The sequence below is a fragment of the Schistocerca nitens genome, chromosome 10, assembly GCF_023898315.1.
Source record: "Schistocerca nitens isolate TAMUIC-IGC-003100 chromosome 10, iqSchNite1.1, whole genome shotgun sequence".
In the NCBI taxonomy this organism is placed as follows: Eukaryota; Metazoa; Arthropoda; class Insecta; order Orthoptera; family Acrididae; genus Schistocerca; species Schistocerca nitens.
In genome coordinates, this window is record NC_064623.1 from 130,683,357 (window position 1) to 130,827,535 (window position 144,179).

Sequence of the window (144,179 nt, forward strand, 5' to 3'; positions counted from 1 at the left end):
AAGCCTTATCTTAAGACAGTTCTTTAGTTATGATGAAGGCCTAAAGAATCAGACACTTCAAAAGTAAAGAAGTTAAATTCAAATCGGCTGAAGGCCTAACACCTAAAATTCAACAACAGTAAAATTTTTAAAATGCCAAAGGCCTTACGTGAGGCAGTTCTTTAAATGAGGCTAAAGGCCTAAAGAGCAAAATAACTCAAACTCAAAATCGGATGAAGGCCCAACACTTAAAATTCAACAACTTTAAAATCTCTAAAATGCCAAAAGTCTTACGTGAAACAGTTATTTAAATTAGGCTGAAGGCCAAAAGAATCTTATACCTTAAGGGCAAAACAAACTTAATTTTTAAAAAATCGGCTAGAAGACATACAAGTACGAACAACAAGAATAAATAAAAAAAAAAGGTAGTACACACAAGGGCGCTGAGATGTTCGAGGATCGGCCTGGAAGTCAAACACTATCACTTGCTTGGGTGAGACAGGCAGTCGGGCCAACCATTCACGATCCGACGACAACCCAACCGACCAACAGTCAACGGACCCACCGACAAGATAACTTCCACTTCATCCGACCAAGGCACAACAGGGAGTTCAGCGGGACAACGTAGAAGATATTGGCGCCCACAGCCAATAATACATGGAACTGTCAAACTATACACCGTGCTGGACAGCAACAACACGATGAGGAAACTACACTGCCTGAAATTTACGTCATCGGCCAGGGTTTGTAACCGGAACGTTAACGGCCACAAGGCAGAAGATTGCGCTGGTGCACTTCAAATAAGCAAATACAGTAAAACTCCACCAGGGGGGAGGGGGGGGGGGCTAGAATTTTCCAACTTGAAAACCACGTTGTTGCTCCTGGGAATATCCCAACAGCCGACAGCGAACTCCAAACGACATAATGTGAACAGTCTTGACTTGCCAGTAGATTAAATCAAACTCAACTTTCGTGTCCAAGGTCGGTGACCCACGGACCTCGTAGGAATGGGAACAGCCCCACACACTCCGACACCACGTAGAGAATGCCAGCGGCCCCAGCCAAACTACATCCCGTGGAGAATTCCTCGCTGCTCTACGCCAACTGACCGACTGCCCAGGCCCGGAAATGGTGAAAGGACCAAGTATACGTCGGACTATGAGACGGCCAACCGAACGATCAACCATCGGTCTTCCTGCTCCAATCTCCCTCCGTCGGACAGTTCACGTGTGTCACCAGCGGTCGGCGAGCATTTGCTGTCGGCGCCTCACCGGTGCTGCGTCCCCCGACTTCTCTGCTGCTGCATCCCGGCTGCACTGCTGGTCCGTCTCCAACTAAGTGCCAGACACACGACGACCCAGATATACTATCGGTCGCTCCAGAGATGGTATGACAGTGCACTTACCGATATGCACTGCTGCTGTCACTCACGGGCAAGTAGGGCAGGGAGTCAGTAGCGCCAGTAAATGGAAAAAGAAATCGACGCGGCAGTACCGTAAGATGAGAAACAATAAATGGAATACATACGTGCCGTGCATGGTTCATGTATGTTTACTCAGAAGTAAATGACTCCTGACAGAGCAGGTAATGAGGATTACAGAGGCGCCTTTCCTCACTAGACACCTGTATTAGGATGCTTGATGCTTGTGTAGTGCATTCCATTTCTAGAATACGTAGCAGTCGGTACAAAAAATGCTTTTTGAAAACAGCTTGTGTACAAGACATATGCTGGCAAAAAATATTTATTTTCTTTGATTACTGTATGTATGAAAATTTACCCAGGGAAGATTGCATGAAATATTCAATATTCGAGGTCTGTTCAAAAAATTCTGGAACATTCGTAGTTTTGCGCCAGTGGTGTGCTGGAGAGAAATGTGGTTGACATCCCTGCACGTGCCTGTGTTTAATGTGTCACTGCTGGAAGTTTCATTGTTTTTCTCTGTTACTTATTGTTCGCTGCTGTATTCAGTAGAACGTTGTGTGACACTATTTGCGAATTTTGAGATAGCAGAGTTAGAGGAGCAACACATCTGCATTAAATGTTGCGTGAAACTCAAGAAAACCTTTACATAGGCACACCAAATAACACAGTAAGCCCACGGTTGTGAGTGCTCAAGCCGTACTCGGTGCTGTGAATGCTTCACATGGTTTAAAAATGGCCTGACAAAGGTAAAATATGACCATCATTCAGGATGTCCTTCGACATTTACTGACTACACTCATGTCATAAATGTCAACTAAGTTTTGCATTCCCAAGACTGACTGACTGAGAAATTGCAGAAAAATGTAGTATTTCAGTCTCGATCATGTCATGAACTCCTGACACAGCATTTTGGAACGCATCATGTTGGTGCCAAGGTAATCCCTCGGCTAATGAGTCAATCAGTGATGAGCCTTTGGATTGTCCAAATGAGCACAAGATGTTCCTTAAGAGAATTGCAACTAGTGATGAGACGTTGGCCTACAATAGGTTGGGAAATGTTCTGTCAGACCACAAAAAGTTCATCATTTGAGGTCAAATGTCAAAGCTGTGCTGATTGTTTTCTCTGACTTTGAAGGATTAGTTCATCATGAATTCATGCCACAAGGACGAACTATTAATCGATAGTACTATCGGGACTTGAGTGGCGCCTGAAAAAAAATGTGAGAAGGAAATGGCCTTAAATGTGGCGAGACAATTCATGCCTCTTGCATCACAATAATGCACCCTCACATTCATCCCTGTTGGTGCTTGACTATTGCACAGAAATCGAAATCACTGTGCTGCCTTATCCTCTGTACTCTCCAAATCTGGCTCCTGTGGACTTTTTTTATTTCCAAAGTTGAAAACCTCGTTAAATGAATGGAGATTTGCGATAGACAAGATAAAAGAAAATTTGCAGACGATGCTTCACGTGATCCAGCAAGAGGCGTACCGAGACTGCTACCAGAAGTGGGAACAGCACTGGGAGCGGTGATTGAGGAGGAGAGTATTTCCAAGGAGACCATGCACAATAAGTGAAAGGTAAGGGTAGAAAAATTTTGTGGCCAAAGTTGCAGAATTTTTTGGACAGACATAATAAAACCTGTAGTTTGTGCAGGAAACAGATGTCAACAATAACAGTAGACCACAAACAGTGAAAAGCACAGAGCATATTCAGTGTTCACCCTTCTGCACTTGCGCATGTTATCAGTGTCTAGCATGTATGTACGAATTCATGGGTGTTTAGAACTGCTGTCTATTTCCACACGGGGACAATGTCTCTGGTATTTCCCTTTGTTCCATCCTGTCTACCGCCAGGTGGCTGTTGGTCTATACTTTTGGCATTCTTGGCGGATTGTCCAGTAATGTCTGGTCAGATGAATAAATCTGGAGCACCCAGTCAGCTTGAGTTGACAGTTCCTTATGATGACAGAATCATGAAACTCTGTGAAAGACAGCAGTTGCTTAAATGCTCAAAACAGATGATTTGTAAGTTTCAAATATTCCAACTTCTCTTAAACTGCTATGTGTGTTTCAAAGATATAAATGGAATTGAATTGATTTCCGTTAGAACCACAGTACTAGTAGCAGAAATTACTGTAATGTAGTTACAGTTGAAAAGCTGAAACTGATTTAAGGATCTCTTTAGTTTAGTGAGGACTTTTACACAGTTCATTTGGATGAAAATAGAATCACAATATCTTAAAACAGGTTCAGAAATATTTGACATGAACAGCTTAGCTGAATCACGCTGTATATTTCCTATCGTGAGATATTGCACTGTTGTGACAAAGCTTTATAATGCAGTTTTTTCTGTAGTTCTACAGTATTATCCCCAATGGCACAGAGAACGACGATAAAACTGGAGGCAGTGGCAGTCTGGTTACCAGAGTCAGTCTCCCTGCAGAAATGGGCAACACCATACAAGGCACCATCAAGCAGGAAGCATCTTGCGAGATCAACAGCAGTTCACAATATTTTGAGTACAAGTGCAATAACTGCAAAAATACATTTGCAAGGGTTGAAGGAACACAAACATGTGGAGGGTAATGATTTTCTGCATTCATGCAGTGTGTGTCACAGAACATTCACGAGTAGTGTTGACTTGAAGAAGCATTCATATGTGCACACAGATAAACATTCCTACAGATGTGGACTGTGTCACAAGGTGTTCATGAGCCATAATGTTCTGGAGATTCACGTACAAGTGCCCACAGGCTCATACACTCCATACGCTTTTTGTGTGTGTCCCGAGACATTCACACAGAGAAGCCATCTCAATGCTCATTTACAACAGCATACAGGGAAAATGCCCTTTTCTTGCACCAATGTCACTAGCAGTTCTGGTATAGCTCTAGTTTGAAGGTCCATTTCCGTGTGCACACTGGTGAAAGCCCATATGTCTGTGAGCCTGCCACAAGACATTCACACGCAAGTTCTGCCCTGAAGGCTCACTTGAGAATGCACACAGGGGAAGAACCCTACATTTACAGACTTAATCATAAGAAATTTTCAAGCAAAAGCGGTGTGAAGAGTCATTATCGTGTTCACACAGGGGAACGCCCATATAGTTGAGATTTGTGTGAGACAAGATTTACGAGAAGTGACTGCCTCAGGCAACTCTTGGCAAGTCACACCACTGGCGAACGCCTGTACAGTTGTGATGTGTCAGAAGAGATTCAAAAGCAAACGCGGCCTCTGGATATGATGTCTGCCGCAATACATACTCAAGAAAGATACAAGCCTGATGCGACACTTGCTCCCACACTTGAGATAATGCCCTTTTGGCGGTGACATATGTCATAACAGGTTAAAGACCAAACATTGTATTAAGACTCCCATGGAATCTCACATCTAGAGAGGTGGAAGAGCTCATTTCACGTCTTGAAGTACTATGTAACTTTTTTGTAAAGATTTTTCCAGGACTAGCTCTTACTTGCATCTCACATAAGGAAAATAAATGTTATAATAAACTATCTGATTTTTGGACTTCAGATGCAGAGCAACTGAGTCATAAGTGTCCAGTCTATTTGCTTTAAATAGAATGAATATCACAGGCTGTTGGTACCACATGTTTATCAAAATTCTAATGTACAGCAGCACAGCAACTCACTTCTTATTCTGTATTCATTTGATATGTTAACTATTATTTGCAATTAACTGTTAACTTGAATGGTTGTTGCGTTTACTGTCATTGTTATGCATTACAAAACAAGAAACTGAGACTATATAAAGTCATTTTCTGCAAAATATAAATATAAAATGTGTGAACATTTTACGTTATTGATATGAGCATCTTCCAGGTACAAATTAATCATTTGATATTACTCTTTAACGAATGTCCAATGCTCAATGACATGTTCCCTCTCAACTCAGGGTAGTGGGGAACGGCCTTGTGCCGTGGTGTGCCTGTCCTTGTCTCACACTGCATCAAAAAGTAATTTGAAAGTACAACAATGCCTGATTGACCACTTACCAAAACAGGTGCTATTCTAAAAGATGTTTACACAAAACGTTTACAGCTTGTTTGTACATTCTCCTGACAAAGAAAGTTTATTTATAGAGACATCAAATAAAATTTTTAATGTGGTAATTTGCAGTTGCATTATTGTATGTTACTCTAGTATTTTCTATGTTATGTGTTGGGTACTAGAGTAACACAACACATAGCACCAGACTCGTAAGGTATCACAAGTGCACAGCTCGAAAAGGCAACAAAGGAAAACTATGATTCATGTGTGAAGCCACTGGTATTACGTTCAACCCCCACCCCCTGCTGTGTCATGAATTTTCTGCAGTCAAGAAAAAAGGCATGATAAAGTAATAGCTTCTGGTAGTTGATGTACAAAAATTTCTCGAAATATGCTAAAACTTTTCGTATTGGCTTTGTCAATTTTTTTTTTAAATGTATAACTTCAGTACCCGTACAAAGTCACGAAAAAAATAAATACAGAAATTATCCAAAATATATTACATAAAAATCTGTGAAGTGCAAGGTTTTGCCTGAATACTCCGTGACAACTTTTTACCTGAATGAACAATTACTCATGAGAAATTATTCTTTAGTGAGTCTAACAATATGAATAAAATACGTGTTTTACAATTTTCTTACTTATTAGTTTACCAACATTCAAACAACCTCTTCTTAAGCTTCACAAATTTCAGTTTAAGTAGTTAACTGAATTTTAAGTCATCATGATAAACTCTTCATTAAGAGTACACTAATTAAATTTTTATTTTGCAAATTCTGACACTTATGATTGAGGAGCGTTTGTAATAAAAACCGAAATAGTTGATCCAATAAATTTCTTGTACATAAAATACTCTCGCTCAAACCTCTTTCATTACCAGTACTTTGTATCCCACACAAGATTGCATTCTTTCTTTTACACCACAAAGCACGTCTGTTTCCAAAATAGCTAACAAAACACATTAATTTCTTTGTCCTTTGATTCTTTAATGGCAATGTGCCTGGATAAAATCTTCAGTGGCACTTTTCCCCTTACACAAACGCAACTGCAGCATCTGACAGTCTGGATATAAAAAGACAAATTTTTTACGCTTGTACGGCAGTGAGAGCAGCAGTTACAAATATGGCGCCAGCCCCTGGCACCACGTGACACTACTGGTTCCACAGGAGACTAACTGCTGCGTGCTGCACTGCTCGCCTTACATGCAGGCATTATTTTGTGCCTCTCAGATTGGTGCCAGATGCTGAAATATTGCCAATGTAAGTGGAAAGCCGGCCGCTGTGGCCGTGCGGTTCTAGGCGCTTCAGTCGGGAACCGCGTGTTGAGTACCTATTCCGCGTAGTCAGCGCGTACACAACTTTCCCACTAGAGCGCACCCCGCTAAGCACAACAGCGCAGGCGCAGCGCTCGTCCGTCTCCGCACTACAAGATGGCGCTGTCATAGAGACGGACCAAACTCTGCTTCCGCCGATCCGCGTGTTAATATGTAACGCAGCCAATGAGATTGCTGCTAACGTAGAACCTTTTCTCCTCGCGGATCACACTCACGCAGTGATACCTGAACGCGCGAGGTCTTATAACGAGTGTACAGACCTGCAATTAGTCAGTGTGCATTAGTCTGTAGTCAAGTTTCAGTCTGCGCGTAATAAGATTATCATATTCCTGTACATAGCCATGAAGAGAGATGTATAGACACTTTGTCAAGTATCAGAGATATGTGAGAATAAGATTAATGTACCAAGACCAAAGGAACTTCAGATTGTCAATTGTAAATAGCATCCAGAATCAAGTTAAGTAAAGTTTATGATTGTTATTATTTTGATAAATGTGTGTGAAAATTAATCAAGTTCTGTTTAAAGTTGGTCACCGTCAATCTGCTACTCTAAGCGTGCAAGTGGCATCTCTATCGTCTGACCTAACGGCAGATAAACACGCCACGATAAGACCACGAGACATATTGCTGACACTCGCCTACTTCGTTAGAGCGACAAGTCAAATAATCTGATGGTGTGTGTACCGAAGGTCTTACAGTACGCACGCCACACCGCGTAACCGCTACGGTCGCAGGTTCGAATCCTGCCTCGGGCATGGATGTGTGTGATGTCCTTAGGTTAGTTAGGTTTAATTAGTTCTAAGTTCTAGGCGACTGATGACCTCATAAGTTAAGTTGCATAGTGCTCAGAGCCATTAGAACCATTTTTTTGTAAGTGGAAAACAGTGCCAGCGCTGGTTCAAATGTTTCAAATGGCTCTGAGCACTATGGGACTTAACTTCTGAGGACATCAGTCCCCTAGAACTTAGAACTACTTAAACCTAACTAACCTAAGGACATCACACACATCCATGCCCGAGGCAGGATTCGAACCTGCGACAGTAGCGGTCGCGCGGTTCCAGACTGTAGCGCCTAAAACCGCTCGGCCGCCCCGGCCGGCCCAGCCCTGGTAATCTTTCTTGCCCATGACAACAATGGTTGGGATAGTTGTTGAAAGCTAAAGTGTTTTATTGAAAATGAGTGGCCTGAAAACTGACCCCTTATCTGCTGATTTCACATCCGGCTTCAGCCTCAAATCATCGCCGACAGGCAGCAAAGCTAGGGCTGCTGAGGCACGAAAAATCCTAAGTCCCACACCACCAATACTCTCAATACCTCCACAGCAAGGAATAATCATGGCGAGTCGTCCATTATCATGGCTAAGTTTATCGTTATTAAAAAGTGCAAAATTCAAAATACCGACTATAAGAACGCAAGAACAGCCAGGAACAAATACCTTTCACCTCCACTTTATTTTTCCTTGACCCCAGTAATAAAAATTCTAAGTCGCACACCACAGGAAACATACAGCTTTGAGCTGCGATACACAATCGAGCTGCGACTTAGAGAGATGCGCAGGTCGCCTCACACAGAGAGCATTCGTGGGTGCTCCTGAGAGCTACAACACCAACAGACTTCTCGGCTTTTGGCAAGACCGATGTGTAGTTTCTTTTGCGTGGGGGGATCAGAGTTCTTCATTTATGATTGTTGTGTCTAGACCATACAGCCCAGACACAATGCTGTAGCCGATAGGGCACGCAAGGCTAACGCAGACGGGCGTGAAGTCTGGAACATGAGACTTATAAATGCACTAAAGAAAAATACGTAGCTTTTTTAATACTTAACTTTATTCTCTTGTTGGAATACATCTCTCCTGCATACTCGTAAGCTATTGGCACTGATACAAATGGCGCCTTGCTAGGTGGTCGCCATTTAACTTAGCAGAGGGCTATTCTACTGTCTATCTCTCGGCAAATGAGAGCAAGGCTTAGCACGTCCAATCGCTAGCTATGTTGTCCGTACCACTGGGGACGAGGTCTCCTCAGTCTCTCGAGACCTGCCTTGTGGTGGCGCTAGGTTTGCGATCCCACAGTGGCGACACGCGGGTCCGACATGTACTACAGGACCGCGGCCGATTTAAGTTACCACCTAGCAAGTGTGGTGTCTAGCGGTGACACCACAATGATAATATACAGTCAAATCACCAACAAGGCATACATACTCTCAAAACCCCCACAGCGAGGAATAATCATGGTAAGTCATCCCTTATCATGGCAAAATATATTATTATTACTATTGTTGATGATCCCCCCCTCCCACCCAACAAAAAAACGAAATACACACTGATCTTGCCAAAAAGTGAGAAGCGATTCTTGGTGTTTTAACTCACAGGGCAACTGGGAATGCTCTCAGTGAAAGGGAGCACTGTGCATCTCTGTGAGTCACAGCTCGGTTGTGTAGCACATAGTCCCATAAGATTTCACACACATTTGAACAATTTTTTGAGAAAATGTGGGAAATTAGAAGTCGGATTTGCCGATAATCATTTTTCCCACGCGCCATTCGCGAATGGAACAGGGTAAGGGGACCTGATATTGGTACCAGATATACCCTCCGCAATACACCGGAAATTGAAATGCAGATTACAGATCTAGATGTACACCTGGCTCAAAATGACTTACAAGTATGTGACGCCCTCCATCGATAATGCTGGAATTCAGTATGGTGTTGGCCCACCCTTAGCCTTGATGAGAGCTTCCACTCTCGCAGACATACGTTCAGTCAGGTGCTGGAAGGTTTCTTTGGGAATGGCAGCCCATTCTTCACGGAGTGTTAAACTGAGGAGAGGCCTGGCAAAAAGTCGGCGTTCCAAAACATCCCAAAGGTGTTCTATAGGATTCAGGTCAGGACTTTGCGCAGGCCATTCCATCACAGGGATGTTATTGTCGTGCATTATGAAGTGCTGCCCGATCGTGTTGAAAGATGCAGTTGCCATACCCGAATTGCTCTTCAACAGTGGGAAGCAAGAAGGTGCTTAAAATATCAATATAGATCTGTGCTGTGGTAGTGCCACGAAAAACAACAAGGGGTGCAATCCCCCTCCATGAGAAACACGACCACACCATAACATAACCGTGTCCTAATTTTACTGTCGGCACTACACACACTGGTAGATGACGTTCACCAGGCGTTCGCCATACCCACACCCTGGCATCGGATTGCCGCATTGTGTAGGGCGATTCGTCACTCCACACAACGTTTTTCCACTGTTCAATCGTTCAATGTTTACGCTCCTTACACCAAGTAAGGCGTCATTTGGCATTTACCGGCGTGATGTGTGGCTTATGAGCAACCGCTCGACCATGAAATCCAAGTTTTCTCACCTCCCGCCTGTCATAGTACTTGCAGTGGATCGTGATGCAGTTTGGAATTGCTGTGTGGTCTGGATAGATGTCTGCCTATTACACATAACGACCCTCTTTAACTGTCGGCAGTCTCTGTCAGTCAACAGGCGAGGTCGGCCTGTACGCTTTTGTGCTGTACGTGTCCTTGACGTTTGCATTTCGCTATCACATCGGAAACAGTGGACCCAGGGATGTTTAGGAGTGTGGAAATCTCAAAAAAAAAAAAAAAAAAAAAAAAAAAAAAAAAAAAAAAAAAAAAAAAAAAGGCTAAGTAGTGTGTAAGCTTAGGGACTGATGACCTTGCAGTTAAGTCCCATATATATGTTCAAATGTGTGTGAAATCTTATGGGACTTAACTGCAAGGTCATCAGTCCCTAAGCTTACACACTACTTAGCCTAACTTATCCTAAGGACACACACACACCCATGCCCGAGGGAGGACTCGAACCTCCGCCGGGACTAGCCGCACAGGAAATCTCATGTACAGACGTATGACACAAGCGACACCCAATCACCTGACCAAATTCGAAGTTCGTGAGTTCCACGGAGCGCCCCATTCTGATCTTTCAGGTTGTTTAATGACTACTGAGGTCGCTGACGTGGAGTACCTGGCAACACAATGCACCTAATATGAAAAACGTTTGTTTTTGGGTGTGTCCGGATAATTTTGATCACACAGTGTAGATGTAGGTATGTAGATGAGGATATATGCCAAGAAAAACGCGAGTAGGTTTCTTGCTGCTAAAAGAAGAAAGTGTAGGTTGCGGCTGTTAAAGATTAGAGAATATGTAAATCATGTTACACTGGGCATCAGCTTAGAAATTTTTGTTCTTTAATCGGTCTGCCTGCGTACCTTATAAAATAAACGAAATTAGTCGTGTAACGGTCCTGATGTGCTTTAGTAGTTAGTGCAATCATTTTCTATGCTTTCTTTTCATCCGAAAATCTGATTCGTACGGCCAGTGACTATTCATTTAATGCTAAGAGGTCCGATTTAGTCACCCTCTGCCGCAAAAGGACTTGCAGAACTTTCAAAAAAAAAGTGGCTATTTTTCGAGGGAGAAGACATTTATAACATGTTACATTCCAATGAACGAGATAAGAAGCAAATTATAATAAATAAAATACCGGAAAGCAAACACCCTCAAGGATAATTTCATTCTATTAACAGGTGAGATGACAGGTTGTTCATCACTGTAGGATTACGTGATATCAAATCCGGACCAAAAGAAACACACGTGTCACGCAAAAGGCTGTCCAAGCAGCCTCTCCTTTTCACACCGTACCCCCGTCCCCCATCACTGTTGGCAACTCAGGCATGTATTTCAGCATACAGACGATCACAAAGGCGTCGAGTGACATCCTGTGACAGACTGCCCCAAGCATCTTGCGCTTCAGCAGTGCTTCCTGCACGCCCTGGAGAGCGACTTCATTTCCCGCTGCATCGTGTCCCGTATGCGTTCAGTTGCAGACACCTGGTGATATTGCTGGCTAGGCCAGCCGAAGAACACGTTTCTTTGCTACAGCCTTATGTTGTTGTTGTTGTGGTCTTCAGTCCTGAGACTGGTTTGATGCAGTTCTCCATGCTTCTCTATCCTGTGCAAGCTTCTTCATCCCGCAGTACCTACTGCAGCCTACATCCTTCTGAATCTGTTTAGTGTATTCATCTCTTGGTCTCCCTCTACGATTTTTACCCTTCACGCTGCCCTCCAGTACTAAATTGGTGATTCCTTGATGCCTCAGAACATGTCCTACCAACCGATCCTTTCTTCTAGTCAAGTTGTGCCACAAACTCCTCTTCTTCCCAATTCTATTCAGTACCTCCTCATTAGCTATTTGATCTACCCATCTAATCTTCAGCATTCTTCTGTAGCACCACATTTCGAAAGCTTCTATTCTCTTCTTGTCTAAACTATTTGTCGTCGATGTTTCGCTTCCATAGATGGCCACACTCCATACAAATACTTTCAGAAACGACTTCCTGACACTTAAATCTATACTCGATGTTAACAAATTTCTCTTCTTCAGAAACGCTTTCCTTGCCATTGCCAGTCTACATTTTATATCCTCTCTGCTTCTACCACCGTCAGTTATTTTGCTCCCCAAATAGAAAAACTCCTTTACTACTTTAAGTGTCTCATTTCCTAATCTAATTCCCTCAGCATCACCCGACTTAATTCGACCACATTCCATTATCCTCGTTTTGCTTTTGTTGATGTTCATCTTATACCCTCCTTTCAAGACACGGCCCATTCCGTTAAACTGCTCTTCCAAGTCCTTTGCTGTCTCTGACAGAATTACAATGTCATCGGCAAACCTCAAAGTTTTTATTTCTTCTCCATGGATTTTAATGCCTACTCCCAACTTTTCTTTTGTTTCCTTTACTGCTTGCTCAATATATAGATTGAATAGCATCTGGGAGAGGCTACAACCCTGTCTCACTCACTTCAGAACCACTGCTTCCCTTTCATGCCTCTCGATTCTTACAACTCCCATCTGGTTTCTGTACAAATTGTAAATAGAGTTTCGCTCCCTGTATTTTACCCCTGCCACCTTCAGAATTTTAAAGAGAGTATTCCAGTCAACATTGCCAAAAGCTTCTCTAAGTCTACAAATGCCAGAAACGTAGGTTTGCCTTTCCTTAATCTTTCTTCTAAGATAAGTCGTAGGGTCAGTATTGCCTCACGTGTTCCACCATTTCTACGGAATCCAAACTGATCTTCCCCGAGGTAGGCTTCTACCAGTTTTTCCATCCGTCTGTAAGGAATTCGCGTCAGTATTTTGCAGCTGTGACTTATATGGAATTGAATTGTCATGCAGAAATTCACTTCAGTTTCCTGTCGAATAAATGGCAGTATCACGGGGACTACTTTCTGCGCAGTACAGCGGCTACTCTGTAGGAATAGGAATATGACCGCGAGGTGGAACTGACTGGCCTCTACACCGTGTAGCCTGGGGTCCGACCTCTGTGTTGTGGGCGAATGCTCTGAACAGGCTGATCACAGCTCTGCACCATACAGTGCTCGTCCCTTACATGCGTACAGACAGAACCTACCCTCATCACTGGAGACAGCAGAGCGCCGTTACACTCTCCAGTCAGCTCTATCACGACATCACAGGAGCCGTGACTATTCGTCTAGTCAGTCGTAGCCTGGCCAGACTGACACGTGTTGTTAGTCCTGATGCAAGCAGACGGTTCCGAGAGGTCGCTGCAGGTGGAACACGTGCCCAGCTTTTGTCCCTGGATGATGTTCGGTCGGCTACTCCGTTCACGTAGAGGGTCGATCTTGACTCGCGTCAGAACGCAGTGCACAGCTGTGGGAGTGTTCCACAGAGCAGCGCCGATGCGCTGTGTCCCATATAGGCAGCACCCCCTCCATATACACTACTGGCCATTAAAATCGCTACACCACGAGGATCACGTGCTACAGACGCGAAATTTAACCGACAGGAAGAAGATGCTGTGATAAGAAAATGATTAGCTTTTCAGAGCATTCGCACAAGGTTGGCTCCGGTGGCGACACCTAAGACGTGCTGACATGAGGAAAGTTTCCAACCGATATCACATACACAAACAACAGTTGACCGGCGTTGTCTGGTGAAACGTTGTTGCGATGCCTCGTGTAAGGAGGAGAAATGCGTACCATCACGTTTCCGACTTTGATAAAGGTCGGATTGTAGCCTATCGCGATTGCGGTTTATCGTATCGGGACATTGCTGCTCGCGTTGGTCGGGATCCAATGACTGTTAGCACAATATGGAATCGGTGGGTTCAGGAGGGTAATACGGAACGCCGTGCTGGATCCCAGCGGCCTCGTATCACTAGCAGCCGACATGACAGGCACCTTATCCACGTGGCTGTAACGGACCGTGCAGCCACGTCCCGATCCCTGAGTCAACAGATGGGGACGTTTGCAAGACAACAACCATTTGAACGAACAGTTCGACGACGTTTGCAGCAGCATGGACTATCAGCTCGGAGACCATGGCTGCGGTTACTCTTGTCGCTGCATCACAGACAGGAGCGTCTGCGACGGTGTAGTCAACGACGAACCTGGGTGCACGAATGGCAAAACGTCATTTTTTTGGATGAATACAGGTTATGTTTACAGCATCATGATGGTCGCATCCGTGTTTTCGCGACATCGCGGTGAACGCACATTGGAAGGGTGTATTCGTCATCGCCATACTGGCGTATCACCCGACGTGATGGTATGGGGTGCCACTGGTTACACATCTCGGTCACCTCTTGTTTGCATTGACGGCACTTAACAGTGGACGTTACATTCCAGATGTGTTACGACCCGTGGCTCTACCCTTCATTAGATCCCTCCGAAACCCTACATTTCAGCAGGATAATGCACGACCGCATGTTGCAGGTCCTGTACGGGCCTTTCTGGATAAAGAAAATGTTCGGCTGCTGTCCCGGCTAGTTCTCCAGATCTCTCACCAACTGAAAACGTCTGGTCAATGTTGGCCGTGCAACTGGCTCATCACAATACGTCAATCACTACTCTTGATGAACTGTGGTATCGTGTTGAAGCTGCATGGACAGCTGTACCTGTACACGCCATCCAAGCTCTGTTTGACTCAATGCTCAGGCGTATCAAGGCCGTTATTACGGCCAGAGGTGGTTGTTCTTGGTACTGATTTCTCAGGATCTATGCACCCAAGTTGCGTCAAAATGTAATCGCATGTCAGTTCTAGTATAATATATTTTTCCAATAAATACCCGTTTATCATCTGCATTTCTTCTTGGTGTAGCAATTTTAATGGCCAGTAGTGTATCCATCCAGGTTCCCACAGGTCCACAATGGCGTCAGATTCAAATGTCTGAAGCTGTTGCAGAAGTCTTTACTTCTCGGACAGGCACGGCTGTACACTAGCACGAACGTAGCGAACACCGTTCACCGCTATTCACAGCACAGTTACCTTCTCGAGTGTCGAAACAGAGGATGCATGGACGGCCCTCCTGAGCGCCACCTGGTCGCCGATGGCCGTCACAAGTGAATCAGTAACATTAAAAACCCTCCGTATGCACATATAACAAGCTGCTACCACTCAACACACTCTTCGAGTGCCTCGCATTTTTTCGGCAGTGTACAGGTGAATTCTAGCTCCTGTATTTTGGTAGTTTCAAGCAATGGACTGGGGTAGTTTCTGCCACAACAGTACTATTTTCTTGTTTTTTAGCAACATACTTGACAGTTTTACCAGAATTCGGCAGCTATACATTTAATGTTCTCGGCCATATACAAAAAAGAATAATTTAAAAGAAAAGGTAAACGAAAAAGACGTTGTTTGGTATCAACAAATGACGATATAGCTCTAAAACTAAGTAGATATATCTGTCTGGTACAAATACCCACACTACTCAGACATCGCTCACGTGACCCATCGGACACTGGGATTATAGTTCCTAGTTTCAAAGTACAGGGTGTTTCAAAAATGACCGGTATATTTGAAACGGCAATAAAAACTAAACGAGCAGCGATAGAAATACACCGTTTGTTGCAATATGCTTGGGACAACAGTACATTTTCAGGCGGACAAACTTTCGAAATTACAATAGTTACAATTTTCAACAACAGATGGCGCTGCAAGTGATGTGAAAGGTATAGAAGACAACGCAGTCTGTGGGTGCGCCATTCTGTACGTCGTCTTTCTGCTGTAAGCGTGTGCTGTTCACAACGTGCAAGTGTGCTGTAGACAACATGGTTTATTCCTTAGAACAGAGGATTTTTCTGGTGTTGGAATTCCACCGCCTAGAACACAGTGTTGTTGCAACAAGACGAAGTTTTCAACGGAGGTTTAATGTAACCAAAGGACCGAAAAGCGATACAATAAAGGATCTGTTTGAAAAATTTCAACGGACTGGGAACGTGACGGATGAACGTGCTGGAAAGGTAGGGCGACCGCGTATGGCAACCACAGAGGGCAACGCGCAGCTAGTGCAGCAGGTGATCCAACAGCGGCCTCGGGTTTCCGTTCGCCGTGTTGCAGCTGCGGTCCAAATGACGCCAACGTCCACGTATCGTCTCATGCGCCAGAGTTTACACCTCTATCCATACAGAATTCAAACGCGGCAACCCCTCAGCGCCGCTACCATTGCTGCACGAGAGACATTCGCTAACGATATAGTGCACAGGATTGATGACGGCGATATGCATGTGGGCAGCATTTGGTTTACTGACGAAGCTTATTTTTACCTGGACGGCTTCGTCAATAAACAGAACTGGCGCATATGGGGAACCGAAAAGCCCCATGTTGCAGTCCCATCGTCCCTGCATCCACAAAAAGTACTGGTCCGGGCCGCCATTTCTTCCAAAGGAATCATTGGCCCATTTTTCAGATCCGAAACGATTACTGCATCACGCTATCTGGACATTCTTCGTGAATTTGTGGGGGTACAAACTGCCTTAGACGACACTGCGAACACCTCGTGGTTTATGCAAGATGGTGCCCGGCCACATCGCACGGCCGACGTCTTTAATTTCCTGAATGAATATTTCGATGATCGTGTGATTGCTTTGGGCTATCCGAAACATACAGGAGGCGGCGTGGATTGGCCTCCCTATTCGCCAGACATGAACCCCTGTGACTTCTTTCTGTGGGGACACTTTAAAGACCAGGTGTACCGCCAGAATCCAGAAACAATTGAACAGCTGAAGCAGTACATCTCATCTGCATGTGAAGCCATTCCGCCAGACACGTTGTCAAAGGTTTCGGGTAATTTCATTCAGAGACTACGCCATATTATTGCTACGCATGGTGGATATGTGGAAAATATCGTACTATAGAGTTTCCCAGACCGCAGCGCCATCTGTTGTTGAAAATTGTAACTACTGTAATTTCGAAAGTTTGTCTGCCTGAAAATGTACTGTTGTCCCAAGCATATTGCAACAAACGGTGTATTTCTATCGCTGCACGTTTAGTTTTTATTGCCGTTTCAAATATACCGGTCATTTTTGAAACACCCTGTAGATAGAGCTGTTCACATGTGCCTAAAGCTATTAATTTGCATGCAGTACTACTTGACACATAACGGTACATTATCGTACAAAATACTTTAGTAGTGTTCAATTTATAAGGCATTTTTTCATCAATCTTCTGAATGGTTTGATGCGGTCCACGACGAATACGTTTCCTGTACTAACCTCTTCATCTCAATGTACCATTGCAACCTACGTCCTGAATTACTTGTTGGATGTACTCCACTCTCTGTCTTCCTCTACAGTATTATCCTCTACAGCTCCCTCTAGTATCGTGGAAGTCTTTTAACACACATCCCACTGTGGTGTCACCGCTAGACACCACACTTGCTAGGTGGTAGCTTAAATCGGCCGCGGTCCATTAGTACATGTCGGACCCGCGTGTTGCCACTGTCAGGATCGCAGACCGAGCGCCACCACACGGCAGGTCTCGAGAGACGTACTAGCACTCGCCCCAGTTGTACGACGACTTTGCTAACGACTAGACTGACGAAACCTTTCTCTCATTTGCCGAGAGACAGTTAGAATAGCCTTCAGCTAAGTTAATGGCTACGACCTAGCAAGGCGCCATTAACCATTTGTAACGTTGCATGTACCTCCAGATAGAGTCTCACTTGTATCATCCAGAATGCTGTATACCAAAGGACAATATAAAAGTTAAGTGTTCTAGTAGCTACGTTCTTTTTTTTATCACATTCATTACGAATCCTGTTCCAGACTTAACGCCAGACGGCGTGAGTTGACGCGTGCCCTTTCGGCTACTTCACTGTGGACTGGCTGCCTTAACAGTCCACAACAACCACCATCACGGCTCTTCTTCTTGTCAGTGATTTTCACTTTACCAGTTCGGCGGAGTTTCTCCATATCACGTATGTTACAATTCCATGTAATTTTAAGCATCCTCCTATAGAACCACATCCCAAACACTTCGATTCTCCTCTTTTCCTCATTTCCATCATTCCATGATTCACCACAACGCCATGCTGTGCTCCAAATATAAATTGTCAGAAATTTCTCCCTCGAAGAAAACCGAATTTTGATACTAGTAGACTTCTTTTAGTCTTCTTCGCCTGTGCTATTTAGCTTGTTATGTCCTCCTTGCACCGTGCGTCATCTGATATTTTGCTTGCAGGGTAGCGCAATTCCTTCAGTTCGTATTTTTCTTGGGCTCCTATTTTTATGTTATGTTCATCGCCACTCTCCCTCCTGCTATTCCCTGTAACCCTCGTCTTTCTTCGTTTCACTCTGAAATGCTATGCTCAATATACTCTGCACATACCTGCTCTATCCTCGGAGTTTAACACTGCTATTCCAATTGCGCTCTTAGTATTGATGTCCTTGCTTTTAATCTGACAGAGGATTATTATCTGCGTGCTGATTTAGTGTTTCTGACTACCGTTCCTTTTTCGATTTCTTCCATTTTCTTGCATCCATTTCACCTTGGCTTCCCTGCTATCCCTAGTTATTTCATTCCAAAGCGATTTATATTGCTGTACTCCCAACTCTTCCTGAACATTTTTGTAATTCCTTCCTTCTTCAGTCAGCTGAAGTAATTCTTCCGTAACCCAAGGTTTCTTCGCAGTTACCTTCTTTGTGACTATGTTTCTCTGTTCAACTTCTGTGATTGGAGTTTTTATTGATCTACATTCGTCTTCGACTTAACTGACTACTTTGGTAGTCAGTATGGCAATTTCTTACGTCTTACAGAGCTTTAATCACATCTCATTGTTTCTCAGTGCCCTAGTATCCTTGCACAGTGATTCTTCTAGATGATTGTCTTAAATTCAGACAACTATCACTAAACTGCATTCCGAGTCTATATCTGATCCGAAAGCGTTAAGTTCCAATATCTGATTTCGGAATTTCCATCTGGCCCTGTTACAATCCAGCTGGAATCTTGCCATGTCTCTGGGTCTTTACAAAGTAAACATATTCCTCTTATCTTGAAAATACGAAATTTATTGTAGAACTCATTTAGCCTTTCTCGTTTCTCATTCCTCCTAGCAAACCCATAATCTCCTGCGTCTCCGTCTTCTGCTTCTTCCTATACTATTCTATTCCAAACCTGCATATTTATTTGATGATCATCACCTTTACGTGCTGTATTACCTGGGAAATATCCTCATATACTTTATCCATCTCTTCATCTTTTACTTGTGACATTGCCATATGTATCTGAAATATTGTCGTTAGAGTTGTTTTGCTGCTGATTTTGTTCAGAATGACCATATAACTCCACTGTTCACAGTAAGTGGCTCTCTGGCTGTCTTAAAGTTTTTGTAAGCTCTTCATTTCCTTTCTTCATGTGCTACGAAGTACGTTTTTTCTTCAAAATCTATCAGATTCGCTTCACCGAATTAGTCGTCTGCGAATAAATCACGTTTCTGAGGGTTCTAGTGGTTCTACGATACAGTTGTTTAGCAAAAGTAATTGACTCTAAATTTTGTTTCTCTGTGACGGCTCAACCGCAAGCCTTGTAGTGTCGGGTAGATTGGAGATGTTTGAGATATATTTAATTTGTCGTCTGGGAGAAATTTTGCATCAATACAGATTCAAATCGGAATTATTATGATACTGATCTTTCATTATTTTGCGTGTGTACCTAGGAACGTGTCACAAAATTGTGATTACCAATGTCATCGACAGTAGGAATCAGAAGTAGCAGGAAATCTAAATTACCGTGGCGCAAGCAGGATAGAAAACGGGAAGCAGTCGTTCAGCCAATACGACGCACAATCGATTCGAGGAAAACACTGTTCAAGCAAGAGGTTATCTCGAGGTCGACGCTGCCAAATACACTCAGGGTCACCTCCTGCCTCTCCAGCGGGAAACTGTGGGACGCTTTTTACGCGCCTTACGCGCGTATCCACAGGACATGTGGCCTGTATCTGAAGAAGTGTCATGATGATCATGTGGCCTGTATCTGAAGAAGTGTCATGATGATCTCTCCACTGGCAAAAGATTCCGGAATAGTCCCCCATTCGGATCTCCGGGAGGGGACTGCCAAGGGGGAGGTTACTATGAGAAAAAGATTGAATAATCAACGAAAGGATAACGTTCTACGAGTCGGGGCGTGGAATGTCAGAAGCTTGAACGCGGTAGGGAAACTAGAAAATTTGAGAAGGGAAATGGCTCAATCTAGATATAGTAGGGGTCAGTGAAGTGAAGTGGAAGGAAGACAAGGATTTCTGGTCAGATGAGTATCGGGTAATATCAACAGCAGCAGAAAATGGTATAACAGGTGTAGGATTCGTTATGAATAGGAAGGTAGGGCAGAGGGTGTGTTACTGTGAACAGTACAGTGACCGGGTTGTTCTAATCAGAATCGACAGCAGACAGACCAACACCGACAACGATAGTTCAGGTATACATGCCGACGTCGCAAACTGAAGATGAACAGATAGAGAACGTGTATGAGGATATTGAAAGGGTAATGCAGTATGTAAAGGAGGACGAAAATCTAATAGTCATGGACGACTGGAATGCAGTTGTAGGGGAAGGAGCAGAAGAAAAGGTTACAGGAGAATATGGGCTTGGGACAAGGAATGAAAGAGGAGAAAGACTAATTGTGTTCTATAACAAGTTTCAGCTAGTAATAGCGAATACCCTTTTCAAGAATCACAAGAGGAGGAGGTATACTTGGAAAAGGTCCGGAGATACGGGAAGATTTCAATTAAATTACATCATGGTCAGACAGAGATTCCGAAATCAGATACTGGATTGTAAGGCGTACCCAGGAGCAGATATAGACTCAGATCACAATATAGTAGTGATGAAGAGTAGGCTGAAGTTCAAGACATTAGTCAGGAAGAATCTATATGCAAAGAAGTGGGATACGGAAGTACTAAGGAATGACGAGATACGTTTGAAGTTCTCTAACGCTATAGATACAGCAATAAGGAATAGCGCAGTAGGCAGTACAGTTGAAGAGGAATGGACATCTCTAAAAAGGGCCATCACAGAAGCTGGGAAGGAAAACATAAGTACAAAGAAGGTAGCTGCGAAGAAACCATGGGTAACAAAAGAAATACTTCAGTTGATTGATGAAAGGAGGAAGTACAAACATGTTCCGGGAAAATCAGGAATACAGAAATACCAGTCGCTGAGGAATGAAATAAATAGGAAGTGCAGGGAAGCTAAGACGAAATGGCTGCAGGAAAAATGTGAAGACATCGAAAAAGATATGATTGTCGGAAGGACAGACTCAGCATACAGGAAAGTCAAAACAACCTTTGGTGACATTAAAAGCAACGGTGGTAACATTAACAGTGCAACGGGAATTCCACTGTTAAATGCAGGGGAGAGAGCAGATAGGTGGAAAGAATACATTGAAAGCCTCAATGAGGGTGAAGATTTGTCTCATGTGATAGAAGAAGAAACAGGAGTCGATTTAGAAGAGATAGGGGATCCAGTGTTAGAATCAAAAGAGCTTTGGAGGACTTACGATCAAATAAGGCAGAAGGGATAGATAACATTCCATCAGAAATTCTCAAATCATTGGGGGAAGTGGCAACAAAACGACTATTCTCGTTGGTGTGTAGAATATATGAGTCTGGCGATATACCATCTGACTTTCGGAAAAGCATCATCCACACAATTCCGAAGACGGCAAGAGCTGACAAGTGCGAGAATTATCGCACAATCAGCTTAACAGCTCATGCATCGAAACTGCTTACAAGAATAATATACAGAAGAATGGAAAAGAAAATTGAGAATGCGCTAGGTGACGATCAGTTTGGCTTTAGGAAAAGTAAAGGGACGAGAGAGGCAATTCTGACGTTACGGCTAATAATGGAAGCAAGGCTAAAGAAAAATCAAGACACTTTCATAGGATTTGTCGACCTGGAAAAAGCGTTCGACAATATAAAACGGTGCAAGCTGTTCGAGATTCTGAAACAAGTAGGGGTAAGCTATATGGAGAGACGGGTCATATACAATATGTACAACAACCAAGAGGTAATAATAAGAGTGGACGATCAAGAACGAAGTGCTCGTATTAAGAAGGGTGTAAGACAAGGCAGTAGCCTTTCGCCCCTACTCTTCAATCTGTACATCGAGGAAGCAATGATGGAAATAAAAGAAAGGTTCAGGAGTGCAATTAAAATACAAGGTGAAAGGATATCAATGATACGATTCGCTGATGACATTGCTATCCTGAGTGAAAGTGAAGAGGAATCAAATGATCTGCTGAACGGAATGGACAGTCTAATGAGTACACAGTATGGTTTGAGAGTAAATCGGAGAAAGGCGAAGGTAATGAGAAGTAGTAAAAATGAGAACAGCGAGAAACTTAACATCAGGATTGATGGTCACGAAGTCAATGAAGTTAAGCAATTCTGCTATCTAGGCAGTAAAATAACCAATGACGGACGGAGCAAGGAGGACATCAAAAGCAGACTCGCTATGGCAAAAAAGGCATTTCTGGCCAAGAGAAGTCTACTAATATCAAATACCGGCCTTAATTTGAGGAAGAAATTTCTGAGGATGTAGTCTGGATTACATCATTGTATGGTAGTGAAACATGGACTGTGGGAAAACCGGAACAGAAGAGAATCGAAGCATTTGAGATGTGGTGCTATAGACGAATGTTGAAAATTAGGTGGACTGATAAGGTAAGGAATGAGGAGGTTCTACGCAGAATCGGAGAGGAAAGGAATATGTGGAAAACACTGATAAGGAGACGGGACAGGATGATAGGACATCTGCTAAGACATGAGGGAATGACTTCCATGGTATTAGATGGAGCTGTAGAGGGCAAAAACTGTAGAGGAAGACAGAGATTGGAATACGTCAAGGAAATAATTGACGACGTAGGTTGCAAGTGCTACTCTGAGATGAAGAGGTTAGCACAGGAAAGGAATTCGTGGCGGGCCGCATCAAACCAGTCAGTAGACTGATGACCAAAAAAAAAAAAACGCTCGACTAGTAACTGTTTCACGTTGTGCGACAGTCGGATCAGCATTTCTTCTTCAGCATTCGGTGGCGTTATCTACCTCTACAACCACATGAACGTCTCCACTCTGCAAGTAACCTGACAGTGTCTGGCGGAGGGTACTTCTGCGGGGTGCGATAGTTCTGGAAAGCATGTAATTCTCAGGGCATTACGTTTTATCTGAATCACAAGTTTTAAAATGTTTAATATTTGAAAGAATCTTATTTATATGAATATTATTCCGCATAAACTATCAGTATTTAAAAATTGTTTATTGCTAATGTACCTCAGCCGAGAGGAAAAGAAAAGTCGTTATCGTGGAATGCTCCCAATCCCCTGTCACTCATCATTAATTTATCAGGACATTCTTCTTTGCATTTTACATCTGCGAACGGCGCTTTAGAAGACTGAATGTCGGTAAAATTACGTACTAGCTCTAATTCCTCGGGTTTTCTCGCTGTGGTCATTTCGCAAGATGCTTTTGGGAGGACGTAACATGTTCTCCTAGACTTCCTGGTACGCACTCTCTCGGAATTTGGACCGCAGTAATACAGTATATCCGTGATGCACAACGCCTCTCTTGCAGCGTCTGCCACCGGAGTTCGCTAAGCACCCCGCGCCGACCAGAAGATACCGTGGCGAAACGCGCCGCTCTCCGTTGGATCTTCTCCAACTCTTCTATCATTCCTACCGCGTAAGAGTCGGACATTGACAAGCAGTGTACAAAAAAGCGTGAACGAGCTACATTTCCTTAAGATTCACGCTGTGAATCTCAGTCTGCCATCTGCTTTTCGTACTATTTGTTTTACGCGATCATTTCACTTAAGGTGGCTCTGTTACTCCTGGGTATCTTACGGTTGACACTGTTTCCAACAACTTGTCATCTTCAGTGTTGTTGTACAGTAATGGATTTCTTTCCCTGTGCATACGCAGTACGGTACACTTATATACGTTCAAGGTCACTACCAGAGCCTGCACCATTCATGAATGTTCTGTAGACCAATCCGGAAAGTGATATTGTGTTTTGGCGCTGCTGCTTTCTTATAGATAACCGGATCGTGTGCGAACAGTCTTATAGAGCTTCTGATGTTTTTTACTAGATCATTTATATACAATGTAAACAGTAACGGTCCTATTACACTTTCTTGGGCAATTCTGGAATTTACCTTTACATCTTTCGATTTTATTCCGTTGAGGGCGACACACTGAGTTCTGTCTGCGAGGAAGTATTGAATCCAGTCACAAATCTGGAAATCTGGTCAGATACTCGGAGAACTCGTTTCCCGCTAAAGGGCAGTGTGGGACGGCGTCAACTTGAACGCTGGTGTGTACAGCCGTGTGGCTCTCACAGAGGAACACAGCGAACTGAATTTCGTAAGACGGCGTTGACTTTTATAGAGGAGATATCTGTTCTTCGAAAACGACGTAATACTTGAGCCTGGAACACGTTCCATAATTCTACAAGAGATCTAAATTTATTCACGTCTCTGGTCGCAAATTTTTTGTCATCACACTATCGGTTTCGGTTTGTAATGACCATCTTCAGGTCTATTTTATAAAAACACGTCCTAGTATACATCGTCAAAAGCTAAACACAAAAGCAGCGGAAGCATCGTCAAATGCGTATAAATAATGGTATATACAAGAACCATCTCGTCAGAAGCCTTACTGTTTCAAACCAAACTGCCCAGAGGTATATAAATAACAGTATATACAAGAGTAATCAAAAGCAGTTCTGTTCAAAGCAATCTGGGCAGTTTGCTTTGAAAAATAGTGCTGCTGACGAGATGGCTCTTGTATATACTGTTATTTATATACCTTTGGGCAATTTGGTTTGAAACAGTAGGGCTGCTGACGATTTATACACGTTTGATGATGCTGGCGCTGATTTTGTGTTTAGCATTTGACTTTGCTGCTATGGCTCCAGTATATTAGCAAATGTTTCCATAAAACAGATCTGAAGATGGTCATTACAGAACAAAACCGACAGTCTGGTGACAAAAAATTTATGAGCGTAGACGTGAATGCATGGAAATTTATTCTAATTTTGGGTCGCTGTTCAATTCGCGACTACGTCGCAGCTTGTGCTACAACAGATCTGCGTCAGCTATATAGGCCTATAATTACGTGCATCGGTCCTACGACCCTTCTCGTATAGCGGAATGCCCTGCGATTTCATCCAGTCACCGTGTGCCCTTCAGTGCTCCAGCGTCCCGCGATACGCTGCAGATAGAAGGGGAAGAAGTTGTTTCACATAATCTCTGTAGAACTCGTAGGTGTCGTGTCGGACAGATGCGTTTCGACCACCTATCGATTGTAGCTGTTCTTCCGTTCCACGATCACTTATCACAATATCTGCCACTTCCTCGTTAATGTAGTGATTGAAAGAAGGAACTGTTTTACCGTCTTCCGTGGTGGAACAATTCTGGAAGATCGAATTCAGTATTTCGGATTTGTATGGGCAATCTTCAGCACGGTGACTACGTGACTACGTGACTAGGTGACTGACTAGACTGTTCAGTCCGCTTACTGATTTTACACTACTGGCCATTAAAATAGCTAAACCAAGAAGAAATGCAGATGATAAACGGGTATTCATTGGACAAATGTATTATACTAGAACTGACATGTGATTACATTTTCACGCAGTTTGGGTGCATAGATCCTGAGAAATCAGTACCCACATCAACCACCTCTGGCCGTAATAACGGCCTTGATACGCCTGAGCATTGAGTCAAACAGAGCTTGGATGGCGTGTACAGGTACAGCTGCCCATGCAGCTTCAACACGATACCACAGTTCATAAAGAGGGCTACTGGCGTACCGTGACGAGCCAGTTGCTAGGCCACCATTGACCGGACGTTTTCAATTGGTGAGAGATCTGGAGAATGTGCTGCCTAGGGCAGCAGTCGAACATTTTCTGTATCCAGAAAGGCCCATACAGGACCTGCAACATGCGGTCGTGCATTATCCTACTGAAATATAGGGTTTCGCAGGGATCGAATGAAGGGTAGAGCCACGGGTCGTAACACATCTGGAATGTAACGTCCACTGTTCAAAGTGCCGTCAGTGCCAACAAGAGGTGACTGACCGTTTACCCAATGGCACCCCTACCATCTCGCCGGGGGATACGCCAGAATGGCGTTGACGAATACACGCTTGCAATGTGCGTTCACCGCGATGTCGCCAAACACGGATGCGACCATCATGATGCTGTAAACAGAACCTGAATTCATCCGAAAAAAATACGTTTAGCCATTCGTGCACCCAGGTTCGTCGTTGAGTACACCATCACAGGCGCTCCTGTCTGTGATGCAACGTCAAGGGTAACCGCAGCCACGGTCTGCGAGCTGATAGTCCGTGCTGCTGCAAACGTCGTCGAACTGTTCGTGCAGATAGTTGTTGTCTTGCAAACGTCCCCATCCGCTGACTCAGGGATCGAGACGTGGCTGCACGATCCGTTACAACCATGTGGATAACGTGCCAGTTATCTCTACTGCTCGTGATACGAGGCCGTTGGCATCCAGCACGGCATTCCGTACTACTCTCCTGAACCCACCGATTCCATATTCTGCTAACAGTCATTGGATCTCGACCAACGCGAGCAGCAATGTCGCGATACGATAAACCGCAATCGCGATAGGCTACAACCTGACTTTTATCAAAGTCGGAAGCGTGATGGTACGCATTTCTCCTCCTTACACGAGGTATCACAATAAAATTTCACCAGGCAGCGCCGGTCAACTGCTGTTTGTGTATGAGAAATTGGTTGTATACTTTCCTCACGTCAGCACGTTGTAGGTGTCGCCACCGGCGCGAACCTTGTGTGAATGCTCTGAATAGCTAATCAGCATCTTCTCCCTGTCGGTTAAATTTCGCGTCTGTAGCACATCATCTTCGTGGTGTAGCAATTTTAATGACCAGGAGTGTATTTAAGACCAAACTTGTTAGGACTCTCGGCAAAATTTTATCGGCGAACCCATTAAGCGCTGTCACGGTCACGTGACCCCGCTGTCTGCCTTGTGTGGCGTCGAGCAGGAGTAGTTGGCACGTCAGCCACGTGGCGAGGCGGCGGGGGTGGTGGTGGGGACCGAGGGGTGGACGGGCGGAGCACGGCGGCTCTCGGGGCTCATAGGCACCAGCGCCAGCTCAAGCACCAGCAGTGCACGGGCGGCCGCGGCGAGGGACGTGTCTGGTGAGTGGAGTCTCTACGTGACCTTCCTCTTGTCACTGTTACCGTATCTTGACAGCGGTGGATGCAAAGGACCTAGTTTTATTCCTCTCTCTTTGTCGTTGAAGAAAGATCCCAACACCGAGAAATAGTTAACGCAGATTAATGAAAAATATGCGTCCATTTTGTCGTACCAGTGCTGGATGTTAGTTTCATCCGTGTCTCTTGCACTCGATCGATCGATAAGGGAACGGTTAACGCTGGTTTTGGTTAACGCTGGAGTTTCGTTCGATGGTGTCTCACATGTGGTCGACTGGAGACAGGTCTGGTGACGGTGTAGGCCGAGGCAGCATGTCAACGCTGTACAGCATATTGGGTTACAACAGTGCTATGTGGGCGAGCGTTAGCCCGTTGGACAACGCTCTGCAGAAAGCTGTTCGTGAATGGAGGCACAACTCGTCGAATCGACAATCTGACGTACGAATTGGCAGACAGTGTGAGTGGGATAACCCCGATAGTGCTCGTGCTGTCATACGAAATCGCTTCCCAGACCATAGCTCCAGGCTGGTTGCTTAGTGTATTCATCTCTTGGTCTCCCTCTACGATTTTTACCCTCCACGCTGCCCTCCAGTACTAAATTTCTGATCCCTTGATGCCTCAGAACATGTCCTACCAACCGATCCCTTCCTCTAGTCAAGTTCTGCCACAAACTCCTCCCCAATTCTATTCAATAACTCCTCATTAGTTATGTGATCTACCCATCTAATCTTCAACATTCTTCTGTAGCATCGCATTTCGAAAGCTTCTATTCTCTTCTTGTCTAAACTATTTATCGTCCATGTTTCACTTCCATACATGGCTACACTCCATACAAATACTTTCAGAAACGACTTCCTGACACTTAAATCAATGCTCGATGTTAACACATTTATCTTCTTCAGAAACTATTTCCTTGCCATTGCCAGTCTACATTTTATATCCTCTCTACTTCGACCATCATCAATTATTTTGCTCCCCAAATAGCAAAACTCCTTTACTACTTTAAGCGTCTCATTTCCTAATCTGATTCCCTCAGCATCACCCGGTTTAATTCGACTACATTCCATTATCCTCGTTTTGCTTTTGTTGATATTCATCTTATACCCTCCTTTCAAGACACTGTCCATTCCGTTCAACTGCTCTTCCAAGTCCTTTGCTGTCTCTGACAGAATTACAATGTCATCGGCGAACCTCTAAGTTTTTATTTCTTCTCCATGGATTTTAATTTCTACTCCGAATTTTTTTTTGTTTCCTTTACTGCTTACTCGATATACAGATTGAATAGCATCGGGGAGAGGCTAAAACCCTGTCTCACTCCTTTGCCGACCACTGCTTCCCTTTCATGCCCCTCGACTCTTATAACTGCCATCTGGTTTCTATACAAATTGTAACTAGCCTTTCGCTCCCTGTATTTTACCACTGTCACCTTCAGAATTTGAAGTAGAGTATTCCAGTCAACATTGTCAAAAGCTTTTTCTAAGTCTACAAATGCTAGAAACGTAGGTTTGCCTTTACTTAATCTTTTTTCTAAGATAAGTCATAGGGTCAGTATTGCGTTACGTGTTCCAACATTTCTACGGAATCCAAACTGATCTTGCCCCTTACCGTACATTCCCATTATCATCTCTGCCAGACAATGATGTGCAGTGCCTACATCCCTGCCACGTCTTTCTACAATATCACAGCACGAAGCTCCAGTTTCTCGTAGTCCAATTACAAGACCTCGTACAAAATCAGTGAGGCGTTGATGATGTTATCTTTGTCACCTTACAGGCATTCTTGACTAATATCATTTCACCACGTCCAGTCTGTAAGGTAACAAAAGCTCATGACAGTTAAGGCGTGTATTTAAAGCAGACGTTATTTGCATCCTCATAGCGACGCTCCTAGCGACACTGTTACATGAATGGCACGAAATATGAACAGATGTCATCTACCAGATGTACAGGGTGGCGCACGAAATGTGTTACCAACTGTTTCCTCCAGAATTTACGACGCACATTAGCAGAGCTTGGAAAAACAAATGAGTTACGAAATGACGTTTAATTCACGATACTGCCGCTAGGAGACTAGTAATCAGCAATGGCTGACAATGGAAGACTGACGACACAGCAACGATCGGCAATTGTGTTACTTTTCCATGGAACTAAATGCCTTGTTGTGACTCAGAGGAGTTTTCGACAATAGTTTAACACACGATGGGTCCCTCGCAAGAAGACCATCCACAGGTTGTACGATAAATTTGTACAGGAAGGAACAGTATTGGAAGCGCAGCGATCTCGGCTTAAGCCTGTTTGTTCACCGGAGAATATTGAAGCGGTACGAGTTGCTGTACAGAGAAGTCCCGGGAAATCGTGTAGAAAGGCAGCAGTGCAAGTGGGAACATCCACACGCTCCGTTCAATGCATTCTTAAAAGTGACCTCCATATGTACCCATACAAGATGACCTGTGCACAGAAGCTCACTGAAGAACACAAGCAGCAGAGACTATTGTTTGCTCAGTGGGCGGAGGATAGGGAAGAAACTCTCAACAACGTTTGGTTTTCAGACGAGGCGCATATTCATTTAGACGGTGTGGTTAACAAACAAAATGTACAGTTTTGGGCCACTGAAAACCCACAAGTGCTTCATGAACGATAACATTACGCTCCGAGGATTACAGCGTGGGCAGCAATTTCCAGTTACGGACTTATTGGACCCTTTTTCTTTGAAGAAACTGTGAACAGCGAGCGTTATTTGAACACGCTTCGCAATAGCTTCATTCCACAGCTTCTTGCTACTGCATTGCCCTTCGACACGCGGTGGTTCATGCAAGATGGTGCAAGGCCACCTACTGCAAACACTGTGTTGGAGTTTTTACACGAGCATTTCGACATACGAATCATTTCACTCAGTTTTCCAGGTCGGTTCAATGACGGACAAAATTGCCCCTCCCCCCCCCCCCCTCCCCAATAGTCCAGACCTCAATCCATGTGACTTTTTTCTTTGGGGGTACCTAAAGGAAAAAATTTTCCCGAAACGTCCACGTGATTTAATGGAGCTCAGAAGACTTATTCTTCAAGCTTGCAGTGAAATTACGGAAGATATGTGCCGTAGGGTAATCGCTAACTTCAGTGTTCGTTTGAAGGAAGTTAGGAAACGAAATGGTGGACATATTGAGCATGTGCTGAGTTAGAACAAATCTCCATGGACGGCTCCTCATTGTAGTATATGTTCCTTTCAGATTGTATTGACAATAAAGTTTATATTCAAAAATAAAATGGTAACACATTTCGTGCGCCACCCTGTAGAAACACGCCTACCTAGTTTCTTTTTTGTTGTGAGTCTCCTTGGTGCTGCGATTTTTCCCCCGTCAGTGTATTGTCCGTGACCTGTGGAGCAGCAGCTCCTCCGAGGCATCCCTGTATCGTCCTGGGGGTGGTCTGGTGTACCCTGTGCCAGCCTACTGCGTCTGACAGCTTAATTAAAGTTATGTTACTGCTCCTACATACTTACTATTGTTGCATGTTGCACGTTTTTTAAAAAGGTTCCTGAACGAATGAGTCTCTTACTGTAACCGTAGAAACAGTCGAGTTTGCCGGGACCGCTTCGTAAAGAAGCCACATATATGAGCTGTATTTGCCAATTGGCAGAACACCTCGTACAAAGCGTTCATCATTGTTTTTGCTAAATAAGTAAAAATGTGGAAGAAAGTTTGACATCGATAGTATTACAGTGTACATGGTGACTCTCAAGATTGCGCACAAAGTTGATACAGGTCTTAAAAGACAAGCTTGTTGGTAGGAATTTAAGGTCTTGGAAGCAATCCTGTCACTGGGAAAGCTTTCGATCGTCAGGAGCCACACGGACAATCAACATATGCGCTCCTCAAGTTCAGAAAAGATAATGTACTGCTTACTGAACAATTTTGACGTTCCAGGAAGTTTTCATAATGGCGACTTGGTGGAGCGCCTGCACACATTTCTTTGCGTGTTTGAAATCACGTAATGTGAATCAGTGCCCAGTACATATCGTTGTGGGGCCTCATAGTTTCAAGCCATACTGATGTTAGTTTCGTGCCTGTAACATCCTGTGATTTCTGTTATGAAGTTGAGGCTCCATCTGTGGAGAAGGGGGTGCATTAATGCCAGAACCCATTAGTTTGCCAAGTGGAATAATATGATCCACACAATCAAAGACTCTGGAAAGGTCACATAATATACGAATAGTGTAATTTATCTTGCTTGGCTCTGCAGCCGCTTAATTTGTGAAGTGCTGTACTGATTTCTCTGTAGAGAAATGTTCACGAAAGACAAACTGTGAGGCATTTAAGAAGTTTTGGTCATTTAAATGAGTTAGTATTCTGTCACAGCTACTTTCTCATAGGAGGAGTTAAATAAGTCTGCTATTAAAGATATTTTCCTTACTTGCAGTTTTATAAAGCGCTGTTCCTACGCACATTTATATCTGTAATCATGTCATATGATATCTCTATGTTTTAGTCGTTTCTAAATCTATATCATAATCTTTGTATACTGCCCTAGTGCTTACATTGTGCGATGCCAAGCTACTGTCTGTATGTTAGCTGTTGACGGGAACTGTTTTCCTTAACACTACATTTGAGGGATCTTTGACTAATGTAAACACTTGTGTGTGTGTCTGTAGTTGCAAAAGTCTTTCAAATAGCGGTTCACAAGTTACCGTTGTATAGATAAAGTAACGGAAATCGCTCAACAGAGGGAAGGCCACTGCATTGACGGGATACCAAAACGTATCTACGTAGAGTATTCGAATGAATCCATCCCTCTTCTAGCAGCACTCTGCCGTAGGTCTTTGGAGCAGCGAAGTGGTTGTGACGATTGGAAAAAAAGGATATGTGACTCCCATTTTCAGGAAGTGTCGTCAAGAAGACACACAAAACTATAGGCCTATATCTGTGACGTCGGTCAGCTGTAGAATTTGGAACGTGTTTTATGCTCGCGTACGAGAGTAGTTTCAAAAGTTCTCGGAACAGAATAGAAAGAAAGTACTTAGATCACTGGAACTTCTTCTGTTTTTTAATGTAGTCTGCTTGTAGATAAATGCACTTGGTCCAACGATGTTCGAGTGCCTTGATCCCATCTCGAAAATGTGTTTCCTCCAGGCCTGCAACATAGTTGTCAACTCCGGCTATCAGTTCTTCGTCTGAAGTGAGTCTTCGACCACCAAGAAAAATTTCAATTTTAGCAAGAGATGAAAGTCTGACGGAACCATGTAAGGTGAATAAGATAGGTGTGGCAACAATGCATACCTTAGTCCGTGTAATTTTGCCATAGCGACGGCACATGTGTGCGGGCGCGCATTGTCTTGATGGAAGATTACTTTCTTCCTTGCTAAACGTGGCTTTTTTCGCCGTATCTTTTCTTGCAATTTGTCCAGGAGGTAGCATAGTATTCTCCAGTAACTGTTTGGCCAGTGTAGAGATAATTTACACACAGAACCCCTTTCGCATTCCAGAACAATGATGCCACGACCTTTCCCGGCGAAGGAATTGCCTACGCTTTCTTTGGTGGCGGAGAATCAACATGTTTCCACTGCTTTGACTGTTATTTTGTCTCTGGGGTTTCATCTGTGGTCACAAACTGGTGTAAAAAATTTTGTTCGTTTCTCCTGAAACGGGCCAAACATTGTTCCGATGTGTCCATTCTCATGCGTTTTTGTTCCAGCGTCAAGAGTCGCGGCACCAATCTAGCAGATTTTTTCATTTATAAATAAAATATTTGCCACCTTTTGGCTGGTCGTCGATCACAGAATCGAGACGCACGCACTGCAGTATTTCTCAAACGATTTTACAGATACTATATAGTAAAAAAACGTTTTTGTTTCACGCATAGCTTTATATGCAAGGATCATGATGATGCGCCCATCATTTCGTTAACGGTCATAGTTATTGTGATACTTACATGGAAGTAACACACTGCGCGAAATTTGAAAAAGTTTGCAATGAAAAATGGGGGTCGCTATGGTTTTGCGTCTTGTAAAAATTACATAATATATTGCTGCGTATGAAATTTCGCTGACATATCGAATTCTTCTTAAGACTTGGGTGGAGGTCTCTATCTGTCACGAACCTCTAGAAAGTTGATCTGATGTAGCACAGTCATTTGCGATCGCACCACGTCTGCGATGAATCCAGAATGAAATATCCACAACATTCTTCATATTTCATAAACGGTTTCAAATGCTCCAAACGGCTCTAAGCTCTGTGGGACTTAACATCTGAGGTCATCAGTCCCCTAGACTTAGAACGACTTAAACCTAACTAACCTAAGGACATCACACACATCCATGCCCGAGGCAGGATTCGAACCTGCGACCGTAACAGCAGCGCGGTTCCGGACTGAGGCGCCTAGAACCGCTCGGCCACATGAGCAGGCCATAAACGGTTTGAGATATCGAAATGAGATTTTGGCAAATGATAGCACAGAAAGAGGAAGGTATTTTTTCCATTCGGTTATTGTGCAAAAGTTCATTCCCTGCCATGTTATTCCACTAACTACAGACTTACTCGACGAAAGAATGTAATGTTTAGGGGCCATCAATAGCGGTTGAAACGAGAAATGCTATGGGTTTTGGAGCAACATAAGTCTCTAAACGTTTATTTTTTTTGAGGATGTGCTTTGCCGATAAAATACTGACATTACTTTTCCTCAGTTCCACACTTAAACTTAATAAGTCACTGTTATAGAATTCTCCCGCAGTTGCCTCTGCACATGTTGGAGAGGTGATACTGTGTATACTACGCTGTGCTGTGGCAAAAGAAGCAAATTTTAACATGGCAACCAGAGAAACGTGTCAGGTTTTACTCAAAATTCGCTTCTGTGAAAGGTGCAAATGATTAACAAGCCAAGTGAAAATAAATCGCTGTGTTTTCAGGGGAATTCTTTTTAGAAGCAGAATTAATACACTACTGGCCATTAAAATTGCTACACTAAGATGATGACGTGCTACAGACGCGAAATTTAACCGACAGAAAGAAGATACTGTGATATGCAAATGATTAGCTTTTCAGAGCATTCACACAAGGCTGGCGCCGGTGGCGACACCTACAACGTGCTGACATGAGGGAAGTTTCCAACTGATTTCTCATACACAAACAGCAGTTGACTGGGTGTTGCCTGGAGAACCGTTGTTGTGATGCCTCGCGTAAAGAGGAGAAATGCGTACTATCACGTTTCCGACTTTGATAAAGGTTGGATTGTAGCCTATGGTGATTGCGGTTTATCGTATCGCGACACTGCTGCTCGCATTGGTCGACATCCAATGACAGTTAGCAGAATATTGAATCGGTGGGTTCAGGAGGGTAATAAGGAGCCCCGTGCTGGATCCCAATGGCCTCGTATCACTAGCAGTCCAGATGACAGACATTGTATCCGCATGGCTGTAACGGATCGTGCAGCCACGTCTCGATCCCTGAGTGAACAGATAGGGACGTTTGCAAGACAACAACCATCTCCACGGACAGTTCGATGACGTTTGCAGCAGCATGGACTATCAGCCCGGAGACCATGGATGCGGTCACCCTTGACGCTGCATCAGAGACAGGAGCGCCTGCCATAGTGTACTCAGCGACGAACCTGGGTGCACGAATGGCAAAACGTATTTTTTTCGGATGAATCCAGGATCTGCTTACAGCATCATGACGGTCGCATCCGTGTTTGGCGACATCGCGGTGAACGCACATTGGAAGCATGTATTCGTCACCGCCATACTGGCGTATCCCCCGGCGCGATGGTATGGGGTGCCATTGGTTACACGTCTCGGTCACCTCTTGTTCGCATTGATGGCACTTTGAACAGTGGACGTTACATTTCGGATGTGTTACGACCCGTGGCTCTACGCTTCATTCGATACCTGCGAAACCCTACATTTTAGCAGGATAATGCACGACCGCATGTTGCAGGTCCTGTACGGGCCTTTCTGGATACAGAAAATGTTCGACTGCTGCCCTGGCCAGCACGATCTCCAGATCTCTCACCAATTGAAAACGTGAATGGTGGCCGAGTAACTGACCCGTCACAATACGCCAGTCACTACTCTTGATGAACTGTTTTATCGTGTTGACACTGCTTGGGTAGCTGTACCTGTACACGCCATCCAAGCTTTGTTTGACTCAATGCCCAGGCGTATGAAGGCCGTTATTACGGCCAGAGGTGGTTGTTCTGGGTACTGATTTCTCAGGATCTATGCACCCAAATTGCGTGAAAATGTAACCACATGTCAGTTCCAGTATAATATATTTGTCCAATGAATACCCGTTTATCATCTGCATTTCTTCTTGGTGTAGCAGTTTTAATGACCAGTAGTGTAGTAGTTTCCTTGGAATGGTCACCTTGCAGCTGTGGGCATGGAGCCCCCCCCCCCCCCCCCCGCCTTAACAGTCACAGAAAGTGTGAGCTCAGGCTAGAGTTCAGAGCGGCACTTCCCCTACGCCGGCTGCCGCAGCCCCACGCGTGCCCTGCCCACTGCACATCTGTCGGTCGCGGTGCTCTGCGCGACCTGTACCACTTGTGAGGCGCAGCTGACACCACGAAAAGGGCAGCACTACTGACAACACTACTGAAAACAAACAACAAAAGCGTTGATTTCGTAATGGTCAGCCACTTGTCCGCGAAAATTCACTATTTGTAGAAACAGTACAAGAAAATTTGCGATTTTTCATTCCTAGCGTGTATTTAGATATCACTGTAGGTAGTGGGGCCCGGCGTGGTAACTACGACGATAAACCATCACTCGCACTCCCGTCACTTACTATGAATACTTTTATTCTCACAGCGTATGCGCAATGCGTCAAGCAAAGAGCGCGTACTACAGAGAACTGATCTGGCAAAGATACAGCTGTTCGTACTGTGGTAGAGCAGCCATATTATTGGGGGTGGGGGAGGGGGGGGGGACGAGGGGTACAGCCAGTGGTACTACGTCCCGACATCACAAAACCCATCAAAGACGATCTGAGAAAAACTGACGCCGTGGCAGCGTACAATAAAGGAGTTTGTCGCGCAGGATTAGCCGAGCGGTTTAAGGCGCTACAGTCATGGACTGTGCGGCTCGTCCCGGCGGAGGTTCGAGTCCTCCCTCAGGCATGGGTGTGTGTGTTTGTCCTTAGGTTAATTTAGGTTAAGTAGTGTGCAAGCTTAGGGACTGATGACCTTAGCAGTTAAGTCCCATAACATTTCACACATTTTTTTTTTTTTAACACAAAGAGACAGTGGGGCGGATTGGAGGCGCTAGGACTCACACGGCAGACAGAACAACACTAACGAGAAAAACTTCACACAAGCGACGCTGCGGCAAGTGAAATAAACAAGAACCTACGAAATGATCATTCACCCTAGCAATTTATAGGCTGGTTACTGAATTATTTAAAAAATTAGTTGAGTTAATACATCCAATAGGAATAGCAATGTTTACTAGTGCAGTACTATTGTAATTCGAATGTAGTAAATGTTTATTGAAATTCTGCAAATATCACTACGAAAGTGCACTTGAAAACATCCAGACTCAAGAAGCACTGAAATTTCCTGGCAGATTAAAACTGTTTACCAGACCGAGACCGAGACTCCCGAGTTCGAGTCTCGGTCCGGCAAACAGTTTTAATCTGCCAGGAAGTTTCATATCAGCGCACACTCCGCTGCAGAGTGAAAATCTCATTTTGGAAACATCCCCCAGGCTGTGACTAAGCCATGTCTCCGCAATATCCTTTCTTTCAGGAGTGCTAGTTCTGCATGGTTCGCAGGAGAGCTTCTGTTAAGTTTGGAAGGTAGGAGACGAGGTGCTGGCAGAAGCAAAGCTGTGAGGACGGGGCGTGAGTCGTGCTTGGGTAGCTCAGTTGGTAGAGTACTTGCCCGCGAAAGGCAAAGGTCCCGAGTTCGAGTCTCGGTCCGGCACACAGTTTTAATCTGCCACGAAGTTTCATATCAGCGCACACTCCGCTGCAGAGTGAAAATCTCATTCTGTCAAGAAGCACTGTTCCTGCATTTAACACGACGCCGGAGACTGAGACATAATTTACACTAGCTACTTTCCTTTACATCTTGTTGAGAGGAAATGAGTTGTATTTATTCACAAAATTACAGGTTGCTCAAGAGCGTGCAAATGCTGAAGATATTTGGCGCGGTCAATCACAAACAGTTGTAGCAAAACTGTCTACGTCCATTGCTGCGTCGCTTCTCACAATTGCAAATTTAAATTTCATATAAGTTGGGAAGGAAAACATAGGTACAAAGAAGGTAGCTACGAAGAAACCATGGGTAACAGAAGAAACACATCAGTTGATTGATGAAAGGAGGAAGTACAAACATGTTCCGGGAAAATCAGGAATACAGAAATACAAGTCGCTGAGGAATGAAATAAATAGGAAGTGCAGGGAGCTAAGACGAAATGGCTGCAGGAAAAATGTGAAGACATCGAAAAAGATATGATTGTCGGAAGGACAGACTCAGCATACAGCAAAGTCAAAACAACCTTTGGTGACAATAAAAGCAACGGTGGTAACATTAAGAGTGCAACGGGAATTCCACTGTTAAATGCAGAGGAGAGAGCAGATAGGTGGAAAGAATATATTGAAAGCCTCTATGAGGGTGAAGATTTGTCTGATGTGATAGAAGAAGAAACAGGAGTCGATTTAGAAGAGATAGGGGATCCAGTATTAGAATCGGAATTTAAAAGAGCTTTGGAGGACTTAGGGTCAAATAAGGCAGAAGGGATGGATAACATTCCATCAGAATTTCTAAAATCATTGGGGGAAGTGGCAACAAAACGATTATTCACGTTGGTGTGTAGAATATATGAGTCTGGCGATATACCATCTGACTTTCGGAAAAGCATCATCCACACAATTCCGTAGGCGGCAAGAGCTGACAAGTGCGAGAATTATCGCACAATCAGCTTAACAGCTCATGCATCGAAGCTGCTTACAAGAATAATACACAGAAGAATGGAAAAGAAAATTGAGAATGCGCTAGGTGACGATCAGTTTGGCTTTAGGAAAAGTAAAGCGACGAGAGAGGCAATTCTGACGTTACGGCTAATAATGGAAGCAAGGCTAAAGAAAAATTAAGACACTTTCATAGGATTTGTCGACCTGGAAAAAGCGTTCGACAATATAAAATGGTGCAAGCTGATAGAGATTCTGAAAAAAGTGGGGGTAAGCTATAGGGAGAGACGGGTCATATACAATATGTACAACAACCAAGAGGGAATAATAAGAGTGGACGATCAGGAACGAAGTGCTTGTATTAAGAAGGATGTAAGACAAGGCTGTAGCCTTTCACCCCTACTCTTCAATCTGTACATCGAGGAAGCAATGATGGAAATAAAAGAAAGGTTCAGGAGTGGAATTAAAATACAAGGTGAAAAGATATCAATGATACAATTCGCTGATGACATTGCTATCCTGAGTGAAAGTGAAGAAGAATTAAATGATCTGCTTAACGGAATGAACAGTCTAATGAGTACACAGTATGGTTTGAGAGTAAATCGGAGAAAGACGAAAGTAATGAGAAGTAGTAGAAATGAGAACAGCGAGAAACTTAACATCAGGATTGATGGTCACGAAGTCAATGAGGTTAAGCAATTCTGATACCTAGGAAAGTAAAATAACCAATGATGGAAGGAGCAAGGAGGACATCAAAAGCAGACTCGCTATGGCAAAAAAGGCATTTCTGGCCAAGAGAAGTCTACTAATATCAAATACCGGCCTTAATTTGAGGAAGAAATTTCTGAGGATGTACGTCTGGAGTACAGCATTGTATGGTAGTGAAACATGGACTGTGGGAAAACCGGAACAGAAGAGAATCGAAGCATTTGAGATGTGGTGCTACAGACGAATGTTGAAAATTAGGTGGACTGATAAGGTAAGGAATGAGGAGGTTCTACGCAGAATCGGAGAGGAAAGGAATATGTGGAAAACACTGACAAGGAGACGGGACAGGATGATAGGACATCTGCTAAGACATGAGGGAATGACTTCCATGGTACTAGAGGGAGCGGTAGAGGGCAAAAACTATAGAGGAAGACAGAGACTGGAATACGTCAAGCAAATAATTGAGGACGTAGGTTGCAAGTGTTACTCTGAGATGAAGAGGTTAGCACAGGAAAGGAATTCGTGGCGGGCCGCATCAAACCTCAAAATCACTCAATGAGGCTGCGTTGAGAGTATTTGTAATCCTGCTGAAAGCGACGATGTGAGGCTGAGCTCAGTTGAATTACGCCAAGTTCGACGCTTCGCACACGGAAAGCGCTGCTGTCAACTCGCGGCCCAGACACTGTCTGCAGGATTACCGCGCATCAGCTCCCCGGAATGACTCGCCGCCAGGAGACACCCCTGCCGAACCCGAACGTCGGGAAGACACGGAAAGCGGAGAGGACGGCGGTCTGCGGCTGTCGCTGCCCACCGTCACGTCTCACACCGCTGCGTCCCAGTTTGATTCCGAGAGAAACACTCAGAATTAAAGCTTTCCTCAAGTATACATCACATTACAATAACTTTACATTCATCACTGTCATTTTGTGGCCTCTCTAGACGTGAACTACACAATATTACGTAAGATATGAACGAGAATCGTGCTCACATTCGGGTTTTAGCACACAGAAAGTACGCTAAGTAAAGTTGTTGTTGTTGTTGTGGTCTTCAGACCAGAGACTGGTTTGATGCCGCTCTCCATGCTACTCTATCCTATGTAACTTCTTCATCCCCAAGTACCTACTGCAGCCTGCATGTTTCTGATTCTGCTTAGTGTATCCATCTCTTGGTCTCCCGGCCGGCCGGTGTGGCCGAGCGGTTCTAGGCGCTTCAGTTTGGAACCGCGCAACCGCTACGGTCGCAGGTTCGAATCCTGCCTCGGGCATGGATGTGTGTGATGTCCTTAGGTTAGTTAGGTTTAAGTAGTTCTAAGTTCTAGGGGACTGATGAACTCAGATGTTAAGTCCCATAGTTATCAGAGCCATTTGAACCATTTGAATCTTGGTCTCCCTCTACGATTTTTACCCTCCACGCTGCCCTCCAGTACTAAATTGGTGATCCCTTGATGCCTCAGAACATGTCTTACCAACCGATCCCTACTTCTATCAAGTTGTGCCGCAAATTCCTCTTCTCCCCAATTCTATTCAATACCTCCTCATTAGGTACGTGACCTACCCATCTAATTTTAGGCATTCTTCTCTAGCTCCACATTTCGAAAGCTTCTATCCTCTTCTTGCCTAAACTGTTTCACTTCCACACATGGCTACACTCCCTACAAATACTTTCAGGAAAGACTCCCTGACGCTTACCGTAAATCTATACTCGATGTAGCAAATTTCTCTTCTCCAGACAAGCTTTCCTTGCCATTGACAGTCTACACTTTATATCCTCTCTACTTCGACGATCATTAGTTCTGTTGCTCCCCAAGTAGCAAAACTCATCTTCTACTTCAAGTGTCTCATTTTCTAATCTAATTCTCTCAGCATTAATTCGACTACAATCTATTATCCTCGTTTTGCTTTTGCCGATGTTCATCTTATATCCTCTTTCCAAGACACTATCCATTCCGTTCAACTCCCCTTCCAGGTCCTTTTATGTCTCTGATAGAATCAAAATGTCATCGGCAAACCTCAAAGTTTCTATTTCTTCTCCATGGAATTTAATTCCTACTCCAAATTTTTCTTTTGTTCCCTTTGCTTCTTTCTCAATATACAATATACAAATAAAGTCATACGAATACATGTGGCAAGCTTAGAAAGAGCATCCCTCCGTCCTCCACTCATTTGTGCTTTTAGATTTCACATAGCGTGTAGCATTTGATTTTTATTTAGCAATTTTAGCAATCCCCATTTGCATAAACAATGAACTAATGATTAAATACCATTAAACTTTCAATATTCATCATCTGGAATAGCTAGTAACGGAACTGAATAACTCATACTGCCTTTCTATTACATTCAGCCGTGGCAAATTCAGAATAATGACACATTTCCCCTACGATACTGTTATAAAATCGGCTGTACTTTTAGATTAACTAATATAAAAGAAATGTGACTTCTATAGTTTTTACTGACACTCTCAGCTTTCATGTGATACCCCATATTCTATGGCAGTTAAAATAGTAGCCATTAATTTTCTATTGCCTATCACAATATCCATAATCACAAATACTGGTAACTCTTCTCATATTTATTGAAAAACAAACTCGTATCGTCGACACAATTTCCGTCGTGTCTTTGTTTCTCTTTCTGTGTATTTAGAGGGCGTCAACAGTCGTACTAGAATCAGCTCTCTGTAGCTGCCGGTATACGCCTCAGGCCGTAGTTTCCCCCACCACTTTGCGCTGTTCTTGCCTGCTCAAGGCTCGCTGCTGCTTTAAGTAAAACATACCAGCATCCCCTCATCAGCTCGTAATTTCATTTAAGACAATTTCATTCGATGTCATTTCATTTCCGAAATACTTGAGGTAAACGGCTTAGCTGAGGCAGAAACTACGTATTGGGCAGAACGAAGTGAAAATTCATTTTTGAAACAGATATTATCCACTTTAGCAAGATAGATTAATTTACACTAGCCACTTTCCTTTATAGCTTGTTGAAATAAAATGACTCATGTAATTGTAGCCGGCCGGGGTGGCCGAGCGGTTCTAGGCGCTACAGTCTGGAACCGCGAGACCGCTACGGTTGCAGGTTCGAATCCTGCCTCGGGCATGGATGCGTGTTATGTTCTTAGGTTAGTTCGGTTTAAGTAGTTCTAAGTTCTAGGGGACTGATGAACTCAGAAGTTAAGTCCCATAGTGCTCAGAGCCATTTGAACCATGTAATTGTATTTGTTTATAAAATTACAGGATACTCAACAGCGTGCACGTGTCGAAGACATTTCGACGGAGAAGACACTTTTTCTCCTCCATCATGTCTTGCAGAAGCACTAGTTGGCTCATCTGCGTCTTTATGGCAGTAGCCATAGCAGCTGACTACAGTGGCTCGAAGTCCAAGACAGGTAAAAAATTTACTTTTTTCAATTGATACACACTGAAGCGCCAAAGAAACTGCTATACGCATGTGTATTCAAATACACAGATATGTAAACTGACAGAATACGGCACTGCGACCGGCAACGCCTGTATGAGACAAATGTCGGGTGCAGATGTAAGATCGGCTGCTGCTGCTATGATGGCAAGATTTAGGTGAGTTTGAACGTCACGTTATAGACGGAGCATAAGCGATGGGACACAGCATCTCCGAGGTAGCGATGACTTGGGAATTTTCCCGTACGACCATTTAGAGAGTGTACAGTGAATATCAGGAATGCAGTAAAGCTTCAAATCTCCGACATCGATGCGCCAGGCAAAAGGTCCTACAAGAACGGGACCAACGACGACTGAAGAAAATCGTTCAAAGTGACAAAAGTGCAACTCTTTCACAAATTGCTGCAGTTTTCAATGCTGCACCACCAACAAGTGCCAGCGTGCGAACCATTCAACTACACATCGTCGATATGGGCTTTCGGAGCCGAAGGCCCACTCGTGTACCCTTGATGACTGCACGACACAAAGCCTTACGCCTCGCCTGGGCCCTTCAACACCGACATTGGACTGTTGATGACTGTAAACATGTTGACTAGTCGGACAAGTCTCGTTTCAAATTATATCAAATGGATGGACGTGCACGGGAATGCAGACAACCTTATGAGTCCATGGATCCTGCATGTCTGTAGGGGTCTGTTCAAGCTGTTGGAGGCTCTGCAACGGTGTAGAGCGTGTGCAGTTGGAGTGATTGGGACCCCTGATACGTCTAGATGTGACTGACAAGTGACACGTACGTAAGCATCCTGTCTCATCATTTGCATCCATTCATTTCCATTGTGCATTCCTACGGATTTGGGCAATTCCAGCAGCACAATGCGGCACCCTAGACGTCCTGAATTGCTACAGAGTGGCTCCAGAAACGCACTTCTGAGTTTAAACACTTCCGCTGCTTCCAAACTCCCCAGACATGAACATTTTGGGCATATGTGGGATGCCTTGTGACGCGCTGTTCGGAAGAGATCTCCAATCCCTCGTACTCTTACAGATTCATGGACACCCCTGCATGATTCATAGTGTCAGTTCCCTCCAGCACTACTTCCGACGTTGGTGGAGTCTAGATGCGATTCTGACAAGTGACACGTACGTAAGAATCTTACTTCAGAACTCGGCGTTCTCACAGGGGCTATCTACAATATTAGTAGCAGTTTCTTTGGCTCTTCAGTCTATATACCGGTATGATAATGATTAACAGATTTATAGTAAATGAAGCTCAGCTTGGATTCAGGACAAATGCAGGAACCCGCGAGGCAATACTGACCCTACAGCTTCTCATAGTAGATACGTTAAGGAAAGGCGAACATATGTTTAAAGCGTTTGTATAATCAGAGGAAGCTTTTGACAATGTTGACTGAATGCTCTCTTTGAAATTCCATAGGGGCAGGGGTAAAATACAGGCTGCGAAAGGCTATTTACAATTTTTACAGAAACCAGATAGCAGTTATAAGATTCGAGTGACACGAAAAGGAAGCAGTGGTGGGGAAGCGACTGAGACAGGGTTGTAACCTATCACTGATGTTATGCAACCTGTATGTTGACCAAGCAGTAAAGGATACAAAAGAAAAATCTGGAGTAGGACATAATCCATGGAGAAGAAGTAAAAACTTTGAGGTTTGCCGATGGCATTGTAATCAGATGAACGGAATGGTCAGTGCCTTCAGAGGGGGATATAAGATGAACATCAACAAAAGCATTACGAGGATAATGGAATGTAGTCGTATTAAGTCAAGTGATGCTGAGGGAATTAGATTACGAAACGAGACACTTCAAGCAGAAGATGGATTTTGCTATGTAGGAAAAAAATAACTCATGACAATTAAGCTACGAAGGATAAAAAATGCAGACTGGCAATGGCAAGAAAAGCGTTTCTGAAGAACAGGCATTTGTTAACATCGAGTATAGATTTAAGTGTCAGGAAGTCCTTTCTGAAAGTACAATCCTGGAAATTGAAATAAGAACACCGTGAATTCATTGTCCCAGGAAGGGGAAACTTTATTGACACATTCCTGGGGTCAGATACATCACATGATCACACTGACAGAACCACAGGCACATAGACACAGGCAACAGAGCATGCACAATGTCGGCACTAGTACAGTGTATATCCACCTTTCGCAGCAATGCAGGCTGCTATTCTTCCATGGAGATGATCGTAGAGATGCTGGATGTAGTCATGTGGAACGGCTTGCCATGCCATTTCCACCTGGCGCCTCAGTTGGACCAGCGTTCGTGCTGGACGTGCAGACCGCGTGAGACGACGCTTCATCCAGTCCCAAACATGCTCAATGGGGGACAGATCCGGAGATCTTGCTGGCCAGGGTAGTTGACTTACACCTTCTAGAGCACGTTGGGTGGCACGGGATACATGCGGACGTGCATTGTCCTGTTGGAACAGCAAGTTCCCTTGCCGGTCTAGGAATGGTAGAACGATGGGTTCGATGACGGTTTGGATGTACCGTGCACTATTCAGTGTCCCCTCGACGATCACCAGTGGGGTACGGCCAGTGTAGGAGATCGCTCCCCACACCATGATGCCGGGTGTTGGCCCTTTGTGCCTCGGTCGTATGCAGTCCTGATTGTGGCGCTCACCTGCACGGCGCCAAACACGCATACGACCATCATTGGCATCAAGGCAGAAGCGACTCTCATCGCTGAAGACGACACGTCTCCATTCGTCCCTCCATTCACGCCTGTCGCGACACCACTGGAGGCGGGCTGCACGATGTTGGGGCGTGAGCGGAAGACGGCCTAACGGTGTGCGGGACCGTAGCCCAGCTTCATGGAGACGGTTGCAAATGGTCCTCGCCGAGACCCCAGGAGCAACAGTGTCCCTAATTTGCTGGGAAGTGGCGGTGCGGTCCCCTACGGCACTGCGTAGGATCCTACGGTCTTGGCGTGCATCCGTGCGTCGCTGCGGTCCGGTCCCAGGTCGACGGGCACGTGCACCTTCCGCCGACCACTGGCGACAACATCGATGTACTGTGGAGACCTCACGCCCCACGTGTTGAGCAATTCGGCGGTACGTCCACCCGGCCTCCCGCATGCCCACTATACGCCCTCGCTCAAAGTTCGTCAACTGCACATACGGTTCACGTCCACGCTGTCGCGGCATGCTACCAGTGTTAAAGACTGCGATGGAGCTCCGTATGCCACGGCAAACTGGCTGACACTGACGGCGGCGGTGCACAAATGCTGCGCAGCTAGCGCCATTCGACGGCCAACACCGCGGTTCCTGGTGTGTCCGCTGTGCCGTGCGTGTGATCATTGCTTGTACAGCCCTCTCGCAGTGTCCGGAGCAAGTATGGTGGGTCTGACACACCGGTGTCAATGTGTTCTTTTTTCCATTTCCAGGAGTGTATTTTGAAAGGAGTGTAGCAATCTATGGAAGTCAAACATGGCCAATAAATGGTTTAGACAACAAGAGAACGAAGCTTTTGAAATGTGGTGCTACAGAAGAATGCTGTAGATTAGATGGGTAGATCACGTAACTGATGAGGAGGTACTGAATAGAGCTGGGGATAATAGAAATTTGTGGCACAACTTGACTACAAGAAGGGATCGGTTGAAAGGATTCATTCTGAGGCATCACCAGTTTGGTACCAGTGGAAAGCAAGGGGACGGGGGGGGAGGCGGGTAAAAATCATAGAGGGAGACCAATAGGTGACTACTACAGTAAGCATATTCTGAAGGATGTAGATTGCAGTAGTTACTCGAAGCTGAAGAGACTTGCACAGGATAGAGTATCATGGAGAGCTGCATCAAACCAGTCTTTGGACTGAAGACCAAAACAACGACAGCAGTAAGTGATATAATACAGGTCCAATATTTTCTCATTGAGATTTATGTGAATTTCTTTTTTAGGATCTGATCATGCCGTCACAGTCAATAGTTTAAGAATCGACAATCCTGAGAAGTATTTACTCTCCATTTTTCTTAGAGACATTTTATGGTTCAAGATATTCATTTGATGCTGACTTATCTCATTAGGTTAGTCTTACCTCTTGATTTAACAACTTCTTTGCCTACAGTCTAATAACATTGTAAATGTGAACGAACTGTAGAACATCATTCACTTTCAGTATATCACTGCTTTTGATGCTGTACACTACACTAGTTGGGATGACATTTACTTGCTGTATACAATTTCCATAGATCATTACAGCGAACTCGTCACTGAGAATTACGTGTGCAACCGATGTCAGTATAGAACGCCAGCAAACAATAACACTGAAGACGCTACTGTCTTACGAACGCAGTGCTAACATTCATGCATTGCGAACTCTTCCAACATTACGGTTGCACATGTACATCCTAAGCAGTGACTCAATAATAACCACCTTAAGTACACAATAATTACATAGCCAAATTGAAAATACAAAGCTGATCACGGCAATAATTTATTTTGTACTGTTGTTGTTGTTGTTGTGGTCTTCAGTCCTGAGACTGGTTTGATGCAGCTCTCCATGCTACTCTATCCTGTGCAAGCTTCTTCATCTCCCCGTACCTACCGCAACCTACATCCATCTGAATCTGCTTAGTGTATTCATCTCTTGGTCTCCCTCTACGATTTTTACCCTCCACGCTGCACTGCAATACTAAATTGGTGATAGCTTGATGCCTCAGAACATGTCCTACCAACCGAGCCCTTCTTTTAGTCAAGTTGTGCCACAAACTCCTCTTCTCCCCAATTCTATTCAATACCTCCTCATTAGTTATGTGATCTACCAATCTAATCTTCAACATTCTGCTGTAGCACCACATTTCGAAAGCTTCTATGCTCCTCTTGTGCAAACTATTTATCGTCCATGTTTCACTTCCATACATTGCTACACTCCATACAAATACTTTCAGTCGCGACTTCCTGGCACTTAAATCTACACTCGATGTTAACAAATTTCTCTTCTTCAGAAATGCTTTCCTTGCCATTGCCAGTCTATCCTCTCTACTTCGACCGTCATCATTTATTTTGCTCCCCAAATAGTAAAACTATTTTAAGCGCCTCATTTCCTAATCTAATTCCCTCAGCATCGCCCGACTTATTCGACTACATTCCGTTATCCTAGTTTTGCTTTTGTTGATGTTCATCTTATATCCTCCTTTCAAGACACTGTTCATTCCGTTCAACTGCTCTTCCAAGTCCAGTGCTGTCTCTGACATAATTACAATGTCATCGGCGTACCTCAAAGTTTTTATTTCTTCTCCATGGGTTTTAATACCTACTCCGAATTTTCCTTTTGTTTGCTTTACTGCTTGCTCAATATTCAGATTGAACAACATTGGGGCTACAACCCTGTCCCACTCCCTTCCCAACCACTGCTTCCCTCTCATGCCCCTCGACTCTTATAAGTGCCATCTGGTTTCTGTACAAATTGTAAATAGCTTTTCGCTCACCGTATTTTACCCCTGCCACCTTCAGAATTTGAAAGAGAGTATTCCAGTCAACATTGTCAAAAGCTTTCTCTAAGTCTACAAATGCTAGAAACGTAGGTTTGCCTTTCCTTAATCTCTCTTCTAAGATACGTCGTAGGGTCAGTACTGCCTCACCCGTTCCAATATTTCTACGGAATCCAAACTGATCTTCCCCGAGGTCGGCTTCTACCAGTTTTTTCCATTCGTCTGTAAAGAATTCGCTTTAGTATTTTGCAGCTGTGACTTATTAAACTGATAGTTCGGTAATTTTCACATGTTTCAACACCTGCTTTCTTTGGGATTGGGATTATTATATTCTTCATGAAGTCTGAGGGTATTTCACCAGTCTCATATATTTTTCTCACCAGATGGTAGAGTTTTGTCAGGACTGGCTCTCCCAAGAATGTCAGTAGTTCTAATGGAATGTTGTCTACTCCCGGGTCCTTGTTCCGACTTAGGTCTTTCAGTGCTCTGCAAACTCTTCACGCAGTATCATATCTCCCATTTCATCTTCATCTACATCCTCTTCCATTTCCATAATATTGCCCTGAAGTACATCGCCCTTGTATAGACACTCTATATACTCCTTCCACCTCTCTGCTTTCCCTTCTTTGCTTAGAACTGGGTTTCCATCTGAGCTCTTGATATTCATGCAAGTGGTTCTCTTTTTCTCCAAAGGTCTCTTTAATTTTTCTGTAGGCAATATCTATCTTACCCCTAGTGAGATAAGCCTCTACATCCTTACATTTGTCCTCTAGCCATCCCTGCTTAGCCATTTTGCACTTCCTGCTTCATTTACTGCATTTTTATATCTTCTCCTTTCATCAATTAAATTCAAAATTTCTTCTGTTACCCAAGGATTTCTACTAGCCCTCGTCTTTTTACCTACTTTAGCCTCTGCTGCCTTCACTACTTCATCCCTCAAAGCTACCCATACTTCTTCTACTGTATTTCTTTCACCCATTCTTGTCAATTATTCCCTTATGCTCTCCCTGAAACTCTCTACAACCTCTGGTTCTTTCAGTTTATCCAGGTCCCATCTCCTCAAATTCACACCTATTTGCAGTTTCTTCAGTTTTAATCTACAATTCATAATCAATAGATTGTGGACAGAGTCCACATCTGCCCCTGGAAATGTCTTACAATTTAAAACCTGCTTCGTAAATTTCTGTCTTACTATTTTATAATCTATCTGATACCTTCTAGTATCTCCAGGCTTTTTCCATGTATACAATCTTCTTTCATGATTCTTGAACTAAGTGTTAGCTATGATTAAGTTATGCTCTGTGCAAAATTCTAGCAGGCGGCTTCCTCTTTCATTTCTTGCCTCCAATCCATATTCACCTCCCTTTTCCTGCTATCGAATTCCAGTCACCTACGACTATTAAATTTTCGTCTCCCTTCACTATCTGAATAATTTCTTTTATCTCATACATTTCATCAATTTCTTTGTCATCGGCAGAGCTAGTTGGCATATAAACTTGTACTACTGTAGTAGGCGTGGGCTTCGTGTCTATCTTGCCCACAATAATGCGTTCATTATGCTGTTTGTAGTAGCTTACCCGGACTCCTATTTTTTATTCATTATTAAACATACTCCTGCATTACCGCTATTTGATTTTGCATTTATGACCTTGTATTCACCTGACCAAAAGTCTTGTTCCTCCTGCCACCGAACTTCACTAATTCCCACTATATCTAACTTTAACCTATCCATTTCCCGCCCGCATCTCGTGGTCGTGCGGTAGCGTTCTCGCTTCCCACGCCCGGGTTCCCGGGTTCGATTCCCGGCGGGGTCAGGGATTTTCTCTGCCTCGTGATGGCTGGGTGTTGTGTGCTGTCCTTAGGTTAGTTAGGTTTAAGTAGTTCTAAGTTCTAGGGGACTTATGACCACAGCAGTTGAGTCCCATAGTGCTCAGAGCCATATCCATTTCCCTTTTTAAATTTTCTAACCTACCTGCCCGATTAAGGGATCTGACATTCCACGCTCCGATCCATAGAACGCCAGTTTTCTTTCTCCTGATAACGACGTCCTCTTGAGTAGTCCCCGCCCGGAGATCCAAATGGGGGACTATTGTACCTCTGGAATATTTTACCCAAGAGGACGCCATCATCATTTAATCATACAGTAAAGCTGCATGTCCTCGGGAAAAATTACGGCTGTAGTTTCCCCTTGCTTTCAGCCGTTCGCATTACCAGCACAGCAAGGCCGTTTTGATTAATGTTACAAGGCCAGATCAGTCAATCATCCAGACTGTTGCCATTGCAACTACTGTAAAGGCCGCTGCCCCGCTTCAGGAACCACACGTTTGTCTGGCCTCTCAACAGATACCCCTCCGCTGTGGTTGCACCTGCGGTACGGCTATCTGTATCGCCGAGGCACGCAAGCCTCCCCACCAACGGCAAGGTCCATGGTTCATGGGGGAAGGGGGGGGGGGTATTTTGCACTCGTGTTTACAAATTCACGAATGGAGTACAAGAAGCTATCATACAGGAAGAGTTGCATTTAGGTAATGCCTTCTCTGTTTCTGACACATTTGTGTCCAGTCGGTACAGAATTGTGGTACTATTACATCTAAAGTCTTCATTCACCAGCGGCAGATTTTCGTGTGTGTAGTATGTGCCTTTACTGTGGCTCACGTGGACTTTTGCTTTCATACAGATCATAGTTCGTGACAACATTCCTGATAAATTGTGAAACAATGTGAAGAATTCTCAACTGTTAACAGAATCTTCCTTCGATTCTTGGTAGAACTACATTATAATAAATGAAAAGCACCAGTTTGCTTTAGTTTATCTGTTCTTTTATAGAACTAAAGCAAACTGCTGCTTTTCATTTATTAATTCTCAACTGTCTACACGATTCGCACCAAGAGGTCCTTGGACTTATTTTACAAATTATTCTACTCACTATTTTCTACATAATGAAGATTATTTGAAAAAGAAAAGTTTTTCCTTAAAAATTATTTAAGCACCACACAGTGGAATGCACACTTTATGACTCCCTGATCACTAACGATATAAAATCAATGAAAAACCAAAATCCATCAGCTATCTTGTTCAGAATGTGAAGTATGATTTGTTTCATGTTTTGTTTTTAACCTGATGAACTTTTTGCGATGACCTTACCGTACGTAAGTTCTTCCAGATTTTTCTTGCCAGGGAGAATCTGAATGTCGTTGATGTACGTATGTTGGTTGAAAGGGAGCTTACAGTTAACATGATGGAAAACAGGGAAAGGAAGTTACTGGTGTACGCATCTGACACATTATTAATCACCATATGCGTCTCATCTGTAAGGAAATAATTGAATTCACAGTTTCATAACGTTGCTGTGAGCGGGTTGCTACCAGAAATTGGAAACAAAAGGGAAGACACGACGGAACACAAAAATACATAACTCCCTTGTCTCATGCCACATAGCGTCGGTTTCAGCGAGACGAGATGTCAGAAGTGTAGCTGATGAGCCACTGACGCTATATTGTTGAGCGTTTGCTAGTAGCAGTTCGTGACCAACACAGAGCGCCAGTCAAATCACAGCATGTACCTACTGCCAACCAATCTCTGGTCAGGCTCTCTGAGGTATCATTCACAGCTGTAAAGACGAACATCCTTAGGAAAGCCAAACTGTCTTTTTCATTAATTATTACAAAACATTCTTCTCGTATGAATTAGTCATTCGATTAATTTTGAAAAGATATTAAGAATCGAGACGAGTCGGTAAGCTGAGGTCCACATAGGTGTTGTACTTTTCGTGTGGTCGTCTTGCGAAACCCGAGAGGTACTCAGGAGTAACACTGCGTTTATTGCCTCAGTGAGGTTCAAACGCTGATTGTGATGTGTCGGGATATCACTTCTTCACACATTGATTGTTGCTGATGTTTCTGTTAAACTTCAGCCTACTCTTCATGATTACTAAATTGTGGTCTGAGTCCATCTGCTCCTGATTATGCCTTACAGGCCAATAACTGATTCGAAATTACTGCCCCACAGTGACGTAATCCGGCTGGTGTCTGCCCGTGCCTCCAGGGCCTCCCCCAGTATACATGTCTGTCTTCTGTACTTACAGTTACTGATTGAATTTTATTGCAGAACTCAGTTGGTCTTACTCTGCTCTCATTTCTTCCAACAAACCCGTATCCTTGTGTAAGCCTGTCTCCCGTTCCTTCATATACTCGTAGTACTTCGCTCTAATCCCGCTCTGTTACAAATGTTTCATGGTCCTTCACACACACAGTTACCCGTTCAGTATCCTCTTAGACTCTCTCCGCGTCTTCATCTTCTGCCAGTGATGTCGACACGTATAGCTGAACTATCGTTGTTAGCGTCCCCAGATCACTGTCGACTCTGATGAAAGTCCTGTCTCTCAACTGCTCACAGCAGCTCACTCTCTGCCCTAACTTCTTGTTTGTAGTGAGTCCTGCTACAGCTATACCATTTTCTACTGCAGTTGACGTATCCTACATTCATCTGAGCAGAAATCTTTCCTTCCATTGTCCTTTACTGAGCCCCGCTATAGCTACGAAGATTGTTCAATAAGTAATGCCCGACATTTTTGTAAAAAAGCTATTAATAAACATAGACCAATAGTAATTAAAGACATTTTGACAAAAGGAATCATACCCAGTGACTGGAAACAAGCATTGATCCACCCTCTCCATAAAAAAGGAGATAAAACAGACACCAACAACTACAGAGGCGTATCCTTGTTACCAGTGACATACAAAATACTTTCTAAAGCACTTTTAAATAGAATAGAGGAACAAGCAGGACCTAATATAGGAGATTATCAAACAGGATTTAGAAGAGGTAGATCATGTGCAGAACAGATTCTTAATTTGAAAACAATTTTGAGAGTGAGAGATATACAAAATAAAAATACAGTAGGTACTTTCGTAGACTTCAAGAAGGCCTACGACTCAGTAGACAGACAAACACTATTCCAGATACTTTATTAATCAGGGGTAGATGAAAACACCAGAAGACTTGTTGAACAAACGCTCACAGATACAACATCAAGAATTAAGTTTCAAGGCGAAATTTCTGAACCATTCAAAATCAAAACAGGAGTTCGACAAGGTGACGGACTGTCCCAAATTCTCTGTAACTTGGTTTTAGATAAAGTAGTAAAAACATGGGAAAACACATTAAAAAACAGAGGCAAAAAGGGTATAAGCATGGGCCAAGGAAAGAACAAATTTGAAGTAAAATGTTTAGCCTTTGCGGATGATATGGCATTGATAACTGAAAACCGAACAGACGCAACAGTTATGCTTGATATGTTACACGAGATTGCTGAAAAGACTGGGCTAAAATATCCTACGAAAAAACCGAGTATATAGAACACAGACATAATACAGAAAAGTTTATGAAAACAAAGTATGGAAAAATTAAAAGAGTTGATAGATTCAAATACGTGGGGGAGTGGATCCAAGCCAATGGACTGGATAACACAACAAATAAAGAAAGAATAAAAAAGTTGGAATTTGCATATAAATTAACACAAAACTACTACAATAAGAAATCAATATCCATACAAGCAAAGATTAAACATTATAATTCAGTGATTAGGACACAAGCAACATATGGATCAGAGTGCCTAACATTGAATAAGAAAGGCGAATTAAGAGAACTAGAAAAAAGAGAGAGAAAAATATTAAGAAAAATTCTAGGTTCTGAGAAAAACAAGGAAAATCGGTGGATTAAAAGGAGAAATGAAGACCTATACAAAAATACAGAAAAGATCACAGATACAATAAGGAAGAGACGGCTAAAATTTTATGGACATTTAAAAAGAATGGAAGAGACACGGTTTACAAAGAAAATTTTTAATTACGTTAGTAAGCTGAAAAAAACAGTAGGATGGACAGAAGCAGTAAAGAAAGACACCAACAAAATAGGTGTTACAGAAGAAATAATATGTGACAGGAATAACTTTAGGCTACTTATAGAAAACGCAAACTATGAAGAAGATGCGCCAAAACCTCGACCCGAGAGAGTGTGGACAGATGAGCAGAGACGAGCAGTTGGCGAGAAAATGAAGAAGTACTGGGAAGAACGGAAGAAAAAGAAACACCATAAGTCTTAAGTTGTATGCGGTCCATAGCTGGCCAGTTTCATAATAATAAAAAAACATAGACCAACGTCCTTGTTGGTTCTTCACATTTGATGTTTGTTCTGTGCGCCGGTGAAATTTCGCACAGTTGTGGCAGGTGGTAGAGCAGTACTACAGCGTCAAAGTGGCGTCTACATACGACTCACGTTACATGCAGCGTGCTGTTATTGAATTCTTGTGTATAGGAAAATAAAACCATAGTGAACATCCAAAAACATTTGTGTGCAGTATATGACGGTGCTGCAGTTGATAGGAGTACAGTTGCCGCACAGTATGAAGCGCGATTTCACGCATTGCGCGACCCCTCCCGCCGAAAGTTCAAGTCCTCCCTCGGGCGTGGGTGTATGTGTTATTCTTAGCATAAATTAGTTTAAGTTAGTTTCAGTAGTGTGTAAGTCTAGGAATAGATGAGCTCAGCAGCTTGGTCGCTTAGGAATTCATATACATTTGAACATCTTGAGTACAGTTGGGCGACAGGTAAAGAAAGTTACAGTCTCAGGAAATGAAAAAGCAGATCTGCCACGCTCGGGACGTCCTGTCACAGCCACTGCTCCAGACATGCTGAATGGTGCGGATGCCATTATTCGTGCCAACCGGCGCATCTCAACTCGACAATTTCCTATACAGTTGTCGGCCATCATTGGAAGTGCGTCTGAAATGATCGAGACTCTCGGATATTCAAAGAGGTGCTCACGATGGGTTCCACGAATGCTCACAGCGGACTACAAGATTCACAGAAAGGCCATTTCATCTGCATTGGTGGAGCGTTTTGAGACCGACAGAGAAGCTTTTCTGTCACGGATCGTTTCGGGGGACGAAAGCTGGGTGCACCACTTTGCACTGGAAACAAGAAGGTAGTTCATGAGTGGCATCATCTTCATTCACCACAAAAGAAGAAAATTCAAGACAGCCCCATCCGCCAAAAAAGTCATGGTGACATTGTGATGACATTCTCGTGCATGTGATGCCAAGAGGGTCAACCATCAATTCAGAGGCATACGTGAGGACTCTGAATAAACTCAAGAACAGTTTCGGACGTATTAGATCGGACAAGAACCCAGCAGAAATCTTGCTCAAACACGATAATGCACGCCCACACACAAGTCTGAGAACCCGGGAACACATCGCCAAATTGGGTTGGACATCACTGCCTCATCCACGCTACAGTCCAGTCCTGGCATCCTTGGACTTCCATGTTCGCGCCGCTTAAAGATTCAGTACGGGGAATACACTTTGAAGATTCGAGTGTGTCAGTCACGCAGTAAAACATGGCTACGCCTACAGGACAAGAGTTTTTACCACCAGGGAATACATGCTCTTCCACAAAGTTGGCCATAAAACGTGATGTAGACTACGTAGAAAAATAGGAAATGGACGAAGCATATTGATGTATATTGTCACCAAATTCTGACTCTTACCAATAAATGTGTTCTGAGAAAAATGTGGTTCAGTATTTATCGAACGACCCTTGTAGACCGCGCCCTTGCATTTCCCTTTTCAGGTTTTCTAGCTTCGCTACCGCATTAACATTTCTTACATTCTACGCTCCGGCGAATAACCATTTCGTTGAGTATGGTATTCGATGTTTTTCTCATTGTCACCGTGTGATTGGCAGTCCACTACCAGAGAAAAGTATGGAGAACTAATCCGATATCTTTTCCCAATGGAAAGTTCATCACGATGACATATGTGTGACTTACACATTACGTGACCTTAATGCAGTGGTTACCACTGCCTCCCGCATCCGCATGCCGTTACTCTTTGGCGGCTGGGTACGGGTTTGACGAACCTGGCACCGCTGAGCTACTGCCGCCACTACTCCCCTGCAGTCCTGGGCCCTGCTCTGCCAGAGCGCAAAACGCGCTGGGATATTGGTGATCGTACGTCGTCTGTCTGAATCTGTAGGACGACACAGTCCTCTGTTACAACCACGTACTACCAGTTTTGCAGCATGCGGACCGCTTAGCGTAGACAGCGTTCCGTTTCTATAAAGAGGTGACTAATATTTTCCCGGGTGAGCTTACAAACATAATAAAGTCAAATGGAAACAGTACGTGTGACGTTATACGCGCATTTTTGATCAGGGTAGTACAAATCAAGAATCTGACTTCGCCGAGGCAAAGTATTTTGAAAGATCACCAGATATTATTACTAATAATTGCTAATTAACAGAGATATTTAGGTTACGGTCAAAAAAATACGTTTCGTCCATACCAACGATTAGACGTCGATCGCGTATTTCCAGTTGAACTCTGACTGATAAAAAGTGCGACCCTTCCATCAAAATTTCGCCACAGCTGGTTCGAAATGTGTGTCTACGGCTTCAACACATTAGTATTAGCGCTTATCGATAAGCACACTGTCGTACTGTCTTTGGAGCGACCGCCAGTATTTCCGGGTTGTCGTGTTTGGCGCGTTCCGTCGGGACGGAGCAGCAGTGAGGTCCGGACAGCCATGACTCGCCCGACCGTTGCTGACACGTGACCTGAGTGGGGACGACCTCGGTTGGTCGTTCGGTCGGTCGTCTCATCGGACGACCTGTATTTGGTCGCCGACCGCCTCTGGGTTCTCTACGTGTATCGACTTGTGATTCGTCCTTGTTGTTCCACAGTGACTGTTTTAGTATTCTTCGAGTTGTTTGTGGAAGTGTTTTCGCGCAACTGTGTGTAGCTTCTGTGGTTCTGTCTGAGCAGTTATTTTAATGCTGTCTGTGTGCTGGATTGAGTCGGTCAGTTAGGACAGAGCAGCAAGTAAGTCTCCACGGTGCGGGGTCAGGCCGGGACCACTGGCGGCGTGCACGAGCGGTCGGATTGTGAGGCGCTAGCTGCAAGAGCCGCAAAGATCATTGCCCACTGGACACTGAAGTTGAGCGATCAGTTAATCTGTTATGAAACCTCAACTGCTGTGACATATCTTTGAAACTGATAACGGCCCGCTGCACAACCGTAACCTGATCTGCTCTATCCTGCGAAACCAGATTTCACATTTCTCTGTTCCTAATGTTAAAGAACGTATTCCTCCCCTTGTTCCTTTGTTTTACCAGAAGCCAAACTGATTTTCGGAATGCATGATGGCTTTCACTTTTTGAGGACAATCGAAATTATTGTTTTAGGATGCATTCACAACTAGACCGAGTGTTCTGTAATTTTCGCGTTTTAAGATGTGTCCCGACCGTAAGGGAAGAGAGCTGCTCAGTGACGCCGTGTTTCAGACTGGTCCAACGTGTCAGCAGTCGGTGAGGACGGGGAGACGGCGGCCGCGGACCTGGCTCCCCTGCTGGACGCGAGTAGCGGCGCTGTGGTGACTCTGGTGGCGGACGAGACGCGCCTGGTGGCGCACAGGGCTGTCCTCGCCGCCAGGTGCCCCGTGTTAGCCGCCATTTTTGCCCACGACGCGCCGAAGGCCAGCGGCGGCCAGGTCAGCATCGCGAACGTGGAGGGCCCGGCGCTACGCCACCTCGTGGCCTACTGCTACACCCTCCGGGCCCCCCAGCTGCGCGGCACAGCCCACCAGCTGCTGGCCGCCGCTGACAAGTTCGGCTTGCCAGCTCTCAAGTCTGCCTGCGAGCAGCAGGTGGCCGCGCAGCTGTCTACGGAGACTGCGGCGGCTGCAGCTGTGGTCGCAGTCAGGCACGGCACTGACAGCCACAGGCAGGCCGTCGTGGCCTTTGTAAAGGCCCACCTGCTCCACGTGGTGGCCACCCGGGGTTGGGCAGAGGCGCTGCGAAGCCACCCCGAGGACTTGTTCGAAGTGATTCGGCTGCTGTCTCGTCCGTCAAACGAGACCGAGTAAGCATCCGACGAGCCACCCTTCTGCAGTTTTACAGATGTGTGCATTTCCAAACCTACAGTTTTTGCTACTAAGTTTCCCCAGATGAGCCAGTGCTCTAAAATACACCACCATAGATCATTACGGTTTTATCGACATCTCAGTCCGCAGCTCGTGATCTAGTGGCTAGCATCGCTGCCTCCGGATCGGAGGGTCCCGGGTTTGATTCCTGGCCGGATTGCCGATTTTCTCTGCCCGGGGACTGGGTGTTTGTGTTGTCCTCATCATTTCATCATCACTGTCATCATTCATGGCAGCGACTAGATTGGACTGGGTAAAAATTGGACTGTGCCAAAATTGGGACTGTGTAGTTGAGGACCCTACAAACCAAACATCGCCACTGATATGTCGTAATAAGTTCATCAAATGTCTGAACTGAGCTGTGTTTGCCAACAAATAATTTATCAACTGTTTTGATCTTGAAACTTCCTGGCAGATTAAAACTGTGTGCTGGTCCGAGACTCGAACTCGGGACCTTTACCTTTCACGGGCAAGTGCTCTACCAACTGAGCTACCCAAGCACGACTCATGCCCCGTCCTCACAGCTTTACTTCTGCCAGTACCTCGTCTCCTATCTTCCAAACTTTACAAAAACTCTCTTGCGAACCTTGCATAACTAGCACCCCTGAAAGAAAGGATATTGCGGAGACATGGCTTAGCCACAGCCTAGCGGATGTTTCCAGAATGAGATTTTCACTCTGCAGCGGAGTGTGCGCTGATATGAAACTTCCTGGCAGCTTAAAACTGTGTGCCGGACCGAGACTCGAACTCGGGACCTTTGCCTTAGTTCTGAAAGGTTCGCAGGAGAGCTTCTGTAAAGTTTGGAAGGTAGGAAACGAGGTACTGGCAGAAGCAAAGCTGTGAGGACGCGGCGTGAGTCGTGCCTGGGTAGCTCAGTTGGTAGAGCACTTGCCCCTGAAAGGCAAAGCTCCCGAGTTCGAGTATCGGTCCGGCACGCAGTTTCAATCTGCCAGGAAGTTTCATATCAGCGCACATTCCGCTGCAGAGTGAAAATTCATTCTGTTTTGATCTTATTTGCAGTCACCAGTTGCCTTAAATTGTATATGTGCCACAAGGTGTTATTTATGTTTGTGGCGTAAAGCATCTGAAGAGAAAGTACATCGACATATGGCAGCAGCCATTCTAGCTGTGGACACTACGATGTCCCGCTCTGAATAGAAAGAAACCAGACACAGTGATGCGTATAGTCCACGGTCGGGGCACGCGATCATGCAGTCTTTATTTTGTGTGCTGCACAGGTCACTCTACGTCTGATTACATAAAGTAACGTTTATTCTTGTAAGCTGTCTCTCTTTCAGCTGACATCGAGACACCTTTAAATGGTGACGTGATATGCTGACTGAAGGAAAGACGGTGACGAGAAGCAAGTCTGTCACCCAATACCAGCTCGACAAACGCTTTGGCACGCTGCAGTAGTTTACAGAGGGCGCAATGTATTTAAAATTTCCCATTTCTGATTTTGTCATCCTATAAATATTGACCCTTGGGAGACTTACGTGAAGACTATTCCCACTTTAGTACTACAGATAACGTCTTGTGTAGTTCTCTTTCACTTTGGAGATACATGTGTGCTATACACCTACAACTTACTTATGAAAATACGCCTATTCTCTCCAGGTAGATATAACTTCTAAGAAGTACACCACACTACAGAATGAAGGATGTAGTTCTTAATCTGAGCATGTAAGGAATAAATCCAACGAAAAAATGTGATGCAAGAACATGTGCATGAGGGTGTAGTTGTTTACTCCCCTCACATTCTGTGACTACCTCACAAGACACAAACCAGTCCTCACAACAACAAAACTCAGCTACTTTCCTTCTTTTTCTCTCCTTTTGTGTTCAGTTGGTCCTCTGAATATGGGCCATACTTCGGTACACTACCTTCTACAACACACACAAAGAGAGGGTTTTATAGGTCGAAACGCTGTTCCTGCTTCTTGGAACAGCAGACATTAAACTCTGTCCAGCTGTCGTATTTGATGTTTTCTGTTGCGTTACTTAAGGGGGTCCCGTGTGTTCCACGGTGTCTCCTTCTACTAGCACCCACCCTCTCACATCTATTGCAGTCACTGGTCCATCTCGAACAGTGTCGATGTTGATGAAGCCAACAGATCGAACTATCATTTGTTACTCTCTGTATCCACAGTAAAAACACCCCGTGCAAGCCTAGTGCCTTCTAATTGGCAGAAAATTCCTTTATTTTTCATGTATGATTCATTATGTATACTGCATTTAATGATCTGTTTGCCTGACAACATTGCCTACTGACGTATTTCTTATTTAGTTACTCCAAGGTAGAACTGTATTTCCATAAATATATATGAAAACTATAATTTTAAAGAAATCAAATTTCACAGTAGATGTCTATTCAAGATATCCTATTACTAACACCATAACTTTAAATGTAATTCCTTCTGCCTCATTCCTGAGTATAGCTAGAAAATACTCTGTTGTTGTCGTGGTCTTCACTCCAAACACTGGTTGGATGCAGCTCTCCACGCTACTCTATCCTGTGCAAGCCTCTTCATCTCCGAGTAACTACTACAACCTCCATCCTTCTGAATCTGCTTACTGTTTCCATCTCCTGGCCTGCCCCTACTTTTTTACCCCCACCCTTCCTTCCAGTACTACACTGATGCTCCCTTGATGCCTCAGAATGTGTCCTACCAATCGATCCTCTCTTGTAGTCAGGTCGTGCCACAAATTTCTCTTCTCCACAATTCTGTTCAGTACTGACACATAAGTTACGTGATCTAACCATCTTATCTTGAGCATTCTTCTGCAGCACTGCATTCAAAGGCTTCTATTCTCTTCTTGCCTAAACTGTTTATTGTCCATGTTTCACCTCCATACATGACTACACTCCACACAGAATACTTTTAGAAAGGACTTCCTAACACTTAAATCTGTACTCGATGTTAACAAATGTGTCTTCTTCAAAATCGCTTTTCTTGCCATTACCAGTCTACATTTTATATCCTCCCTACCTCAACCATCATCAGTTATTTTGCTTCCAAATAGCAAAACTCATCTACTACTTGAAATGTCTCGTTTCCTAATCTAATTCGCTCATAATCTCTTGATTTAATTCGACTACATCCCATTATCTTCGTCTTGCTTTTGCTGATGTTCATCTGATATCCTCTTTTCAAGACACTGTCCATTCCATTCGACTGCTCTTCCAATTCCTTTGTGTCTCTGACAGAATTACAGTGTCATCAGCCAACCTCAAAGCTTTTATTTCTTCTCCCTTGACTTTAATTCCTACTCCAAATTTTTCTTTTGTTTCCTTTACTGCTTCCTCAATATACAGATTGCGTAACATCAGGGATAGGCGACAACTCTGTTTCACTCTCTTCCCCACCACTGCTTTCTTTTTGTGCCACTCGACTCTTATAACTGTTATCTGATTTCTGTACAAATTGTAACTAGCCTTTCGCTCCCTTTATTTTATTCGTGTCACCTTTACAGTTTCAAAGAGAGCATTCCAGTCAACATTGTCAAAAGCTTTCTCTAATTCTACAAATGCTATAAACGTAGGTTTGCCTTTCCTTAACCAGTCTTCCATGAGAAGGCATGGGGTCACTATTGCCTCGAGTGTTCCTATATTTCCCCTGAATCCAAATTGATCTTCCCCTGAGGTCAGCTTGTACCAGTCTTTTCTGTAAAGAATTCGTGTTAGTATTTTGCAACCTTGAATTATTACAATGATAGTGAGGTAATTTTCACATCTGTCAGCAACTGCTTTCTTTGGGCCTATTATATTCTCACGTGTTTCATACATCGCTCACCGGATGGAAAAGTTTTGTCATGGTGGCTCTCCCAAGGCGATCAGTAGCTCTAATGGAATGTTGTCTACTCAGGGGGCCTGCTGCCTTCACTATTTCATCTCTCAAAGATACCCATTCTTCTTCTATAGTATTCCTTTCCCCTATTCTTGTCAATCGTTCCCTACTACTGCATCTGAAACTCTTTGCCACCTCTGGTTCTTTCAGTTTATTCAGGACCCATCTCCATAAAATCCTGCCTTTTTAATCTTTAATCTGCAGGTCATAACCAGTAAATTGTGGTCAGAGTCGCTGTTGTTGTTGTTCTTGTCTTCAGTCCTGAGACTGGTTTGATGCAGCTCTCCATGCTACTCTATCCTGTGCAAGCTTCTTCATCTCCCAGTACCTACTGCCGCCTACATCCTTCTGAATCTGATTAGTGTATTCATCTCTTGGTCTCCCTCTACGATTTTTACCCTCCACGCTGCCCTCCAGTACTAAATTGGTGATACCTTGATGCCTCAGAACATGTCCTACCAACCGATCCCTTCTTCTAGTCGTGTCACAAACTCCTCCCCAATTCTATTCAATACCTCCTCATTAGTTATGTGATCTACCCATCTAATGTTCAGCATTCTTCTGTAGCACCACATTTCGAAAGCTTCTATTCTCTTCTTGTCCAAACTATTTATCGTCCATGTTTCACTTCCATACATGGCTACACTCCATGCAAATACTTTCAGAAACGACTTCCTGACACTTAAATCTATACTCGATGTTAACAAATTTCTCTGCTTCAGAAACGCTTTCCTTGTCGATATCTCCCCAGGAAATGTCATACAATTAGAAACCCTATTCCAAAATCTCTGTCTTACCGTTATGAAATGAACCTGATACCTTCCGGTGTCTTCAGGTCTCTTCCACGTATACAACCTTCTTTCATGATTCTTAAACCAAGTTAGGATTAAAATAAACTCTGTGCAAATTCTACCAGTTGGCTCTCTCTTTCATTGTTCTCTCCGTCCGCCCCCAGTAGCTGAGTGGTCAGCGCGACAGAATGTCAATCCTAAGAGCACGGGTCCGATTCCCAGCTGGGCGGAGATTTTCTTCGCTCAGGCACTGGGTGTTGTGTTGTACTAATCATCATCATTTCATCCCCATCATCGCGCAAGTCGCCGAAGTGGCGTCAAATCAAAAGACTTGTACCCGGCGAACGGTCTACCTGACAGGAGGCTCTAGTCACACGACATATATACTTATTTATTCCTTTCCCTCAGTCCATATTCACCTACTACTAATTCCAGTCCCCTAGCACCCTTAAATTTTGGTCTCCCTTAACTATCTGAATAATTTCTTTTATCTAATCGTACGTTTCCTCAATCTCCTCCTCATCTGCGGAGCTAGTTGTCATATAAAGTTGTACTACTGTGGTGAGTGTGGGCTATGTGTCTATCTTTGCTACAATAATGCATTCACCGTGCTGTTCATAGTAGCTTACCTGCATTCCTTATTCATTATCAAATGTACTCCTGAATTTCCCCTCCCTCAGTCCATATTCACCTACTACTAATTCCAGTCCCCTAGCATCCTTAAATTTTCGTCTCCCTTAACTATCTGATTAATTTCTTTTATCTAATCGTACGTTTCCTCAATCTCCTCCTCATCTGCGGAGCTAGTTGTCATATAAAGTTGTACTACTGTGGTGAGTGTGGGCTATGTGTATATCTTGGCTACAATAATGCATTCACCGTGCTGTTCATAGTAGCTTACCTGCATTCCTTATTCATTATCAAATGTACTCCTGAATTACCCCCCATTTGATTTTGTATTTGTAACACTGTATTCGCCTGACCAGATGTCTTGTTATTCCTGCATCAGAACTTCACTAATTCCCACTATATCTAACTTTAACCCATCGATTTCCCTTTTTAAATTTTCTAACCTACCTGGCCAATTAAGGGATCTGGCATTCCATGCTGTGATGAATAGAACGCCAGTTTTGTTTCTCCTGATAGCGACGTCCTCCTGGATAGCCCCTCCCCCCCCCCTCTCCCCCCACAAGAGATCCGAATGGGGGGTTCATTTTACCTCCGGAACATTTTACCTAAGAGGATGCCATCATCATTTAACCACTCAGTAGAGCTACATGCCCTCAGGAAAAATTACAGCTGTAGTTTTCCTTTTCTTTCAGCTATTCGCAGTACCAGCACAGCAAGGCCATATTGGTGGTTTTAACAAGGCTAGATCAGTCAGTAATCCAGATTATTGCCCCTGCAACTACTGAAGAGGCTGCTGCCCCTCTTCAGGAGCCACACGTTTATCTGACCTCTCAACAGATACCGCTCAGTTGTGGTTGCACCTATGGTGTGGCTATCTGTATTGCTGAGGCACGCAAGGATCCCCACCAACGCCAACATTCATGATTCATAGGGGGAGAAAATACACTAGCTAACTTAAATAGAGTCCCTTCAGTAATTCCTGATCGTCATCTTCTTCATTGCCTCAGGCTTCACAAATTTTTGAATGGCCATCTTATTATAAGAACAATTTCTCATCCAACTTTTGTTCCCATCTTCAGGATCTATGTGATAGTCTTCATGTTGAGTCAATCGTAAATTCGTAGCACAGCAACGTCCCACACCTTCAATATGATATGCGAACGTCTCTAATGGTTAGTGTCATTAAATATTGCTTCTATAGTATATGGAATGAATCACACAACTTTTAACTGTTTATTTTCATTTGCCATGACTATGACTGCTTCATTATTAGCTCATTCATGATGTTTAATTATACTATCATCCACACTCCTCTCACAGTTGTTTCTGCTTGTCAAAACATTACATACAAACTTCCGTCAAGTGGCTTACTTAGCATAGCTTTTGCACTGCACTGAGAGAATAACTGCCAGTCCCATACTTCGTAACGTCTTACCTCAACGCATTAGTAGCTTTAATTTATATATGTGGTCTACTGACAAACCTGCAGTAGTCACGTGACTGGGAACACAATGTGCATAAACTTATTTTTATATTCCCTAACAATAGCCACATTCAAACAACAGGGGTGAAATGCTGACCTTCAACGTGGAATTCGAAGCTACAGAAATGTACGTCTGTAGACAACCCATAGAGGCGACAACACAACTCAAAGGAAATCGCCTATTTTCGACGTCAAGGTGCAACACCCACTCGTACACGCCAGGCGGCGGCGTAAGCTGTGGAGAGCAAATGAAACGTGTTGAATGAACGAGGAAACAGTACAGTCGCTACCACAGTACAGAAGGGGAGCGATTTATCTGACGTCCAAACATGCACGAGCATTGGCTTTCCGGCCAAGAAGCATTTTCGAAACTGCCAAGTTTGTAAATTGTATGTGTGCTGTCGAGTTATTATTTCCAAAAAGGAAAGTTTTCTCTATTTCGACTGGTGCTCTTTAGTGGTAATGGAAAAATACATTTTGAAAAGAGGAAATTAACTGGAGTGCCATTAATTAAAAGAAGCAGTCAAGTAAAAAGAATGATATGATAGCAAACGATAAGTCCGGCAGTGTCGCAGCTCTCGTAACTGAGACATAGAAAAGTTGGCAGGCAAGGTTAATGTTGTTGAAATGAAACATTGGTTCATATACTGACGATACCTTTACATAGATAAGTACTTTACACACCTTGAAAATATCTTTCAAGTACAACTGCCTACCACAAAATCATTCGAGAGAGCGATCGACAAGAGCGGAGACACCGGAAGAGAGCGGGCCTCAGGAGAGAGAGATATCGAGAGAGACCGATCCAGACTCCGCTCGTGTTTATATACAAATAGACAACTGAAGGCAAATCTACTGTCATTCTTACTCAGTCTCTTACTGCTCTGGAAGTCTCTTGCGGGGGAAAATGTTCGAGAGACTTCGCTGCGCAGCTTTCTGGTGCGACCGATCGCATCAAATTTGGTTGTTGACGCCGCTTGCGCTGCATTTGATGCATCATTATCAATTAAAAAATACAATTGCTCTCTTTCGCTAGTTTTGACATCTGTATGCTCTCTCACATTTAAGAATTAATTGCAATTTTACGTTATAAGTCAACTCAGAAACAATACGCGAAATTCATACAAAAATACGTTTCTGACGTAGGTTTACATAAATTATTTCAGTTTTGGGACTGAAATTTATTTACAAATGAAAAGAAACATTTCACCTTCCTGGTTAAAGCACAACCTGCGTGGCATAATGGCGCCACCCAAAACCGGTGCCTAGAAAACTGTTGTGCATTGCGTGCCTTTGATGACAGTGGTGAATGATGGCTGCAGAGACGTGTATGAGCTGACAGATATGCAGCCATTGAGCAGTTGACTGCCCAGATGAACTAAGGGGATATCAACAGTGCTTATTCAGTGATCACTCAGCGAATGTTGGTGCATATGGTCCTGCTGTTCATCAGTGACAAAGGATGGAAGTTGCATGAGAGCACCAGAACTAGGTGTATACTGAATGGCGACAGGTGGCCATTTAGGAGAATGTTTCCGTTGCACTCACTGGATGAACTCGTCATTCTGGAAGGCACAAAGGATCGGCACAAGTATGCATCTTTCCTTGGGGACCATGTCCACCCCTACAAGCAGTTTTTTTTTCCTCGTCATGATTGCATCTACCAGTAGGACAACGCAACCTGTCACACAGCTCGCATTACATGTACATGGTGTGAAGAGCATCAGGGTGAGTGGCCTGTAATCCCCTCGCCACGAAACTAGCGGATTTCAAACCAAACGAGAATGTACGGGACCACTTTGATCAGACAGTCTGTGCCACGGATTGTCAACTGAGAAACCCAGCACAAACGGCCACGACATGACAGCAAGTGCCTCTTGGAGCCTTTCGGAACGTCATTGGTTCTCTTCCTGCATGTCTCGCTCTTGTCCATGCGGTTATTTAGCCTATTCAGTGTTTTGACAGGTGATCATATTAATGTAACTGGACAGTGTTGTATGTATATAACACAGAGTGTAGATGTACGACTGCATATATTTATATTGATGACTGAAGTCAGTGAATGCACAATATTATGCCATATTTAATTCATTTGCAGTCTAATAATAACAAATATTAGGAGTAATATGGTTTTAGGTTGGTTAGCACGTCCAAGTAGATGTGTCAAGAGCAGCATGTCAGGTGCTGAAGTGTGGACATGTGGATGCAAATGTTGAGTCTATACTGGCAAGTGTAGTCCACTTAATGGTGCTGCAGTTGTGGACATGCGAAAACATCAGGTAGTACATTATGTGACTTATTTTTGGGAATACTGTTAGACACAGAGGAAACATAACTAGCACACAGGAGTGGGTAGACGTTAAGGTACCAATGATCACAACATCTGCTCTTTATACCCATTGCCAAGCGTAAATGTATATATGCGTTGTCTCTGTTTTCTTTACTGACCTTACTCAGACACTTTGCAGTCAAATGATATTCAACATTCGCCTGTTCATTGAGGGTGCTCGTTGGCTAATATTAATCAAATACAGGCACTGGGAAATGTTTCAATTTCTGTGATATTAATTCTTACAGCAATTAAATGGTTTACTGGAATGGCTTCATAATATCGCAAATTTTGTACCCCTTGCTTCTCTGAACGTCCTCCCCACTAGTTCAAAAGCTGCTCTCCTCGTTTTGCACCTGTGGCACTACATCCCGTCCGTGACACATGAGCTGGGAACATCATTCAGTGACTACAGTGCCCAATCAGTTTATTTGAATTTTGTTCGAGTTCTAGGTTCTTTTTTATTGTTGTTTTTATGCATTCAAATTGTGCTGTAATATCGCTCCACGATAACTGTTGGCCCTTGTATGTACCTCTCATTTGCATATTATTTTATACAACATGTATTTTTGGTATGCAACGGATTGTTGTGAGAATCTGAGGAGAAGAGGTGTGTGAACTGACTAGCTCGATGGTAAGGGATTCACCTTTGTGGTCACACTACAGTCGTTGTTCCATTGTTGAGAATGACAATCCCTTAGCAGTAGTGCCTGTAGTGAGGTGCCCCCTGGCCTCCTCGCTAACACGGTGTCTCCCTCGGTCCAGCACTCCAGCCACTGAAGACAGCAGGGCGACGGCGGCCGGCAGCTCCAGCGAGCAAAGCTGTACTCCCGTGGCAGCTGCACCACCAGTGGAAGCCTGCCCCACTCCACCACCTGGTGACGCTGAAGTCTCTCGCATGAGGTGAGTTCCGTCGCAACGTGTCCACGTTTTTCATATTCACAGTATGAATTACGGGGGCGTCAGCCAGTAGTTACAGACAATAAATCACACACCATTTTATTGCATTTTTCAAGAAGGCAGAGGGGAGACTCTTAACAGTAAAGCACTTGTTTCAGTCGATCTCTACATACTTCTTTGCTTTCACAGAGTCAGTAGCATTCAGCTTGAAGATTAAATGTCAACCTTTGAATAACCATGTATATTTCTCAATTCACCATTAGATTAGATTAGATTACATTAGTACTTGTTCCATAGATCATGAATACGACACTTCGTAATGATGTGGAACGTGTCAGGTTAATAAAGGGTGTCTATACAAGATATTACATTAGACAAAATGTTACATCACACTCAATATTTGTAATTATTTTTTTTTTGTGGGGTTTGGGAAATTACCCACTTAGTATATCCAAAAATTCATCTAATGAGTAGAAGGAGTTGCCATTAAGAAATTCTTTTAATTTCCTTTTAAATGCTATATGGCTATCTGTCAGACTTTTTATGCTATTAGGTAAGCGACCAAAGACTTTTGTGGCAGCATAATTTACCCCCTTCTGAGCCAAAGTTAGATTTAACCTTGAGTAGTGAAGATCATCCTTTCTCCTAGTGTTGTAGCCATGTACACTGCTATTACTTTTGAATTCGTTCGGATTGTTAATAACAAATTTCATAAGTGAATATATATATTGTGAGGCTACAGTGAAGATTTCTAGCTCTTTAAATAAGTGTCTGCAGGATGATCTTGGATGAGCTCCAGCAATTATTCTAGTTACACGCTTTTGTGCAATGAACACTCTTTTACTCATTGATAAGTTACCCCAGAATATAATGCCATATGAAAGCACAGAATGAAAATAGGCGTGGTAAGCTAATTTACTCAGATGTACACTCCTGGAAATGGAAAAAAGAACACATTGACACCGGTGTGTCAGACCCACCATACTTGCTCCGGACACTGCGAGAGGGCTGTACAAGCAATGATCACACGCACGGCACAGCGGACACACCAGGACCCGCGGTGTTGGCCGTCGAATGGCGCTAGCTGCGCAGCATTTGTGCACCGCCGCCGTCAGTGTCAGCCAGTTTGCCGTGGCATACGGAGCTCCATCGCAGTCTTTAACACTGGTAGCATGCCGCGACAGCGTGGACGTGAACCGTATGTGCAGTTGACGGACTTTGAGCGAGGGCGTATAGTGGGCATGCGGGAGGCCGGGTGGACGTACCGCCGAATTGCTCAACACGTGGGGCGTGAGGTCTCCACAGTACATCGATGTTGTCGCCAGTGGTCGGCGGAAGGTGCACGTGCCCGTCGACCTGGGACCGGACCGCAGCGACGCACGGATGCACGCCAAGACCGTAGGATCCTACGCAGTGCCGTAGGGGACCGCACCGCCACTTCCCAGCAAATTAGGGACACTGTTGCTCCTGGGGTATCGGCGAGGACCATTCGCAACCGTCTCCATGAAGCTGGGCCACGGTCCCGCACACCGTTAGGCCGTCTTCCGCTCACGCCCCAACATCGTGCAGCCCGCCTCCAGTGGTGTCGCGACAGGCGTGAATGGAGGGACGAATGGAAACGTGTCGTCTTCAGCGATGAGAGTCGCTTCTGCCTTGGTGCCAATGATGGTCGTATGCGTGTTTGGCGCCGTGCAGGTGAGCGCCACAATCAGGACTGCATACGACCGAGGCACACAGGGCCAACACCCGGCATCATGGTGTGGGGAGCGATCTCCTACACAGGCCGTACACCACTGATGATCGTCGAGGGGACACTGAATAGTGCACGGTACATCCAAACCGTCATCGAACCCATCGTTCTACCATTCCTAGACCGGCAAGGGAACTTGCTGTTCCAACAGGACAATGCACGTCCGCATGTATCCCGTGCCACCCAACGTGCTCTAGAAGGTGTAAGTCAACTACCCTGGCCAGCAAGATCTCCGGATCTGTCCCCCATTGAGCATGTTTGGGACTGGATGAAGCGTCGTCTCACGCGGTCTGCACGTCCAGCACGAACGCTGGTCCAACTGAGGTGCCAGGTGGAAATGGCATGGCAAGCCGTTCCACAGGACTACATCCAGCATCTCTACGATCGTCTCCATGGGAGAATAGCAGCCTGCATTGCTGCGAAAGGTGGATATACACTGTACTAGTGCCGACATTGTGCATGCTCTGTTGCCTGTGTCTATGTGCCTGTGGTTCTGTCAGTATGATCATGTGATGTATCTGACCCCAGGAATGTGTCAATAAAGTTTCCCCTTCCTGGGATAATGAATTCACGGTGTTCTTATTTCAATTTCCAGGAGTGTATATCGCCAAAATTTGCAATGACCCTAATAGCATAAGTAGCTGAACTCAAACGTTTCAGCAGATCCTCAGTGTGGTTTTTTTTTTTTCAGTTCAACCCCTCATCAATGCATACACCTAGAAATTTTGAATATTCTATCTTAGCTGCCGATTTCTGATCAAAGTCTATATTTATTAATGGGGTGCGTGGAACTGTATATACTGTGTTTTGTCAAAGTTTAATGAGAGCCCATTTGCAGAGAACCACTTATTGATTTTCTGAAAAACATCATTTACAATTTGACCAGTTAATTCTTGTCTGTCAGGTGTGATAGCTATATTTGTATCATTGGCAAAAAGTACCAGCTTTGCATCATCGTGAATATAGAATGGCAAGTCATTAATACATATTAAGAACAGCAAAGGACCCAAGACCGAACCTTGCGGCACCCCATTCATGATTGTTCCCCAGTTTGAGAATTCACCAGTTTTTTGCATATTATGTGAACGGCTTATTTCAACTTTCTGCACTCTTCCAGTTGGGTATGATTTAAACCATTTGAGCGCTGCCCCATTCATACCACAGTACTTGAGCTTATCTAGAAGTATTCCATGATTTACACAATCGAAAGCCCTTGATAGATCACAAAAAATCCCAATGGGTGACTTCCGGTTACTCAGAGCATTTAATATTTCATTAGTGAAAGTATCTATAGCATTTTCCGTTGAAAAACCCTTCTGGAAACCAAACTGACTTGTTGTTAAAACTTTTTTTTGACAAAGGTGTGAAGCTACTCTACAATACATTACTTTTTCAAGAATTTTGGATAAGGGATTCAGGGGAGGGATTGGGCTGTAGTTGTTGACATCAGACGTATCGTCTTTTTTATGCAGTGGTTTAACAATGGCATACGTCAGTCTATCTGGGAAAATACACTGCTTCAGAGAGCTATTACATATGTGGCTAAGAATCCCACTTATTTCTTGGGAACAAGCTTTTATTATCCTGCTGGAAATGCCATCAACTGCATGTGAGCTTTTATTCTTGAGAGAGTTTATTATCTTCCTAATGTGTGTGTGTAAATTGCCTCCAAAAATGTTCAAATGTGTATGAAATCTTATGGTACTTAACTGCTAAGGTCTGCTAAGGTCATCAGTCCCTAAGCCTACACACTACCTAAGCTTAAGTATCCTAAGGACAAACACACACACCCATGCCCTAGGGAGGACTCGAACCTCCACCGGGACCAGCCGCACAGTCCACGACTGCAGCGCCCCAGACCGCTCGGCTAATCCCGCGTGGCAAATTGCCTCCCCTCTTTTGTTTTATAGTATGCAACGTTTGTAAACAACATCAGGTCTTGACAGACCGTGTTTATCCGTTGCCTGGCCCTTGTCCTCATGGGTCATTAAAGTACCAACATAAAGGAAAAAGACTTGCTACAGGCAGCCATTGCTTCACAGTGGCTGAAACTCGTGGAGGTTGAAAAACTGGCCAAGGATGGAAGGTCACTGAAACATAATTGTTTGGTGTTATATATCTGCTTCTAGTGCAGGATAATCAATTTTTTGTATTCTAGGATATATAAATTCAGTCTTTGTTGTTGTGGGAAACGAGTCACAAGTGGCTGGACAGAAATGACACGTTGGATGGCGCCAGTGTGTTTGGCATGAAAGCAGTCTCTCCCGATGTGCACGGGCATAGACGTCACCTGCTTTTTGTGTTGAGTCATCTGGCTGGCCTAGTGGCGCCACCCGTGCAGGCTCTGGCTTGTTTGTCACACGTCCACATCACAACTCGGTGTCCGGAATGCGTGGCGTTTGGGGCTACCGCCATCTCGGTTCCAGGGCAGAACTGGCTGTAGTCCCTGTGTGCTCTCTCGGCACGCAGGTCTCGCTGGCCGTTTCTTGGGTCAAGTAGTGTCAGGAAACGACCTCACACAACATCCTATCACTGGTACAATTTACTTATTCGTATTCTTATTTCCCATTTTTTCGTAGTTTGTATTATTTCGCAGTCTTTCTTGCATCCTTCTACAGCCCAGTTCTCGATAGAAGCTGCAGACACCGACGAAAGATCATAGTACCACTTAAATACATCTAAAGGTTCTTGTCGGTCCACTGTGACATTAGATACCGCCTGGTGGGGTTGCGGGCTCGTGATGCGGTAGCAAAAGTATGTAAGCAGAGCACACGCGGAAGTGGAAATACGCTAGCGACTATAGGAGTTGCAAATGGGAAAATCCATTGAGACAAGCGACTTTGACAAAGAGCAGATTAGGCTACTGGCCATTAAAATTGCTACACCATGAAGATGACGTGCTACAGACGCGAAATTTAACGACAGGAAGAAGATGCTGTGATATGCAAATGATTACCTTATCAGAGCGTTCACACAAGGCTGGCGCCGGTGGCGACACCTACAACCTGCTGACATGAGGGAAGTTTCCAAACGATTTCTCATACAAAAAACAGCAGTTGACCGGCGTTGCCTGGTGAAACGTTGTTGCGATGCCTCATGTAAGGAAGAGAAATGCGTACCATCACGTTTCCGACTTTGATAAACGTCGGATTTTAGCCTATCGCGATTACGGTTTATCGTATCGCGACATTGCTGCTCCCGTTGATCGAGATACAATGACTGTTAGCATAATATGAAATCGGTAGGTTCAGGAGGGTAATACGGAACGCCGTGCTCGATACCAACGGCCTCGTATCACTAGCAGTCGAGATGACAGGCGTCTTATCCGCATGGCTGTAACGGATCGTGCAGCCACGTCTCGATCCCTGAGTCAACAGATGGGGACGTTTGCAAGACAACAGCCATCTGCACGAGTAGTTCGACGACGTTTGCAGCAGCATTATCAGCTCGGAGACCAGGGCTGCGGTTACCCTTGACACTGCATCAAAGACAGGAGCGCCTGCGATCGTGTACTCAACGACGAATCTGGCTGCACGAATGGCAAAACGTCATTTTTTCGGATGAATCAAGGTTCTGTTTACAGCATCATTATGGTCGCATCCGTGTTTGGCGACATTGTGGTGAAAGCACATTGGAAGCTTGTATTCGTCGTCGCCATACTGGCGTATCATCCGGCGTGATTTTATGGGGTGCCATTGGTTACACGTCTCGATCGCCTCTTGTTCGTATTGACGGCGCTTTGAACAGTGGACGTTACATTTCTTATGTGTTACGACCCTCATTTGATCCCTGCGAAACCCTACATTTCAGCAGGATAATGCACGACCACATGTTGTAGGTCCTGTACGGGCCTTTCTGGATATAGAAAATGTTCGACTGCTGCCCTGGCCAGCATATTCTCCAGATGTCTCAGCAATTGAAAACGTCTGGGCAATGGTGGCCGAGCAACTGGCTCGTCACAATACGCCAGTCACTTCTGTGGTATCGGGTTGAAGCTGCATGGGCAGCTGTACACGCCATCCAAGCTCTGTTTGACTCAATGCCCAGGCGTATCAAGGCCGTTATTACGGCCAGAGGTGGTTGTTCTGGGTACTGATTTCTCAGGATCTATGCACCCAAATTGCGTGAAAATGTAATCACTTGTCAGTTCTAGTATAATATATTTTAATGGCGAGTAGTGTATTATTACACAGAGCCTGTGAACGAGTATCTCGGAAACAGTGAAGCTGGTCGAATGTTCACATTCTACTATTGTGAGCATCTACGGGAAGAGGTAGAAGGACGGTTAAAGTACCACTAGGCGCTAAATGGTTGGATGTCCACGACCGTCCCCAGAACGTGGGGTTCGGAGGCTTGTCTGCTCTGTAAAGTAAGGTAGATAGCGATCTGTTGCATCTGTGCCGAAAGAGCACAACGCAGGCGTATGCTGAAGTGCTTCGGAGCACACCATTCATCGTACATTGTTGGACATGGAGCTCTGCAGGAGACCACCCCTACGTGTTCAAATTTTGACCCAGCTACATCGTCAATTACGATAGCATTGGGTACAGAATCTTAGGAATTCGACCGTCGATCAATCGCAACGAGTCGGCTCTTCGGGTGAATCACAGTTTTCCTACACGAGGTCCCTGGTCGTCTCCATTAACGCCGTCTTCGAGGTGAACGGCGGCTCGAAACGTGCAGCGCGCTACGGGCGCAGGCCGTTGGGAGCAGTATTATGCTACGGGAGACGTTCTCCTGAACTTGCATGGGACCTGTGGTAGTAATCGAAGGTGCGCCGACAGCTGCGAACCACCTGCATCCCTTCGTGCTTGCTGTCTCCCGCGACGGTGACGTCATCTTTCAGTAGTATAATCGTCCGTGTCTCGGCGCCAGAATAGCGCTGCAGTGGTTTGAGGAGCAGTATAGTGAAGCCACGTTGATGCCTCGGTGGGCAAATTCGCCTGATGTAAATGCCACGGAAACCATCTGGATCGTATCAGGCGACATCACCGCGTACGAAAATCAGCGGCTGGTTATCTAGGCGAATTTCATGACCTGCGCGCAGACAGCTAATGCCACATACGTCCAAAAACCTACGAACAAACTGGCGGATCCCTGATACACAAAATCAGTGTTGTACTTCGGTCCAAAGACGGAAAAATAACCTGTTTTGAGTCATCAGTGTATATTCAGTTTCAGAAAGAAAGTGTACGATATTCGAATGGAACAGATGCTAAAGGAACTACAAGATGCGAAATAATAACATTGTTGCGAGTGTTGTATCTCTTCGGGTCTAAGAAAGAAAACTACACTGATGGCATAGAACTGTGGACAGCAGATGGCACAGGTATGGAGATTACGAGAGCTGTGTTGTGCTACAGAATATTTATGTTCCTTTTAAACTGTACTTGTTTTGACAACAAGAGCGCAAGACAAGAAAGAAGAGTAACTGACAAACTTACAGTATTTCAATAACGAAAATACGGCTTTGTGGTTTAAGGAATGACTAGCGAAAATCAGTGTGGCTACACGGAGCAATGACGTCCAAATGTTCCACCATAAAATGACTCCCCATTTAGAGCTAGTCCAGGTACTCATCGTAAACATGCACGCCAGGGTAAGCTCCCGCGCTCTCCTCAGGATTCCAGATGGGCACGACTCGTGACTTTGTTGACGGGTGACTGCTTCCGCACTCCAGTTCCACTGGCCGCCGGAATGTCAGCCCGTGCGTCCTCGCAGTACACCGAGAGCCGGCTGACTACTCGCGGTGCTCCGTGCCTTGTCTGCCCTCTGTCACTGCCGTCAACCTACTCTCTTCACCTCGTGAGACGTGGCCGTCCTTCACAGAGGGCACTAGCCAAGCAGGACGCCGCAAAGCACGTAACTATCCTGCCGAGAGCATCGCGAGAAGTCAAGGCTCATATACCAAACGTAGCGAGGTTTGACAGAGAGTTTGACAGAGCACTGAAAGACCTGAGTCGAAACAAGGCCCCGGGAGTAGACAACATTCCATTAGAACTAGTGACAGCCTTGGGAGAGCCAGTCCTGACAAAACTCTACCATCTGGTGAGCAAGATGTATGAGACAGGCGAAACACCCTCAGACTTCAAGAAGAATGTAATAATTCGAATCCTAAAGAAAGCAGGTGTTGGCAGATGTGAAAATTACCGAACTATCAGTTTAATAAGTCACAGCTGCAAAATACTAACGCGAATTCTTTACAGACGAATGGAAAAACTGATAGAAGCCGACCTCGGGGAAGATCAGTTTGGATTCCGTAGAAAAGTTGGAACACGTGAGGCAATACTGACCCTACGACTTATCTTGGAAAAAATATTAAGAAAGGCAAACCTACGTTTCTGGCATTTGTAGAATTAGAGAAAGCTTTTGACGATGTTGACGGGAATACTCTCTTTCAAATTCTGAAGGTGGCAGGGGTAAAATACAGGGAGCGAAAGGCTATTTACAATTTGTACAGAAAGCAGATGGCAGTTATAAGAGTCGATGGACATGAAAGGGAAGCAGTGGTTGGGAAGGGAGTGAGACAGGGTTGTGGCCTCTCCCCGATGCTATTCAATCTCTATATTGAGCAAGCAGGAAAGCAAACAAAAGAAAAATTCGGAGTAGGTATTAAAATCCATGGGGAAGAAATAAAAACTTTGAGGTTCGCCGATGACATTGTAATTCTGTCAGAGACAGCAAAGGACTTGGAAGAGCAGTTGAACGGAATGGACAGTGTCTTGAAAAGAGGGTATAGGATGAACATCAACAAAAGCAAAACGAGGATAATGGAATGTAGTCGTATTAAGTCGGGTGATGCTGAGGGAATTAGATTAGAAAATGAGACACTTAAAGTAGTAAAGGAGTTTTGCTATTTGGGGACCAAAATAAATGATGACGTTCGAAGTAGAGAGGATAGACTGGCAATGGCAAGGAAAGCATTTCTGAATAAGAAAAATTTGTTAACATCGAGTATTGATTTAAGTGTCAGTAAGTCTTTTCTGATAGTATTTGTATGGAGTGTAGCCATGTATGGAAGTGAAACATGGACGATAAATAGTTTGGACAAGAAGAGAATAGAAGCTTTCGAAATGTGGTGCTACAGCAGAATGTTGAAGATTAGATGGGTAGATCACATAACTAATGAGGAGGTAGTGAATAGAATTGGGGAGAAGAGGAGTTTGTGGTACAACTTGACTATAAGAAGGGATCGGTTGGTAGGACATGTTTTGAGGCATCAAGGGATCACTAATTTAGTACTGGAGAGCAGCGTGGAGGGTTAAAATCGTAGAGGGAGACCAAGAGATGAATACACTAAGCAGATTCAGAATGATGTAGGCTGCAGTAGGTACTGGGAGATGAAGAAGCTTGCACAGGATAGAGTAGCATGGAGAGCTGCATCAAACCAGTCTCAGGACTGAAGACCACACAACAACAACATCCCGGACATTCTAGTGTGGAACGGGGTACAGGTTTTTGAACCGTGAATTTACTTTCAAAATCTTTTCTTAAAGAATTTACTTTATTTACTAGCGATTCATCAAGAACTTTAACACATTTAATCACACTAGGTGAGTGTGGAAGTAGTAACCGATGAAATTACCTTTAACAAATGGGAATTTTATTCATAAAAGCCTTTTCAAAATCAGATTTAAAATTTATAAGCAGAAAAGGGCCCTCGAAATATCAAGTTACAATTTTATTTAGAGGCAGAAAGAGCAATATTGACAGCATGAGCCTTCGGGCTGAGAATCTTACCGCTCCCTTTCAACATGGCCGTAGTCACGACCGCTCACAACAACCTCTGAAAGACTACACTGGTGCAAATCTGCAACACACCAGATTACTTTAAACTAAAAATTTTAACAACTCACATAAACACATTAACTATGCACCCCGTAAGAGGGATGGAAATGGCACAAATAAATTAATTGCCAACGCAAGTGCAATTTGTTTTTAAAAGGACTCTGACGGTGGAAGGGTGGCAACTTTATAAAAATGACTATGTAAATAAAAGCCATGAAATCCAGACTTACATAAAATGTGTAAAATGCTCTACATTACAAATATGCCGCCTCACAAGATGATAGGCAAGATAAAATCATATTTCAGGAATTCGGCCTTTACACCTTAATTCTATAAATTCGTTAACAGCCAATCATGAGAGAGGCAGCTATTAACGAACGGCAGACCGACGGACAGACAGACAGACACTAACTGCCTAACAAATTCGGACGAGAGACAGACAAGCTGAGAACGAGAGACTGACCAAGAAAACAAGTAGAATTTAACAAGTAAATGAAACAACATATCACGGATCACTTAACTTCTAATAAACTGCGATATCTGGCGAAGACCTGGCGCAGCACCCCAAAACGCTCTCCCGAACCGTCCGCTGCCAGCCGCTTCAACGGACGCAGGAAGGCGCGCCGATCTCCCGTCTCACGGCGTCGCAGCTCGCCCTGGACAGACCGATGTCGTGGGTGACCCCCCGAGTCCTTTTGTATTCCTGTCCTCTGCCTTCCCCACTCCCTGTTGTGTCTGCCCAGCACCCCCCACCCCTCTTATGGGTCCTCATCCTTCATTGGCTCCTTTCCCCCCTCCCCCCTTCACTTCCTCACCTACCCCCTTTTTTATTTTCCCATCATCTGACCAGTTTTCCCCCACCTGCTCTCAACTGTGGTGTGTCACATTTCAGTGGAGTGAGCCAGTGATTGTTCAGTGTTGTTTCGTCTTTTCCCATGTTGCGAACTGAAACCATGCTGTCGTTGGGTGTGAATTTTATGTCTTTTGCGAACAGAAACCAGACAGTCGCCGTGTTTTTTAATTGTCTGTCTATTATTTTACCTGTCTGCTTCATATGTATTTTTTTTAGCATCATCATCCCTTTGTTCTCTGTTTTAAGTTCCACGATTTTTTTTTCGCCATGTTACCCTTTGTCTCCGATTTTGTCGCCTGTTTTTTATTATATATCATCTTCTCCTTTTTTTAAACAAAGTCTGTAGGCTGAAGAGCGGCATACTAAGCTGCTGCCTGCCCGCCCCCTTCGGGGGGAATCGAGATTCAATAAAGAAAAAAAAATCTATCATACGGGGGTTGGAACTTAAACAGTGGCAACTAATTATTCACAACTGATACAAAAGAGTTATATATTTTCACCTGTTACTGTCCATCAAACTAGTCAACAGCGTTGTGTACAACCTGTTGCCAGTGATGTGGAAGGCGTAGTATACCATTAGCAGAGCCTGTTCTGTTGATGGTGCGAATGGAGCCCGTCGAATCTCTGGAACAGTTCTGAAGCGAATGCTATGAAGTGGTTCCTTCATCTTCGAAATCAAATCAAAGTCACAAGGACTTACGTCTGGGGAGTATGGTGGATAGTACAGTACTTCCCAGTCCCATCGACCGAACAGAGCAGCCACAGCTTGCGCCGTATGCGCCCGCGCATTGCCGTACAAAATGATGGGTGGGTTGCGCAGAAAGCGTCGCCGCATCTTTCGCAAAGCTGGTCGCATGTGATGCTCCAAGAACGAACAGTAATACTGTGCATTGACGGTTTGCCGTGGAGGAACATAATGCATTAGGATAACACCATCACAGTCGTACACGTGAATCACCATAACTTTCACCATACTGGGGCTCTGACGCACTTTCGCGGCGATCCATAATGACGCCATTCGTTGGATTGGCGTTTCAGTTTTGGCTCGTGCGATGTGGCCCATGTCTCATCTAGTGTTAACATACGGTGTAAGAAAGCCTGTCCTTCGCTCTCATAGCGCTCCAAGTGCGTCTGAGCAGCGTCGAAACGCATCCATTTCTTCATTTCCGTCAATTCATGCTGAACCCATCGTGATGCAATTTTTCGCATGCCCAGGCCTTCCTTCAGCACCCGAAGCACAGTCGTATGCGCTAATCCGGCTTCATGGGCGAGGTCACGAATCGTACGGCGTCGATCACTGCTCACTAACGCGGCTACAGCATGCACTTCTTCTTCTGAGACGCTAGGACTATCTGTCCGATGCATGTCTGCCACAGTTTGCCGACCTTCGTTGAAGACTTTTACCCAACGTGCCACTGTTCTGAACGGCAATGCCGATTCCCCGCACGCCTCTTGAAGACCTTGATGACATTGTCGCGCTGTACGAACTGTGGCACATTCAATCTCGATCCAACTCCGTGCGCATGCCGGTGACGTGGGACGGGCGAGTCCATTTACTCGGAGGTAAGGTAGGTATGTCAACAACGTGTGCTATCAGCGACAATAGTAGATTCCATTGTATAGTTTCTCCACAGCAGTGTTGGCACTATTTAAGTTCCAGCCTACGTATTAAGCTGCAGGTGCAACGTTTGCACTGCCATCATTTCATTTCAGTGTACATTCACTGGTTCCATCGCCAAAGACTTATTCGTCAGTTTTCAACGCATTAAAATCATTTCACTTATATTACTGCTTGTGTAAGGTACCGCTTCTCAGTACAACTCAACACAACTGAATGATATCTTAGCGTTAGATACATGTTGATGCCTATAATTATGAGAGCAACAACTGTATAACGTTCTACACTAGTGTAGAGAGGAAAACTTGAGCCATACTTTATAAATGAAAAAAAAATTGTTCCCAGAGTATCATCAACTTTTTATGTAGTGTTCTTGGTACTTTTTCTGATGAAATCCTAAGATACACCCATCTCGTGTTAGTGTTCCTACATACATTAAACGAAATATAGCAGAGCCACCTGGAATATGTACACTCATGTTCAGAGAAAACAGAACATCTTGAGCGACTACAAGTAGGACGTTCATATTCACAGGATATGTACGTTACTATGTTCTGCAGACACGATTAGCATTTGAACCATGTCGGCCAGCAGGTTCAAGGCCAACATCGATATCGCGTCGCAACACCACCTACCGGTAAAGTATGCCTGCCGCTCTCGTTGTCGCTATAAAATGAACGTAAAGGATCAGTGTAACATGATCAGACGTGCAGGACGCCTCGCAGACGTATGAGCGATCCGTACCGTCAAATCAGTGAGTTTGAAAGAGGGCGCATTATTGGTGTGAGAGAATGTGATGCATCAATGCAGGAAATTTCTATTCGTGTGGCAATGCAGAACAGACCTGCATCCTTCTCGGCTCCGCATCAACAGTGGAAAAGTGTAACAAATCGTACACTACCAGAGGTGACAGACCGTCGCCGTTTATTACAGCATGAGTTACGTGCGCGTCGTCCACTTTTCTGCCTGTCTCTGACGAATGTGCAGAAAGGTTCTAGACGTGAATAATGCATGGACCGACGTCGCTGGCGACAAGAATGGCATCCGATAGTGTTTTCGGACGAATCTAGTTTCTGTTTGTCTGAAAGTAATGGCCGCATTTCGGTTCGCTCCAGAGAGGGGAGGCGGCATCACAGTGACTGCATTGGCACGAGACATACACGGCCGACTCGAGGCCTTATGGTGTGGGGGTGCTGTTGGGTACAGCCATAAATCACAGTTTGTGTGTGTCCAGCACACTGTGACTGTAATGCCACTTCCTCGGACGAGAAATAAAAAATCAAAAATTAGCTCCCAATACCCCAAAGATTTCCCCCCAAGTCCCAAATTCCCAGAAAAATGGATAAGCGAACGAGGTTCCATTTATCACTATTATTAGGACAATAACAAGTAATTAAATCAGCAATCAAAGACTTGACAATTTAGCAATCTACGAAAGAAAGATTAAATTTCAGTAAAATTAAAATCAAAAACATAATAAATCGCAGAATTAGCATAAATTAACATTCGCAAAGTAGAACCAACGATCCCAAAGAATGCTCCGTGTGAGTGATCTTTGGGAATCGTGAGTAATGACTAAGTATAATTCAATGCATTGTCACTACGTTACGATTGTTAGCCGAAGCAGGTCATATATCTGAATGCTCGTACATGTAGGCGCGCTTAGAATGTTTTTGAAATTGAATAATTGCGATCTATTATGACGCAGTAATACGATCTTCTGACTTCAAATATCACGGCATTACAATTCGAACGGAGGACTTTTATCCACTAGAATAAAGTGAACTTTTAACTAGATAATTGAACTAAACATTACTTAGACAGTGATTTAGGCAACGAACACTGATAGACAATTTTCATTCATAATAGCCAGTGGTTTATGGAACTTCAGTGATAGGTCCGAAGCATATAATTTAAATCCCCCCAACACCTGGGGAAGTTTTCTTCTCAAGGCTCGGTTAGGAAGTGACTGATATTGTGCAATAAAACATCCTCTCGTGCCAAGTCGTGCATTTGTGATTTAAAATTCTATCAAATTCTTGACAAGAGACTCCCGAGTAATAATTACGCGCAGCGATAATATTTGACTGTAGCGCTCGACACTTGTGTAGAATCTTTGACTCAAATAACAAGCCCACTGTTACGATTTCTTAGATACTTGAAATTACGACCAGCTTGTAGGGAATTTGTTGTGGATGTGACTGTATTGGTTTTATCATTAATATTTCATCATTAATCAGTTAAACATCGATTACGAACGATTAATTACGATTATTGGTGAAGTAAATATCTCACGCACGTCGACATTTCGTTTGTGTAACGTCGTCATTGTAACTTGATAACGATCTCCGACTGTACCGACTGTCGCCGAGTTTTAGCCGAGTCCAAGTACAAATCAAACCAAATCATAAAGAAGAAGAGCCGTTATATGACCTTCGTGAATGACATTCTGCGACCCGTAGCTGTACTCTTTGTGCACACTGCCCCAGGCACCATTTTCCACCGAGATAACGCACGACCACATTTTGCTGCATGAACGTGTGCCTTCTTGGTGCCGCAGGATGTCAGCCTTTTGCTCTGACCCGCCAGATCAGCAGTCTTGTCGCCAATCGAAAACGTGTGGGATGTGGTGAAGCGACGGGCGCAGCGCCATCACCCAGTGTCGACCACCATAGATGAACTTTGGAACCAGGTGAATGAAGCGTGGATGGCTATACCACAGGACGCCATTCGCGCCTTATATGCCTCGATGCCATCACGCATGGAACAAGTTATCAGGGCCCATGGCGGACCCTGTGGCTACCAGGCAGCAGGACATGTGCTGAACTGAGGCGACTGAAATGCTAATCATTTCTGCAGTACATACTAGTGTACATGTCCTATGAATATCACATGTCTAATCAATGCGGGAAATTTCTGTTCGCGTAGCACTGCAGGACTGACCTGCATGCTTCTCGGCTCCGCATCGACAGTGGAAAAGTGTAACAAATCGTACATTACCAGAGGTGACAGGCGTTCGCGTCTTACAGTTTTTAAAGCAATAGACATTTCTATTACTACCAAGGATTTCGCCGGCCGAAGTGGCCGTGCGGTTAAAGGCGCTGCAGTCTGGAACCGCAAGACCGCTACGGTCGCAGGTTCGAATCCTGCCTCGGGCATGGATGTTTGTGATGTCCTTAGGTTAGTTAGGTTTAACTAGTTCTAAGTTCTAGGGGACTAATGACCTCAGCAGTTGAGTCCCATAGTGCTCAGAGCCATTTGAACCATTTTTTGAACCAAGGATTTCGTAGGCGCCCAAGTCATCTTGCATGGTCCATCGGTGTTTTTCGATGGAGTTTTGAACTTCACTCTGGCTAACAAGGATACGAATGAACACGGTAACGGCTGGGTCACCCTCTCTTTTCTGCGCACGAGGGTACAAGCATACTGGTCATTACAATGTAATATTTTGGATTGAATCATTGTTACTAATGAAGTTGATATCCATGTGGTATCTGCGAAAATTTTTACAGAAAGTGCTAATCAACGTTACAATCTAAGAATTTTCATTTTTATACGATACATACACTACTGGCCATTAAAATTGCTACACCACGAAGATGACGTGCTACAGACGCAAAATTTAACCGATAGGAAGAAGATGCTGTGATATGCAAATGATTAGCTTTTCAGAGAATTCACACAAGGCTGGCGCCGGTAGCGACACCTACAACGTGCTGACATCAGGTAAGTTTCCAACCGGTTTCTCATACACAAATAGCAGTTGACCGCCATTGCCTGGTGACACGTTGTTGTGATGCCTCGTGTAAGGAGGAGAAATGCGAACCATCACGTTTCCGACTTTGATTAAGGTCGGATTGTAGCCTATCGCCATTGCTGTTTATCGTATCGCGACATTGCTGCTCGCTTTGGTCGAGATCCAATGACTGTTAGTAGAATATGGAATCGATGGGTTCAGGAGGGTGATACGGAACGCCGTGCTGGGTCCCAACGGCCTCGTATCACTAGCAGTCGAGCTGACAGGCATCTTATCCGCATGGCTATAACGGATCGTGCAGCCACGTCTCGATCCCTGAGTTAACAGATGGGGACTTTTACAAGACAACAACCAACTGCACGAATAGTTCGACGACGTTTGCAGCAGCATGGACTATCAGCTCGGAGACCATGGCTACGGTTACCCTTGACGCTGCATCGCAGACAGGAGCGCCTGCGATGGTGTACTCAACGACGAACGGATGAATCCAAGTTCTGTTTACAGCATCACGATGGTCGCATCCGTGTTTGGTGACATCGCCGTGAACGCACATTGGAAGCGTGTATTCGTCATCGCCATACTGGCGTATCACCCGGCGTCATGGTATGGGGTGCCATTGGTGACGCGTCTCGGTCGCCTCTTGTTCGCATTAACGGCACTTTGAACAGTGGACGTCACATTTAAGATGTGTTATGACCCGTGGCTCTACCCATCATTCGATCCCTGCGAAACCATACATTTCAGCAGGATAATGCACGACCGCATGTTGCAGGTCCTGTACGGGCCTTTCTGGATACAGAAAATGTTCGACTGCTGCCCTGGCCAGCACATTCTCCACATCTCTCACCAATTAAAAACGTTTGGTCAATGGTGGCCGAGCAACTGGCTCGTCACAATACGCCAGTCACTACTCTTGATGAACTGTGGTATCGTGTTGAAGCTGCAAGGTGCAGATGTACTTGTACACGCTGTCCAAGCTCTCTGTCCAAGCTCTGTTTGACTCAATGCCCAGGCGTGTCAAGGGCCGTTATTACGGCCAGAGGTGGCTGTTCTGGGTACCGATTTCTCAGGATCTATGCACCCAAACTGCGTGAAAATGTAATCACATGTCAGTTCTAGTATAATATATTTGTCCAATCAATGCCCGTTTATCATCTGCATTTCTTCTTGGTGTAGCAATTTTAATGGCCAGTAGTGTATGATACTGCAGTGCCCATGTTACTCTGATTACGACGCAAAGGAACAGGCACTGTGGCGACTACAGTCCTTATGAAACGCTTTACATGTATTCGCAGTGGCGAATATGGACAACCATCAGCTTTAGAATGTAATCATCGAACAGGAACTCAAACCCGGATTTCCCGTTGTATCGGGAGCGGTCGCCTCACCATTTGGCACGACTCAGGGCCAGCCCCAAACCCACATATGTCGTCAACCTCGCGTCTACGACCTGTACTCGTACATCCGTTATTTATATTCCGGCTTGCCCGGTATGGGCGGATAAATATGATACTGCAGTGCGCGTGTTACTCTGATTACGAGCAAAGTTCCTTTGGAAATGTTTGCAGGACTGGAGGAATGTCGGCGTTCTGGCTTTGATCTCTGTCAGTGTGTTTTAAAGCTATGTGGCACCATTACTAGTATTCTGTGTCAGACTGTGGGTCAGTGTCGACAGTAATTCACATCAGAGGCAGGCTGAAGTGCATGGTCTCACCTTTTAAAGCACTGTGCAACCTTTCGTCGTTGGCCACTGTAGAGACATCCTGAGTTTACATTTTTTGCTTCGTTAGTGAATAGAAAAGATGAAGAATCGAGGAACGAACAGCTGTGAGAACACTACGATCCATTTTGAGTATATGTAGTGTACGATTTTCACTTGAAACAGCGGCATCAGCACTTTCATTTGGGCATTATATTTTATACCAGTAAAAAGTGGCCATTTGATTGGTTGACAGAGGGTGGGTTTCTCATGTGCAACACTTCACTCGGCAGAGTAACAAAATAAATTTGCTGTTAACTCCATTCACTTATAAAGAATTTGTTACATTTTACATCTGAGGAAAAGCAACACTCAGCTGTTACGGTCGTTGCACAGGGGGCTTCACATACTGATGACATGACGTCCATCTTTTCTTAGTATCTACAGCGGCGTGAGAGATCTCCGAGGTGTTCAGGAAGCTCAGATTCACTTCGAGCAAATTTTCATATCGTAAATTAGACAAATGCATGAAATGTGCATTTACTCTTATGACCTACATGGTTTGCTGTTACCTTGAGAGGCATTGCCATCACAAGAATTAAGACTAGTAAGTCTGTGTGTGTGTCCTTTTATTGTGCAGACGCTTTTATCTGTGCAAAGTGCATGTGTGCATGCGCCAACATGTGTGTTTGCGGAGGGATAGTAGAGGCGAGTTAGTATTGTTGCTAAATGTGAATCATTTTGGCCAAATGGTTTCTTGTATCCCTGATGATGGTGTGTCAAGATATTTGCGAATAAAGGAGCTGATTTTTTTTTCTACCACGACAGAAAAGTTTTTGTAAAAAACTGGAGATGTGATTAGCTTCGTCACATTTCCAAGTGTCAGAAGGGATTACTACAGACAGTATTGGCTGCGTGCTCCTTCACTGGAGGCCAACGACTGCTTAACAGTGACATCCAGAGAGCAAAGGAACATAGTGGCAGCAATCAGCATGACAAAAGTGGGACAACTCAATTAAATGGAATGTAGGACTTTTCAGCGCAGAGTGGATGAAGATTTTGTGAGGCAGATACATTTGTACCTTAATATACAGAGGCAGTGCTCTGCATCACTGAAGGGAGAGAATTGTAGATTCATCGTTTGTCACTGCAGATGTGTTGGTTGATTCGGGGGAGGGGACTAAACATCGAGGTCATCAATCTCTACGGATTAGGGAAGGATGGGGTAGGAAGTCGGCCATGCTCTTTCGAAGGAACCGTCCGTGCATTTGCCTTAAGCTACCTAGGGAAATCACGGAAGGCTTAAATCAGAATGGCCGGGTCAGTGTTTGAACCGCCGTCCTCCCAAATGCGACTGAAGCGTGCTAACCTCTGCGACACCTAGCTCGGTTTGCACATGTGTGCTTTTACACTACTGGCCATTAAAATTGCTACACCAAAAAGAAATGCAGATGATAAACGGGTATTCATCGAAAAAATATATTATACTAGTACTGACATGTGATTACATTTTCACGCAATTTGCGTGCATAAACCCTGAGAAATCAGTACCCAGAACAACCACCTCTGGCCATATTAACGGCCTTGATACGAGTGGGCATTGAGTCAAACAGAGCTTGTATGGTGTGTACAGGTACAGCTGCCCACGCAGCTTCAACACGATACCACAGTTCATCAAGAATAGTGACTGGTGTATTGTGACAAGCCAGTTGCTCAGCCAACATTGACCAGACGTTTTCAATTGGTGAGAGATCTGGAGAATGTGCTGGCCAGGGCAGCAGTCGAACATTTTCTGTATCCAGAAAGGCCTTACAGGACCTGCAACATGCAGTCGTGCATTATCCTGCTGAAATGTATGGTTTCGCAGGGATCGAATGAAGGGTAGAGCCACGGGTCGTAACACATCTTAAATGTAACGTCCACTGTTCAAAATGCCGTTAATGCGAACAAGAGGTGACCGAGACGTGTAAACAATGGCACCCCATATCATCACGCCGGGTGATACGCCAGTATGGCGATGACGAATACACGCTTCCAATGTGCGTTCACGGCGATGTCACCAAACACGGATGCGACCATCACGATGTTGTAAAAAGAACCTGGATTCATCCGAAAAAATGACGTTTTGCCATTCGTACACCCAGGTTCGTCCTCGAGTACACCATCGCAGGCGCTCCTGTCTGCGATGCAGCGTCAAGGGTAACCGCAGCCACGGTCTCCGAGCTGATAGTCCATGCTGCTGCAAACGTCGTCGAACTGTTCGTGCAGATGGTTATTGTCTTGCAAACGTCCCCATCCGTTGACTCGGGGATCGAGACGTGGCTGCACGATCCGTTACCGCCGTGCGGATAAGATGCCTGTCATCTCGACTGCTAGTGATACGAGGCCGTTGGGATCCAGCACGGCATTCCGTATTACCCACTTGAATCCACCGATTCCATATTCTGCTAACAGGCATTGGATCTGGACCAACGCGAGCAGCAATGTCGCGATACGATAAACCGCAATCGCGATATGCTACAATCCGACTTTTATCAAAGTCGGAAACGTGATGGTACGCATTTCTCCTCCTTACACGAGGCATCACAACAATGTTTCACCAGGCAACGCCGGTCAACTGTTGTTTGTGTATGAGAAATCGGTTTGAAACTTCCCTCATGCCAGCACGTTGTAGGTGTCGCCACCGGCGCCAACCTTGTGTAAATGCTCTGAAAACCTAATAATTTGTATAACACAGCAGCTTCTTCCTGTCGGTTAAATTTCGCGTCTGTAGCACGTCATCTTCGTGGTGTAGCACTTTTAATGGCCAATAGTGTATATCTGTCCGTGGTTCTGCTTCCGTGATCAGATGTGTGTATGGTAACGTGTGAGAATGTCTTTGTTTTGTGCAGGAGACTTTCGGGAAGAGAGAAGGGCAGGAGGCTGCTGGAAGCTGCTCAGCAGTCACGAATGTCAGAAATGCGAGCCCTGCTGGCTGCAGGTGCGGACGTGGGGGCGACGGACAGCGACGGTTGGACCGCCCTGCACTGGGTGGCAAGAAATGGACAGGTGGAGATGGCCAAGTGTCTACTGGCTGCAGGGGCAGACGTCGAGGCCAAGGGTCAGTGGGAATGGACCGCCCTGTTCTGGGCAGCACGACAGGGGCAGGTGGAGGTGGCGAAGACTTTGCTTTCCGCAGGGGCTGACCTGGGGGCGAGGGACATGTGGCAGAACACGCCCCTGTTCCTGGCTGCAATGACTGGACACACGGCTGCCGTGCGCTTTCTGGTGGCGTCCTGTGCCGACCCCAACGCCACGGAGGAGAATGTGACGACTCCGCTGCACTGGGCAGCGTACAATGGGCACGCAGATGCAGCAGCTGCACTGTTGGAGGCAGGCGCCGACAAGGGGGCCAGGAATAGATTTGGCCGCACCCCTCGGGATGAGGCCAGGAAATGGAACGACCGGCAGCTGATAAACATGCTTAGCTGAAGCCAGCACACCAGAAAAATGACTGTTGTGTATAAACAGCTGCGTTTTTTGAAATAAATTATACAAAAATATTAACCTGTTCTCAATATTTGCACCCACATTTACATAGTACATGTAAGTAGTGTAAAAAGATGGCAACAAAAGGGACGTAAGAGATTTCTATTTCTTGGTTCTAAAAGGGCCAATGTCAAGAACCTTAGTTTCATAAGTTTATGAATATTTTCTGTCATTTTCTGACAACTATTAACAGTATGAAACTTTCTGGCAGATTAAAACTGTCTGCCCAACCGAGACTCGAACTCGGTACCTTTGCCTTTCGCGGGCAAGTGCTCCACCATCTGAGCTACCGACCGGGCGTGAGTCGTGCTTTGGTAGCTCAGATGGTAGAGCAGTTGCCCGCGAAAGGCAAAGGTCCCGAGTTCGAGTCTCCGTCGGGCACACAGTTTAATCTGCCAGGAAGTTTCATATCAGCGCACACTCCGCTGCAGAGTGAAAATCTCATTCTATTAACAATATATTTGGGGCTGGTTCAAAAATGGTTCAAATGGCTGAGGTCATCAGTCGGCTAGAACTTAGAACTAATGAAACCTAACTAACCTAAGGACATCACACACATCCATGCCCGAGGCAGGATTCGAACCTGCGACCGTAGCGGTCGCTTGGCTCCAGACTGCAGCGCCTAGAGCCGCACGGCCACTACGGCCGGCTATTTCTTACCATCATTATAGTAAATCATCTTAAGTGAAGCTTATTTTTAAATAATAAATTTCTAGAATATTCAACTTCAGAATTAAACGACTTACGAGGATATTGGCCTGCTTTAAGATCATGAACTCTCTTAAATTATTTGACATTGCCCATTTGGACATCAGGGTCAGGCACACTGAATAACCAGAAACAGGTAATTTTAAGATTAATTAAATCACTTTATTCATTCCTCTGCAATTTAATAACTGATAGCAACTGTTACATGTTCCAAAAGTCACATTTTATCTCCGTAGATCATGAAAACACTGTTCGGTCTCGTAAGCAGCGGGGAAACTTTATTCAAAATTCTTAATATCATTCAAATAATTTGGATACACTATGGTTGACACTATCGAAAGGGAGACAGAAAAAATATATCACTCGTTTCCGTCGTCACCATCCTCATCCTCCCTTCGTAAGATATCTGTTTATCTCTTTCATCTGACTGTCTATTGGCTCTCATTTGATTGATGAACTGCATGTAGAATGGACGACTGCTTACATTGATGTACGGAAAGAGATTCCTTAAGTCCTATAATTTCTTTTCTGAAATGGGTATGATGTCTTCAGAAATAGGTGCAAGTTTTGGGATAGACAAGCATCGAGTTTTCTTTCTGTTCAGATTTATAATCCTGAATGGTTCTTCTGAGGGGTAACTGTGTTTAGAGGAGACAATTCCTGGCATACCTGAGTGATAGTTCATCTATTTTATCTTGTTTCAAACAATGGGATTCCTTCTGTGTTAATTTTCTTGCAGATAATGACTTCTCATCAGGTCTTTAAATTTGTAGAGGTCCTTTTGTTCCAGGTCTATTGCAGTTATGGGTGGCTTTCGGGGAACCATGCGTATTAATTTGGCCCAGTCTCTTGGCAGTTCTACTTCAACAGTTGTTGTTTTCTTTGTCTTCTCAATGGCTGCGTGAACTGAGTCAACTTCCAAATCAGTATGTCCAAATTCAAGAAACGTGTGGTTGATTTCCAAACGTCTTCCCTGAATCATTAACTCTTCCACTACTCTCAGAAACATGATGGCAATAAAAATATTACTGTTTTGTGTGGTCCACGAATCGCTGTACAGGTGTACCTTTCGTTGGCCAGTTTCATCAAATAATCATATAGACAAGAAGCTATTTCTTGGTCACTTCTTCCTGCCACTGTTTCATTCCAAATGTAACATACTGGAGAACATTCTTTATGTCTCTTTACTTAGATGGGCAAGCTGAAGGTCCAAAGTTGTCTTTTGTAAAATGCCACTCCACAACGTAGAAAAGGAGTGGGTAGACATTTCTGCAAATCAAAGGCCAGGGTTACTATATTGGAATTCTGCTCAGCTTTCTCTTTATTACTGTCTTTCTGATCGTAAGCAGCCTAGGATAAATCCAAATGTTGCTGTTCCATTTCAACCTTACAACTTTCAGCATCATCGGTACAATTCTTGAGCATCATAACGTGTTTGTCACATTTTGCACAAGTGTCAGTCTTCGGTTTGTGGAAGCTAAGATTGAAACAGGTCAATAAAACTCTTCGGTAACACGCTTCACTTCTTGGCTTCATACCTTTGGTTTTGAAAAATTCTTGACAGAGCCGGTACATTGCTGAAATATTCAAGTCTGGAGATAAATATTTTTTAGAAGAATGAGATCGAGAATAATGGCTTTCGTAGGAAGGAAACATGTTAATGTGTTCCTTTATGAAATCAATTTCGTCAGATGGAACTTTCGGATGATTAGAATGTTTACCACGTCCATCTTCAGAACATACTCCTCCTTCAGAGCCGCGTCTTTTCTCCTCGATTATTCTTACCTTCTGTTGTGTTAAAGAAAATGTACAAAGAACATATCCTGACATACTTCTATCTTAGTCTGCAAAGAAGGACTGTAAAGAAAGTACTTCCTGGAATATTTTCGCCTGCTTGCAGTTCCTTCAGGTTTGTTCCTTAAACGCTCCACATGTTTCTTTTCCTCAGACACATATTAGCTATGAAATGATTTTGAGCTTCTGGGGACAATTCGTAATATTCTATGAACATTTTCTCTCTCTCATCGTCATTTACTTTTCTTCCACAATTTTTCCTGGACTTGCACGATGGTTTCAGAACTTTAGCAGGTATAACTTTTCATTTCGACGTCACATATTCATTTCCTGCTGTTTAAAATTCTTTACTTCAATTTTTCTCCCATAATTTTTCGTTTCGCTTTCTTTTTCTGGCTGATCCTCTGGATCACATTTCTTCCTCCCCCTTCCACTGAATTTTGTTATTTCATTGCCAGGCTGCGGCTGAATTAGATAAATTTCTTCGTCCTTGAAGATTTTTTAACTGTCTTTTGTACGGCTATATTCCCTCAATCATTGCTTTCATCACTACTTTCGCCACCACTTGGAACATATTCATCAGAATCTTCAAAAACATCTTCATCAGAACTTGAAATCACGTCTGCCAATAATGATGACCATAAATTTCCTTCTGTACTGGTACTGGGATGACCTTAAAGAAAATAAAAATGAAATAAATTTAAAAGGCGGTTGATAATATTTTAGATTGGCATTAAATAGAGATACCAGTCAATTTATGGTCTTGTTTTGGAAAAATTAGGGATAAATGCTCCTGATACTAGTTTATTTTAGTAAACTTACCTTCAAGGCAAAGAATGACATCAGCGGTGATATTTCAGATGTAGTTTGTTCCTCAAGTTCTTCCTTATCGCCTCTGTGAAACATGTTTGTGTTCACCATGACTGTCTAGACTCCTCACTAACAATGTGCCGAATGGTAAGGGGAATTGTTGAAGGAACAACTCTTATTATTGTGTATTCCCGCCAGATTTAAGTCCAATGCCACAGCACTGTTTCAGTTGTTGAAACCATCTGTCAGCAAAAAAGGCCAAGGGCAAGATGGGCCCTTTTATGCCGATTGGAAACTTAATAAAACACTTTGGGGCTTACAACTTAAAACCCCTAGTATCTCTCATCCTATGGGGCTTAGACATTGGCCGTTTTAACAATATGAAGGGCATGTGAAACTACATAGCGTACACCAATAAAACCAGTTTTGACAAATATTGACATTAGCCCTTTCAGAACCAAGTACGGATTTATAAGAATTAATGTAAAAACAGCCACGCTTCCTGTTTTGAAAACATCAAAAATGTGTGAGTATTCAATTACTAACAAACACTGGTTTTCTACGTACAAAACTTGATTACTAAAAACTAGTTGCCAATAGCTTGTTTGGTGCCATGTCAGACTACTGTAGTAGTATAGGTATGGGCATTCTAGCACAGCTAGAATCCATACAGACACAATCTTGAACTCAGTCATGGAGCTTTTTTCACGATCATACATGTTACTACTAATGACCTCAGATGGATGGCGTTATAAGTTCTATTATCGTCCATATCAGTGGGAGACCACAACCTCTGCCCCCTCCTCAGCCATGGTGCGCCTTTTCTGGCACCCCAGATCTTTGGCACGACTATCGAGTACCTGGGTGTACTACGACCTTTGCCTCTGTTGTGATCTGGTGGCGGGTATTTGCGGTTGGGGAGTTGGTAGTCGGACTCGTTACGACTTTCTAAGTCACAATTAGTAGCAGAGCGTGGTATCGATCCACGGACATCTACATCCATACTCCACAATCCACCTGACGGTGTGTGGCGGAGGGTACCTTGAGTACCTCTATCGGTTCTCCCTTCTATTCCAGTCTCGTATTTTTCGTGGAAAGAAGGATTGTCGGTATGCCTCTGTGTGGGCTCTAATCTCTCTGATCTTATCCTCATGGTCTCTTCGCGAGATATACGTAGGAGGGAGCAATATACTGCTTGACTCCTTGGTGAACGTATGTTCTCAAAACTTCAACAAAAGCCCATACCGAGCTACTGAGCGTCTCTCCTGCAGAGTCTTCCACTATCATCTCCGTAACGCTTTTGCGATTACCAAATGATCCTGTAACGAAGTGCACTGCTCGCCGTTGGATCTTCTCTATCTCTTCTATCAACCCTATCTGGTACGGATCCCACAATGCTGAGCAGTATTCAAGCAGTGGGCGAACAAGCGTCCTGTAACCTACTTCCTTGGTTTTCGGATTGCATTTCCTTAGGATTCTTCCAATGAATCTCAGTCTGGCATCTGCTTTACCGACGATCAACTTTATATGATCATTCCATTTTAAATCACTCCTACTGCGTACTCCCAGATAATTTATGGAATTAACTGCTTCCAGTTGCTGACCTGCTATATTGTAGCTAAATGATAAGCGATCTTTCTTTCTATGTATTCGCAGCACATTACACTTGTCTACATTGAGATTCAATTGCCATTCCCTGCACCATGCGTCAATTCGCTGCAGATTCTCCCGCATTTCAGTACAATTTTCCATTGTTACAACCTCTCGATATACCACAGCATCATCCGCAAAAAGCCTCAGTGAACTTCCGATGTCATCCACAAGGTCATTTACGTATATTGTGAATAGCAACGGTCCTACGACACTCCCCTGCAGCACACCTGAAATCATTCTTACTTCGGAAGACTTCTCTCCATTGAGAATGACATTCTGCGTTCTGTTATTTAGGAACTCTTCAATCCAATCACACAATTGGTCTGATAGTCCATATGCTCTTACTTTGTTCATTAAACGACTGTGGGGAACTGTATCGAACGGCTTGCGGAAGTCAAGAAACACCGCATCTAATTGGGAACCCGTGTCTACGGCCCTCTGAGTCTTGTGGACGAATAGCGCGAACTGGGTTTCACACGATCGTCTTTTTCGAAACCCATGCTGATTCCTACAGAGTAGATTTCTAGTCTCCAGAAAAGTCATTATACTCCAACATAATACGTGTTCCAAAATTCTACAACTGATCGACGTTAGAGATATAGGTCTATAGTTCTGCACATCTGTTCGACGTCCCTTCTTGAAAACGGGGATGACCTATGACCTGTGCTCTTTTCCAATCCTTTGGAACGCTACGCTCTTCTAGAGACCTACGGTACACCGCAGCAAGAAGGGGGGCAAGTTCCTTCGCGTACTCTGTGTAAAATCGAACTGGTATCCCATCAGGTCCAGCGGCCTTTCCTCTTTTGAGCGATTTTAATTGTTTCTCTATCCCTCTGTCATCTATTTCGTTATCTACCATTTTATCATCCGTGTGACAATCCAAAGAAGGAACTACAGTGCAGTCTTCCTCTGTGAAACAGCTTTGGAACAAGACATTTAGTATTTCGGCTTTTAGTCTATCATCCTCTATTTCAGTACCATTTTGGTCACAGAGTGTCTGGACATTTTGTTTCGATCCACCTACCGCTTAGACATAAGACCAAAATTTCTTAGGATTTTCTGCCAAGTCAGTACATAGAACTTTAATTTCGAATTCATTGAACACCTCTAGCATAGCCCTCCCCACACTACATTTCGCTTCGCGTAATTTTTGTTTGCCTGCAAGGCTTTGGCTATGTTTATGTTTGCTGTGAAGTTCCCTTTGCTTCCGCAGCAGTTTTCTAACTCGGTTGTTGCGCCATGGTGGCTCTTTTCCATCTCTTACGATCTTGCTTGGTACGTACTCATCTAACGCATATTGTACAATGGTTTTGAGCTTTGTCCACTGATCCTCAACACTATCTGTACTTGAGATAAAACTTTTGTGTTGAGCCGTCAGGTACTCTGAAATCTGCTCTTTGTCACTTTTGCTAAATAGAAAAATCTTCCTACCTTTTTTAATATTTCTATTTACGGCTGAAATCATCGATGCAGTAACCGCTTTATAATCGCTGATTCCCCGTTCTGTGTTAACTGTTTCAAATAAGTCGGGGTTGTTTGTCACCAGAAGGTCTAATATGTTATCGCCACGAGTCGGTTCTCTGTTTAACTGCTCAAGGTAGTTTTCAGATGAAGTACTTAAAAAAGATTCACTGGATTCTTTGTCCCTGCCACCCGTTATAAACGTTTGAGTCTCCCAGTCTATATCCGGCAAATTAAAATGTCCACTCAGAACTATAACATTGTGGGGAAGTCTGCTCGAAATATTTTCCAAATTATCCTTCAGGTGCTCAGCCACCTCTGGGTTATGGGCCCAGCATGCTCCCACTGCGCCACTCTGACTTTGAAATGTCAAGCCCCAATAATGTCACTCCTTAAACACAACTAATAAATAAATAAATTAACAATTTATTCAAGACCACATTTATAAAACAGCTAACATACAATCAACACGTGGCTGTCTTAAAAACTATATCGAAAATTACTAATAGTTTCCTTCTCAAGAAAGCAGAAAATTAGAATTACTTAATGAACAATAAATCTGAAGTAATTTCAAAAGGTGGATCAGATAAAAATTTTCTCTGACCAATAACGCAACCAGCACAATAAGTTACACTCAATATAATTCATTGGTAAACAAAATTAAAATTATTTTTTTAAGTACATGAGAGATGTTAAATGTTTATCAAATGGGCAGTGATGCGAGGGTGCCCTGGGCAAAAGGTGACTTAACTTAAAATACCGGAAGTAGCAGATCAGCCGTCCAAAACAACACCTAAACGCCACGGCCCATTAGACGGCACGTCACAACTGTTGTGCACCGAAGCGGAACGTGGCGCCGCTCCCACACACCCCAACTCGCACAAAACACGGCAAACACCTAGCAAACATCAATTAATATAAGTTAAGAGATCAATAAACAATGTTGTTGTTGTTGTTGTGGTATTTAGTCCTGAGACTCGTTTGATGCAGCTCTCCATGCTACTCTATCCTGTGCAAGCTTCTTCATCTCCCAGTACCTACTGCAGCCTACATCCTTCTGAATCTGCTTAGTGTATTCATCTCTTGGTCTCCACCTACGATTTTTACCCTCCACGCGTCCCTCCAGTACTAAATTGGTGATCCCTTCATGCCTCAGAACATGTCCTGCCAACCGATCCCTTCTTCTAGTCAAGTTGTGCCACAAACTCATCTTCTCCCCAATTCTGTTCAATACCTCCTCATTAGTTATGTGGTCTACCCATCTAATCTTCAGCATTCTTCTGTAGCACCACATTTCGAAAACTTCTATTCTCTTTTTGTCTAAACTATTTATCGTCCATGTTTCACTTCCATACATGGCTACACTCCATACAAATATTTTCAGAAACGACTTCCTGACACTTAAATCTATACTCGATGTTAACAAATTTCTCTTCTTCAGAAACGTTTTCCTTGCCATTGCCAGTCTACATTTTATATCCTCTCTACTTCGACCATCATCAGTTATTTTTCTCCCCAAATAGCAAAACTCCTTTATTACTTTAAGTGTCGCATTTCCTAATCTAATTCCCTCAGTATCACCTGACTTATTTCGACTGCATTTCATGATCCTCGTTTCAAGACACTGTCCATTCCGTTCAACTGCTCTTCCAAATCCTTTGCTGTCTCTGACAGAATCACAATGTCATCAGCGAACCTCAAAATATAAGTTAAAAAACCGGTAAGTGCTTTCAATAGAAACTACTTAAATTTTGCAGCAATATCAATGCTGTAAAACATTTAAACTAAGACTTGTACACAAATGCAATGCTGTAAAATAATATGAGACCTTTACACTCATAGTTTACCCAACAATATTTACACATATGATTAAGACCGACAATGTGTACAAATAGGACACGGAAATAACTTAAAGATAATATTACATTATTCAAATGCACAACTGCACAACAAAACTAGGTTTGTGCACTTTAATTTGGTTGCATAGGTCTGTAGTGTAACTGGCAATTGTGTAAGCTTGGTATGCATAAAATCAGAACTAGACTATGAGCTAGTATCTTCAATACCTTACAGTTACTACATATTTTGGGGACGCTGGTTTCCTTAAAGGAGGTAGTGACAGCTGGTCTCCATGCGATCACACACCTTGCTCTTACTTCAACAGCACATACATTAGAGAAACCAACAAGTGATAGTCGCTACAACGCAAAGGCACCAAAACCACTTCCACCTTCAATGGAGAAGCGTTGTTTGAGATAGTCTCGAGGAATGGGTCTGTCCAAGAAAACAGGCACCAACGCAATGCGACGAGCATCTCCCGGAGTTGACATCAGGCAAGGGCCACACAAATTCCTGACCGTCCTGCAAGGTAGACCGCTGCTGGCTGCCCGTGTTTTACTCCTTCGTCCCCTCAAGCACGTCCTAGCGCCTCATAGCGAGTCCGACGACCAACTCCCTGACCGCAGATACCCACCACCAGATCACAACAGCGGCAAAGGTCGTAGTACACACGGGTAAGGCCGGTATTACACTATCAAATTTCTTTGTCAAAGATTTGATCAAGGATGTGATCAAATATTTCGTCAAATATATTTGACAAAGATCTTTGACGTAGTGCTAGAAGGGGTATTACACTGTCATCATATTTTTCGTCAAAGTTCAAGATGGCTGACAACAACAACTTGTTATTAACCGCAGCAGTTGCATGTACCACAATTGCACTGTGTGCATACGCGGAAAGGAAACATACCTGGGTGAAGCCATGGGTTTTACGACGACACGATAAAAGCATTCAACAAAACTTGTTACGTGAGCTTATAGTGAAGGACGTCAAGTCGTACATCAATTACTCAAGAATGGATGAGCATACATTTCTGTATGTGCTCAATTAAGGACTTATGACCACAGCAGTTGAGTCCCATAGTGCTCAGAGCCATTTGCTCAATTAAGTGTATCCTCATATCACAAAGCACAATATACACTTAAGAACTGCTACATCTGCAGAAGACTCTGATTCCTTGCTACAGGAGAGGGTTAGGTTAGGTTACATCAGGTCTCCAATCTTCGTAATCTTTTTTGTATTCAGCGTGCCTCACTTTGTAAAGTGCCTCATCAGCTTCATACATCTCTATTAATTTTGTAGTTGTCGGCACACATCAATTGTATTTACCCGCAATGTTTATAAAAATACTACAGATGACAGAATGCAGCGATGCTAGCGCTCCATGTGGTAACATGTCACATTGCAGTGAACAGAAGACAAGCGACTTATTTGATCAAATCTACAACGAGGCCCTAGATTTGATCAAATATTGGACGACATTTGACAAAGTTCCCTATTACACCATCAAATATCTTTCACAAAGATATTGGACAAAGATATTTGACATAGAAATTTGATAGTGTAATACCGGCCTAATGGATAGTCGTGCCAAAGACCTAGTGTCCCAGAAAAGGTGCACCATGGCTCAACCTCCCCCGCTCAAACCTGACCAGCCTCCTCCCCCTTTGTCTTACCACCACAAAAAGAAGGAAAAGAGACTTATCTAACAGGCTTGATTTGACTAAGGTGCACTCTGAACCTCTTCCCCATTGAAGCTCCTTAACGAACAACTTAACAGGACCTAAGACTCTAGTGACAACACATGGTCCCAAGTAACGCTGCACAAATTTACGAGTTCCCATACCACGAGCTTTCCGACCAACGATGTTCTTTATAAACACCTTATCCCCGGTCTTAGCTTGAAAAACTCTTTTGCCTTGGTTATAACATTCGGCTTGCCGTCGATGGGCTAACTCCATGTTGTTTCGAGCACGTTGCCAATATTCCCTAAGGGTATCCGGAGTAATGGAAAACGGCAACAAGTTATTGATCTGCCAAAGATTGGATAGAGGCGAATTGACTGGATATGCCAACATTAACTCAGCCGGAACTACCCTAGAAGTTTCATGCTGGGCCGTGTTGAAACCGGAATTTAACCACGGGTGTGTAGTATCCCACCTACTGGGGGATTTGGTGTGATAAATTATAAGCGCTGCCTTTAGGTTACGGTTAACCCTTTCTGCTAAGTATGCTTGGGGATAATAAGGGGTAGTAGTAATATGCCCGATTCCACTACGGAATCAAAACTGTTTAAACTCTCTTGACACAAAGGCAGGCGCATTATCGCTAACAAGTTGTTTCAGGGGGGCCAAACCATAAAAAATACGGGTCAGATGACGTATGGTTATACTCGTAGTGACCCAGGTATTGGGCAGCAACCATACAATACGCGAAAAGTCATCCACGGAGACGAAGATGTAACGATACCCTCCCTTAGTCCTAGGCATAGGTCCTACAAAGTCGATAAACATATTATCCATCGGTCGCTGCTCTCTTTGAGATTGAAGTTGACCCAAAGGGGCGTGAGAACTGGCCTTGCTCCTTCTACAGTCGTCACACTGACTGACGAGCCGCCACACATCGGGGTACAGAGATGGCCTCGTCACATGGGCCCACACCTTGGCCAAGGGTTTATAGAAGCCAAGGTGCCCTCCTAGTACAGAATTATGGAAATACTGAAAGAGAGGTGAAACTAAATCAAGTGGTAAGCAAATCCTATCGTCTCCAGACTTACGAACCTCTTTACAGAGTATTCCATTCCTTAAAGAGTAACAGGGCAGGCCTTTGCCAGCAGTCACCTTCTGCTAGATCAGACCCAAATACAGATCCTAATTCTGCTTGATTTTAAGGTCAATGAATAATTGAGGGATCTCTGTGAGGACACTATTCACCACTTGACTACCAGAGTCATGCTCTCCCCCTAGCTGAGATTCGAGGTCTTCACTAAACATCCTGCTAAGGGCGTCAGCTACCTGATTGTCGGAGCCTCTAATACGACGCACCTTAAAAGAAAAGGCGGAAATACGGACCGCCCACCTAGCAATCCTCCCGGTTTTTCAAGGTCGAGCTAGGACCCACCAAACTCTATGCTTGATTGTGGGTTTAGAGTTAGGACTCCCTATGTTCCAAATAAAATCGAAATTTCTCCAAGGCGAAGAGCACTGCAAGAGCCTCACACCCACAAACAGAGTAGTTTAACTCTGTAGCGGTGAGCTTCCTTGAAGCAAAGGCAAGGGGGCGCTTCACGCCCTGATCCTCTTGAAGAAGGACGGCTGCTATCCTGGCTTTGGAAGCATTGGTTTGGACTACAAAACGTTTCTGGAAATAGGGAACTACCAAAACGGGAGGGTTCGCAATTGCGGTCTTAATCGCCTCGAAAGCATTTTGTTGGCTGTCTCCCCAGGTAAACTCTTGGCCTTTCTTTCGCAAGTCATTGAGAGGGGCAGCCAACTGTGCGAAATTAGGAACGAAGCTGCGAAAATAATTCGCCATGCCGATAAAACGCTCGACCTGCTTCTTTGTCCTTGGGGTCGGAAATTTCTTAATCCCACTGGTCCGCTCTTGATAAATTCTAACTCCGTCGCCTGAGACAAGATGGCCTAAAAATGAAACTTGCTGTCTAGCAACAGTAATCTTGACCGGCTTAAAGGTCAATCCAGCGGAACGAAATCTACGCAGCACCTGTTCAAGATGGGAAAGGTGTTCTTCGAAGGTTCGGCTATACACCTCAACATCATCCAGATAGTTGCACACACACTTAAGTTTTAAATCTCCCAAACAACGGTCCAACGTGACAATACTGTGGCCCCAGTAGCTAAACCAAAGGGAACTCTGTTAAAGAGATTCCAGTCTTTGCAGCTTGCGGTAACTTGATTCCTCACTAAGGGGAATCTGATGATAAGCTTGATTAAGATCACGAACAGTGAACCATCTCGCCCCTGAAAACCACGTAAAACAATTATGAATATCGGGTAAGGGAACGGATTCCAACATAACCTTCTTATTCAATAACTGATAATCAATTACAGGTCTATAATCCTTACCACCGGCTTCAGGAACAAGAAATGATGGTGAAGCATAAGACGAGGTCAACGGTCTGATAACGCCCTCCTGCAACATAGTGTCCAATTTTTCCTTTAGGATTCTCATTTTGGATGGAGAAAGTCTATACGGCGACTGCCTAACCGGTAGCCCATCATACAAATGAATGTAATATTCAATCAGGCTAGTTACACCAAGTTTGTCAAGAAGGACGTCAGGAAACCCATCTAACAATTCTATTAACTGGGCCGCGAGATCATCAGGAAGGCGACTAACCCCAAACCTGTTGGCTTTGCTGCCCACCATACTGACCAAGTTAGAATGATCACATGCACACAGCGCTATCTTTTCCTCCGGTCTGAACTTAAAGCTTAATGTGCGACTAGCGTAGTCTAATACCAACCCAGTATGCTGAATGAAATCGCAGCTCAGGAGTAAGGGTACGGCTAATCCCTCAACCACCAATATGGTAACTGGCCATGTAAAATCACAGATTGATAGGCTACGCTGCACTTCGCCCACCACAGGCAACTCTTCCCCAGTCACAGCTCGACAATTCTGCCAGGTAGACCTCACAACAGATAACCTATTCAATCGACGAAACTCCAAATCGATCAAGGACACCGAACTTCCGGAATCAAGCACTCCACGAAGGGGCTCTGTTGCCTCGCGAGGACAAACTTAGGGGAGAGGGAAACTTAGGGGAGAGGGGGCCTACCGGGAGCACAGATGTGTGCACATCGGAAGGGTAGCTTACGATCCCTACCCCCTCTCTCCCTAGGGCGTCGAGGTTTGCCTGCGATCCCTTAGGAATAGAGCAATCGCGCATTAAGTGATTAGTGTCGCCACAGTGAAAACAATGCTTCCTAGTCTGCACAACAGGCTCAGTGCGTAACCTGCAATTCACTGGAACTAAAGATAGTGTCCCTGCGCTATAATAGGTACTACGCTGGGAATCAGTGAACGCGAGGGCCTGAATTTACTCCACTACTTGGTCCAGCTCCGAAAGGCCAGTCAGCCGGCTAGCAAAATCTAGCCGTGACCAATCATCAGGGCGCATCCCATCAAGAACGTTAGATATGACATCAGACTCAGACTTAGACATATCCAGAGCAAACATTGCGTTACGGACTCTCTCCACGTATTGTTCTAATGTTTCAGCAGAGCCCTGCACTTGCCAAAGAAACTTGCGCTCAAGTTCGATTCGCATTCGAGCTGACAATTACCTAGCTATAATTAAAGTCCTCAGATATTTAATAGACTGCTGACTCGTCAAAACTTCCGAAACTAATACATTTAACACTCCTTTAGTTAAGGGATACAGTAGCGGGAGCATTACCTTGTGCAGGACACGGAAAGTATCTGCCTGAATCTCCAACTTGGCTAATAACCACAAAAGCTCTTGAACCTGACTCAAATTATCGACAGATAATTCCGATAATCCAGTAGATAAACACATAATTGGATTGGGCAGCTTAGCAAACCAGTCGAGGGCTACCTGACTGCGAACCTTTACGTCACAATTCTGAGTGTCGCTGACTACCAACGTCCCCTTGTTCCGAACTAGCGCCTTCCATATTTAAACTTAGGGCTGCGGTTCTGCTTTGCAAACCGTGCACATGACTCGTAACTTGTTTTATTTGCTACCTCTTGGCGTCTTTAACTTCCACACAATCAAAATCTCTTAAGTGGTTCCCCAAATGAACTAACTGGGGGGTGGGGGGGGGGGGGGGTGTGGGGGGGGGATGTGTGTGATGTCCTTAGGTTAGTTAGGTTTAATTAGTTCTAAGTTCTAGGCGACTGATGACCAGTCACATAGTGCTCAGAGCCAGCCAACTAACTGGGACTGTATACAAGATATCTGCCTATGTGTTGGCTGTCTATCCTCTAAAAAGGCAAGGCTCCAGTCTATCTTATCAACGGCGCTCAAATAAATTGCAAGGCTTCACCTACCTCACCAATCATACCCGCTGTAAAGGATATCCGTATATCCGAGACCCCGCACAACCAAGCTGCAAACTCTGGAACGCTACCCATTAAAGGTTGTTCATGAATCCTCAATTCATACTGCAAGTTCTTCTTGAGATAACCAATTCCTGGACACCCCTTCGAGACCATGTCGAACAGTGGTCACCTGAGAACAATAGAAAATGTAATGAAATCACAATAAGCATAAATTTTTACTAAACAACAAATGACCAATTAAGGAGTGACACAATTGAAAGGAAGGCAAATCTATCCCCCCTGCCAACTGAACGTAACCACGCTCTGGATTAACAATTCTTATCTCCAACCAATTCAAAAAATTAAAAATCTCTCCTCTCTACATATTTCCTAACAATCGCACAGTGCACTGCACCTTATTCTCAGCCAGCTATACTACATGAAAAAAATCAAAGACGGTAGAAATATCACAACTGTGGTAATGGAAGATTTAAAAATTTCTCTTCTCCATATAAGGGATCATGGACCAGTTGTGAACTTTATACACCAGCTCCCCTCACCTTTTTCCTACCAATCACAGGATAGTGTGTAAAACTGGCGACGAATTACACTACTTTTCATAGACACACCAAGTCACACCCCCTCCCCCTCCCACTTACCTCCAGAAAATCATAGTACAGTATTACAAACACAAGATGGTGGAAATATTGCAACTGTGTTAATGGAAAACCCTTACCTCCTTGCATGGAAACAAAGCAATTGACCGCTCCATTTCCTCTTTTCCCATCCAATTAGAGCAAAGTATGTAAATGCTGTGCCAGATACTTATTAAAAATTACATAACCTTCATTTAAAAGTCAAAGACATTCATTATTTTTTTGAAAATAAAAAAACTATTTTACCTGCGATTTTCATTATTTCCTTGAAAGTCAAAGGTATTCATTCTCTCCAGCGTAAAATGGTTCCGAGTCATAGTATTTATATACAGACCAGCTGTGTGCTTTGTAACCCCAGCCCCTCATCTACTCAGCACAGTATTAGAAAACCAAGATGATTAAAATAAACCAACTTTGTATTTCGTACCCCACACACCCCAGTCTACTAAATGCTTTTGGTAAATGGCAAACATTAAATGGTAAATGATGAACAGTAAACACAGGATGGTAAACACTTAACACTAAACAGATAATGGCAAACAGTAGATGCTAAATGCTGTACAGTAGGAGCCACACTGGTAACATGGGTTCACATTAAACTATGGGCTTGGAAAGTACTTGCATGGGTGATCATTCAGGTCTGCTGAGCACTGCTGGCCAGTGGGGCGCACTCAGCCCTTGTGAGGCCAATTGAGGAGTCAATTAAGTAGCAGCTCCTGTAACGAAAACTGACATCCACCAGGAGAGGAATGTGCTGACCATTTGCCCCTCTGACCATTTGCCCCTCCATATTCGCATGCAGTGATGCCTCTCAGCTAAGATTGACACAGCGAGTGGTTGGTAACCATTGGACCTTCTGAGGACTGTTTGGATGAAGTATTAGTTTAGTTAGATGGTGAATGGTACATGCCAAATGGCAAACACTAAATGGTAAGTGCTAATAACTAAACATTGAAAGGTAAACATAGAATGATAAATGTTAAACAGTTAGTGCTGAATAACAAATGCCTAATCCTAAACAGTAAATGCTATAGGATTAACAGTAAACATTAAACAGTTATCAGTAAATGGTAAACAGTAAATGGCAAATGCTGTAAGTTAAACACTAATTACTTAACAATAAATGCTAAAGAGGGTATGCTAAAAGCCAAATGGTAAAGGCCTTATGCAATTCATAATATCTATAAATTACTGGCCATCATTGATCACTGAACTACTGACCACCATTGATAAGTGACCATCTGAGATCAGTGACCGTCAGTGATCAGTGACCATCGTTGATCACTGTAATCATAATTACAGATCTGTACGAAAATTTATTATGGTGTCAAATTTAATTATTTTTGTGAATGTAAAAGATGACTCTGTATGTAAGCATATCTCTGGCATAATATTTAAAAAAACATTTCACAGTCAAAATGTTATGCATAATTTATGCACACAGATCTCTCTATGTTCCTTACACCAAATATATTTTACAGGAAAAAGAAGCCGATAACTGAGGAAAGGGACTGTAATTCCTGTAAGGTATTGTAGGAAACAGGAAGAACTAGGAGAATATAGTGAATATGGTGATGAAGTGGGGTTGGATCCTAAGGGATTAGAATGGATTTATACTGAAATAGAAATATTGGTGGACATTTTACATGAGCTAGATATGATCTGAGGATAAAGACCTCAGAAGTCATTGCACTATTTAGAATGCTAGGCTACTGACAATCATCAAGTACTTGAGCTACTGGCAATAATGTTTAGTTTTCCTTTCATATTGTCAATATTCCTCTCCTATCATTCTGAAGGATTTGTCATCTTTTATCTCCTTAGCTATCGAGTGAAATGTAGAGGTATCAGAGGTTTTGAAATGTTGAAGTTGTCCATGGAGTGGGTGAAGAAATTTCGAGAGAAGAGTAAATGGATTTTGGAGACTACATGTAATGGATGCAACTGATGCGCAAAGTAATTAATGGGTAATAAAGGGATTTGATGTTTAGCACTCTGTACTGTTGTGTTGAAAAATGGGAGTAGTGAGGCAAAGATTACCTTATGTGACCAGTTAGTAAAATAACTAGTATATGGAAACTACTAATTCAATAGGGTGATTAGTAGCAGAAGCATATGTTGTTGCCTTGAAAACTGATTGAAAGATTTAAGAATAATAATGTAAAACTTTTTGTACTAATGAAAGGAGCTAATTGCTGTATGGGAACTAATGAGGAAAAGGTACCTAATTGTAGGAAGATGCGTTGTTGATATGAAAAATATATAATGAAATGTGACATAGTAATATGGAAAATTACCGAGTATGGCTTTTGAAATAAACTGAGTATGGTGACTTAATTTGACTTAATTTTGAAAGAATCTGTATGAAAGAAAGAGATGCAAAGAGTATTGTAAATAATTTCATGATTTTGGATGTAGTCTTTTTCTGTATTCGGTCAAATATTTTATTGTGGCCATTGTGAGAAGCAGTGAGTAGGATATTTTAGTAGGTTCTAGCTCAGTTCTAGCTAACTCACTCGTACCTCCTGAGCTAGCTCAGTAGAGTTTACCTAGAACCTACTGAAATATCCAACTGTAATCCACTTTTTCATGGTGTACCTCACATATTTCGTTTAAATTACTCAGAAAAATTAATAAAAGTGAATATTTTTTCGTATCAAGTTCACAAATTTTCAGAATAATTATTTTTTCGTACAAAAGGTGAATGTTAGAAAATAAAGTTTAATATATATTTTTTTTTATAAAAGGTGAACTTAAGAAAACAAATCAAATGAATTATATTTAGTGTAAAAAGTAAGTAAAAAATTACTTAATTATCAAAATTTTCACATTGTGAATTCGGTACCATAAAATTCATTATTTCAATTTTTAGGTTTCTTCATTCTTTTATATTTCAATTTCACCTATTCGTTTTCAATTAATTGAAAATCCCAATTAGTAACTAATTTACAATACCTATTGGCAAAATAATCTTAAACTTATTATTAAGCTGCATACAAATTTTTTCTCTGTCTTTGCACATATACATCAGTTAGGTGATAGACACGAAAATTTCTCTTGCGATTTTCTCAGAACTGCAAGAGTAGTGCACCTTACTACTTGTACATTATGTTGTTTTAGTAGTCTACTAAAGGTTTACAAAGTCTGCAGTAGATCTGTTATCCCAATGTCAGGGTTTGCCCTTGTAAGTATTATTACAATCTGTTGACTGGCTAACAATATGAGCCCCTGACTACCAGTCCATTCTGTGAAAACTGCACGTCCATAGCACTTTGCATTTTCGTAATAACTCTGGTCCAAGTTTTAGGTGGGTCACCCTGTACAGGAAATATAGAACTATAAAGGATTACATTGTCTCAGGCTACCTAACTTTCTCCCACATTCAGAATTACTCTGGTGCTGCCATCATGTAGCGCAATTTTAACTTACATCTTTAAATGTTGTTGTTTGCAGGTGAGATGACATAATACTAAAATCTTCACACAAAACAGAATACAGTGCCTTTAGTATGGAATATTAGGTAAGACAGCAGTGTGGTTTTACTTTTTCAAAACTCCTCAGTAAAACTGAAATAAACATTAACTGGTTCCCACCACCAGCTGCTGAGAGACCACATCACTGCCAGGTGGAGGCTGGCTAAGCTGGGCTTGGCTCAGTTTAGCTCCGCTCGGCTCAGCTTGGCTCAGATCAGCTCGGTTAGGCACAGCTCGGCTGGGCTGTGCTGGCCTGGGGTAAGAGCGCCTTGGCTCGGCTGGGCTGGGCTGGGCTCACCTCAGCTGGGCTGGGCTGGGCTGGGCTCGGCTGGGCTGGGCTTGGCACAGCTTAGCTGGGATGAGCTCAGCTCAGCTGGGCTGGGCTGGGTTCAGCACGGCTTGGCTGGGCTGGGCTGGGCTCGGTTCGGCCCAGCTGGGATGGGCTGGGCTAGGCTCAGCATGGTTTGGCTGGGCTGAGTTCAGCTTGACTCGGCTGGGTTGGGCTGGGCTGGGATGGGCTGAGCTCGGCACAGCTGGACTGGGCTGGGATGGGCTTGGCTCAGCTGGGCTGGGCTGGGTTCAGCACGGCTTGGCTGGGCTGGGCTGGGCTGGGCTGGGCTTATCTGCGATGGGCTGGGCTGGGCTCAGCATTGCTTGGCTGGGCTGGGTTCAGCTTGACTCGGCTGGGTTGGGCTGGACTGGGCTGGGCTGAGCTCGACACAGCTTGGTTGGGCTGGGCTGGGCTCGGCTCAGCTGGGCTGGGCTGGGTTCAGCACAGCTTGGCTGGGCTGGGCGGGGCTCGGATCGGCTCAGCTGGGATGGGCTGGGCTGGGCTCAGCATGGCTTGGCTGGGCTGGGTTAAGCTTGACTCGGCTGGGTTGAGCTGGGCTGGGCTGGGCTGAGCTCGGCACAGCTTGGCTGGGCTGGGCTGGGATGGGCTAGGCTGGGCTGGGCTGGCCTCGGCTCAGCTGGGATGGGGTGGGTTGAGCTCAGCATGGGTTGGTTTCAGTGTTCCCTCTGAAATTCGGACATCCCATCCAGAATGGAAGCAAAGTGTCGGCACACTTATGCGATCAGCAACCTGATGACATTTTTTCGAGTATTTGTTATACTTCTAGGTCAGTGTGAACGCACAGCAAAGAGAAAAATCACCATAATTCACATGCAGGAAGTTGGGACAGTTTCTCCAACCTCGAGTATTGTAATCCACTGGAACGACATCGTTATCATGGATAATACAGTGTGATGGTATACAGCCAGTTATGGAATCCACATTCATGTTGATCGCTTCTAAAGAATTCTTATCTTTATTTGTAATATTTGGCCACAGTAACATTCCACACGCAAAATTAACAACAGCATACCCACATAGTACACATCTAGGTACCCCGTTGCATCAGATATAACAAAAGAAAATTGTGCATTTTCTTTTCTCGAAAGATCAACAACGACCAACACGGGTGTAGTCGAGAGAGAAGCACCATAGAGGCCACTGACAAATTTCTTAAATACAATCTGGCATGAGTGTGATATGATAGCATGAAATGTAAGTTCATCTGAAATCGGTCATGTGATGACCCTTGCGCTCTGTGGAGAGAGTTCTTTATTTAGACGGCCAAATTCGCAAAAACGTTGCTAAGAAATGAGAATGCTATGAGAATCACAGATTATAAGTTCTCTGGAAGGAAGTATGATATAATTAACAGTTAACTGTGTAGTTTTTCTAATAAGAATTAACTGACACATATACAAGACCTCTTAACAATTTTGGTCTTCTGCATTTTATTTCAGACTATAGACAAAATATGGGTTTGTGGAAGGCACTGTGCGGAATATATGGTTTCAGTTTTACAATCAGGAAGGATTTGTACAGACATTTGAGAGCTTTCCATTATATTGACGTAAATTAAAATGCGAATAATGAAATATGTAACATGCCAGTATCTTACGATAAGTTTACGAACATAGTTTCCCTCGATTGCCAGCTCCTCAAAAACTACTAAATAAAATGCGATTTAGTATTGTAGTGTAATGTTCCAGTTTTTTGTTTCAGATCTATAAATTATAAATTTTATCAGCACGTGTACCCCACACAATAAAAAACATGCTTTTAGTTTTACATTTCTTACCGCCCTTTTAAGTAATTGTACACAGAGTGGTGTTTTTTACATGCAGTACCAGACAAGAGTTAAAACAGTAATGGATTGTGAACATGGAATGAATCTGAAAACACAAAAAATGTAGTTTGATTTGTTGGGACAAAAACGGAGAAATCTGCTCTGATCTTAGGCCTTCGAAGATGATCTGCATAGGACAAACTGACTGAACTGTTTCAGATATGAATATGCTGGGTATCCAGTACTTTTAGTGAATAGTGAATCAAAGCAGGTCTGGGTCTTTTGTAATCAGATGCAGTAAAGCCCACTGATGAGTGTGTCTGTACCGAGTGTTTTAAAAGAATATCAACATTGTAACGGTAATGCCCTCCCTCAATGTTAATTACTGGTGTTACAAAAATTATAAGACTTTTGTAAGTCCTAGCAAGGCTGTAAAGTTCTAAAATTTTTTATCACCTACTGGCTGTGTCAGAACATCAGCTTGTTGCTCATTTGTGCTAACATACATTAACACAACTTCTTCACAAAAGCTTTCCCCACTCACAAGCAAAATTTTGACATAAATATGCTTAAGTTTTATGGAGCTGTGCGTTCTTGCAAAAGCTTGTTATGGGCATATTATCTTCATGCAGTACAACAGCTCTTTGACTGCCAGAGACATTATGTTACCTACTGCTGTGCTGACAGCCTTCACTATTCGCCATACTTAAGGCTAAAAATTCTAATTCTCTTGATGACAAAGACACTGTAGGTTGTTTCTTAGATGGCCAAGAAACTCTGCAACCCAAAACTTTGAAAAGATAACCACTTGTGGACTTCTATGTCCTCTGTGACCAGCCCAGTCAGAGTGAACATAACCAATTATGGTATCAGTACAGTTTTTTTCCTTAGCACAAAACAAGCTCATTTTATGGTTCACTTAATTTACTGCAGTACAAATTTTAAAACATTCCATAAACACAGACTATATTATGTTTGGTACCTGGTCACGATACTTATTGCTACATGAATATCTGGTATGGAACCTAATGTGACATACATCAATGATCCCATTAATTTTTTACATCAGTTCTCAGTGTCTTCATTTTCATATTAATCTCTTTTTGACACACTTTACTACATGGGCATTGAAACAGAATTACATTAATATACATCAAAAACTTTTAATACTTTTCAAAGACAGGAACCTTTACAATAAGTAACAGTACCCTTCATTAAATTTTAAAAATTTTCATTTCCAGATAGTTCTTAATCAGACCTTAATCCTTAATTTTGAAGTTATCACTTTTTAACGTCTTTAAGTCATCTATTCCACTTTGGGAAGTTGAAGCTACCAGCAGATCATCAATGTAAACAAGTACATTTAATTTCTCTTTTCAGACTTAAATACAAGCAATAATCACTGCTCACAGATCCTAAGTCAGCTATTACTTTGTCAAATTTAACATTCATAATTTGAGGGAGTGCATTAAACCTTACAGAGTCTTTCTAAGTTTACAAACTTTACCATCCATTTTATTGCAACATACAGTAGGTAATTTAAAGCAAGTCTCCAACTATCTCCCCATATCGAAGAGCAATACAAACATCCAGGAGATACCTGGTAGAGTTATTCTCATGTGTAGTGTGTCTACAAAAAGGTTCACAGAAGTCCCAAAAAACTACTAGAAAATTGATGTCAATTGATTTACAGAACGTACAAAAAATCCGTCAACTAGTCTTACCTTTAAATAATGTTAGTCACATATATGTAATTAACTCTGAAATAAATTTGTAAGCTCTACAGCTACTGTATCCCACTCATGCCACATCAAAACTACCATAGGAATGAAACAGTAAAGGTGAATACCAGTCTTGGAATATATTTTGGATACAAACATAATGAGGTACAATGGCCTTCTATGTGCCAACTAACAACATTTTCGAAATCATCAGTTGTTCAAAATCTGACTTAAGCTTTACTCACATTACATCTTGAAAGCCATGGATTTAAGCAGCTAAGCATAAATCACAACAGGTTTTTCACCCAGGAAAAGCTAAGTTGAAATGGGCAGACATGTTGCCACATCTGAACAAATTTATGTACCATCTTGAATTAAAGTAGGAGGAAATTTTGTTCATGTATTCAATGTTGATTTATTCCTGTGGTAACTGCAGTAGTTTGGTTACATTTATCCTGTAAATTGTGGATTCTTCTTAACTGTCAGCCAGCCACATTTTCCTGAGTTCTACAGTCTTATTAATTTTACAACAGAGACCATGTCACAGGTATTGTTATTTCAATGATAATGTACGTGAAAATGGGAGAGGGAAGAATAAGATGTTATGTATAAATCCATCATTCAACCATCACTTGAATATTGTTTCTTGTTATGGGATCTTTTCTAAGTTAATTAACTGTAGAGACAGAAAAATTCAGAGAAGAGTTGTTGTGACTGTCTCATGCTTGCTTGGGCAGCATTTGAGTGTCACAGAAATGCTCAAGAAACCACAGAGGGAGACTTCACAAGAGAGACATATAAGCAAAAGAAGCCTTACTCTTGAAATTTCATTACCACATGTTCCAAAATGAAATCAGGCGTGTTATTCCAACATAAATATAACATAATGAGACTGGCCTCAAAATTAAAATAACTCAGGCTCATACAGTGTTGTAATGACACTCTTTGTATATTACAGTAATACTACTTTTCTGGTTCATTCAGATAAAAGGAATGATTTGAGAATATTGCTTACCACTTAGAATGTGTTAGTTATGAACCAACCACACAGGCATGACCTACCTACCAGGTCATGTGTGAATAAATTAGTGATTAAGATAAACTCTGACATAAAGGATGTTTGTGGAAAATTTGATTATGCAAATGTAATAGATGTAAGCACTCTTGAAAAATCTGTGCTCACCAGACATAGACTTCTTCTAAACTATGCTGGTAAACAATACCTAACAGAGAAAGTATATAATTTTGTAAGGCATTACACTAGAAAACTTACCAGTGCGTTGGATAACTGGCTCATAACAGGCAATGAAGGCCCAAAAAACAAAGCAGAACATGTTAAAGGGGTCCAAATTGAGTCACCAGGAAGGATGAAACCCAAAGAAAGAACGAATAACACAAAAATGGTCCAAAACACGTTGGATAAATGGCTGGGAAGAAACACACATCAAGGGACAGGTAGATGTTTTCTAGAGTAGTTGAAGGGGCCACAGCAGAATGTGTTACAAAACAAACTTATACATACACTTTGAAAGTCATTCACCAAAATGTACAGTACCTACTAAACAAACTTGATTAAATAAATGTGCTTCTTAGCAATAAGTGGAAGGAGGTATCAGTTTTACGTTTTTGTGAGCACTGGCTAGACAAGGACCATTTACAGAATTCAAACATAACCGGCTTCACTATGGCAAACTACTTTTGCAGATCAATATCAAAGCTTGGAGGAAGCTACATTAATGTAAAAGAAAACATAGACTATAAGATAATAGACTGTGTAAATCACTTAGAAAGTGAAAAACACTTTGAAGACTCAGCTATTGAAATAACATCAGAAAAAGCAATAATAATGTGTGTTTACAGATCATCCAACAGCAATGTAAACATTTTCTTTAAAAAACTTGAACTTGCACTAGGGAAACTTAAAAATACTTGCAAAACTATAGTTCTGTCTGGCAATTTTAATATTAACCTTTTAACACACAGCTCCCAAAAAGAAAAATTCCTTAATATTATTCAAGAATGTAACCTGTGCACTAATATAAACTCCCCTACACTCATAACAAAAAGTAGTGGTATGCTTATTGATCAGATCTTTGTAAACACAGACATGAACACCTCAGAAAACTTTAATACTGGCTACAGTGACCACAATGCACAGCTACTTGCCATATGCAGAAGCATTGACTTGTCTAGGAATGGAAGTGGTATCTGCAAGAGAAAATTCAGCATGCAAAATATTGAGCACTTCAAACATATGCTAAGTACCCACTCGTGGAATAAAATCTACAACAGTTACAACACAGATGAAAAGCTGGATAATTTCATGAAATTTACAGGCATTGCTTTGAAATTGCATTTCCCAAAAAGAAAATAATTTGTAAAGGCCCCAGAAAACCCAAAACTTGGATTACATCAGGGATCAAAGTATCATGTAGAAGAAAAGGAGAACTTTTTGCACTATCAAAAACAGATAGCAGCCCTGAATTTGCTCACTACTTCAGAAAATACAAGTTAACTCTGAGTCGTGTAATAAGGGAAGCAAACTTAAAGGAAAAAGACAAACTTATTATGGAATCATCAAACAAAGCTAAGACAATGTGGAACACAGTACAGAGACTTATTGGAAATGTGGAAACAAACAAAAATATTGTATTGTCACAGGCGGGCAACAAGATTACTGATCCAAAACTAATTGCTAACCATTTCAATACTTACTACACCAATATTGCTGGTTAGCTAGTGAAGGAACAAATGGGAAAAACATCAAACAAAATATTACAGGAAATTTCTGGAAATAGTGTAACAAATACATCCATGTTCCTTCGACCAATAAGTAGGGAAGAACTGATAAACACTACAAAATCATTAAAAAATTAATATTCAATTGGAGTTGATGTGCTAGACTATATTATAAAAATATCAGCTGAACAGATACTCGCACCACTCTTAGATATATACAGTTCTTCACTATCAAGTGGTGTTTTCCCACAACAGTTAAAAACTGCAAAAGTTGTACCCCTTTACAAAAAGGGCGATCAGCAGCAGATGGTCAACTAGAGGCTTGTGTCACTCCTCTCAGGTTTTTCAAAAATCATTGAAAAACTAGTTCTGCCACAATTAACTGATTTCTTTAACAAAAAAAATATGATCTCAGGATGTCAGCATGGCTTCATGCCTCAGTGTAGTACTGAAACAGCCACTTTTAGCCTCATAAACCGTATTTTAAATTCAGTGGATAGTCACAAAAATGTTTCGGGGATTTTCCTGGATTTAACAAAAGCATTTTATTTCATAGACCATGAAATTCTCCTAAGAAACTTAGTGTGGTATGGTGTAAGAGGTATGCCACACAAGTGGCTGAAATACTACCTAGAAAATCGTTCTCAGATAACAGAGGTAAGACACATGGGAAAAACGAACTCCAAGCTTATCAACCGAATCCTTCCACATTAGCCCACGGTGTACCACAAGGCTCAATTTTAGGTCCCTTTCTTTCTTTAATTTTCATAAACGACTTCCCCCTACATGTTCAACACACGAACCATTGCTATTTACAGATAACACGAGCATATTAATTGAAGATGAAAACAAATTGGCTCTAAGTTTAAATGCTAACGTCACAAATGAAAATGTCACAGAGTGGTTTATGAGGAATAAATTACTGATAAAGCCTCAAAAAACAGTCGTCTTACACTTCCATACACAACAAAATAAAAACCCATTAAAACCAAATATGTCCATGGAAAAGGAAAGAATTAACAGTGTCACTGAAACAAAATTTCTTGGCATCTATTTACGAGACAATCTTAAATGGAATTCCCACATCACATCATTTAATTCTAAACTATCGAAAACGACTTATGCGATGAGGGTTATATGGAATAACACAAGTCCTGAAACAGTTAGAGTGGTGTATTACACTTGCATACACTCCCTATTGAGATATGGCATCATATTCTGGGGAAATACTCATCATAGCATAACAACATTCCAGAAAGAAATAAAGACTGTGAGGATAATGAAAAATGCTAACAGCCGAAAATCATGCACAACTAGCCATACTAAATTGTATCATACAAAACATTTGAATAAATGAACAAACAACAGAAACTTTCAATGCAGCCTTACAAAAGATTGATTAGAAGGATGTATATAATGTGAAAGACATAAATTCCAGTGAGGTGAATGTATTTCTGTGCTGGTTTCCATCAAGCTCTAGCAGCTGCTTTCCCAATGAAATGACAGAGTATGGTTCAAATAAGACATAAAAAAGCCCTGGATTACAAAAAGAATCAAAATATTAGAAAGAAAAAGGAAACTGTTTGAAATGATAAAGTAGGACTGACTTTGTATTGCGAGAAACAGTGTACTGTACTCAAGAAAGTGATCAAAAATCTCTGTGTACTGACTGAAATCAACATCTGAGATAGTAAAATTAAATCTATATGAGCTATAGCTGAAGTAGAAATCAGTTAAGCAGTGTGATGACTTCAGTAACAAAGAAAGTAGTCCATTAATACAAGATAGCCAGAGAGGCAATGTACTTAACAATCACTCCCTTGAAGTATGAGGGTTGATCACGATGTAAAGTTCCCTTCATTTTTACAAACAGACAACACTGATTATTTTCATAGAAATTGACACTGTTAGAAAGAAGATACTTTTTAGCACTATTTTTCCACATAATTGCCACTTTTTCCATGCACTTTTGTAGATGGTGCTGCAATTTCTGATTCCCCTTGCCGTAGAACTCCGCCACCAACCTGCTGAGGCATTTCACCTCTTCTTTTGCTTCATTGTCGCTCCAGAAGCAGTGGACATCCTCATGATCCTTTAACTTGGGGAATAAGTGTTAATCGCAAGGCACATGGTCTGCACTGTAAAATGGGTGGGGCATGAAAGTCCAACCAAAGTTTGTTGAAAGTTCCTGAGTTTGGTGGGAGACATGAGGTCGGGCATTATCGTGAAGCAGCATTACACCCTCTGCCAGTTGTCCTCTCTGGTGGTTCTGCATAGCTTGCCTGAGTTTCCCTACTGTTTCAATATAACTGTATGAGTGATTGTTGTCCCAGGTTCCTCGAAATCCATCACCAGTATCCCCTTACAATCCCAAAAGAGAGTCATCATGAATTTGCCAGCAGAAGGGGCTTGTTTGAACTTCTTTGTGACTGTTGACCCTGAGTTACACCACTGTTTATATTTTTCTTTCGCTTTGGGAGTGAAATAAGCACCCACATTTAGTATTCCATGACTATGGAGTCCAACAATCCGTCCTTATCTTCTTGAAACTGTTGAAGAAACTGGCCAGCACGGCAAAGTCATATATCCTTGAGTTCTGCTGTCAGAATACATGGTGCCTATTGAGGGCAACAATTGTGATACCCCAATTTTTCCATCAAAGTTCTTTCAACTGCACTGTAAGAACTCCCAGGAATCCGAGCAAATTGTTCACGGATGGCGAACCACCTGCTTTGAAGCATTTTTCCATAGACCATTTTGATAACTGCCTCAGAAGCTGAAGCTCTTTCACTTTGTTCTTCATTGTGGATCTCCTTCTGATGGGCACTAAACTCCATGCACTATTTTTAGATGCATTGAACGGAAATACACTTGTCACCATACACTTGTGTCAACTGACGATGAATATCCATGCATGGCCCCTTACATGTGCAAAAGCAAATTATGAATGAATATCACACTTGCAGGAATCTATGGTGGGCACCTCCTGTGCTGACAGCTCCTGAGCCAATACAGCTGCACACAGCAGTGTTGACAGTTTTTCCTAGCACCTTCCAGTGCAGTTTGAGATCTTTGGGAACATTACTTCAGGATCAACCCTCATAGTTCATAAGATCTGCATGGAAAGTTCAATACTGCAATTCCATCTCCAAATTTCTTCTTGCTTCCCTATACCCCTTGCTCAATGTACAAAGTGAACAACATACAGGATAGGATACAATGCTGTCTCACCCCCCTCTCAACCACTGCTGCTCTTTCATGTTCTATGACTCATAGCTACAGTCAGGTCTCTGTACAAGTTATAAATAACTTTTCACTTTCTGTATGTTATCTCTGTTACATTCAAAATACCAAAGAGTGTATTCAAGTCAAAATTGTCAAAAGCTTTCTCAAACTCCACAAATGCTATAAATGTATGTTTTCCTTTCTCTAACCTGTCTTTTTAGGTAATTTGTAGAGTTGTAATGGTCTCACATGGTTCCTACACTTCTCCAAAACCCACACTGATCTTGCTGAAGGTTGGTTTCCATTGGGTTTTCTATTCTTCCGTAAATAACCCACATCAATATTTTGCAACAATTACTTATTAAACTCTTAGTTCAGTAATATTAACACTTGTCAGCATCTGAATTCCTTAGAATTGAAATAATTGCAGTCTTCTTGAAGTCTGTCTTGTATATCTTGCACACCAGGGAAATGAATATTCAAAGCCCTTATCATCACAGTATAATTTTATATTGTAACAGTACATTACACCTACATCTACTCTAATTATTCAACGCCAGTTTTTGAAACTTTATTAGCAGACTTTCTCAGGATAGCTTACATCTGTCTTCAAGAGTCTTCCAGTTCAATTCCTTCAGTACCTCTGCAAGACTCTCCCACAGATTAAATAAACCTGTGACCATTCATGCTGCGCTTCCATGTATATGTTGTTTCTGGGATGGGTCCCACACACTTGGGCAATATTCCAGAACCAGTCACACGAGTGATTTGTAAGCAATCTCCTTTGTAGATTGATTGTACTTCCCCAGTATTCTACCATAAACTGAAGTCTCTGCTGCTTTATCCATGACAGAACCTATGTGATCATTCCATTTCATATCCCTACAAAGTGTTACACCCAGGCATTTGTATGAGTAGGGAGATTCCAGTAGTGAATAATTGATATTATGGTCATAGGATACTACTTTTTTTTTCTTTTTATGAAGTGCAAAATTTTACATTTCTGGACATTTAAAGCAAGTTTCCAGTCTTTGCACCACTTTGAAATCATATCAGGATCCTCTTTCACATAGAACTTCATTACAGACAAATGCATCTTCTGCAAAAAGCCTGAGTTTACTATAAATATTGTCTGCAAGATCACTAACATTGAAAATTAACAGCAAGGTTCCCATCACATGTCCCTGAGTCACAGCCAAAGTTACTTCTACATCTGACGATGACTCTCACCCATACCAGTTCGCTGCTTCCCCCCTACCAAAAAGTCCTCAATACAGTCACAAATATCACTTGATACTTTCGGCAATAAGTATAGATGTGGTACCAAGTGAAATGCTTTTCAGAAGTCAACAAATACTGCATTACCTGATTGCCTTGATAGAAAGCTTTCAGCATGTCATTGGAGAAAGTGTGAGTGGGGTCTCACATGATCAATGTTTCAGGAATACATGCTGGTTACATTGAGGGGATCATCCTGTTCAAGATATCTCATTACATTTCAGCTTCAAATATATTCAAAGATTCTACAATAAATCGATGTCAAGTATACTGGATGGTAGTTTTCTTGTTTGATGGGAATTCTTTATTACAGTATTACACAATTTGGCAAACAATCACAAGTTCATTAGAAGCATGATTATTGTTATCTTTACTACACAAGAGAAGAGAATGCTAACAGTGTCTTCATAACTAACTGTGTACTGAATGCTCCAAGGTGATTTTCACTTTGATACTTGAGTGTGGCTAAGTCTTTTCCGGCTGTAACATATATGGTGGCACATGCGAATATAGTGGACACATACAAAATACCACTTGACAAACAAGGGGAAAATCCCTTGTGACATCCAGAATATGTGGCCTCATATTGTTTAACCACATTATTTTTTTCTATCCCTCTTGTATGAGCTGATCAAATAGAATTATGTGCAACAGAGTTACTGTACTTTATCAGAACCATCAGATAGCTTTCTAAATCTACTACCACAACAATAACAAGTGACTGTGATTCAAATAAGCTAACACACAGAGATTACCTGCAAATACACAAAAAACCTTTCAAAATTCTGAAAAAAAAATTAAAATCCATGAAATCTGATAATCAATCAACACATGTAATAAAAGGAAAAGTGGCATGTCCTCATATTTCGCTATAGCTGGTCACCCTATTCGTGTAGCACCAAAGGGGTTATATGGTATGGTAGCTCTTCAACCCACATCCATGAAAGTGGTTTTGTTTTGGAACTGCATGAATAGGTTTCAAAGATATAGATACCAAATGAGAGCTTCATATCAATGTGCTTATTACAGAATGGTGCGAAGCAGCTGGGAATCGAGTGCCGAAGTTTCTGTGACTGGCCAGAGTGTTGCTCAATGGCTTACAGTGTTCTGGAATGTGGTAAAACTTCCAGAAGGTTTGAAAATCTTCCAGAATGTTTCAGTACATTGTAGAGCATTATCGAACATTTCATTACTCTGCTGTGTGTTGATGGTGATCTCCAGATCACACCCAAACCTCCAGATGCCAGACACTCAGATCAGTACCAAACATTGTGTGTCAATAGAATATCAACCAAACAACTGACTTAGTTTGTGCTGTGTGCTACCGTCCAGCAGAAGATGTGTAAACAGTCTAGGCAAATAGTATCTATAAGCTCTACATGTGAATATCTCTGGTAGGTGAGTTGCTAGAGTGTCAGATCATTCTACTAAAAGTCATGAGTTCAAAACCATCTGATGGCAATTTATTTAAACAAATGACATGTGAAATTGTTGTATGGGAGAACACTTTTCTGCCATGTAAAAGGATTCTTCATAGTATGTAGCAGTGTTCTTTTGGTATCCTGCTTTTGATTCGTTAGTTAAAAGTAGCAAACCTAAAGTGCACATTTGTATAAATAGGTGTGGTTATCTGTACAAATATACACTATAGGTTTGGTAGTTTGAACTAATGAAGTGAAAGCAGATTGCCGAAAGGTCATTGCTACAAACTCCAAAATGTCCTTTCCCTTTCCCTTACACAGGTATGTTTTGCCTATACTATGTACTTCTGATTTTACTATTAGTTACTGTTTATGCATCTTCTACTGGATGACTGCATACATCACAAACTAAATCAGTGTTTTGGTTGATACTCTATCAACACATGATATTTAGTACCAATCTGAGAGACTGACATCTGGAGGTTTGGGGTCTCAGAAGTGTATACACTCCTGGAAATTGAAATAAGAACACCGTGAATTCATTGTCCCAGGAAGGGGAAACTTTATTGACACATTCCTGGGGTCAGATACATCACATGATCACACTGACAGAACCACGGGCACATAGACACAGGCAACAGAGCATGCACAATGTCGGCACTAGTACAGTGTATATCCACCTTTCGCAGCAATGCAGGCTGCTATTCTCCCATGGAGACGATCGTAGAGATGCTGGATGTAGTCCTGTGGAACGGCTTGCCATGCCATTTCCACCTGGCGCCTCAGTTGGACCAGCGTTTGTGAGGGACGTGCAGACCGCGTGAGACGACGCTTCATCCAGTCCCAAACATGCTCAATGGGGGACAGATCCGGAGATCTTGCTGGCCAGGGTAGTTGACTTACACCTTCTAGAGCACGTTGGGTGGCACGGGATACATGCGGACGTGCATTGTCCTGTTGGAACAGCACGTTCCCTTGCCGGTCTAGGAATGGTAGAACGATGGGTTCGATGACGGTTTGGATGTACCGTGCACTCTTCAGTGTCCCCTCGACAATCACCAGTGGTGTACGGCCAGTGTAGGAGATCGCTCCCCACACCATGATGCTGGGTGTTGGCCCTGTGTGCCTCGGTCGTATGCAGTCCTGATTGTGGCGCTCACCTTCACGGCGCCAAACATGCATACGACCATCATTGGCACCAAGGCAGAAGCGACTCTCATCGCTGAAGACGACACGTCTCCATTCGTCCCTCCATTCACGCCTGTCGCGACACCACTGGAGGCGGGCTGCACGATGTTGGGGCGTGAGCGGAAGACGGCCTAACGGTGTGCGGGACCATAGCCCAGCTTCATGGAGACGGTTGCGAATGGTCCTCGCCGATACCCCAGGAGCAACAGTGTCCCTAATTTGCTGGGAAGTGGCGGTGCGGTCCCCTACGGCACTGCGTAGGATCCTACGGTCTTGGCGTGCATCCGTGCGTCGCTGCGGTCCGGTCCCAGGTCGACGGGCACGTGCACCTTCCGCCGACCACTGGCGACAACATCGATGTACTGTGGAGACCTCACGCCCCATGTGTTGAGCAATTCGGCGGTATGTCCACCCGGCCTCCCGCATGCACACTATACGCCCTCGCTCAAAGTCCGTCAACTGCACATACGGTTCACGTCCACGCTGTCGCGGCATGCTACCAGTGTTAAAGACTGCGATGGAGCTCCGTATGCCACGGCAAACTGGCTGACACTGACGGCGGCGGTGCACAAATGCTGCGCAGCTAGCGCCATTCGACGGCCAACACCGCGGTTACTAGTGTGTCCGCTGTGCCGTGCGTGTGATCATTGCTTGTACAGCCCTCTCGCAGTGTCCGGAGCAAGTATGGTGGGTCTGACACACCGGTGTCAATGTGTTCTTTTTTCCATTTCCAGGAGTGTATGTAGGCAATGGTGAGTCAACTGCTGCATGAGTACCCATCTGTCAAATGCTTCTGGATTCATTAAAAGTTATGGACTCTGAACAGACACTCATTATGTATTCATTACAATAGTTAGCAGCCTTACCAATGGAGTATTCTGTCAACTTGAGGATAAAGGCACATTTTCACCTTCTTTTCTGCATCATACAGCGACTGACTTGTACTGAATAACACATTAGTGATCAAAATAAACATCATACAAATAACCATTAATGCAGATGACATTACTTTCCATTGGATGTTTGTGTCATCGATATTCCTTTCAGCATTGTACAATGTGGTGCAATTGTGGTGACGCCAGATGTAGCTCAACTATACTCAGTGCTGCACAAAGCTCGAAAGGAATACCACAGACAAACAGAACAACAGGTTATAATCCAAAGAAACCATCATTTCAAATAGAAGTACCTTTATTTCTCGAGACGATGATGATACCCCTCTTCTCACATGGTTCATTTATATTCTATGATCTATGATGGGAAGGGACTTTCTGATCGGTCCAGTAATTTTACTCAGGATTATTACTGATAACACCACAGAAAATCTTGTACCCTCTCACTGAGTTACTGTATTTTTGGAAGTCTATTATGGTCAATCAAGGGAAAGTGAAAATTAAATAATGATAAGTGGAAGTGGATTGTTTAAGATAGTGGACTGTGTAGTAAGTGGCATTTTAGTGTGTTATGCAAAATTAACATTTATCTGGATGCTGTTATGTAACAGTGGAGAAAATACTGTCTGTGCTGAACTGACAAGAAAGAAACAGAGCAGTGAATAAATGAACAAATCAGGAGTAAGAAGTGTGTTTAGCTTCACAACATAAGAGAATGAACAGATTGAGAGAAAACAGATGAGCAAAATGAAATTAGGAAAGAGGATCAAGTGAGACACTCAGCAAGCTGACACAGAGAAACTGCTGAAGAAACAACATTACAAAACAGAATATTTATAGTTACAATGAGTTAAGTTCATGAAAGACAAGGATCACAAGCACAGGAGCAGACTATTAGTGTATGAGAAATGAAAAGGAGATGTGGAGATTATAGTTTGGCAGATGGATCATTCCGTTATGATACCACTTAAGACTACAAACACAAACACGTCATCACTTGCAAAATGCATCAAGTGCTTTGGGTCTGTGGCACCAAGAAATACTTAAGTGAAACACCAGGAATGTGTTCCTCGGGCAGAAAATATCAATTAATACCACTGAAGGTGTCTCTCCAAGAATTATAAGATGTCTGGAGAAAATCCCAAGTCAGAACATTTTCTGCAAAATATGAGAGCTTGCAATACTTCCTTTGAAATATCATTATTTTGTACTACTTACATGATCAGTGAAGAACTTCAATTCATTGCTCTGTTTTCAATTAATGGGGAAGTGTCATGGAGTGAGATCATACCATTGACAAACAAATATTATACATTTTTGCAAGTATATTTTATTGGCAATGAACAAATGGAAAATCCACTGCTCTATTTCACATTTTTACATTTCATGTATGAACATTTTGCAATGTTCCTGAATGTTTTAGGATGATCTAAAATATTCTGCAATATTCTTGCTGTTCTGTAAAGAAATGTATAATAATCAAGTAATACACAAAAACAATTCAATTAACACAAATATCGTTTTATTCATAACCTCCAAACAATAACAGAAATAAGCCTCTCAATCCACTAAAAGAACAGAGATGCTCACTCAGTGTTGCTCTGCGCATTTATATGCACAAGTCCCTGGCAGATGTCTTACCGAAGACTGCATGGCGCCCGCACCTCCCACAGGGGGGCTCCAGGGGCTGGCCTGGGCTGATACAGTTGGTGGCCAATTCAACCACACATGCACAGTGAAATAATCTTGTCATAGTCACACTAACTAGTAGCAGCATACAGAATACTTCATTTCAAATTAGGTTACTGTAATTTAATTAAGTGGATTTAACAGTACTTAGAAATAGTTTTGAGCATTCAAGAGTATACTTGATTGTGAAATACTAACATTTTTATGATATTTGAATTTTTATTTTTACTATGTTCTTGAAGGTTTTTGAGTGATCTTGAATGTTTTCAGGAAACAAATGAAATTAGACCAAGCAAACATTATCTGTTTCATCTATTAGGCCTATACAGTAAAAAAACACACTACAGCTCCCAAGACTTTTTAATGTTTGAATACAAAAAGTAATCTTCTAAAAGGTCTCTCAAGACGAACCACTAGTTCATGGAAAAGTAACAAAGTTTTAATCCAAAGGACCACACTAAAGAATGTCTTCGAGTCCAAATACATTAGCTGGCAATGATACAGTGTGTGGAATGCTAAATCGTGGAGGTTAGTGATGTGTAGCAATGATGAGAAGGCTGGCATCTCCAAGTTGCTTCATATGTGGCTGTGCCAGAGGCATGCTGGCTGCAGCTCTGTCTAGGACATTTCACACAGAGACACTGAGGAAATGTGACAGTTATCAGCGTAATTGCCCAGGGAGCTCACCATACGAGCTGTTTTGGTGGCTGCAGCTGAACTGCCATTCTGTGGTTGTGCACTGGCATAAATACTGTCGTGTAATGTGGTCAAGGTAGGACCTAACACTGAGCATGTGATATTGCATCACGAAAATAGGGCCTGTGATTGCAGCACCATGGTCAAGCATCCATACTCTACTGGCAGTGAGCCAGATGCCTCTCGTGGTGGCTGCCTCAGATTCTGTAGACAACATATCGGCCTCTCTGGTCATTGTCTGGAATGTGTACTAAGATACAAGGTGAGTGCAGGCTGGGTTTAGCTAGAAGGTATTTGTGCCAGCTGTGACAGACAACATGGCCACCCACTGGATGTTGATATATGGTTGGAGAGTGGCTATAGACCAGCTTTCCTAAACTCCAGGAGACAGGATCTCACGACCTGACATGCTCACATCTCAACAACCTCCCTGACATAATATGTTGTTGTTGTTGTGGTCTTCAGTCCTGAGACTGGTTTGATGCAGCTCTCCATGCTACTCTATCCTGTGCAAACTCCTTCATCTCCCAGTACCTATTGCAACCTACATCCTTCTGAATCTGCTTAGTGTATTCATCTCTTGGTCTCCCTCTACGATTTTTACCCTCCACGGTGCCCTCCAATGCTAAATTTGTGATCCCTTGATGCCTCAAAACATGTCCTACCAACCGATCCCTTCTTCTTGTCAAGTTGTGCCACAAACTTCTCTTATCCCCAATTCTATTCAATACCTCCTCATTAGTTACGTGATCTACCCACCTTATCTTCAGCATTCTTCTGTAGCACCACATTTCGAAAGCTTCTATTCTCTTCTTGTCCAAACTAGTTATCGTCCACGTTTCACTTCCATACATGGCTACACTCCATACAAATACTTTCAGAAACGACTTCCTGACGCTTAAATCTATACTCGATGTTAACAAATTTCTCTTCTTCAGAAATGCTTTCCTTCCCATTGCCAGTCTACATTTTATATCCTCTCTACTTCGACCATCATCATTTATTTTGCTCCCTAAATAGCAAAACACCTTTACTACTTTAAGTGTCTCATTTCCTAATCTAATTCCCTCAGCATCACCTGACTTAATTTGACTACATTCCATTATCCAAATTTTGCTTTTGTTGATGTTCATCTTATATCCTCCTTTCAAGACACTGTCCATTCCGTTCAACTGCTCTTCCAAGTCCTTTGCTGTCTCTGACAGAATTACAATGTCATCGGCGAACCTCAAAGTTTTTACTTCTTCTCCATGAATTTTAATACCTACTCCGAATTTTTCTTTTGTTTCCTTTACTGCATGCTCAATATACAGATTGAATAATATCGGGGAGAGGCTACAACCCTGTCTCACTCCTTTCCCAACCACTGCTTCCCTTTCATGCCCCTCGACTCTTAGAACTGCCATCTGGTTTCTGTACAAATTGTAAATAGCCTTTCGCTCCCTGTATTTTACCCCTGCCACCTTCAGAATTTGAAAGAGAGTATTCCAGTTAACATTGTCAAAAGCTTTCTCTAAGTCTACAAATGCTAGAAACGTAGGTTTACCTTTTCTTAATCTTTCTTCTAAGATAAGTCTTAAGATTAGTATTGCCTCACGTGTTCCAACATTTCTACGGAATCCAAACTGATCTTCCCCGAGGTCCGCTTCTACCAGTTTTTCCATTCGTCTGTAAAGAATTCACGTTAGTATTTTGCAGCTGTGACTTATTAAGCTGATAGTTCGGTAATTTTCACATCTGTCCACACCTGATTTCTTTGGGATTGGAATTATTATATTCTTCTTGAAGTCTGAGGGTATTTCGCCTGTCTCATACATCTTCCTCACCAGATGGTAGAGTTTTGTCATGAATGGCTCTCCCAAGGCCATCAGTAGTTCTAATGGAATGTTGTCTACTCCCGGGGCCTTGTTTTGACTCAGGTCTTTCAGTGCTCTGTCAAACTCTTCACGCAGTATCTTATCTCCCATTTCATCTTCATCTACATCCTCTTCCATTTCCATAATATTGTCCTCAAGTCCATCGCCCTTGTATAAACCCTCTATATACTCCTTCCACCTTTCTGCCTTCCCTTCTTTGCTTGGAACTGGGTTTCCATCTGAGCTCTTGATATTCATACAAGTGGTTCTCTTCTCTCCAAAGGTCTCTTTAATTTTCCTATAGGCAGTATCTATCTTACTTCTAGTGAGACAAGCCTCTACATCCTTACAGTTGTCCTCTAGCCATCCCTGCTTAGCCATTTTGCACTTCCTGTCGATATCATTTTTGAGACGTTTGTATTCCTTTTTGCCTGCCTCATTTACTGCATTTTTATATTTTCTCCTTTCATCAATTAAATTCAATTTTCTTCTGTTACCCAAGGATTTCTATCAGCCCTCGTCTTTTTTCCTACTTGATCGTCTGCTGCCTTCACTACTTCATCCCTCAGAGCTGCCCATTCTTCTTCTACTGTATTTCTTTCCCCCATTCCTGTCAATTGTTCCCTTATGCTCTCCCTGAAACTCTCTACAACCTCTGGTCCTTTCAGTTTATCCAGGTCCCATCTCCTTAAATTCTCACCTTTTTGCAGTTTCTTCAGTTTCAATCTGCAGTTCATAACCAATAGACTGTGGTCAGAATCCACATCTGCCCCTGGAAATGTCTTACAATTTAAAACCTGGTTCCTAAATCTCTGTCTTACCATTATATAATCCATCTGATACCTTTTAGTATCTCCAGGATTCTTCCAGGTATACAACCTTCTTTTATGATTCTTGAACCAAGTGTTAACTATGGTTAAGTTATGCTCTGTGCAAAATTCTACAAGGCGGCTTCCTCTTTCATTTCTTTCCCCCAATCCATATTCACCTACTATGTTTCCTTCTCTCCCTTTTCCTACTGACGCATTCCAGTCACCCATGACTATTAAATTTTCATCTCTCTTCACTACCTGAATAATTTCTTTTATCTCATCATACATTTCATCTATTTCTTCATCATCTGCAGAGCTAGTTGGCATATAAACTAGTACTACTGTAGTAGGCATGGGCTTTGTGTCTATCTTGGCCACAATAATGCGTTCACTATGCTGTTTGTAGTAGCTAACCCGCACTCCTATTTTTTTATTCATTATTAAACCTACTCCTGAATTACCCCTATTTGATTTTGTATTTATAACCCTGTAATCACCTGACCAAAAGTCTTGTTCTTCCTGCCACCGAACTTCGCTAATTCCCACTATATCTAACTTTAACCTGTCCATTTCCCTTTTTAAATTTTCTAACCTACCTGCCCGATTAAGGGATCTGACATTCCACACTCCGATCCGTAGAACGCCAGTTTTCTTTCTCCTGATAATGACGTCCTCTTGAGTAGTCCCCGCCCGGAGATCCGAATGGGGGACTATTTTACCTCTGGAATATTTTACCCAAGAGGACGCTATCATCATTTAACCATACAGTAAAGCTGCATGCCCTTGGGAAAAATTACGGCTGTAGTTTCCCCTTGCTTTCAGCCGTTCGCAGTACCAGAACAGCAAGGCCGTTTTGGTTATTGTTACAAGGCCAGATCAGTCAATCATCCAGACTGTTGCCCCTGCAACTACTGAAAAGGCTGCTGCCCCTCTTCAGGAACCACACGTTTGTCTGGCCTCTCAACAGATACCCCTCCGTTGTGGTTGCACCTACGGTACGGCCATCTGTATCGCTAAGGCACGCAAGCCTCCCCACCAACGGCAAGGTCCATGGTTCATGGGGATAATATACACTCCTAGAAATGGAAAAAAGAACACATTGACACCGGTGTGTCAGACCCACCATACTTGCTCCGGACACTGCGAGAGGGCTGTACAAGCAATGATCACATGCACGGCACAGCAGACACACCAGGAACCGCGGTGTTGGCCGTCGAATGGCGCTAGCTGCGCAGCATTTGTGCACCGCCGCCGTCAGTGTCAGCCAGTTTGCCGTGGCATACGGAGCTCCATCGCAGTCTTTTAACACTGGTAGCATGCCGCGACAGCGTGGACGTGAACCGTATGTGCAGTTGACGGACTTTGAGCGAGGGCGTATAGTGGGCATGCGGGAGGCCGGGTGAACGTACCGCCGAATTGCTCAACACGTGGGGCGTGAGGTCTCCACAGTACATCGATGTTGTCGCCAGTGGTCGGCGGAAGGTGCACGTGCCCGTCGACCTGGGACCGGACCGCAGCGACGCACGGATGCACGCCAAGACCGTAGGATCCTACGCAGTGCCGTAGGGGACCGCACCGCCACTTCCCAGCAAATTAGGGACACTGTTGCTCCTGGGGTATCGGCGAGGACCATTCGCAACCGTCTCCATGAAGCTGGGCTATGGTCCCGCACACCGTTAGGCCGTCTTCCGCTCACGCCCCAACGTCATGCAGCCCGCCTCCAGTGGTGTCGTGACAGGCGTGAATGGAGGGACGAATGGAGACGTGTCGTCTTCAGCGATGAGAGTCGCTTCTGCCTTGGTGCCAATGATGGTCGTATGCGTGTTTGGCGCCGTGCAGGTGAGCGCCACAATCAGGACTGCATACGACCGAGGCACACAGGGCCAACACCCGGCATCATGGTGTGGGGAGCGATCTCCTACACTGGCCGTACACCACTGGTGATCGTCGAGGGGACACTGAATAGTGCACGGTACATCCAAACCGTCATCGAACCCATCGTTCTACCATTCCTAGACCGGCAAGGGAACTTGCTGTTCCAACAGGACAATGCACGTGCGCATGTATCCCGTGCCACCCAACGTGCTCTAGAAGGTGTAAGTCAACTACCCTGGCCAGCAAGATCTCCGGATCTGTCCCCCATTGAGCATGTTTGGGACTGGATGAAGCGTCGTCTCACGCGGTCTGCACGTCCAGCACGAACGCTGGTCCAACTGAGGCGCCAGGTGGAAATGGCATGGCAAGCCGTTCCACAGGACTACATCCAGCATCTCTACGATCGTCTCCATGGGAGAATAGCAGCCTGCATTGCTGCGAAAGGTGGATATACACTGTACTAGTGCCGATATTGTGCATGCTCTGTTGCCTGTGTCTATGTGCCTGTGGTTCTGTCAGTGTGATCATGTGATGTATCTGACCCCAGGAATGTGTCAATAAAGTTTCCCCTTCCTGGGACAATGAATTCACGGTGTTCTTATTTCAATTTCCAGGAGTGTACATTAGCAAATTCCCATATGGCTGGTTGGCGGGTGGCTGAGACAGACCTGTTTTCATGAACTCTAGAGACAGAATCTCACCACCAGCCATGCTAACATCTCAACAACCTCCCTAACATAATATACATTAGCAAATTCCACTCTTGCTTTTTTCTTCACTAGACCCCCTTTTCACTCACCATCAATTTTTGTTGTTCTCATACACTCTCAGGTGGCTACCCTTCACATATGCCTACCCTAACTATAACCACACAGGGGTGTCTCACACTAGGTCTGCCTTTCCTTTCTAACGTTCTCCAGTCTATCCTCCTCTCCTCTTCAGGTAAGGAACTACTTGTTCCTAAAGCAAGAACAGTGTCATCACTTCTACTTTTGTGTGTTTCTATTCACAATGCTAAACATTTGACCTCTTGAAGTAAGTGCTGGCTGTGCATATTACAGAGATGGTTAGCTTGAATCAGTAGATACTAACAGCAGACAGATAATCTTAGAAGAAGCACAGAGGCTTTTTCCAGAGATAATACTTCTCACCTACCATCATTTTTTATGAGTATAATTTACAGTAGCAGCTTGCATTGGCTCTTTCTGCTAGTTAATGTGTAACTGATAATTATCAATTTTTTTATGTCACATCTTCACACTCCCAATGCCTTTCCTAAGGGTGATTCAGGTATGTTACCTTGACAGTATTTTTATACACATCATGAGTCATAAATATACCAAATTTGAGTGAAATTGCTCAAAATTGTCCCGAGCTAAGCTTCTGTATCACCTGCTCTTTGCTCCTATCTCTGTGGGTGGCTGGTTGTTGTTATCCTCACAGGCTAAGCACAATTCATTACAGCTTCATTGTGATCAGTTGAATGGTATGAAAACAATTAAAAGACAAACAGGTATTCATTTTTATAGATGTTGTATTTCTGATTGAATAAAGTCAAAAATAGAAAATTACTCACAACACTGTAATACAAGACAACTAACCATGCAAACTGATCCTTCACACAATCTGCTCTCTTCACATCAAAGTTTACTGCACTGATACTAAAGTAGTCTGTTCTGAAGCAATGCTCCAAGAAGAGGCATATTAAAAAGGATTGTCGCTGTTTTTTAAAGTTTCCACCTTTGTCTCCTTGCTACCTTTCAACTGCATGCCTGGTGTGTATTTTTTATTACAGCAGTTTTTAATAACAAATTTGTCACAAGTCATCAAACTCAAGTTTCAAAGAGGGAGACTGCTATTCTGGGGGCACCAGGAGGGGGAGGGGGGTGTTTGTCCTGGGACTTACGTCTCTCTTTCTTCTCTTTCTGAGGTGGAGGAGGATAGGGCAAGGAGGGAGTACAGGCTTCTGAAAGATCCTGGAGCGAAAGAGAGCAAGAAATCTCAGAGTATGCACAGACAGAAGGTGTGTCTCTTGGCTGAGGTACAGTAGTTGGTTTCCAGCCCAAGAGACACTGTGGAGTGGGGCTGCAGGGAAGGGGGGAGGGGGGGAGTGCAATCACTGGCAGGTACCAAAGAATGGGGCCACTTCTTCAGCAGGGGAGGGGAAGTGGCTCCTCAAGGGGAGGGCATGGGAAATGCAGCAGACAGGGAGGGGAGAGGGGGATAGGGCTGTTGTAAGGAAGAGGTACGAGTGGGAATGGATGTTGTTGTTGTTGTTGTTGTTGTTGCTGTTGACTTCAGTGCAAAAATTGTTTTGATGCAGCTCTCCACGCTACTCTACCTTGCGCAAGCTTCTTCATCTCTAGGTAACTAGTGCAACCTACATCCCTCAGTCTGCTTACTGTAACAATCTCCCTCTATGACTTTCAACTCACACCCCTTCTTACAGTACTAAATTGGTGATCCATTGACTCAGAGAATGTCCCCTACCAACCAATACCTTCTTTTGGACAGGTTGTACCACAAATTTCCCTTCTCCCCAATTCTGTTCCATACCTGCTCATTAGTTATGTGCTCTAGCCATCTAATCTTCAATATTCTTCTGTAGCACCACATTTCAGTGTATTTAACTGGTGACAAACAAACAGAATTTCCATCCTCAAATGTTATTTATGAATATTTTGGATTTTTCTCAAATGTTTTAGGATGTTGTCAAATGATTTGGAATGTTCTCTGTGTTTTGTAAAGAAATTGTAAGTGGATACAGAATGCTTCATTTCAAATTAGATTATTCTTGATTAATTATGTCCATTTAAGAATACTTAAAGATACTCTTGAGTGCATCTATACCGTCATGCTGAACATAATTGTCAACATGACGGTTTAGATATAAGCATGTACTGAAAGCTTTAAGACCGGCCAGGTAGATCTGAAAAGTAAATACAAAAAATGTGATTGATTCCTGACATTTCCTACAGATTTCTTTAAATAAAATCCCACAAAACGTTTTGAAAAAAAAAAAAAATTGTGGGGAGGGGGGCGGCAATTTAGCAGCTAGCTCGGGGGCGGCACTTGGGCTTGTGCCAGCCCTGGATGATGACAGTGGATGTTCACCCTTTCGTGGATTAGAACCTAATGTATCAGTCTTGGATAGGTTAGTTCAACTAATGGAAGAAAAAAAAAGATCAATCGAAGAACAGAAAAAGGCAATTGCAAAATTTTTTGATGAACAAAAATGGTCAATTGACGAGCATAGAATCACTCTTGATCAAAAGTTTGATTCGATAGATAGAAAATTAGGCAAGTATGGAACCCAGATTCGCAAGATAAAAGAGAGTTGACAGATGTTGGGAAAAAGTAGATGAGAATACCAAAAATGTGTCGACTATAGAAGGGAAAATTGTTGTACCTTAAAACAGGAACACCAAAAATTCGAAGAGAGGCTAGATTCCGTGGAAAATTTCGAGAAAGTTGCTACTGTAGAAGTGTTAAAATTGGAAAAGCTCAACAAAGATTTTGTAAAGAAGTTCACAGAAACTGACCAAAATTTCACCAAAATTGAAAATGAGAATTTCGCAGAGTTAAAAGATGTAGGCAAAATTTCGAACTTCAAATCTAAATTTCAAGAAATCGAAGATTCCATTACCGTGAAATCTTTCTGTAGTTACAGTCCATTGTGAAACACTGTTAACATAAAAACATTTTCAGGGGAGTGCAATATACATCCAGTTGATTTCATGTACCTGATATAAGACAATTTCAATGATAAAATGAGCAATAATTTGAAAATTAAATTTTTGAAAGAGTTTTTACATGGGGAGGCTTTGTCATGGGCGAACCAAGTAATCAAACCAGAAATGTCGTTTAATGAAGTAGAATGAGCTTTCATGAACAAATTCTGGTCAGAAACTAAAAAAAAAAAAAAAAAAACAGAATTAAGTCAGAATTTTTGATTGGGCCAAATTTCAAACTGGGTAGTGGACACATGACAACCTTTTGTGAACAACAGTTAAGAACTTTAGTACATCATGATAAACCACTCGATGAAATGATCCAAATAGATGCATTAAAATGTAGATTGCTGAGCAGGGTACAGTGGAGTCCTGTCTACAGACCTGATAATACAACTGAACAATTTCGTAGATATATAGCTAAATTGGATTTAGCATGGGAGAGAAAAGACAGATGTAATGACAGACATGATGATGGCAGAAATAACAATAACAGAGCTTTCAATGATCATTTCAATAGCGGATTCAGAAATGATGACAGAAGAAATGGAGAGAGGAATGATATGCAGAGACCTGAGAATAGGAATTTCAAACCAAGAAATAGGCAGTGGGGCCAAAATCAGGGAAACAATAGCAACAATTTTGAAAAGAGAAGAAATGATCTAGTAAACTAAGACCTGCCCCTTTCGGAGCCTGGTGAAATGGGGCAAATAGACATGGGAAGTACAATCAGGCACATTGCAGTAATTTCAGAAGGGGAAAGGGCAGAACAAATATGACATACCAAAATTTTGTACCCAGAATACAACCAGAAGTGAATAGAATGAAATTTGATAGGGAATTTTGGGAAAAATGTTTATCTGAAAACAAAGATGAACAAAAAGGTAAAAAATCTGAATTAGAAGATAACACTTTGACAAATTTCTTTAACAGTAGTAATGCAGTAGTAATTGCTGATAGTGATGAGAACAGATCTGATGAGTTTGGTTTAGTGACAATGTTGAGTGACTGTGAAATGTGCTGTATGTGTGGAAGCTGATGTTCATGTGTTTGGTAATGGAAATGATAATGACAGAGTAATTCCAGATGAAACTGCAGTAGATAATAGACAGGAAAATGAGGATGTGGTAGACCAGAGTAGTCACAGTGTTGAGGTTGTTGAAGAAGTGTGTGAAGAGTGAAATGTGTTTGATGTTGAAAATAATATTAAGTGTAATGATAATGTTTCTGATGAGAATGTTTCAGATGATGATATGTTACTTACAGAATTAGATGGGATGGTATATGTAGAAGTTAAAGTTGATGATTTGATGCTGAATGATTCTGCAAATTCAGATGTGTGTTCGAGTAATGAGTTATTAACCAGTAGAACAGTGCCTGATATATTAATGTTACCAGTTGATGTTAGTGATGATGTGTCTGAACGTGTTTGTGAAAATGGAAATGAAGATCTAGTTAGTGATAGAGTACTAAGTGTAGTCAATGACTATAGTAACAAATGTCAGTATGGTGATCAAAAGTGTAAGGTCTTAAGAGAAATTTGTCAAAGTGTGTACTCAGATGATAAAATTGCCATGAAAAATATGGAACAGTCTCCAGGTGGTAATATGATTAGTAAATGTGTAGAATTTGTAATAAAATGTAGTGACTGAAATAAAGGGGCAAATTTTCAGGAAATAGAAGAGGATTTGTTATTTGAAAATGAGGTCAATGAAAAGAGTAAAGAATTTGGATGTCCATATATTGTAGTACAGATTAATGATTGGATGGGAATCAGTCTGCTGGGTACAGGTAGCCCAATTACACGAATATCGAGAAAGCTAAGAGACAGGATCAAAAATAATAAAAATTTCACAGAATTTCCAGTAACAGGGGTAAGGATAAAAGGGGCAACACGAAAAAGTAGTAAGTTGATTACTAGACAAGTCTTAATTGAATTTAAGATTAATGATTTACAATTTATGCAATGATGCGTAGTAATTGATGATTTGAATGAAAACTTGATACTAGGTATGAACTGGATTGTTAAGGCTAAAGTAAATTTTATCTGGGTTGACATGAAAACAACATTTGTAGAACCAAAAAGTGGAATTCATGGTGAAATGAGTATTGTAATGGAAGATCATAGTCTAAGTAGTCTGATTAGAGGGATGCAAGAGATTAATGCTGTTGGTTATTGTGAGGAAGGGGAAGAATTTGGGATTGATGAGGGCAGTGTTAATTATTACAGTAAACTAGTAGCTAAAAAGGTATCTGAAACTGAAAGCCTTAATGCAGAGAACAGAAGAGAGCTTGAAAATTTTTTGTGGGATTATAATGACATATTTGATATAAAACCAGGGAGAGTATAAGGGTACAAATGTAGACTAAAATTGAAAGCTCATGACCCATTTGTCATAAAACCGTATGCTATCCCCATCTGTAAGAGAAAGGAGGTAGAAAGAGAATTTCAGAAAACTGAAAGGTGGAAAATAATACAAAGAAGTTGTAGATCTTGCAATAACCCATTAGTGATAGTTTCTGAACAAGATGGGGGAACTTGTTTAGTGCTTGACTCTAGACACATGAATAAATATTTGGAGAGAGAAACTGACCACCCTGAAAGCCTAGATGAACCACTGTATAAGTTTGAAAATGTGAAATATATGACTAGCCTTGACTTGACTTCTGGATTTCATCAGATTGAATTAGAAAGAGATTCTAGAAAATACACTGCATTTTTGTTTAATGGGAAATGTTTTCAATGTTGTGTTGTACCATTTAGTTTGAATGTATCTGTGGAGGAATTTATTAGGGGATTGGACTTTGTTTTGGGTAAAGAACTCTTAGAAAAGTTAATTATTTATGTGGATGACATTTTGGTATCAAGTAAGACCTGGGAGGAACATATTCAAATTTTAAAGGAAACTGGTGAGAAAATGAGACAGGTGGGGGGAGGGGTGACTTTGAAATTAGAAAAATGTAAGTTTGCAATGAAAGAATTACAAATTCTTGGCCACTGCATAAATGAAAAAGGGATTTTGCCTGATGGAGAAAAGATTGAGGCCATCGCAAAATTCCCAAAACCTAGAAATAAAAAAGATTTAAAGTCTTATTTTGGATTAGTAAACTTTTATCAAAAATATGTGAAAACACAGGCACTTAGTGCACCATACTTGAACAACCTGTTAAGAAAAAAATGCAATGTGGGATTGGTCTGATGAATGCCAGATGGCTTTTGACAGAATTAAGAAAGAACTGGCAGAAGGTGAAATGCTCCATAAACCTGACTTATCTTTACCATTTTGTTTGATGACAGACAGTTGTGATTATCGACTGGGAGTACATTTATCCCAAGAGAAAGAAATTAATGGGAAAATTGAACATCATTCTATAGCATTTACAAGCAGAACCTTACAGAAACATGAAAGAAATTGCATGATAACTGAAAAGGAACTTTTGGCAATGGTATGGGGATTCAAAAAATTTAAAAATTATTTGTTTGGGCATGAACTAAAAGTTTATACAAATCATAAAGCATTAACTTACTTACAAGAGTGTAAATTGTATTAAGGGAGAATTACCAAGTGGTCAATGTTCTTACAGCAGTTTAAATACACAGTTCATCTTCTAAATGGTAAGGAAAATGTCATCGCGGATGCCCTGTCAAGAATGCCAGTGGGGAATGGAAATGATAATGGAAACAATAGTGCAGTGACCAGGTGTATTGTTAAGCTCTCTCTATACAGCTTAAGTGTTTTTGTGGACTTACTTGTTCAAACTTTGTGATGTAAGCCCACACATTACCAGGCACCCAAGATCAGTTAATTACAAATTTGTGAACACAATTAATACATAAGCTTTTACCGTGGCTGACTATCCAGGTCCAGTCCATGTACTCTCAACAGCAGTTCAACGTCTAATGAACTGTCACTATCTCGAGTCACTCCATTTGTTTTTCAACAATACAAAGCTACATTACTCTTTGCAGCCGGCCATGGAGCTCCCAGGCCATATTTAGTTATTCTTGGCAGGTCGCGCTGAACACATGCCATCCCCGATGGATTATCTCCCTTCCAGTTTCACCTGCACAAACAATAAATGGGTGCAGTATCCCATGCTCATCCTTATGCCATGCTTTAAAATAACACAAATGTCTCCAGACTTTCGTAAAATTCTGGGGGCACTACAATAGTCAGGAGGGAAAGTTTAAAATAATGTATTTTAAAGATGTCAAATAGGAAAGTGAAATTAGAAAAATGCATAATCAATTGAGAAGATATCAAAATGGTGTTTATCAGTGGAAGCTTGTTAGAAGTTATTTAGGGAAGAAAGGTCACGAGAAAGTACAAGTGCATTATCAAGTCTTCAAAGGTATTCTGTTTTATACACACAGCACAGATAGTGATGCCTGGAAAGTTTGCTGGCCAGATTCTGACATAAATACTTTGATAAAGTACACATAAAAAAGCTTCGAACACTGTGGCACATTGCAATTTTTGTACAAGAGTGTATATATTTTCATAATATGTCCAGGATAATTAGGTCCTTACTCGCCTACTGTGATAGATGTCAAAGAACAAAAGTTAGTAACAAAACCAACAAGGGACTTTTACAAAATGTGGTACCACATAAATAGTTGGATTCGATAGGGATAGATTTGTATGATCAACTTCCAAGAGCTAAAGGGGATTTCAGAATATTTTCGTCATCGTACATTTGTTTTCTAAATATGTGAAATTTTATCCTTTAAAGAAAGCAACTAGTAAGAAAATAGCTTCTACATCTGTAAAGGACTACTTCACTAACATGGGTACACCTAAGGCCATTTTATCTGACAATGGGAGCCAATTTACTTCAAAATTTTGGAAGGAATTTGTAGAAGAACATAACACCAGACATATCTTAATATCATCCTATTGACCTAAATGCAACCCAGCTGAATGGTACTTGAGGGAAATTTATAGATTATGTAGAACTTGCTGTCAGAAAGATCACACAAATGGTTATGTTATGTTAATGACTTTGAAGACATTATGAATAGCCTACAACATACTACCACAGGATACTCTCCTTATGAGATCATGTTTGACCAAAAACCTCCTTACCAAATCAAAGAACTTATAGAGTTTCCAGCTAGTAAAAGTACAACAGCAGCTGAAAGAGAGGAGATAGTTAGAAAAACAATGAAAGATTATAATGAAAAAAGAAAGAAATGGCATGACAAACAGATAAAAAACACTGAATTCAAAGTTGGGGATCTAGTTTTGACAAAAAGTTACACCAAATCTAAAGCACTAAATAGAGAAGTAAAGAAATCTCTTGATATTTATATAGGACCATTTGAAATCGTTGAAAACCCGCACCCAAATGCTTATAGACTTGTATATTCTAAGTCCAAAAGATTATTTGGACTCAGGAATGTTACGCAGCTGAAATTATAGAAACAGCCTTCATCACTTATATAACATCACAAGAATTGTCTTTCCTCAGGAGGTTGCAAGCTCTTTTTGCAATTTGGGGGTGGTGAACCCAAGGCTCTGAGCTGGTGTGATTGATGTGTCGGCAGCGGGGCCAACACCTTGTAGATTGAAGTGGCTGAAAGTGCACGCTAAACTAACGCAGACGGGCGTGAAGTACTGGAACATGAGACTTATTAATGAATAAGAAGAACAGTACGTAGCTGGAATAATATACTTAACTTTATTCTCTTGTTGGAATACATCTCTTGAATAGTAGTAAGCTATAAGCACTGATACACATGGCGCCTTGCTAGGTAGTAGCTATGGAATAAGCTGAAGGCTATTCTATCAGTCTCTTGGCAAATGAGAGGAAGACTTGGTAGGTCTGGTCGCAAACTATGTCGTCCGTACAACTGGGGCGAGGTCTAGTCCGTGTCTTGTGACCTGCCATGTGGTGGCGCTAGGTTTGCGATTACACAGTGGCGACACGCGGGTCCGACATGTACTACAGGACCGCGGCCGATTTAAGTTACCACCTAGCAAGTGTGGTGTCTAGCGGTGACACCACATTCCTCCCCCGCAAATCGGCGAACGGTCGTGAGATAAGGCTTCCGCCCGCCGTGGGGAGGACCCCATGTTGACGTATGCGATGAGGTGGGGAGCCTAACAACAGGCGAGGCTGTGCCACCCGCACCCGGCCATTCGGTCCGAGGGGAGCTAGGAAACGCCTGCAAACCTAGTCCAGGGTGCACGTCAACATGAGGTGTATGCGCACGTAATGAGACAGAAGGGTCGACCTCCATGTGGTCGGAGCACCCGACGGGCGAAGACGACATCTGGTCCGGAGCGGGCAAGAGGTCCATGGCGGAGGACGGCTGGTCACGGGAAGCGAGCGGCGGCGCGTGACCCAGGGAGGCGCCAGGCGGTTGCAGCGACGCGTCCACTGCGGGCGGCGCCGGCGGCGGCTGCGGCGGCGGCGCGACGCCATGGGGCAAAATGGAAGGCAGCGTCGGCAACACCTGGGGATGAGGCGAGCCAGTAGATGGGTCCCCAAGGCGCTGACCTGACGGCTCCGTCGCTGAAAGCAGACGGGGAGCGGCAGAACCCAGGCGACGACAGAGGCGCAGCTGATTGAGATGCCGACGCACCTCACCAGAGGCCCCCAAAACCACATACATCGCGCGGCCGAGGCAGCGAAGAATGCGCCCTGCGAGCCAACGCTGTGAACCGCGATAGTTGCGATAATAGACAACGTCGCCAGGAGCAAAAGCAGGAGTCTGCCGCTGCACAGGAACCTGATGTGGCGGATGCAACAAAGACATCAGGGTGCGATGAGATCGACCATGGAGCAATTCAGCCGGCGAGCGACCATCGCGGGGCTGAGAGCGATACGATGACAAAAAGAGTAACAAAGCGTCCTCCCGAGAATGCGATTCTTTCAATTTCAACATCTGTGACTTGAAAGTCCGGACCAATCGTTCAGCGGCACCGTTTGACTGAGGCGAAAACGGCGCGGATGTCAGATGTTGAATACCATTGGCCTTGCAGAATGACTGAAATTCTGCGGACATGAATTGTGGGCCATTGTCGGAAACAAGAGTCTGCGGAAGACCTTCAATGCAAAAGATGGCAGACAAGGCTTGGATTGTGGCAGAAGACGTCGTGGAAGACATCCGGACAACAAAAGGAAAATTACTGAAAGCATCGACCACAACCAACCATCGAGCATTCCAGAATGGACCAGCAAAATCGATGTGCAAGCGTTGCCAAGGGGAAGTGGCGTTCGGCCATGCAAAGAATTTACGCGGCGGTGCGGATTGTTGTTCGGCACACGCCACGCAAGAGGAGCACATATTCGTAATCGCAGCATCGATTCCGAACCAAGTACAGTGCTGACGAGCAAGTTGTTTCGTACGCACTATACCCCAATGTCCTTGGTGAAGAAGCTTTAAGACAGAGGACTGTAACGAACGTGGGACGACGACTCGGGATTGATCATTATCGGAACGCAACAACAAAACTTCACGTCGTACAAAAAGTCTCTCCTTGTGAGCAAAAAAACGGCGAACCAAAGGATCTTCGATCCGTGACTTTGACAAGGGCCATTGCGTAGCAACAAAACGCAAAACAGTAGCAAGGACAGGGTCAGCAGCTGTGGCTGTAGCTACACGACGAAAATCAATCGGAAACGATGCGACCACGTCATCGGTTTCCGAATCAATGAACATGCAAGCAAGTTCGGAAGAATCGAATGCTTTATCCTCAGCAACAGGCAAACGGGACAACGCATCAGCGTTGCCGTGCTGAGCAGTGGACCGATACAAGATATCGTAGCGGTACTGCGAGAGGAAAAGAGACCAGCGAATGAATTTCTGCGCTGTACGCGGAGGTACAGGCTTGTTCGGATGAAAAAGCGATGTCAAAGGTTTGTGGTCCGTGATGATTGTAAAGTGACGACCATACAAGAAGTCATGGAACTTGGTAACACCAAACACGAGAGCTAAAGCTTCTTTCTCTATTTGTGAATAATTTCTTTGCGCAGATGAGAGCAATTTGGACGCCAAGGCAATAGGGCGATCATGCGAGCCATCTTTGTGCGCAAGCACAGCACCGATCCCGAAATCCGATGCATCTACCATCAACAAAAGGGGTTTTCGGGGATCGAATGGCGTAAGGCAAGTATTCGAAAGTAACGCCGATTTCAACTGGCGAAAGGCGCGTTCGCATTCCGTCGTCCAGACGAACGGAACACCTTTACGGCGTAAGCGATGAAGCGGAGCTGAAATGGAAGAAGCATTGCGCAAAAATTTATGATAATAATTTATTTTACCCAACACACTCTGTAGCTGTTTCAAATTCTGCGGAGCAGGTAAGTCCGGTATGGCACGGAGGTGCTCTGGACTCGGATGTATACCTTGGGCATTTATGACATGCCCCAGGTAGGGTAAGTCCCGAGCAAAGAACACACATTTGTCCTTTCTCAAGCGAAGACCATTCTGACGCAAGACCTGAAATAATGTTCGGAGATTTTGCAAATGTTCTGCTTCTGTCTGTCCTGAGATCACAATATCGTCCAGATAGTTCGCAGCAGTAGGGACCGACGCACAAATAGTTTGTAAATATTGCTGAAACAATGCAGGGGCGGATGCACACCCGAATGGCAGTCTTTTGAAGCGATACAAGCCAAGATGCGTGTTTACCACCAAGACGCGCTGGGAGTCTTCGTCCACAGGTATCTGCAAGTACGCATCTGCTAGGTCCAATTTGGAAAAATATTTTCCCGGGCACAGTTTGTCAAAAAGATCTTCCGGGCGGGGCAAAGGAAAAGTAGCAGTCACAAGTTGTGGATTCACAGTGGCCTTGAAGTCCACACAAAGTCTCAGTTTTCCGGAAGGTTTTGGCAAAATTACTAAGGGCGAGGCCCAGAGAGAAGCCTGCACTCGTTCAATTACACCTTGAGATTCTAAATCAGCCAATGTTCTTGCGACCTCATCACGCAATGCGTGGGGAACATTGCGCGCTCTGAAAAATTTCGGTTGCGCGTTGTCTGGCAATTCCAAATGTGCAGCATAGTTCTTAGCGCAACCAAGGCCCGGTGCAAAAACGTCTGCAAATTCTTCACAAAGACTAGAAACACTGGCGGAAGGCACAGTCTGATTCACTGATAGGACCTGATTTACTATAGACAAATTAAACAATTGAAACAAATCTAAACCAAACAAGTTCACTGCACTAGAAGAACGAAGAACGTAAAATGATACAAGTTTTGTTTGTCCCTTGTATGTTGCAATAAGGCTGCACTGTCCTAACACAGGGATCGGCTGTCCTGAGTAACTAGTTAACTTAACATTTGCGGCACGCAATGGCGGTTTGCCCAGTTGTTTGTACGTGTCGTGATTGAGCAATGAAACTGCAGCTCCGGTATCGAGCTGGAATGGGATCACTTTGCCTTCAAAGGCTAAGTCCACAAAAAGTTTATTGTCCTGCTGACGACAAGAGCGACTGTCACGTGCAAATTGAACTGATACAGGTACAGAAGCACTTGCGACTTTACGGGATTTCCTGCGACGTCGACACACACTTTGGGTGGGACGAACACAGTCACTGTTAGCTAAAGTGTCACTGGACGGGTGGGAATGAACTACATTAATGTCCATGGGCGAAGGTCCACGAGCCTGATTGTCCTGGGTTCGATTCCGGCGCGAAGCAAAAGGCCTGGAATTATTGCGATTGTCTGATCTAAGCTTTTTCTGGCAAACACTTTGTACATGTCCTTTCTTTTGACAGTAAAAGCAAATAGCTTGGCATGACGGGCAATTTTCACGCGAATGTCTAGTTGCACACCGCGGGCATGATTTCACTGCAGTTGCTTGCTTACGCGGCGCACGTGTTTGCGAGCGAGGCTGCGACGGGCGCGAGGGCCGCTTAGCGTCCCGTGCAGCGGGCCCGGCGGGCTGATTAATGTGACACACTGCTGGCGAAGTTTCAAATGAGTCCTGAGCAAAGTCAAGTGTGTCTTGCCTATCCAATATGTCTATCACTTGTTGAAGGGAGGGATTTACGAGTTTCAAAATCTGTTCCCGTATGCGAACATCAGAAACGTTCTGTGCTATTGCATCACGCACCATTGTATCGGAATATGGGAGGCCACATTCACAGGCAAACGCGCAGTCTCTAGTAAGGCCTTGCAAAGTTGCAACCCACTCCCTATTAGTCTGACCGGCCGTACATTTTGTACGAAAGAACGTATACCGTTTTGCAACTACATTTACTGTTTCTTTGAAATAGGCATCTAAAGCCGACAAAATTTCCTCGTAGGTCAGAGTTGCTACGTCGCGTCGGGGAAACAATTTCACTATCACACGGTAGGTAGACACACCGACACAAGAAAGCAAAAACGGCTGCCGCTCTTTACCTTGAATTCTGTACGCGGCGAGATGAAACTGGAACTGGCTGGCCCACTCAGTCCAGGTTTCGCACGTGGCCTCAAAGGGCCTAAATGGCGGTGCGACAGCGTTGTGTGGCTGCGGTAGCGATGAAGCGGCGGCTGCCGCATCGGTTTGCAGCGCACGTTGACCCTGGACGAGCTGTCCAAGGGCTTCCAATAACGCCTGCGTCTGCTGATTCTGCAAGCGAAAAAATTCGGACAGTACATCTGGAGATTGTGGCGAAGCCATGACACAAGCAAATCAGAGCACAAAAAGGGAAAAAGAACAAATCAGTCCAAAGCAGAAAAAACACTTTCTCTCGTCGCCATGTGATGTGTCGGCAGCGGGGCCAACACCTTGTAGATTGAAGTGGCTGAAAGTGCACGCTAAACTAACGCAGACGGGCGTGAAGTACTGGAACATGAGACTTATTAATGAATAAGAAGAACAGTACGTAGCTGGAATAATATACTTAACTTTATTCTCTTGTTGGAATACATCTCTTGAATAGTAGTAAGCTATAAGCACTGATACACATGGCGCCTTGCTAGGTAGTAGCTATGGAATAAGCTGAAGGCTATTCTATCAGTCTCTCGGCAAATGAGAGGAAGACTTGGTAGGTCTGGTCGCAAACTATGTCGTCCGTACAACTGGGGCGAGGTCTAGTCCGTGTCTTGTGACCTGCCATGTGGTGGCGCTAGGTTTGCGATTACACAGTGGCGACACGCGGGTCCGACATGTACTACAGGACCGCGGCCGATTTAAGTTACCACCTAGCAAGTGTGGTGTCTAGCGGTGACACCACAGTGATTCTTTCCTTTTCAAGTCACATCCTTTTTTACTTTTCTGTACAAACTCACCCTCTTCCACTTTCTGATGTGGACAAATAGTCCAATTGTACATTAACAGTAGTCTAATTGTACAGTAACAGTCTAACTGAAACTAATTTAAACACATAAATTTTAACCATAAACAGTAATTTCCAACATAGAGGTGTATGGAAATACGTAGTTGTGAAAAAAATTACAAATAAAATAATTATAGAATCTTAATTACACTAATGTGTAGAAGTCCATTGATTGGTAGCAACATTTTACATCATATGAATCTTCAGTAATTAGTAAACATAACAAGTGTATTGTTAACATTTGATACCTAAGTGTTTATACACGATACAATTAACATAGAGACTAGGGTTCACTCATGTGTTTAATATATAAGAATCTAGGTAATCATTGAAATGTGTCATTTGTTTTAGGATGAGAGTTTTATTTGTTAATTAATCAAATAATCATTTTAAATAATGCCGAGGATTGTCTGGGATTGTTAAGAAAGTATAAATAGTTACAGACATATTGGCAATGTAGGTCAGCCTTGTTTTGGTTTTTGAGCAATGAGCATGTAGCTGCTCCTTTGGTATTGTAAGTATTGTAGGCTAATGCAGTAATACTTTGATTTTGTTTTGAAAGTATA

General features: G+C 43.2%; 1 protein-coding gene across 1 annotated transcript; it reads left to right on the forward strand.

The window, feature by feature from the left end:
• Positions 1-3,779: 3,779 nt before the first annotated feature.
• Positions 3,780-88,688, forward strand: LOC126209931 (poly [ADP-ribose] polymerase tankyrase-1-like). The gene is made up of 6 exons (XM_049939049.1): positions 3,780-3,987; positions 27,091-27,247; positions 42,091-42,242; positions 57,063-57,639; positions 67,547-67,684; positions 88,038-88,688. Exons 1-6 carry the CDS (start codon positions 3,780-3,782, stop codon positions 88,615-88,617), a joined length of 1,812 nt encoding a protein of 603 aa, XP_049795006.1. The 3' UTR covers positions 88,618-88,688.
• Positions 88,689-144,179: the final 55,491 nt, after the last annotated feature.

Coding starts and splice junctions, on each gene's coding strand:
- LOC126209931 (XM_049939049.1), top strand. CDS start 3,780: ATGGCACAGAGAACGACGATAAAACTGGAGGCAGTGGCAGTCTGGTTA. Junction 3,988..27,090: donor GGAACACAAACATGTGGAGG/GTAATGATTTTC, acceptor GGCGTCGAGCAG/GAGTAGTTGGCACGTCAGCC. Junction 67,685..88,037: donor GCTGAAGTCTCTCGCATGAG/GTGAGTTCCGTC, acceptor TGTTTTGTGCAG/GAGACTTTCGGGAAGAGAGA.